At 40.2% G+C, this 121,896-nt stretch overlaps 11 protein-coding genes, 4 long non-coding RNA genes and 1 other non-coding gene across 38 annotated transcripts in view; 8 read left to right on the top strand and 8 right to left on the bottom strand.

Moving 5' to 3' along the window:
* The first annotated feature begins 291 nt into the window (after nt 1-291).
* Nucleotides 292-8,843, top strand: LOC111249228 (crustacean hyperglycemic hormone-like). Its single transcript, XM_022802805.2, has 4 exons — nt 292-1,128; nt 1,445-1,653; nt 2,461-5,624; nt 8,674-8,843. The coding sequence occupies exons 1-3, from the start codon at nt 1,126-1,128 to the stop codon at nt 2,573-2,575; spliced, it is 327 nt and encodes a 108-aa protein (XP_022658540.2). The 5' UTR covers nt 292-1,125; the 3' UTR covers nt 2,576-5,624; nt 8,674-8,843.
* A 10,423-nt stretch (nt 8,844-19,266) lies between these two features.
* LOC111249737 (molt-inhibiting hormone-like) lies at nt 19,267-31,617 on the top strand. 8 transcript variants are annotated; one of them, XR_015327000.1, is made up of 4 exons: nt 19,267-20,646; nt 26,201-26,493; nt 28,095-28,298; nt 28,601-31,617. XR_015327000.1 is itself a non-coding variant. In XM_086987976.1 (3 exons), the coding sequence occupies exons 2-3, from the start codon at nt 26,201-26,203 to the stop codon at nt 27,079-27,081; spliced, it is 354 nt and encodes a 117-aa protein (XP_086844102.1). In that variant the 5' UTR covers nt 19,282-20,646; the 3' UTR covers nt 27,082-27,360. The 8 variants fall into 8 exon arrangements, 7 of the variants coding, with proteins under 7 accessions (XP_086844102.1, XP_086844103.1, XP_022659735.1 ...); XM_086987976.1 differs by lacking the exons at nt 28,095-28,298; nt 28,601-31,617 and adding an exon at nt 27,021-27,360 and having other exon boundaries at nt 19,282-20,646; XM_086987977.1 differs by lacking the exons at nt 28,095-28,298; nt 28,601-31,617 and adding an exon at nt 27,382-27,522 and having other exon boundaries at nt 19,319-20,646.
* On the bottom strand, nt 19,402-23,271 carry LOC147755923 (uncharacterized). The gene is made up of 2 exons (XR_015327009.1): nt 21,953-23,271; nt 19,402-21,633 (listed from the first exon to the last, which is right to left on the bottom strand). It is a non-coding gene; the product is annotated as an uncharacterized LOC147755923 (long non-coding RNA).
* A 112-nt stretch (nt 31,618-31,729) lies between the features above and the next one.
* On the bottom strand, nt 31,730-48,142 carry LOC111249230 (uncharacterized). Of its 2 annotated transcripts, XR_015327005.1 has the most exons (3): nt 47,854-48,142; nt 46,716-46,843; nt 31,730-35,344 (listed from the first exon to the last, which is right to left on the bottom strand). It is a non-coding gene; the product is annotated as an uncharacterized LOC111249230 (long non-coding RNA). The 2 variants fall into 2 exon arrangements; XR_015327006.1 differs by lacking the exons at nt 46,716-46,843; nt 47,854-48,142 and adding an exon at nt 42,829-42,950.
* Nucleotides 42,971-43,447, top strand: LOC147755922 (uncharacterized). Its single transcript, XR_015327008.1, has 2 exons — nt 42,971-43,105; nt 43,312-43,447. It is a non-coding gene; the product is annotated as an uncharacterized LOC147755922 (long non-coding RNA).
* A 697-nt stretch (nt 48,143-48,839) lies between the features above and the next one.
* Nucleotides 48,840-60,142, bottom strand: LOC147755921 (pancreatic lipase-related protein 2-like). Its single transcript, XM_086987954.1, is given in 4 exon segments — nt 48,840-48,881; nt 48,883-49,161; nt 57,242-57,424; nt 59,905-60,142. Coding segments are annotated over 4 exon segments (714 nt in total). The 5' UTR covers nt 60,115-60,142.
* Nucleotides 60,143-69,260: 9,118 nt separating this feature from the next.
* Nucleotides 69,261-74,274, bottom strand: LOC147755920 (uncharacterized). Its single transcript, XR_015327007.1, has 2 exons — nt 74,134-74,274; nt 69,261-71,259 (listed from the first exon to the last, which is right to left on the bottom strand). It is a non-coding gene; the product is annotated as an uncharacterized LOC147755920 (long non-coding RNA).
* On the top strand, nt 71,259-101,525 carry LOC111249789 (uncharacterized). Of its 4 annotated transcripts, none has more exons than XM_086987942.1 (5): nt 71,259-75,706; nt 88,823-91,442; nt 99,428-99,479; nt 100,098-100,157; nt 101,410-101,525. In XM_086987942.1, the coding sequence occupies exon 1, from the start codon at nt 73,418-73,420 to the stop codon at nt 75,458-75,460; it is 2,043 nt and encodes a 680-aa protein (XP_086844068.1). In that variant the 5' UTR covers nt 71,259-73,417; the 3' UTR covers nt 75,461-75,706; nt 88,823-91,442; nt 99,428-99,479; nt 100,098-100,157; nt 101,410-101,525. The 4 variants fall into 4 exon arrangements, with proteins under 4 accessions (XP_086844068.1, XP_086844067.1, XP_086844069.1 ...); XM_086987941.1 differs by having other exon boundaries at nt 100,093-100,157; XM_086987943.1 differs by having other exon boundaries at nt 99,428-99,483; nt 100,093-100,157.
* Nucleotides 85,658-92,574, bottom strand: LOC111249788 (histone H2A deubiquitinase MYSM1-like). Of its 3 annotated transcripts, none has more exons than XM_086987939.1 (10): nt 92,435-92,574; nt 91,246-91,318; nt 89,520-90,012; nt 88,851-89,032; nt 88,293-88,694; nt 87,842-88,083; nt 87,387-87,559; nt 86,961-87,172; nt 86,630-86,863; nt 85,658-86,234 (listed from the first exon to the last, which is right to left on the bottom strand). In XM_086987939.1, exons 1-10 carry the CDS (start codon nt 92,476-92,478, stop codon nt 86,133-86,135), a joined length of 2,157 nt encoding a protein of 718 aa, XP_086844065.1. In that variant the 5' UTR covers nt 92,479-92,574; the 3' UTR covers nt 85,658-86,132. The 3 variants fall into 3 exon arrangements, with proteins under 3 accessions (XP_086844065.1, XP_086844064.1, XP_022659828.1); XM_086987938.1 differs by lacking the exon at nt 92,435-92,574 and adding an exon at nt 91,433-91,573; XM_022804093.2 differs by lacking the exon at nt 92,435-92,574 and adding an exon at nt 91,433-91,573 and having other exon boundaries at nt 86,973-87,172.
* Ppcdc (phosphopantothenoylcysteine decarboxylase) lies at nt 91,668-103,337 on the top strand. Of its 3 annotated transcripts, none has more exons than XM_086987961.1 (4): nt 91,668-91,808; nt 101,465-101,660; nt 101,959-102,083; nt 102,344-103,337. In XM_086987961.1, exons 2-4 carry the CDS (start codon nt 101,477-101,479, stop codon nt 102,635-102,637), a joined length of 603 nt encoding a protein of 200 aa, XP_086844087.1. In that variant the 5' UTR covers nt 91,668-91,808; nt 101,465-101,476; the 3' UTR covers nt 102,638-103,337. The 3 variants fall into 3 exon arrangements, with proteins under 3 accessions (XP_086844087.1, XP_022659847.1, XP_022659846.1); XM_022804112.2 differs by lacking the exon at nt 91,668-91,808 and adding an exon at nt 100,101-100,241; XM_022804111.2 differs by lacking the exon at nt 91,668-91,808 and adding an exon at nt 100,163-100,241 and having other exon boundaries at nt 101,523-101,660.
* On the top strand, nt 94,177-96,523 carry Snx6 (sorting nexin 6). Its single transcript, XM_022804106.2, has one exon. The coding sequence runs from the start codon at nt 94,177-94,179 to the stop codon at nt 95,374-95,376; it is 1,200 nt and encodes a 399-aa protein (XP_022659841.1). The 3' UTR covers nt 95,377-96,523.
* Dph2 (Diphthamide biosynthesis 2) lies at nt 102,287-117,692 on the bottom strand. Of its 4 annotated transcripts, none has more exons than XM_086987945.1 (8): nt 117,528-117,692; nt 116,352-116,636; nt 115,631-115,911; nt 115,154-115,402; nt 104,476-104,690; nt 103,899-104,058; nt 103,607-103,683; nt 102,287-103,301 (listed from the first exon to the last, which is right to left on the bottom strand). In XM_086987945.1, the coding sequence occupies exons 2-8, from the start codon at nt 116,624-116,626 to the stop codon at nt 103,254-103,256; spliced, it is 1,305 nt and encodes a 434-aa protein (XP_086844071.1). In that variant the 5' UTR covers nt 116,627-116,636; nt 117,528-117,692; the 3' UTR covers nt 102,287-103,253. The 4 variants fall into 4 exon arrangements, with proteins under 4 accessions (XP_086844071.1, XP_022659837.1, XP_022659835.1 ...); XM_022804102.2 differs by having other exon boundaries at nt 103,498-103,683; nt 116,352-116,648; nt 117,528-117,689; XM_022804100.2 differs by having other exon boundaries at nt 103,498-103,683; nt 117,528-117,689.
* brun (trafficking protein particle complex subunit brun) lies at nt 105,304-110,662 on the bottom strand. The gene has a single exon (XM_022804092.2). It carries the CDS (start codon nt 110,659-110,661, stop codon nt 107,017-107,019), a length of 3,645 nt encoding a protein of 1,214 aa, XP_022659827.1. The 5' UTR covers nt 110,662; the 3' UTR covers nt 105,304-107,016.
* LOC111249791 (uncharacterized) lies at nt 111,604-114,896 on the top strand. 2 transcript variants are annotated; one of them, XM_022804104.2, is made up of 5 exons: nt 111,604-111,938; nt 112,547-112,817; nt 113,109-113,467; nt 113,681-114,158; nt 114,383-114,896. In XM_022804104.2, the coding sequence occupies exons 2-5, from the start codon at nt 112,559-112,561 to the stop codon at nt 114,664-114,666; spliced, it is 1,380 nt and encodes a 459-aa protein (XP_022659839.1). In that variant the 5' UTR covers nt 111,604-111,938; nt 112,547-112,558; the 3' UTR covers nt 114,667-114,896. The 2 variants fall into 2 exon arrangements, with proteins under 2 accessions (XP_022659839.1, XP_022659840.1); XM_022804105.2 differs by having other exon boundaries at nt 111,780-111,898.
* A 229-nt stretch (nt 117,693-117,921) lies between the features above and the next one.
* On the top strand, nt 117,922-118,005 carry TRNAL-CAG (transfer RNA leucine (anticodon CAG)). Its single transcript has one exon. It is a non-coding gene; the product is annotated as a tRNA-Leu (tRNA).
* A 2,287-nt stretch (nt 118,006-120,292) lies between these two features.
* LOC111249236 (uncharacterized) overlaps nt 120,293-121,896 on the bottom strand; it is a 13,644-nt gene continuing 12,040 nt past the window's right edge. For all 4 annotated transcript variants that reach the window (XM_022802832.2, XM_022802830.2, XM_086987947.1 and 1 more), the window contains exon 4: nt 120,293-121,896. This exon is cut by the window's right edge and continues 2,334 nt beyond it. The gene's annotated coding sequence lies outside the window, so the exon portion shown is untranslated.

Genomic DNA, 121,896 nt, shown 5'->3' with positions numbered 1-121,896 from the left:
CTTAAACCCTTTCGTAAATAGGCCTTCTAGATCATTCTGAGAATTGGACACATTTCGTAGCAAATATTAGTTTGTCTTATCAGTAGGAAATATATCTTTAGCAATTTATACAATTACTAGAAAACAGTCGGCAACAATGGCGGAATAGGCCAAATATAGTAATATAATATGGCAAAAAAAAACTTAGAACAGCTCGACTCCGGTGAAAACGTATCGTTTTTTTTTTGCCCAGATGCATAAATTACACAGGCAAATAGGACAATATGCCTGTTTTTCTTTTCATAGAATTCGAATGGTTTACGTAACATCGGCACTTCGTTTTGTTGCTATCTCAGATGATTGAGGACGGTAGGTGACGTTTCTTATTTCTGCAGCAACTTCACATCGTAGCGTGCCTTCAAAGGTTGTACATAGACTGTTAATGACCTTCGTTGTCTGTCGTTTGTGCCACACCTTTGGCAAACAGCTCGTCGTCGAGTCGAATCGACTTCTATGGGCATAAACCTGGCTTGTCGGCAGCATAGCCTATCGTCGCCATATCAGTCTAACGTCAACAACCAGATCTGATACATTAAAGCCGACGGATCTGAAAGCGATATGATTCTCTGACGCCACTGACCCTCTTGACCGGGAAGAGTCTAATTTAGGATAAAGTGCGTGGATAAGACCCAGAAGACATGAGAATGTTCAGTCGTGCGTATGTCAAATGTGTTTTGTGATCGCGGCCACGATCACTGCTGGAGGTTGCTAAGTGAAAATTGACCGAACTGGCAGGAGGGGCATGATGTGCCACACTATTACACAGGGCGGGGCAAACCACAGCGGGAAAAGATGTAAACCTAGAAATGATAGGAATAAGGCTTATTGCCAGGGAAAAACTAGTTTTTCGGCTAATACGTTAAAGCAGGTCTGCTTTCTGTAAGTGTAAACTTCAAAGTGCTCTAGACGTTATAGATAACGTTTGGCCAAGTAACCAAAAAAGGCGAGCTTTTCTAGTAGAATTTAAAAGTCGCTACTATTCATCAAGTGGCTAGTCATGAGGTCGCAATAAGTGATGCGTCCTCAGACTATAAAATGAATGCTTCAACTTAAGTTGAGCTCAGATTGTGCTCAACACTAGAAAAAATGGTAAGTTAAAGCGGTTTTGATGCACGTGAATGTTTGTGGAGTCGGCTGGAAGTGAAGTGAAAATCTTAAACCTAAAATCCTATCCATAAACAATGCATTGTGCTACTTGGAAGTACTGAGGATACTTCATAGGTGTCTGTATAAAGTGATCCTGTGTCTTTGTAACAAAACGATACGCGTACAAATTAAAGAAACTTCATGTGCTAATTTTTTACTATTAACGATAAGCCATAGTAGATGCTTTTCTTTCTATATGTGTACACACACAAACACATAGATAAGCTTATTTCATCATGTTGTTCTATATACGATGCAGAAATTTCAGCTCGTATCAATGCTTTGTGCATCGTTCCTGATTGGCTTAACGATAAGTCAAGGCGCTCAAGCACGACTTCTACACAAACGCTCGTTCCTCCAAATGGGCTGTAAAGGTGAATTTGTCCCATCCTTCTTCGCACGTCTGGATCGTGTTTGTGAGGAATGCTTCCAGATGTACCGCAAACCATTTATTTTCGACTCATGCCGGTAAGAAATTTTGCTGTCAGATACCCGTCTTGGAAAACTAACGATTATGCTAATATTCTGATATCTTGCTACATAACCTTGTACAGTTGGGTTGTATGTATCATTTTGTTAGGCGTAGGTCTGTCTAGGTCGTCTTAGTCTACAAGAATCAGTGCTACTACTGAATATTTACACATTAACTTCTAACTTAATTCGAAATAAGCGAGGAAAGTTTTATACAGTTAAAACTCTATAGCAGAATATGCAACGGTATCCTTTTCTCATCAAAACTGTGCGTCTATTTACCGGTGACAGCTGATAATAAAAGTCTATTGCGAACACGATTTATGCCCGTTAACCAATAGTCCTATGAATATATGATCCCAAGGGAAATTTACCTGCTTCTGAATGTTGAAGTAGTTCGGATAAGGTGATTTATCAGTGAGGGATTCTTACGGCACGTCTCTCTGGATCATTAAATCACACAGTAGGCGTTTGTGCTTATTAACGGATATGTATGCAGAAGTTTTATGACTGGATCGCCGTCAAATAGCTGGTCGTAGTAGTATGAACCAGTTTCTCGCTTTCGGTGCACTCATCATTCTATCTATTATGCTCTCCGGTTAAACGCAGTTGAAGATCGAAGAAGTCGAATTTGCGTTGCCGTTCTATGCCGTTCTATGGAACCGTTGAAGTGGATAGGAGGTCCTAAATGTACATGTTCAGCTACGTATTTCCAATGCTGGATTTATAAGCATTGATGAATTAACTTATTGGCAGGTAAAATAGTGTTAAAAAGCGTGTTGCTGTTGTTACTGTCTGTTACAGATCGGATTGTTACCGGAATGAGACATTTTTGTTGTGCACTGAAGCCCTAATGCTCCACAAGGAAAAGGATATGCTTGAAAGTATGGTAAATCAACTCTACGGACCTATCCCTTAAATCAGCAGGAGACCAACTGCGTCACAACCGCTACGAGTCTTCAGCTAAACAAATCGGTTACAGCAAACCAAGAGAATATTAACTGGACAAAATTTCTTTTAGCATTTAATACGAAAAAAAACCGTAACTTGAACGCTTCACTCAAATAAATTCACCATCTAGAAAATAGAAATAATACCTACGTTTACCTTTAAATGAAATTTAGGAAAAAACTAGGTTGGGTTGAAGCAAAGGCAACGCTGTTTATTTATGCACTTCTGCGAAGAAGTGGTTTTATTAAAGTTAGCTTAACATTTGATGGTAAGATTCGCATCTCTTGGAAAGAGGCACGAGAGCGTCGTTTACCAATCCCGACTATGACAACTTTAAAAAACGACCCGCCGAGCATGACGACTAAAGCTGTTCGTATCGTAAATCACAACTGTCAGTTTCTTCAAGAATACATTTATCGATGTTACGCTTATGCCTGTCAGGCCACTTATGATACATTTTAACTGTGACTATCATCCATTGGTAAGAATTCAGTGTTGATGGAATGTTTTATCTTTAAAGGACCAACTAATCAGAGGAAATAAAAATAAACAAATATACTATTTGCTGTTTTGTAAAGTAGGATATTAGAAGAACAACAGAAGTGTTTAATTTTTGGTTGCCTTTTTATCAAATATATACATTTACGCGAATGCCCCTCTTTGCCGGGCCTTAGACCCAACCAAACGAGTATCCATATCTGTGAGCGTGTGGAGAATTTACAAACTAATCAAAAAGCGCGTGACGTTAACTTTAAAAACGAATGGTATATAAAAATGCTGGTTTCTATGTTCAACTTCTACGACAGAATAAAAGCAATATAAAAGCAACGTATGTGCTTGACAGATCAGCTGCACATATGCTCGTGCGGAAGTTACTTTTTGCCTTTTAGGACACACATAAATCGAAAAAAAGAACTTTATATATATAAAATTTTCTTTAATGTAACTTTTGTTCGATCTCTTTTAATCCGTACCGAATATCACCTAGATATGAATACCTTTATTATAGCATTATAATAAAGGAGTTGATTGAAGGAGGAAGTTACTTGTAATAATCTTCTGGGGCGCATTAAAGGCTAAAATATTTACCTTTGGGGGCAAATCCCGAATTGGTTTTGATTCGGGATGCGCTTTAATGTCGTACACGAGTCTGGGTTGCTTAATTTGTATTTATTCTTTCTTGGCACAAATATAGGGTCAATCTGCTAGCAGTAGCTCGTAAAAAATGCGTGAGTTATACGAGAAGCTAGTCTTTAGTTTCAACCCCCCGCCAATATCCAATGGCGCTACTAAGTATAGATAGACTATAGAATATTTATTCTCTCGGCGTTTCGCGTCATAACGTGCCCGGTGGTGGTTGTAAGAGGGAAACTCAAAAAGAAACGCGTATTTGGCTTTTTCATCTTTAGCTTTAGCATAGCAGCACCTTAACAGTATATTCAGCTCCAAAATTGCTTCTCTTTAAAGGGTGCTTCGAGCTTAATGAACTCTGTAACGGTTTCATAATGGAGCTTTTAGATTTCGCTTAAGCGAGAAATTTAGGCACTGTATAAATCGAACGTTCGACACGTTTTGGAAGCGTGTAATTAACTTACGTAGTCAAAATACTCTGCAAGGACTCAATAATTTTCTAATTTTCAGTCCATCTTGTTTTCGCCGCATCTACGTTGATTCGTTTTGTCTCTCGTACACAGACAGCCACTGGATTCACTTTGTTCCCTATCATGCCTAACAAAGGTATTTCGAATTCTGACTTCTGCAGTCAGAATGGGTTTGGCCGAGTTTGCGAGAGAGCTTCAACAAGCGGACGCTTGACGGGAGCGTTTCCGAGAATATGCCAACAGTAAGAAGGACTTTTATGTCTTTCTCTTCGAGTTATAATGAGCAAACGATGCAGCTACCACGTCAAGGGTAATGGTGATTGAGTAAAAGAAAAAAATTTTCACAATTTAGACATCCATGAATGAGAATTTCCTGTAGCTCCTTGTAAGTCCTTTCGACCATGTTAGCAGAAGACTTAGACTGACGTACTTAACTGCTTTACAACAGAGAAATGACAGATATATTATCAGTCAAATGTGCATACTGTATCAGATGAATGTCTCCCATGAATGTCTGAATGATGCTTTGGTTTAGCAAAAGGATATTACGACATAATAGCGCAGAAGGCTTAAATTTGTCCTAAGATGAGAGATTAATTTTGGAGTTCCTTTTGTTGTTCAGTAATAGGTGTACGTTTGATAATGCGTATCGGACTCAGAATATCCATAACAATAAACACACTCATTTAAAAAATCGTGTTACAAAGACGCGTTACGGAACGATATAGAATATATATGATTGATCAATTCGACATGGCTTAAAGGGCGCAAAATTCCATCTTGGAAATAGTTTTAATATATCTGAATATAGTTTTAAACCAATATCAAATTAATGTGCTATACATTTATGTCGACTACGTAAGCCTAACGATCAGATTGCGCTGTTACCTGTTCGGTGTTACAAAATAAATTGGTTTGATGCGATTCAAACCCTATGTGTGTACTTTAGTCTATTTGTATGGTATTAGGTGGTGTTGCCACAGCGAAGTGGCGGCGACAACGAGGAAGGATCACCACTGAGCTGCTAAGGACCGATGGCGTCTACCGAAACAGAATAGCCAGAACGAGGTCTAAAAACTGCGGCTGGAATCAGGCCAGCAGGAAGACAAAGGATATTTGGGATTTCACGAAAGCGCCAAAAGCCAGAAAATGTATGGTGACTACCGACAGAAAATCCCCGCTGTTCGTACGATGGATTGCCGCGCATAGACGAGCAAGCATAGGTAAAACCTTCGTCGCTACGGGCACCAGCAAAGCCAAGGTCGGTGTCATTGAGTTAAATGAGCGGTATTCTGTACACACGTACGCCCAACTAGCCCTGTTGTCCAATTACAATAGACGAGCCGAAATCTTCTGTCGCAGATTGCTGCTAAGAATGCTGAGGCTCGTAACGGCGACAGAGAGATAACTTACGTCGTAAGTGATCTTTTATGTAGTTATAATGTTAATGGCAATAATAATATGACCTATCAACGCTGATAATGCGGTCAGCCGGATGATCATATTGGATAGATACTGTGCTCTGAAACGCTCCGTATTATCATGTGGATAACTAATGAAAGACAACGCTTCTAAATGACAGGAATCTTAGATTCGTACTGAGCGAACGCGTCGGTAGCTAGCGTTATTACCTATTAGTATTTATCTCAATGGAAATTGTGTTGCATTATGCGGTCCGTCAGCTGGTCACAGCGCATATATATTGAATAAGTAGTATATTTACATACCAAATAAATCAAGTCCGGTTGGCATTAGTTGTACCAAGTGCTACACTAAATTCTAAAAAGAAACCTAACACAGCCGGACTTTTTATCTCCGAACACAATCAAATCCCAAGACTCCACAAGGTTAACCATTAAAGAGGATTCGAAAACTGAGAGCAGACGACATAAAAATTCAGAAAGTGTTAGGGATAGTTTCTACAAACAGAATTACATCAATGAGGCCATAGGGAGGTTTTAGGTGTGTTAGGAAAGAAAATGAAAAACCTAAGGTAAACCACCAACCTAATTCAGCTTCGATAAATATATCTATCTCGTTTTCCGCCTAACCATAGATGGCGTTGCATTCAGTGCCGTTTCGGCTTTCAACAGTATCTTATTGCTGCAATAGAGATGAACTCCATTTGGCTCTGAGAGCCAATTCTTGGCTTGAACCTAAATGAATAAATAAATGTTTCAAGTTTGTGCTGCCCTAGCCAACATTGCTTCAGACGAACAGCTTACAGCATAAAACGATGTGCGTTGCACTCGATTTCTAGCTTGGCCCACTTCACATGTCCCTATGTTTGGCTGGCAAAAACTTCATCCCTGGACACGGTATTTTGTCATCCCATAAGTTTATGGTAGTACTTGAAGACGAAGCCGTAAGAGCGTAGAGTCTAAAAATGAAGCACTTTGCGGAAAGCGACCGTCAATATCCGAAGCAATGCTTAATGCCGGTGGTGAACGTAACGTAAAATTTGGAACGTGTGTCTATTTCGCTTGTAGATGTACATGTAAATGCTAATTGGTCTTCACTTATTTAAAACTATGTCCGATTCAAGGCAGATCGAGGAAGCTCATGGCATTCAATAACGGACAGATCCAGTGACAGGCGCAAGCCTTATTTTATATCAGGGCGTGCCTGCCGACGCACAGGGTCTCGAACATATCTATTCGTAGTAATTACTACATATAGAATAACATCCAAATGGTGTGCCGACCGTTTTTCATACGCGTTTATAGCCTCTACAATGTTTCAACGATTAAATCGTTGCTCTAGATGCCGCAACCATGGAGCGGATAGGATACCTAATTTTTAAGCATAGCGCCGAGCGCTTAATGCCTACGTGTCGCCTGCAGCCGGCCATTTTCTCAAATTGTTTTCCTCATTTATGTTAATAACACATCATGCAACGTATGCCCCATGTAATTATGCCATCAGAGAGACATAAGAAATATGCTTTCTATTCGTGGCCAGTAGTATTGGTGTCTGACAGACCGAGCAAACTAACGGCCTCGACTTCTTTTTACAAGCATATTTGAGCTACTCTTTATTTTCCTACTTGGACTTTTTTTTGTCCTCGTTATCTTAGGCTACGCAATAGACGGATCCCTCGACATCTGTCGAGTTGGTTTTACGTATATCGCTCAACCGACCGTCAGGAACCCCGCTTCGCAATCTCCAATTCTAAGCAATCCGTTGTGTAGGACGAACTATAAAACTGTTTCCTTAAGTCACAGGCATAGTCGTCGACCATGCTAACGGCACTTAGTCGCCGGAACTATCTGGGCCTACATGTTGAATTTGAGGACGAAACACAAATTTGTACTAATTCAGGGAAGTATTTCAAGTTTCGTAGTAATACATGTATTGTCAAATCCGCAAATCGTAATTTACTTGCGCAGAATCCGATGAATTAGCTGTCCGATAACTTTGTAGTAAGTTACGAGTCGAATGCTGGGCTTGCCCGCCATGAAAGTTATTCTTGTATTTGCAAATTGTGCTGCATAACGAAAACAAGAATATTATTTATTTCGACAATAGCAATATTTGGCTTGAGGAGTTTCAGCAAAAGTGTAAAACCTAACTAGTAAATATAAATCTTGAACTTTTGCCATATAATTTAAAGTACTTGGCTTACTTAATTGTCCTAGCTTAACATCGTTATCTCGTAAGTTTTCGTAACGCTTCGTTCTAACGAAAGCGAATTCCAGCGACAGCTTTGTGGAATAAAATACTGATCTTCGTTTCGTTTGGTCTCGTATTCCGCTTCCTTCAAATTACGGTGGGCGGCTTCGACGGCCCTGAAAGATCAGAAGCGAAGTGTTGTGCGTGATCCCGATCACGTCGACATCCGATTCGCAGATCGGACTCCTGACTGATTCGTCCACTGTCTCCCGTTAGTTTTCAAAGCGCAAGCCACTTGCCGAAGCGAATAGTTGCTAACCGTATCGTTGGTACAGCAATATACGAGACAATATATATTCCGACAAAGGACGAAGCTGTCGACATATTTTCAATACTATTTACAAAAACCAGTCGCTGTTTGATCAAATGCGGTCCGCTAATTACCTAAAATGCCATTATACTTGGCTACGCTCAGCGAAATGATCTGAAACAACGACACTAGGTAACGATAGATCTTCTCAAGGGGCATATACGGTTTGTTCGCTTAAATCGAAGACATCTCACCCTATTCATTGACCGTCGCATTCATTCGTGTAATAATGCAATAGACTTTATTTGCTGTATAAGCAGAAATTAAAGCAATATTTATATTTGTTTACGGCTAATATATAATTAGGTTCATGTTAATAGTTAAGGGTGCCAATGAGGCAAGTTATGACGTTGGTAACTTAGTAACATTGGATGGGGTCGAGCCATCTTTACCATTTCAAACGTTTTTGTAAGTTAAGTTCATTTACAACAAGTCCAAACCGAACGCTGTTAATAATGTTGCATATGTCTTGGATGCTTACAGAATATAGCATAGTACAATACAGGACGGAGCTTCCTTTTTGTCAGACATCATAGCTAGCCGCCTCCGTAGGAATCCGTGTTTTTCACTAAATACCATATTTCCTCAAGCGGAAAGTGTTGTGTCAGTTTTGAAGCTATCAATGAGGTAACGATCTCAAAATAAGATTCCTCCTACTATTACTATTGTACACATATTTCAGAGTAGCAGGATCTTCATGCCTTTCATTATTGATTGGAGGAAGTCCTAAGATGAAGGATTTCCAGCCTTTGGGGTGTTCTCTTCTTGTATCATCTTTGTCATCAGACGTGGTAACATTTGAATCAATTATTAATTACATTAAAATGCTTCTATTGCAGCCAGTTTTGTCATTCACTTAGCGCCGAAACCCACACTTCATAGATGATATCCTGTGCTTTTCATGAAGATAGGAGAACTCGCGGTTGCCTGTGACCTCCTGGGTGTTTCTTGAAGGTAAGTTGCTTTACGTTGTGCACCGCGTTGTTCTGTCTTAGTCTTTATTTATAGGTAGAGCTATCTCTACGTTGCTGCTGTGATGAAGCGTAGAAACACCCAGGTGATCTAGGTTCGAATCCGGGCGTAGATGCCCTTCAAGTTCAACAGGTCCTTACAGTAACACCAAAAAGCAGCGATAGCTAAGGCAATAGTTATTTGAAGAGAACATCATTCTCCTACGTAATGAGGCCTCTTTACACATTCTAAACAAATTGCTTTTGGTTCTCCGCATTTGCGGGGAAGCCAAAGTTCATGATGTATCTTTAGTCCTTCGTAATGCGGATATATATATGCCACATATGTTCTATAGATTTATTGCTCGAATACCTTGCTGCGAGTGGTCACGGTCGTTGTATTCGTATTTTTCCGTCGTGGTGATGATCATAGAGGGGTACAAAGCTCCGTTCCGATACAAAACTGCTCATTGAGCTACCTTACCATATGGGGGTACTTCATGTACGATAATATTTACTATTTCTGCAGACTCAAAGGGAAAATCAGTTAAACAGCTCCCACCCATTGAATTTCTGAATGAGGGTTTTGAAGTCCAAAATTGCAGTATTGGAGTGTCTCCATTAAGTTTCCTCCTCTCTCCCCCTGGGTCTATATGACATGTGACATTATCTATAGGAACTGTATTCCACAGCGACACGTATCTCGTACGCGTCTTTCACAGTGGTGGTCACGACTGAGTGTGGTTTTTGAAACACCCTCCGGAATATACTGTGCTTTCATATCGTCAGCATATTGCTAGCTCTGTAGCCCATACCCAACCATATAAAAAAATTCGGATCGACCCACTCAAATAGAAATATTTTCTTCATCGTTAAATGAGTCCTAAGTTCATCGACAGCTTATGTTTGTACAACTGTATTCTATTCGTATATCGAAGAGGAGAACTCATATCGGTGCCCGCTTATTAACGCTGCTCCGTTTCGTCGGATCGTTATAGATATGACAATCCCTCAGATACCCTTTATACTCAACGCTTTAACCAAATTACGCATATTTGTTTTTTTCATAAAATGCTTGTCGGGTACACTGACGTTGAAGCAGTAGTAAAAGTAAGCGCTTTCGCTTCTCAGCTCGATGGCTCTGGCGGTGATATGGCAGTCACGCAAATCCCGTCACCGATACTGCCTTATACTTTTCTTTAATGTATCCAATCTAAAACGATCAATACATGTTCCTTCGCACGTGGCGGTTGATGGTGGCTGCTATGTATGCTTATTTTCATAGATGTGAGCTTACTCGCAGATACCTTTAGTCCACTTCAGTGCTTATCTTTCGATGTACAGCATTATACATCCCCTGTGATAGAACGGCCGCTTTTCGGACCTTTTTGATGGAACAAGGTTAAACACCTGATCGAGCTTTTACTTACTCTACGTAGTGCTCACGTTCATTATGCGCGAATGGTCAGAATTTGGGTCAGAGTGATGGGAGTAGAGAGTTTTTCTGATTACCTGGGTCCGAAAAGAATGAAATTCGCAGAGTACTGTGGATTCGCCTGCGATGTGGACAGCACACTGTGTACATGTGCGTATGAATGTATCTTGTTATTGATTGACTAGAACTATCAAAGGCAAATGGTACGACTCGGGCCGCAGTTAGTCTCCATATTTTCTTCAATCGGCAATCGTACAACAGGCGTCGATGTTCACATGGTCGTCACTACTTTATTGAGCCTAAGGTCGGGGGTGGGTGACAACAGAAACTTTCTAAGTTCCTTGTTGAACCAGAGTATCGTAGGACATATTTAAGTAGCATACACACAGAATGTGTACGGATATCTGACCTTACACATGAATAGTTCACGCAGTTACTAAAATAACATAAATCTAGACGTACGAATCACCTTCACGTCTCCGAGCAGACTAATAGTAGAAATGAAAGCGCTGTACGATGAACATAAATTAGTGTGCTTTTGTCATTGAAGAAGGGCAAAACCAGACTTTCCTCATGATTCTCATAGCTACAAACCTACTTCCCTTGCCGCTAATTTACTTTTTGTGTTATCTTGTTGTGTTTTTGATATTTTTAGTATTTGATAAGGCCTTCGATAGATTAACACTTACGCTAACGAGCATAAGTACCTTGCCTTTGACCTATTTACCACGAATAGGTTGAATCGATGTTGAAGTTAAAAAGGTTCTCGTTGACTTTACAATATCCAACAGCGCACTAGTATTTAGATCAATTTTCAGGGAACACAGTGTACCTCACGTATTTTTCCTTCTTGTCTGCACACAGTTGATCCTTTTTATTGAGTAGGCACTGCGTCTATAGGAATTTTCAGATATTACCTACAAACACATTTGCTATTCGACAACGTAGTGCTATATAGGTAACTGTCTCACCAAAGTCATAGGTTTTTATCTGTTAATTAAGTTTTGCAAGCCCAAGCTTTAACGGTCCCATTGTTCACGATAACCTATTTGTAATAACAGCTCCTTGGGATTAATTTGGATTACAACTTCCTTCATTGACTGTTTATCCACAGAACGTTAAACAGCCACGAAATGCCTTCGTAACCCGTCACTTTTCCGGATGGGAACCGTGCCCTTGGATATGCTTTGAACGTACCTGCTGCACGTTGGCATGTTTCTTATGTATCACGTTTGCCGATCTGCGTAGTTAGGCGAAATCCGTTTGTACGTAGACGTATAGCGTTCGTGGGAATGATATCACATGATCGACGCAGCGATATATGCTCAGAAAGAGGCGTACCAATTAGCTCGTACTCCCTGTGTCGTAGTGGATAGGTAAATGTCTGTTGCTAGTAATTTGAATAAGCATTTAACAGATCCTTTTCGGAGAACGTACCTAAGATTCAAATACATTCATACAATACCTTGAGACAACAAGTCACTTTGATGATCTCGCCCTAATCGTAAGGTTAACTATTAGCTGACCTAACTGTTGCTTTACTTTTACGACAAATGACGCCTGCTAGGAGAACCCCGTGGACTGTCTGCTGCCATTATTCTGATCACGATATTCGTTAAAGACCTAAAGGCCAAAGACTACCAAACAAGCTTACCCCAGAATTTTTAGCTCTAGCTTAGTCAGTTTAGCTTAGTACAGCCTTATGCTATCTACATAAGTAAGGTTACAGGAGTCATTAAGGAAGCTGCCTACAGGATCGTCATCGATGGAACGAGTTACCATTATTACATAACAGAGTACACTGATTTGTGTCCGCACAAGACTTTGCCGACTGGGGCTGCTCACCCGGACACTTCACAAATCTCTGAAGTTTCCACTCTAAATCTTAGCTATCGATCTCCTTTGAGCCTAAGTAACAGTCTACTTTCGCTGATCTCCCATAGGACTGGTCTGTTTGAGGCTGATAGCTGTTGCACTTTAGCAAAATCCTACAACCAAAGCCATATGCTTTGTTTTCTTTTTTAAAACTTTAAATACTCAATTTTTGTCACACATTCAAACGCGTGCCGTGAATGAGAGAGTCAAAGTTTATCCGTGTAAACACGGGAAATGTTTCCATCGATATTGCTGCTCTTATTATAATGAAAACAGAGCCATGTAATTTCCTGCAATAAATTAACTATAAAAAGAATATCTGTTATCCTTTCGTGACGTCGCCAGTAGTTTACGTAGAACATGGACAAACACATATAAAATACTTTCGCTAAAATTATTCGTGCTGCTAATTATGCTCAGTAGTATTGGTGATAGGTAACCATAGCTCTATTGCTGACTGTGACTATCGATCGCGTTTCATTCGCTCTCGTCATGTCCTATTTCAGTAATCGTAGTAACAACGAAAAAAAGAAAGTCATCATAAGGCGTACGTACCCATCCAGCGTCCACACGCTATTCCATCAGCGACGTTGTCACTTGACGTTGCTGCCTGATTCTGTTTGCAAAGCGGCCGAGGCTACGATCGTCGTCTCTTTCGAGGTAACTCTCCCCAAGTTGTTCTGAAGTACCGGAAGACGTGTCACGCTGAGCTAAGCACCAGCAGCAGCGTCTAAAAAGGGCCGCCGATGGGAAAAACTCTTCCTCTCAAAATGGTGAGCAAGTCTGCGATTGTTAAAGACTGCCAACGACCATCAACGAAAACAATGACGATCCCCTCGACAATAACGAAAATTAAACAAGCAATTGAATAGTGTTAAGCGCAGTTGCTCTTGTTACTAAAAAGCTAAATGGGTGGTTTACTTCGGTCGGCGCGGTAGCTCTGAATGACATAATTGAGCTACAACGCCATTGCTTCGGTGGTCGATAGCAATAGAACATTTTGGCAGGTAACGCTCGTATTACTCGAGGGTCATGGTTTTCAAAATTACAGAAGCGTACTTTTGGGATGTAGTATCAAGTACTGGAAGAAATATTGAAATAGAGATAAGAGAAGGTATAGGCGAAAATTATTAGTCTTACAGTGTCTTTTTCTCTGTTTCGAAGTGGCTTTTCGGGTCAGTATCATTAAAACGGTTTTAAGGACTACAGGTTTGACAGATAAATTTAAGAATAGGTTTGGTAAAGCATATGCTATGCCCACACTTTTTTTTTTGCTAAGCATTAAACATCAATCAGGCAGTAACAAAGTATTTTTGATACCATGATGCTTTACCCCCATTTCCATGTACACGGTAATATCTATAGTAGTAGTTACTTCAGTCAATGAATCAGCTCAAAGCCCTAATAGGAGGGACTGAATTAATTTCATTTATATACCATTTGGTACACGAGAGTAGTAAATAAACATATTGGACACAATTTTCGTGACTTTCGAGGACGCCACGCTGCACTTGCACATTTGAGCAGACGGCCTGGCTTTTGTCCTGGATGATTAAAGTAGCAGAATGCCATAATATATCGCCAGGCCTGTAATGGCCTTAGGCCAAGTCGACAACCTATTTTTAGGTTGCGATTAGTTAACTGTCATAGTAACACTAATGGGTGATTTAAAAAGGCGTACTGATTTCTACGAACAACCCATTTATTAACGCATCACCATATGTAGATTGCTACAACATTTTACTACACATCGTGCGCTATTTCTATATTTAACACGCTCAGTTCAAAGAAACTTGTGTACACGTCTACGGATCCATGACCTGCGCACGGACTTACCCCCCAACAAAGCTGATCACCCTCATTAAGACCTATTTTGATAAGGGTAAGCGACTTATGGACCTCTATTTACAAGAACATGTGTTTACATTCTGTCTTTAGATATTACTATGGATAAAGAACGGGAAGTCTCGTTTATCGATAATCGTGGATTATGTTTTGGCGACCTTTGAATTAATAATTCCTGTACATAGTAATAGTTTAATCCCTCGCATACCATTCTCTATTACTATTTTAGTTCTTCAGTTCTGAGCACGTGCTCAGAAGTGGAGTGGATTTTTGTGCCGACGTCGTAGAAGTTTGCATAAACCAAATTTCGTGTTTCCGCTCTGACATATACTAACCTACCAGTCAGCGATTGTATTCATTTGATTTCTCATCTGGATTTTTATACAAAAAAGGCAATCCAATTTCCTAGACTTCCAGAAGGATCCAAATTAACGCTTCACGACCTTCTAGTAACTGGCCAATTAAAACATAATACACGCATAGACCGTCTCAATGTTATTGCAATTTAACCTTAGGAAAAATACCACCAAAATAACGAAATGTTAGAAACGATATTGAAGCGCATGCTAAATTCTGATCTCTGCTTTGCCAAAAATATGCTACCTGCTGTGTACTTCAAGGAAAAGTACGTTTCCAATTGATCGGATGTGTACTGCTCTGTTCTCGTTCATCTGTTATATATATACATCTCGCAGATCCGATATTGTAGAAGCTGAAAGGCGGCCTGGGTAATGAGATGTATGCTTACAATGTATCTAGTTTTGACAAAAGAAACACAAGAAAAATGCTATGTTGAATAAACTAACAGATGATTGCTTAGTAGCTATCTCATTGAGCTTTACTCCAAGAGTTTCTTAAAAGCAATTACGCTTATTATTATTGGGCAGCGATGGCCGACATCATAGGCAGGCCAGGCAGTAAAGACGATTGTTCGACTTGCAGTAAACGAGGGAAGGCCGTTTGGTTCAATGGACATTTGGGTTTTCTCGCGTTCGTCCACAACTATTTGCAGCTGAAAGCTTTTTAACGGCAGAAATAAACATATTATCAGGAATGAACGTACAAAAAATGGATCGAGTTGACAAACGATTAAAGATTCAATGGTTCCACGATACATAGAACTTCTTCATCTCTGTTTTAGGACAAAGACCCTTGTTCTAACCCAACGAAGAACGTTTACGAAGCAGACCGGCAGCTCGGAAATTAATACATACATATATGTTTGTTTGCATGTTTTTATAGTTGATTCGATAAGCCGAAATACGGAAGACCGTTATCTATTACATGCTTTATTTAATGGGCCTGACATTGGGGTGTGCCCACGATTTACAAAGAAACTTATTTTGTGTACTGACCGGATGTTGCCTAGGCAAGCCTATCTTATGTTAACCTTGTACACGGCTAAACTCTGACAATTTGGTCTGATTTCTGCCAAGACTTTTATTTATTACTAATCGCAACTTACGCTGAACTCCGAATTAGCTCGGGTCTTTGTTTGATAGTATCACCAATTGTCAGAAGGAACATGTAATTGACAGTGAATCAGTTGCTCCGGGTCATTTTGATCAACTTCTCTACTTCCTCAGACGAGCTTTATTTCTTCGCGCGAAGCGATTATATTTCCTCTGCGGATCCAGCGAAGTTGATCCTGCAACATCGTGCCCAGCGAGCTCCCGCCACAGCTGTCCTTTAGGTTATGCCCTCTTTATTTTGCCTGCGTATTTCCTTACAGAAAGTTTTCCCTATCCTTCGTTAATCATTCGGATCAGGTGTACATTGGACACAACCGCATTCAATACCTTGTTTTTTTCTTGCGCGCTTGTTACTTACTAACTCCAACGCCTAAGAGACCGCGGAAGGCACCTATCCATCTAGGCAGCCATCCAAACATGGATGGGTGCTGCGTCCTGTGATAAACTGAGTCGATTGAGAGGATAAATCCAACGCTTATGTCCGAGTGTCCGTCTCGCGCGGTACCGATCCATTAAAAAAATAAACATAGATTTATGCCGTTGCTCTGCCTCTGAACTTCTAGATGTCTTCTCAGATCGTTTAGTTTGTCGATTTTATAGTCGTATGGCGTTATTTTCTCTCTGAAACCAGTAAAACTATCCTGGTACAACAATCTCCTGGCACTGTCCTTGATTTTACCTTATTACCTTGTTAGTATATGATTAACGAATTAATAGTTCTAATTATGTACAAGGGGCAGTTTGAGTGCTATCTATGTGTTTCAGTAAATTTATTCTAAAATTAGCTGCCCACCCAATGCAAGTCTCTTAAAATGATCATGTAAAGTTCACCTGGACAAGTCGATATGTAAATTATTTATTAATAACTATGTACTAGAATAATCGATTGCCGTAGCGGAAAAGTAGATAAGGCGCAGAACGCATATCCAAGAAGTTTCTACCCCCGGCTAATGAGTGGCACTTTTTTTTCAATCCAAGGCCACTTACCCCGCCGTTATTTTCAAGCAGACTGGGGGTTATTACGCCGCGTTTCCTGCTCGTAACGTTTACCCCCATTGGGCGATAAGCAGCAAATCATTAAGGGGTTTTAAAAACAAAACACGTTGTAGTCTTCTTCAGATGCTCACGTTCTTCCTTTCTTGTCAAACTTCAGAATAGCATCATCCCTTTAGCACCAATGGGGGTCGTTGTTCTCTGTATCACCTCGTAGATAAGAGTTCACTTATCGCTTCACATCCATTTCACTATGATGGAGCATCATTTCGTTTGTTACACTTGTCGGTATGTGCTATTCAAGTGATTCCGACCATGTCCTCCTCCTCAGCTTTACGCCAACGTTCGGTACGCCATCTTTACAGAATGTTGCATCAGCTTTCACTTGTTACGGATTCGGTCGGTTGGCCATTTGATCCCTCTCCCGTTTTGTCCAGTAATCGTTTCGCGGTTTAATCCGTCGAACCCCCCTCGCCACTTGAATGATTTTCTGCTGTGTCTCTATACCCCACACTGACCATTCGTATCCCGATTTTTTTTTTTGAAACGGGGCTACATGGTTCTATGTAATGAATGCCCGCAATCGGTATCTTCGCTTTTGTGTATGAACACATTAGAAAGCGCGCATACGCCTAAACGCAGTGCGCTTCGCAGGTTTCAAGCACACAAGATGCTCAGAAAAAGCTTTGCTTGGAAACGCTGAAGATCGTTGCCTGTTTATTGGGAGATTGCGTTTCGTACGAGCTTTTCTCAAATGCCCGCTTACACTAAGTGCAAAGGAGCTTGGACGCCTGTAGCTTTCGTCCCATTCAAATTAATTGAGTGAGGAGACTAATAAACGCGCAACGCACGAGTTGACCTCAACTTGCGGCTTGAGGCGGTACAAAAGGTTCGAGCGAGCCTGTATTGCAAGAAACGGTTGTTGTTGTTGTTGTTGTTGCTGATATTGTTGTTGTCGTTGCTTGAACTGTTGTTGTTGTTATTGTTGCTGATATGAGCAGCCGGCCGGACAGGGCCTCCTCGCGTAGCGAATACGACCGCATAGCTGTGGAACTCTTTTGGATGAAGAGCCAGCAGCTCCGGAGAAACGAAGCTGACTCTTTCGCGTTTCTTTATTTCTCGCTAATTCGGCTTGGGCTCAGCGGCAAAGCGCCGCCGTTGCCCTACCTAATGGAATGTGTCTGTAAAAGTTCCCCATCTCCCAGAAGCGTGTTGGGCGTCCTGCCTATCAGAGCAGTGGCTGACCAGCTATCCCATATTCACACACAAACCGATACACTCCGTACGATCACAGTCAGCCGAATTCACACATATATTGCCCTGTCGGCCTATTAAATTAGGAGCGACCTGGTCATCCGATAGGGCTGGAGCTGTTGGTGAGGTACGGGAACATACAGCCATCACTTCCAGCAGTTCAAACCGGGCACGAAACAGCAGGTTCGCTACCGAGGTACATAGCTCATAGGCCAAGACAAGTGGCGACGGTTTCGTCCAGACTTGAATGAACTTGCCGTGACCGAACGAGATCACGAACAACGCTTGTGCAGTAGCGGCCAAAGCTTTAAATCCCGACGCGGATTCAGTAGATATCCAACGAGATTTTGATCAATCCGAGAAAGATGAGATGTACTAATAGTCCGCGAAGAGGAATCTCCGAACAGCACATTCATAAAGTGATTGTTCCCATAAGCATATTTAAAGGTAAACAAATATAGAAAACAATTCTAGTATATACAAGATTGAATCCTCTATAGATATGATGATTTACCCTTTATATTTAGCTTTATATTAGAGCTTTATATTTAGCGGGAAATTCATATCTACGATAATAAACGATGTTTGAATAACGAAGAATAATCCAATGTTTTGAATTTCTAGTTGTGGTCACTTATTTGCTGGAAGTTACCGTCAGAATCATGATTATGTATAATGACCTATCAACGTCTTTACTTTCCCCTTTCTAACGAATCCCCTCTTAGTTTTGCAATTATCGCTGTTGTACCTTGCCAAAGGATGTTACCGAACAAACGGTTGATGTTATTTAGCTATACAATGAAATGTGCTATATTGTGGCAAATGTAAGAAAAAGATAGCATTGAAATTTCGTAGTAAATAGTTGCTCGATTCTCGCATCACGGATCGTTCCTAAGCAACACCTGAAATCTAGCGCCTATTCGTCCCTTGTACGGAGCTTCCACCCTTTCTCAATTTTTGATTAAATTATTTTTATTGTTTTCATAACTGTCCTGAGTACATCCTGTCGCCGAATGGTGACAGAAGCTTGGCTGTATCTATATACAACAATGTGGCCGGCGTTGCTGTGGTATCGTTGGATATTTGACAATAGATTGGGTGCTACTAACAATTGTCACAGGAAGGTGAAACCTTGTGTCAAGTGTCAACCAATAATAAGTCGCGTAGTGACCCTCCATCGCCATCTTTTTGAACGTGCCGAACAAATCGTCAATCGGTAGCCAGCAAGCGCCACGATGGCATCGTGACAAAGCACGCCGCCTATGGATGATGCCGGCACTAACTGCTACCGACAAGTCGATGCACAGCTTTCTGTTTTATACCCATATATGTATAATGTGCAGCGTATTCAAGAACTTACTTAATGAAAGACACCTTATTAAACGAGTTTCAGGTGAAAGTGTGTAACGCTTTATTATTTGGAAGTAGCGCCCAAGAGTGACGACTGAATGTAATCTCCTTAAGAAAGAAATTTTGCCCGCTAAAGGCGTGTTCTGACAAAATAAATGATTAGATAAACAACTTATCATAAATAAATAAGGTTTTCTGAACAGTTGCTTTAAAAAGCACAGCGAGACCCAATGCCGATTGAACGATTTAAATGTGCAAAGAGCTCAAGGGTGATTCTACCCAGAACGGGCAAACCAAATCGATTTTTGAAAGATGATTTGCACCTGTTGCAATTTTCTACAAATTACTAAACTTGTACATCCACGAAAAATGTGTTCGATCATATTAAACTGTGCAGTTGTGACCCTTCCACCGTTGATCACCTTTCTGTTGCTTAGTTTTCGGGTAAAGATAACTTTATTAAACTGTTTTTTTCTTTCTCAGCAAATAGCCTAAGCAGAGCCTTGATTCACGTATATTATTTCAATGCACAACATTCGTGTGTACATGACCAAGCATGTGCATGACGCGACTGGTATGCCTGTACATCGACAATCAGCCAGAAGAACAGTGTCATCACGGCCATCTTCAAAAAGCTCAGACAAGAAGCACACATCTCCCGTGGTCGTGTACAATAGCTGGGCCGGCTGCATCGCCAATAGCAATCACATCGTGAGCAGTAAGCACACACACTCACATACACACCCGACACAGCCGGACAAGGCACCCGTCAAGCAGATATCGCGCGATTTCGTGACGTCATGAGGGGCGAGGGTCGGCAAGGAGGTGGGTTAGCCAATGGGAAACAAGCTGGAGGCTCCGCTCGCGAGGTTCAAAGTGTCGAGCGCGGGAAGACGAAGGCCTCCAGTAAAGGGCGCTGAGCGACCCGTTCAGTAGTCAAAGCTGGATCAGATCGTCGATGTGCATCAGTCTTGAAGCTGCCGTCGACCGAGGTGCATCGTTCTGTCTGACAATTGTTGTTTAATCACATTGTGTGTGCGTGTGTGTGTTCCGCAAACGATTAGAATTCTCATTCGTCTTCGACGACGACGACGACGATGACGATATAGAACCACGCAATTCTCTTGTTGGACTGACAGCTCTAGTCCATAGAGACGATCAACAGAGAAAAGGCGAACTGTGTGTCCGTTGGGAAAAGATCTCGCGCACCCTTACGGATAACCACCCACTTACCCTTACGGCTATTACCGTTTCTTCTTTCCGGTGGATCCGACTAAATCAGGTACGAATCGGGATCCGAAGTCGAGATATAACACTTGCTTTTTGTTAGTCGGTAAAATAAGAATAGCCGGCTTTCTTTTAGAGAACAGACATCATTTCTGAATAAAATATCTTACTTTTAACCGAAGCTGTATCACATAAATGTTACAAGCAACGTAAGTTACCTAGCTTCCTGTGTTTGTGAATAGCTAATTGATAATAGCATCCTTGGTAGAGAAAGAAATATTCCGAAGTTTTGATTGTTTTGATTTTCTTCAAAACTTAAATAGGTGAACTTGTCTCGATAGTCGCTCGATAGAGCAGATTAAAGTTTGAACCATACATTTGATTTACTGTAATGCATGTATTTTTTTTTCTCTATTCACACAATTTATATAGGCCTATCATATGACCCAACGTATGAATGAAACTTTTAAGATTGGACTACGAGGAAACTGGAGGCGCATCTCTTAATTCGTGACTTCGTCTTAATATTATACAAAGTTGATACTGTATATCGTGCACCAAGAATCTAATACTGGTTAATGTTGGAATTACGATACAATTAGTCTAAGTTAATTCATGCGCGGTTTATTCGATCGCGCCATGTGCGCATCGAACTCCAATCGCACCCCTAGGGACGTCGAGAATCTACCATCAACGTCTATAGGATTGCTCCGTGTTTAAGCAGTCCGTCTTCCTATAGCGAACATTTTTCGTTAGCAATTGCTGTTGGGTTGTTTCAACGAACTGGAGTGAACCCGGACCAACTTGTCAGGGGGTCCGCTCTGTACAGGCGTTCCGTTGCATTCCGATCAAGTTCTTAGAACCTTACCGATAGCTTAAAATTTTAAGCTATTGGATGACAACTAATCAAAATGACATGCCCGTTAAACTGTGAATTTATATATATATATATATAAATGTTAATTCTATGTATTTTTGCACGAGCACCACGCGTATGGAAAGGTAGAGACTGTAGCCTGTAACTGCAATGCAAACTAAAACACTAACATAAAAATGGCACGTTCAATTAAAACTGAAATAGACATCCGGAACTATCTTGGCCATTTTGGTATTTTTCTTATGAACCAGCAATAGTTGTGCTTAACAGGGGCCAAAGATATTGTTTTTAAGATTAATTCATTTCTTCACTATAGTACAAACCATTGGGAGAGATTCGACTTGTTGCAAACGTTTGTTAGGTACTAGATCCTCTATGAGAATCTCTTGATCAGGTAAATTAGAAAAAAGCCTCATTAGGAAACACTAATCAACAACTCTTAATATCAATAGCATTCACTTATTAACTTGTTTAACCCACTTACAACTTAAGCAGGTCGTGCGTGTGTTTCACTTGTACGACTTAACTCGAATTGCATGCCAGAACTGAGCTTCGCCAGGCAGTCTAACATATAGTGGAGCGTCACCATCACCGCAAAGAGCAGCTTGTTTTCGATTTGTTTGCCTGTTGCTTGTGCCTGTGAGAGTGGCGCTCAATCTTAGAGCTGACGACGACCATAGCCTCGGCCGTGAGTGCGGTAGCGAGCATCAAACAACTTCAGTACGAGTCCACCGACTTAGGCAAAAGCCAGGCGGCTTCGGCTTTTGTCGGCTTCACCGAGCAGGTTTCCCTTTAAGGGCCGCCCCTCAACGCGTAAAAGCAAACGGACTTCGTTACGAACAACAGTCTGACCGTCTAGTCACTGTCGCCGCTACAGCCGCTGTCGGCGTTACCGCTGCCGTGGGCTTTGGCGTTTGTACTCAGTCAGTCCTGTCCACCAGCTGCGTTACTTCAACGTCGAATCAGCAAATGGTACATACAAACAACTGTACTACTACAACGGGAAAGGGGGAGGGGGGAGGGTGGAATGGATCAAAGTGAAGTCCTTCTTGTTGCCGCTACGTCAGCGGGTTGCGATGTTGTTTAGACACAAATCATCATCATCATCATCGTCGTCGTCGTCGAGGGCGATTACAATGATCGTGATGATGCTGATGATTATTTGCGTCGATCTTCTGTACGTCAGCGGCTGATCGACGAAAAGTGTCAGGGATGTTTCAAAAGCCATTAGTCAGTAATGGTATGGTATCGCCGATTGGTCAACTGATTTCTGGATTGGTTGAGAAAGCTAGCTGAATGAACATCGACTCAAGGCACGTCCATTGTTAACTGCAGACTGTCGATTTGTTGCAGCCGCTACCTCCAGAGCCCGCAAATTCAACCGCCGCGCTTCGATCAGACATGCTAAAAAGACGTCCGCAAATATCCCACGTAGATTTTACGCCTCTTACACCACTGACACATCGTGGAGCTTGTGAACTTTGCAGGGCAGATACACAAAGGCCTGTGTGTGTGGCCCTCCTGCCTGTTGCCGTGAAGACGGCTCAATTTGGCTGATGCGTGAATTGTTGCCCCTGGCGGTCTGCATCGTCATGACCACTGAACGCTAGCGCGGCCGTTGCAACGGCGTGGGACGTCCCGTCGAAAGTCTCGCTCATGGGTCACTGTCAGATTGTCACGACTTAAAGAGCCGCAATAACACTAGAGAACTATATTTTCTCCCTGCCTGGCAGCTTGCAACTGGAAATGATGGTTTCATCCCGGTCGCAACCCGCGCGATTAACATCCTCGAGACCAATACCAGAGAGGTGACACCAATTTGCTATGCTGCAGCGAATGCAGCGCCCGCGAAACCCAGAAGCCAGCAATGCAATACAACTCAATGCGATGCCATTAACCATGAACAAGATCAACTGCAGTAGCTAACTGCTAGATACGTCGGTAGAGGGCGCATATACCAGGTGCAAATTATGTTGATTGAGATGGGGACAGGTATAAGCGGAAATGAACCTGCTCGATCACGGAACTATGCCGGCGCCAGCCAAAGGCTGTATATGCGGAAATATGCTAGCACTTTTGTGCAGCGGTTCCACAAACCAATAGCCATTTCATAGTTTTTCCAAGATGTTTCAGGGTGCAATAACATTGTCATCAACTACCAAAGCGGAAAGTCATCTAGCCGTATGAAGGCTTAGGGTAATCCACATGTTCAATCCACTGACCGCGTGATGATCTATACCTCTCCTGTTAGACAAAAATGTTTTGTTCTAGCAACCAGTAGCGCTTTCCTATGCACTCAGAGTTGTTCGAAGATAGTTTCTTTTCCTCTATAAATATTCTTCGTGTGCTCATTAATCACTAAGAACTCTGTTAGTTAGTTAATGATTCTCCTTTCCTTTGACCTCCAGCCAATATGTTGAGTGTTAATTATCTATATATGTATACCAATGAAAGATACCTTTTACGTGTACTCTTCTAATTTATTAATGTCGTTAAGTACAGAGTTAGAAATAATGAGACCTTTGAGTAGTTTATATGGCATTAGCTATTGCCACCAAATGACGCTTAACCAGATCCGACAACAATTTTATGATAGTCTGGCGGGCTTTTCAGGGTCACCACCTGAACAAGCAGCGCACGAAGGTGGGCAATATATATATATATATATATATATATATATATATATATATATATATATATATATATATATAGGCATTAATATGCGTCTTTCTTTTTTGTACAATAAATCCCACTGCATTTAGGTTGGTTGACATGATGTATAGAGATGTCGGCACGATTAGCATGTCGGCTATTCGATGAACGCCGCAGCCGTCACGTTAAGGCTGACCATGGCGGTTTCCCGTGTGAAATTTCGACTAAATCAAGAACTAAAACTGGAAAAAAAATGGCGCCATAAGCTTGTGGATGCGAACGCAACACGAACTTAATTAAACATGGCGTGTGCGTTATATGACATAAGCTGTACTGGTTGTTCTTTAGAGATCCGCTCGTTTTTAGGATGTCTCATCGGACGGATTCTTACATTGACTTATATATGATATTACTGTGAACCAGTTTAGGAATGCACGGCGGACGCTGTTTTTGTCTGAAGCTAAAAATGCTTAATGCGTTCTCCAGGCTAGAACTAGCTAGCTTAATAAGAACCAGAATAAATGTTTGAAAAATGCGTTCTACTTCATTTGTCCTTATTCTTTTTGCTACGAATTACGATGACTACAAACAGTGACATAAACACAAAACAGGAATTAAGATTCTGTAGATGATGGCGACAACGCATAAGACGACGGCGACAGTTGAAATCTAACAGCGAAGATTCTTCTTGTATATTTTATTCAAATTTTTGCTCGAATCTTCTATAAAGCTGTGCTACACATCAATTAAATAACTTGACCTTTTGGCCATCCAATTTCTTTTTTTTAACATCAGGAAAACACTGGCAATAGCGATGACTTGTAAGTGTTACTGCTATCACCGGGGTATTATCCTATAGTGCACAGACATGATACAAATGACAGCATCGAATACGAGGACAACCGATTGGCCGATGACTGGTTGATTGAGGCTGTCACCATTGTGTCTGCCTCGTCCATAGACATCACAAAGGCAGGCGATTAGATAGCCAAATGAGCCGATGGCCTCGTTTCTATAGACGCATATACATACATATATCTATATGTCTATGATACGTTTGATGATAGCAGGTAGGTGTGCAAATGTACTAACATGCATAAGTGTACGAAAAAAGAAGTATTCCTCTGCACGATCTTCCTCTGCGTTGCTATACATTCAAATGGGTTATCTCCGTGTGTGTGTTGCACGCTGATATGTGTACATTGAACTACTGGGCCTGCGCGAACCGTCTGGATAAGATATATTGACGTCATTCAGTTACAGCCATTGCGCGCCCTTAGCCAGAACGGTTCGTTAGCTATTGCTTGTTCAGTCGATGGCGGTAACAACAGCAATACAGTAACTGTCGGCGTCAGTACTAGCCACAACTTCAGAGGGAAAAACGGGCCGCTCGATGGCTGCCCACGCATCGGCTGTCGTGAGCAGAAGCGGCCGTGAAGAGGGCGGAGCTTGCCGGCGGTGACTTATTTCCAGACTGCCCGGTGCCAACAGTTCTGATGATGGCTGAAATGGCGCCGGTGAATGCGACAGCTTAAGCTGCGACGACGTCACTAAACTTCTAGACAGCGCGTCTCCAATGCGGCAAACGTCGCTTGCCCAGGTCCAAGTTCGCATCAGAAACAGCGGGTCGGTCTTCGTAGCTGCTTATTAACGTCCGTGAATAATTCGTTTTGAATGTCTAATCACTTATCGAGGTTTGCGTTAGCGCTAGATTAGTGGTGGAGTTTTACAAGGCGAATGAGAGGCTTTGTTGACTGGTCCGAGAATGAAGTCCGTTTTGATATTTCCTTTTCGTATACATCATAGCGGATATATATAGAAACGGTAAAATTGCAATCCAGAGACCATGAGCTCCGTTTAGACTGTCTCATAGGTTTTATTTAGTTCAAGACAGATTTTTCCCAATGTTGCCTTCCTCGAGATCTTGTTTCACTTAGAAAATTTGATTAGCTCCCGCCAACTGGATAGATTCATCCAGCATCGAAAAGAATCATCTGGAGTTGTTGAGTTTACTTAGTTAGTAATCGGTGCCTGCGATTAATTTTCTAACTCATCGACCTTGTTTCCTTGCTCTTTTCAGATGAACCAGCGGCTTGCGGTACCTCAGCCGGAGCCCAGTGCGCTGAAGCGGCTGAGGTCGGCCGCGAGCGCCCCTTACCTTCTATCGGTGCCCTGGGGGCTTATCTTTGTGATCCTTTTCGCCGGACTTTTGCCGGCACCCAACGAAGCGCGTCGTCTTCCCTCCCGACGCGCTATCGACGACTGTCGCGGAAATATCGTACCCCTCTTCGAACAGTACAACGCCAGGTTAGACCGACTTTGCGACGAGTGTTACGAAATCTACCGCGACGTTTCCATTCGCGATCAGTGCTCGTAAGTGCTATCCGCCTTTAAGTGAATTAGGTATTTAGTGTGTAGGACCAGTTTCACATTGCTCACAACTGGTCGATGTATGCGTGTGTTATTGCATAGATCAGTTATGTAGTAGCGCCATGTGACTCATGTTAGCATCGGAGATATTTATTTGACGGTAACTGCCTATGAATAGGCGTCCATAACATTTGGAGCTTCCCATAGTTTAAACACCTCCGGCAAAATAGCCTGAACTATCATTCCGGCCGTGTTATTATTATTAATGTCTTAGATGATTAGATGATCAGAGCAAGAAATTGGTTCACGTGGAATCTCTTCGATTCCGGGAGGGTCCACTGCTTAAAGCTGGTGATTAAAAAGCGGATGCGATTGTACAAATCGGCCGTTTTCACGCATAGCGCATCACAGTTTTATAGATACATCTATAATATGTGAGAATGTACACATATGTTATGTACACATATCCATATCAGACACATCAGACGGTGCTAATCATTCACGTCAAATTTGCGTGGTTTCCCCAAAAGCTCGGCCGACGGCGTTCCGATCGTCGATGTGATCAACGTGGGTAGAATTACTCGGCTCTAGAATCATAAATGCGTGCAAGAAGCCAATAAGTTCCATAACCATTAACCACGCAACGTATCATAAACATTTATTAGTTGGACGCATATACATATATAATATGATTCCGGTGTTTTAAGAAAAGAGGCAGGCCCACGTTAACGATTACTACTGGCATTGCTGATCACCGTGATGAGCAGGCATATGATGGAAAAAATGAAACGAATGCCAAGAACTTTTATATGACACATATATATATATCTACATGATATATAATAAATATTCATACGTAATACCTTTATACTACGCTGGCTTTTTTTTTAGATAGCGTCAATGTACATCGTGAACGTTAATGGCAAATGCAACAGTTGCAAAAAATATGCAGGTCCATCGCGCGCGTGATGTTGTATATTACACATATGTACGCTACCAAATCTATAACTATAGCTGGCGGAAACGAAATGCTTTGCCTGGCCATAGAAATAGATCGCTGCGCTGATCCCCTTCTGGTTAAAAGAGAGGATTCATGTCAGTCGACTGATTCGTTAGCAATTTGATTCGGCTTCATCTCGAGTTACATACACGCACCCATACACATATATACATACATACATACACACACACACACACAAACACTCACGCAGACACACACACACACACACACACACACAGACACACACACACACACACACACACACACACACACACGCACGCACGAACGCACGCACGCACGCACAGAAAACGTCAAGCAAACGTGTCCGCCAAGAGCCGTGGCACATGAAAATGTCTCTAGGCGCAAACAACTGAGCCAAGAAACGAACGAATGGACTGCTGCTGCTGCTGCTGCCGCTGCTGCTGCTGCTGTTGTTGTTGTTGTTGTTGTTGTTGTCTGTCTGTCTGTCTGTCTGTCTGTCTGTCTGTCTGTCTGTCTGTCTGTTTGTCTGTTTGTCTGTCTGTCTGTCTGTCTGTCTGTCTGTCTGTCTGTTTATTCGATGTCCGTACGGGCCATTCTTGAAAGATGTCTATCCACTCGACAGCGGATTCTCCAACATTGGGCTGACTCGTATCTGGCGCGCTGCTCAAACAATTCGGAGGACGACAGACCGTCTTAGCGAATAGCAACCGCTCGCTGTACCGGCCGCGTCTCGTTGGAGTTTTGCGCGGTCACCTGATCTAATGGCAATATTATGAAACACGAGAGCCTCTTTTTGATAACAATGGTGTCTTGGACACTCGCTTTCGTGAGTACAGATGACTCCTGTTGACTCCACTCGTAAGAGAAGTCGCCAAAACAATTATCCGTTTCGCGAACATTCGAGATAAATTGCAATATATACCTATTAGGTTTGGATATAGGCTTATTTGTGTCACAAATAGGCCTCAATGGCCACCTAAAAGAATTTTCGGTGCTTCCTCTAGAGTTTTGCTAACACTCTTTGCTGTTGAACGTGTTCTGTAATTGGTAGAAAAACAACAGCGGTTTTGACAGACATGAGTTTCAACGAGACGACATTTTTACCAGTACGGTTTTTTCATTTTCCAGGAAAGACTGCTACCGCAACGAGGTATTTCGCAACTGCTTACAAGCTCTAATGATACAAAAGGAGATGGGAGACGTCTACAAAATGATCAATACACTCGCAGGCTGATGCAGTCCAGTCCGCAAGTCGATCATCAAGCCTCAGCAAAATTCTTAACAGAAGCACCAACAAGAACGATTAGAAGAACGATCCCAACTGTCGTCGAATTTTTCCCAACGGCAATTTTCACGTCAGACGTTATCGTGAACTTACCAACAGCTAGCGCGGCGCAGCAAGCCGACCGGACCTGTGAAAAAGCCAAATATTCGATAAAAACAAAACCTCAATCAACAACGACAACAACAACAACAACAACAACAACAACAATAAAAGAAACTCTGTCAAAAACACGAATTACTTCGATCGGAGTAGTGGCTAATTTAATTATGCCAAACACGACTATTCGCCATCAGGACTATCACCAAGACGAGTCGAAGAAGAAAAGGAGGTCTGTTGCAATTCCCACAACAATCACACTTACTAGGACCTGCCGCAGCAGTAACATAATTTCTAGTAATTATAATATTAGTAACTTGGCATCGTTGTCGTCACCCTTATGATAATAGCTACAAACAAATAGATTTTTAGCAGCTAGCCAATGAACATAAAAAGGATCAATACCTAGAAATCTTGTCATTCCCTTGGTAAATATTCACTGCGGTTACCATTATCATCACCGTCACCATCACCATCATCGCTTCGATTGTTGTTGCCGTTGTACTGTAGGCCTATTTTTAATCTCAATTCATTTGCCTACATGGCAACACTATATATATATAAAGCAAAAAGATTATATATATATATACACATAAATATATATATATTGAGAATCTCTATATATACAGTAAATCTAGATCACTTATACATACATATATATATAATTATATATACACTCAAACATGCGTGCATAGGAGGCCGCTGGCGACATATATACAATTCTACTGTATATGCTGCTAGAGCAATATGTGCGGTTCAAAACGGCGTCTATGAGTTACCATGCATACTTATACTGTACAATTATAATATAACACTGAGATTAAATTAAATATTTTTCAATAGAGAACCTATTAATTATAAGATTATACTTATGAGAGTAATTAATATTTAAAACAAGTTACGGCTAAAAGAAATTGTGTTGCCGACTACGGTATGTCTAACGCATGATCTAATGATTATGGATCATTTTACAATTGTAACAATTTTATTAAAAAGAGAAAAACGGAAAGATAGAGATAAATATCACAAATATTAAGAAGCGTACATGTAAAGAAAGGGAGATTATATTGTACCATGGAACGTGAGATAATAACTTTAATAATTTATGCTAGTAACACTATTGATGCTTATGATGATGACGACAAACATTCAGTAGTACAGAATGGGCGGCGTAGTTTTGCGACGTTTCAGAAACAACAACAACAACAACAACAACGTTCGAATCATTTGTTGTATTAATTATTATTGTCAATCATTTCCAAAACAAAAGTGCTCCAGCAGCAACAATGGGGAGTACGCCTTTTCGACTCCTCACTAAGTTGACCTGGTAGTTGTAGTCACCTTGATGCACTTTTTTTTAACTTATTTTCTGATTTCGACGACTACGACGACGACGACGGCGGCGGCGGCGGCGGCGATAACAACAACATCTCCTCATGTTTACAACTCTTTTCGACGTTTAGCTTTTTGCATTGTTTTTTCTTCCGTAGACTAATCAGACAGTTTCCGTTTCCCCGGCTGTTCATTATCGAGCTTGAATCGATCAGTGTTTGCGAGTCTGCTGATTGTCACATACAAATCCCACAAAATCCGTTGTCATCAAGGAAAAACTATCGAGAAGATCATTTCAACTGCTAGACAGCAAGTCTAAACAACAGGAAGTAAGCTAAAATGGCCCAAAGCAATATATAGTGCAAACCGGCTGCTCTTTCCATCGAAATCAATCATCTAAATAGTTCAGCCCCAAAATTATTCAATGCTTAGATCCGCCACTAAAACAAAGTATCGAATGAACAAATACTTGATGGAAGAGATAGAGACCCAGAAACCACGTAATTAGAACAGAACGCGTCGAGCGGTAATAGGTAAGTGTTCGTAGACGTTGGACCTAGCACTCAATTACGATGATCACGATCTGAACACTACAGCGCATTGAGGTTAGCTCATAACTCGAATCTCCTTCATGCGTTCTTCTCCCGTTGGCAACTGAAAATAAAATCCCAGCGAACACGTCCTGTTGCGAACGTCACAGAGATGCATACGCACAAATGATCAGGCTGAAACGCAGTCGTTTGCGAAACACTAGCATCATATTTTCATTGTTTTTACGTGTACCTGCAGAAGCATATGAAGGAGCAGTGCCATAAACGAAGGCGTACCTTTATGCTGTCAGGTAGGTTGGAAATCTCCAAAAGTCCATCATAATACAAAGCCTGGTTATTGTATGGTTAATTCGGAAAAAAAAAGCTTAATTGACGCGGTTTGTTTGCCAAGCAGCGGCTTTGAGTCATTCAACGCTGACAGTCATTGAAATGTCTGTCAAGATGTCATTGTATTTTACGGAACGCAAGGGCCTCGATATCTTTCATCGCGTTCAGCTTTCAATCATCTGAGAATCTATTCGTAAGGTGAAAAGGGCTTCAACATGCGATCTAAACGACTGTTACTATTTATATCGTACCAGCAAGCCCTGGCAAGGAATTGGCTTTCTCGGCTTGGCCATTCTTGTGTTGCATGCTATACGCCTATCATCAATAATGGTAGAAGCCCCTTGAACCGAGTGATGCGTCCGAACCGCTCAAGATGTCCCTATGTAATATATGACCCCTCCGTTAAGAAAACAACATTACCGATAGCAGCAACAATTATGATCATCCTGAAGACGATATTGCAGCAAATAGCAGGATCTGTACTAACAGCCGCAACGGAACTAAATAAAGAACTAATAGTACAACCTGATGGTGTACAATCGTGTGAAAAACAACGTATCTTTACTAGTAGAATATTTGTTTGTTAGATCCAACTCCGAGCGAGTTCAGGACGTTCCTGGGATGGCAAAAACGTTAAAAGTACATTATATAGCTTAGCTAGTAAATTCGCTCGAGGAAAAAGTGCAGATCTGTATTTCTCTTAGTCCACAGTCATAGATAACGGTACATTTGGTGAACCTCGTTCTGGCTAACTGTCAACATGACGAATGCGCCAGCCTTTCTTTTCCCTTCGTACTTTTTATCTCATTGTAAACATAAGCATGATATTAAATAGTTCGTCTCATCCGTTCAATTGGCAAGCGACACAAAACTAGGCATATTCTGATAGAGATTCGGCCAAGACAAACAAAGGGTTAAAGCAGCAGACACAGCACTGGCCAAGGAGAATATAGGACGAAACTGCATATTTTACTTACTACCGAACGATACTTTTGCTGTCATTGGCCTAATCATTTAAATTTCCTTGATTTTTAATGTATAGCGTTTTAGTATTGGGTCAGCGTTAAAACGTGAGATGATTTAGATAAGGCTAAACGGAAAACAGAGATATCTAGCCAGTAGACTAAGAGATTGCCGAGCAAGTTTCCGGCCGATCTAGGTAGAGTTCCCCAAGGGAGTGTTTTTCAATAACATATGTAACACCGATTTCTAATTTAATAAGTTTGCCTTGAAGAAGTAGGCCTTGCGTCCGAAATCTCGCGTGTCGACCTTACTTGGTACGGTATGTAACCCCACAAAAGTGCATAGTTTCAATCAAGACCTAATCCAACTATACCACCAATCGACAGGTAGGGAAAGACTACTTAATAAATAGTCCGAACCTTTGTCTTGCGGTGCTGCCCTAGTCAAGCATTGTCTCAAACAACTAGCTCCTTCTAGCCGCCCGGTGGGATACTTAAAACAGCTTACAGAACCTTCGCAAATTTTAACACTAGTTTAATACAACTGCTGTCTTCAGATTTGGTTTGACAACACCTGAAAGACAGGACCTTGTTGTTTTCAGCGAAATTGTCATGTAGCAATGGCTGCTAAAATACACTCGCACCGATCAGAATCGACCTTAGAAGGAAAAGCTTCGAGGAAAAGTGGGATAATATTCAAGATAAACACCATTTGATTTCAAACTATTTTAGATACATTGTCGGCAAAATCTGATCTAAAATCTCAAATAATTAAACGCCTTACTGCTAGAAAGCGACATACGATGCTGCAGTACAATTTCCAGAAGCCTGATCACGAAACACCTTCGCTTTAACATACGCATGTGGACTTTGAGCAGGAAAAAACTATACTGCTGTAATCCACCGTGGCCATCTTACGAGGAGATTTATGCTCTGTAGATTATGGGTTCGTCCAGTAAGGGACCGAACAGCGCGTTGAAGGTCTGTTAAGGCGCAGTGGGACCGTCTTTGAAGACTGATATGAAGTTAAATACATTTGCAAGTTATTGACCTTATCGAGATAATAGGATATGTAAAATGAAAAATCGTAATTCATTTTCTTAGTTTGCTATTTCTTCGACAACATGGCCTGGGTGAGACAGCTGGGGTGGTCCCGTTACGCAAACAAAGGAAATTCGTCCTAACAAAAAAATCTATTCTCAGTCACTGGTCTATAACAAGTTGTTTCAGTACTAATGGTATTGAGCTGTAGCTGCATTTAAAGTGGATTTTACTAGTCGAGAAGGTCACACTGTCATCACATAATCGGGTGCAGAATGGCCACATAAAAAAAAGATATTGAATATATATATATATATATTGCAATCAATCGCTATTGATATCAAGAAATAACTGTGCCTAAATCGTCAACAGCCAGTTTAGGAATCTCCAGCTTCTCAACAAATGCGTACCACGGTGGTAAAAGAGTTTACATATGTCGAGCTAGGATGGCCCTTCTGTTTAATAAATGATGGCTTAGCTTAAGTGTGTGATGAGCATCTGAGATGTCATCATTCCATTATCGAATTGTACCAAATAGTTATCTAATCTAGCGTATGTAGCGGGATATCGCTATTCGTTGATATCGTCCAGGCTACTGCCTGCTTTCCTGCCATGCCAATACCGCGTCCCAATAGAGTAATTTTCAATAGAATCGTCGGTGGCTGGCATTTTGGAAGCCGGGCTTGAAAACATAAAGGACAGTCGACGCATAGATACGCATACTTGGTTTTAAACCCTGACCTTTTTTAGGCCGCACAATACATAGATTCCTGGCCCATATCTCGTCCATAGAATTCGACTAATATATCCAAACTACGCGTTAGCTTGCAGTCGTTGCTTCCGCTTCTAGCGAGTTATACTACGTAGTTCGAGTCTAAATCTCCTTTGGAAGAAATCATTCGACCGGGACAACGTAAAAACGTTGTGATGAATTCATTTATGTTGTAGCTTTATACCGTATCTATGTAACGGGTTTCCTGCTTCCGCAACGTGTGAGCGTGTGTGTGTGTGTGTGTGTCCTTCGATTTATTACCGATGTTGCTACGTGTCTGAGCTGCAAAAATACGGTCAATTTGCAATTCTCTGGATAGAGTGGAAGGCATATAATACTGAGAAAACATATTTTATCCTTTAGCAGAAGCTGAATCCATCCCATACAAACGTCATTTGTAAAGTGCATACAATTCTGTACCAACTAGGAGCATATCATCATCATACACACTGTCGATGCCCAATAAACATAAGATGTAAGTCAAGGGACATAACTCGTTGTTCTTATTGAATATACATTAAAAAAAAAATGTAAAACGGGACGCTTCACCAGTACGTTGATTATGGCGTGGGCACGTCGACAGTCTTTTAGGACATCATCTATATTAAGCTCACGCACAGGCGCCCGTATTGGAAATTGAACAATTAGCCACTGTAGGAACCATGTCCCATGTTAAGAAGTGGGTCCGAAAAAATGAAGGACTCCTTTCCCGATTTACAGTGTATATAGTTTTTTTTTCAACCTTTTGTAACCGTGCGCTTGCCTTTAACCAAGAAACACGAGGAAGTCCGAAACAACTTAGCATTTATTGCCATGCTTAGGTGCCTTCAACTAAAAACTTAAATTAGGATGTACTATTATCTACAGGCATGACAGATTGACCCTCACGATGTGAGGTACTGATTTCGTCCTATTCTTGTCTTAATTGCACCAGTCAGTATTTACGCCTTTAGACGGTCATCCCTTCGCTTCATAAACAGCAATATTAGCAAATTCGGATTACGTCCTTTAACAATCGTTATGACTCTTAGTGGGCGGAAAAGACGGGAAAACGTCAACGATTTACATTCGACCCAAAGCCTACGTTTTTACAGCAGGAAAAAATTTTCTACAGCAATTTTGGCCTTGCAAAACCGAAGAAAATCAACCGATCTGTTCAGTGTTTCGTTCCGTGTCACATAAGGCCCGACCCACAGGGGCACCATTTTCAAACTATCGCTAGCTCAAAACAATAACAACTATAAGAATACCAATTGTAATACTGGCCCGAAAATAGGCCAGGTGAGCTGGATGCAAAAAATAAGATTACAAGAGCGTGGATATGGGACGGCTTGTACAAAAATAGTACGCTTAATCTATTGCTCCGTTCGCTTCGGCTTCATCCAACGCAAAAACGTGGTTATCGGGAGTAACATTCGACGTTGTTTTGTTGCTGTTGAAGATGGGCTTTGGTTAAAACGAAGCTCACGGAAACTTGCGGGCGTTCAATATACGTTCAAGGCTTCACTGAAATTCGAAAAAAATGCACAGGGCACATTTTAACAGTTAGGACAATCCAATTAAGTTTAAATTTTTTACTAACGGTAGAGCAGTTGTCTATGTTTATCCTGGATCGCACGATGTTGGTACAGCGAGAAGTTTGAGAAGCTTCAACTTCGGGAAATTATTCTAGAAAATAAACAAGCAGTTTGGGTTAAGAAACAGTAGAAATTCGGTGATTTTTCTTGTTTTCACTAGTAACTATTTCTATTGACTCGTTGACATAGTCAAGTATAATTTAAGTATACATCAGTTATCAGCATATCAGATTAATTTTAAATGCAACGAGAGCGTCTTATCTCTTAAACTCTAGAACTCGCGGGACTTTAGCAGTCAGAAATTTAGCACTCAATCGTCTCTTTTAAAGGTACTCTCCGTAAGATCCCTTTGGAACAGTACGTCTTCAACTATTGAAGCAAAACATCGTCTTTTGTTGTACATTTCAGAGTTACTCAGCCTAATCAACATTATACTCAGTACGGGAGCTTTTTTTCTCACCTAGAATATAACATAAATTTCTTTTCCGGAGGTCCAAAAGGCAAATTGAGTAACTGTCGCCGGACCGCTCTTATAGAAATTTCACGTTAATCAAACCACGAACGGATTACAAAGTAGATCGACACCCGTGATCATATCAATGTCCTTCGTAGTTCTTATCATGTAGATTTGTTAGTCTGCTTATATGGGGTCGATAGGATGGTGATGCGCATGTAACATTTACCCACCTATACTTTCAATAATAATAAACCGCTTGCCCTGGCGATTTATGTTTATGTTGGCCTTTCTATAAGCGCTGTTGTTATTACTCCCAACGTTCGTTGGGACGTTGGAACGTCGACTACGACTTTGGAGAGAAATTTTCCTATAAACTCGACAGTCCTTTATCGTTAGTTTCAGGATTATTTGTGTGTGACTGTTCTTTACGACGCTAAGTTGAATGCATTTAATCGACTGTTAGGGTAAGAGTTATGTAAGTGTTACAATGCAATTGTTTGACTTGAGGTATTGCCGTGTAGCATTGTAGTCGTACGTAATACCTGCATGTTGTCTATCGGTTTTACTTTTGAGTGCACGTTCATTAACCGATTTCGATTGAAACGTGGATATTCTACAGGGGCATTTTCTTCCTGAAGTGTTGCAAGCCAAATGGTATCTTTACCAAGTTTGAAATTGCCACCTATGCCAAAAAAGAGAACATGCTATCTACGAGGGCAGTTCGATTTTTGAAGGCCGTTTGTTCCATCGGGTTTCATATGCTCCATCAATGCCCGCTGAATCTACCGGCTGAAATTTAAATTCATCGTACATTCATAGAAAATATTAGTGATTGATTTTAGCTGCAGATTTAAAATACAAGACTATCTTACTGGAAGGCTGGGATGATTTTTAAAAAATTCAGACATTTAAATTCGTACTGCATTAGCTGAAATACATTTTGACATAGTACTAGCAGGACTGCTACGTCTAATCAAGTGATTTATCTACGAGGTAGGCCAAATTTTCGTTCATTTTTTATTTGCATTAAATCAGTTTCGTTGAAGTTGTTGTGCGCATCGACGGGCGATATTGGTAAGTACTTGCCAGGCTCATGTAGCGGCTAAGGGTAATATGGACCGTCCGTAGACACAGCAGAGGGCGCCGTTCCTGGTCATTTTACTGTATGCTAATTACTGCCATTTATTTTTACTTAAGGACAAATATTTATTTTCCCTACCCCCATATCCGTGTGCCTTTTGGCCATTCTTTTATGTTTATTTAACCAGTGGCAGGTGTATAGCTTTTACATTTTGCGCATTGAATTGCTCCGGTGATCACTGTCACGCCTATTTAAAAAACTGCAATCGCTTGGTCAAACCCACGAAAAGTTGGCTTTTCCTGAAATCTGGACCCCGATGTAAAGAACAATACGCCATGTTTTTTTTCAGTTGGTCGTCTACTATACGTATCTTCTTGAACTTATCTGAGAGACTCGTGAAATAGCGCTGTAACAATATGCCGTAAGAGCTATTGCCCAACATCAAAATTTAAACCAACGATTGTCTTAGTAGAGCACTCAAACAGATGCGTACTAGCCACCCGGACCAAGCCAGTTCTCTCGTTATCGCATTATACCCATAACCACGTACGGCAGTCGACTCTTCATATCGTTTCTGAGCCACGATTGATCGATTCGACTGTAACAAGGTTATGCAGCTCGAAGATACACGACCAATAGCTTCAACGCTGTCTCTACTCACACTGGACAAATGTTTGGCTTGTACAAACGTTTTCAGTTTCAAGCCCGATATTGCTTGAATTAAATGTTGTTTCAGACGGTTGGCCACTTCCGCTACGGAACGAAGTGAGTCCATGCCCGCTTTCGGACCTAGGTTATTTTTTACCCCTCTAACTTTAGTAGGCAAATACACTCACGATGGCATAGACTTTCGTTCAATTAGGCTAAAACCACAACGTTCGCCTCAGCTAATCTTCAAAAAGAAGGATGACATCATCGTTTCTATGTTTCCCTTTTCTTCGACTATTTCTTTGAGAACGTCCGACTTTATTTTGGTATCAAACCTGGCGTTGCGCAAAGGCGGTGATTCCCAGCATTAATTGAATGAAAGAAATTTAACTCGTGTTTTTTTTTCTTAAATTTGGACAGTTTACCATCAGCCTCGGCAATTTGTGGGTAGCCTTATTTAATGTGTTTGTATCATTCCACGATGGTCAAAAGAATACACACAATTTAAAGTTTACCAATTTGAAGTCGACAAGTTTAGAAAATAGAGTGAAATAAACGAGAAGCTGACACCCGAAATACTAGGTTGGAATATGAAAAGAGCGTCGGTGTATTTACATGCTAAAGGACCTTCATGCTTTACAGTAACCTCGCTTGATTTTGCATTTACAGTTTGAAGATAGGTAATTTAAGCGCATATGAGAACTCTTCGTTCTTCATCCGCTCTCATTTCTAAATCAGTAGTAAGTCATCGCCGAACAAAAGACTAGAGATCCGAAAGGGCATACGGCCTTCGTATCGACGTGGATGGACAAACATAATGTATTATTTAGCTGCAACTAAAGTTTGTATGGTTGCGTCATAGACTGTTATAGGACATTATGACTATGAAAGAATCCGCGAAGCAAGATTATACATGCGCTTAAACTACTAAGTGTCAAGCTTAACTATATCCTGGAGAAGATAACTGCATATCTAGTAGTAATACTTTTTCCTTAGTAAGAGGCTTACGTTTCAGTGAAAACTATACCGCTTTATCACAAGTCTTGTCTAGCTACTGATCGAACATAGTTCGTTTATGCTTCTTTTTGTATGTAGCATTTTATGTTGATCTTCCTTTTCTCGAAAAATAACTAGGCATTTTACGTCTGTACTTGCACTAAATAGAGCATTTCTTTGTTACGCACCGGAATTGGACAAAGACTCTGTATATTCGTGGGGGTCTAACATAGACATGGACATCAATCAGTGCTTACATGGTCTGTACTAAAACCGTCATTTATATAGAAACCGTTTCCAAAGACAATAAGTTTTTTCAAAGTCTCTCGCAAATCTAATCTGTCCCACCTCGTCGTTTTAAGGTTAAATGAAGTATCGCACAAGCTTCAAGCCAACTGAAGTGTGACTACCTTGGCGATTCGACTCTATTCGACAGGTCTTTAATAGGCAACTGTTCATATCAAAACCACACATATATGAAATATGACTGAACCTGCAGAGGCGTAAGTATCTGATCTAGGATGTGGGCATGAAGTGTCGAAGCGCAGACACGCCTCGTTTCGTTCCAGCCATCTAAAGAAGCGATGCACAATGGAACACGCGAAGACCAGAAACATTTATTTGTCTTTGTGAATAAATATGAGATCTTTTTCGCTTTTATCCAACCTTGCGTAGTGTTGGAAGTTTAAAAGTATCTGTTTTACATCTGTTAAGTAAAATGTGGTAACAAGCTATAATTAGGACTCACAAACTGTCAAGTGTCTTTTTTTGTACAGATATATACTATACTTTTCAATAAGATAATAACCTTTTACATGGATGCTACAGCGAATCGTCAGAGGTTACAAAATGTGGTTACTCCGTCCATACTCGTTTACTACTACAGAATATTATAATTATTTTTAGTTAGTCAATGAGCGTAAACTTTCCATAACAAGCAGGTACTTAATATATCTGTTATAACTATACAAATACAATATGTACGTATAGTTAAGAAACACTTATATTGAGATACTTGCTTTACTGTAGCCGATATCAATATTCAAAGAAACTTTTCGAGTCTTCCCAGTCTCATTAGCAAATAGCTGGTGACAATAGGCCCCAGCGAAAGCCGAAAGGGACATAGTCATCGCTTACATAGGCCATTCTTCTAACATGCAGATCGATTTAGAACAGTCGACGCGATGTACAGGTACAACTCGTACTGGCCGATCTTATCGACTTTTGAGGACGCACTTCGTGGCGCTGAAGCGTACTCTTCTTGGGCCGATCGCGCGTTCGATATATATGACGCTTTATGTGGTAACACCCAAACTAGATGTTCACCTAATCATAGACGCCCATTTTCGTCGTAATTGATACAGATGCACTTCCTACAGATATGTACAAAGGCGCATGCATGTAATGACGAAAATACTGGAAAAGGATATTATATTGAGGAGTGGCTTGATATCAGGCCTCGGTGTACATTGGGCTTGGTCGAAATGCACCAATACATTTGCCATATAAAACCTTATTAATTAATGCATTGCAAAATAGTCAAGTTGGATAAATTGAAGAAAGCATAGTTGGTAGATTGATTTTCCTCATTTCTATTTTTATGTTGGTGAAGATTAGGCATTTAGTCTATTGTAGGACACAGTGCATTTTGTCAAATTCATGACGATGAATCCTAAATCAGCATTTTTTTGTATCAAAAATGACCACAAAGCTTACAAGGACTCTATCAATACCAAGAATGGTTGTCGGCTTCTCTTCCCTGCAAATCTGGATTTTTGAACCTGATCATTTCGTCTAATGCCTAAAACCTTACCAAGATGAACATATTCATCGGATGTCACCGTGTAGTTGTGACCTGCCGCCATACATACATACATATGTGCGTCACTTCGTCATGGCAAGCACGGGTCACCAGCGAATATTTGTAATTGAAAAAAAACAGTTATTTTTAGAACAAAACCATTTATAGCCACAGGAAATAGTGTGTCGCCTTTACAGTTCGAACGAGTATTAACTTTTATATGATCTCTTCACAAGGAGGGGCGAATTCGTACTGGGCTTGAAAACAACTTTTTTTTTTTTTAATCCAAGGCCCTCATTGCAAGTTTTCGTGTGCGTCCTTTAAAATTCGAGGATGATTTGCCTGAAGTAAAGCGATTATTCTCGATAAAACTGAGATTTAGGAAGCAAAAAGTTTTTCTTGCTAATAATTATGAATCTTTAACGCAGTGCTTAGCGGCTTTTTTCGAGATGATAGTATCTATTACCATTTGAATTGTTTGGATACGAGACGAGTAGATTTTTTGTCCCTTTCGTATTATCTGGCCTCAGTAAACGTGGCCGTCGGAAATGGCGCCTTTAGAATATCTGTTTGCGTATGAATACAATCTTAGGAATAGGTCATAAGGAAAGTTCAGAGTTTCGCAAAACACCCTAAATTTATTTATTCTAGTGGCTTAGAGCCATTAGTAACATCGCATTGTGCGAGAACATGTTAAGTTCGGTGAGTTAGTTTCTCATTAACTTAGCACCGGTGCGAATTGTCACAGTGTTTGCATGGCATCAAAGCACTGATCCTGCACGACAAAACGGATGAAGACGTACGTGAAAGGCCTAGTTGTAAAGTCATTACCGCGATCACATAGTTGTTACGACCTGTTCATTTCGTAGCACTTTCCATTTGCTTATAAATAAATTATCTTATAAATAAGATCGCAAGCAGTATCTATATTTTGAATCTAACAATCGAGATTGGCTTGGTAGCGGTGCGAATTACGTTTGTGTGCATGTGACGTACGTCCATATATTATATACGTAGGTGCTACGCTCGAATTAAAGGCAACTTTCACAGGTTGTTTGTCGTAACGGGCATGAGTTTATCAACTACTCTTAAAAGTAGGCGGCAACCAGTTCTCTCTAGAACGAAATAAAAAAAAATTGGCACAGCGTATCAGAGTAGGTAGCTTTTAGAATTACAGCCAAAATAAGCCATTATCCGCTCGTGTCATCTCCTCCCACTAAATGAACATTGCCACAATTCGCAGGTAGATATACAATTCAGCTTTGAACTATGGTCTGGCGATGAGCCGCACGAGGCTGTCACTACGAAGTTCCTCTACTAAATCGAGTGGTACTTCACTTTTGAGGCGCATGTGGACGATGGCTTATCTGAAGCAAAGCAGCACCAGAACGATTGTTACCTCTGCTGTCTGATGAGCTAATGCGAGGCACTGAAGTATCATTGCCGATTCTATGGTCTATAGAAGAGAAGAGCCCCTTTTTTTGCGTATGTATTCACATATTTCATTAGTCATCTAGCTAGCTTTTTTTTTCTCACTTATTTTCCTATATGTTACGATTAGAACTTACTTAACTGTGCAATACATTTTCTTACGAAACTGGATTTTTCGAAACCCTGTTTAAATTCAAGTAATGCTAAAGTTATCACGCTGAACAATTTAGGCCAAACACTATTACTAATGAAAGCTTTGACAGCGAAGGTGATCCTTTTCTTTCGACGTAGTCCGCATGTTTCATGAAGGTGGCCAGTTTTTACCATTTTAGAAAGTGAAATCTTTGAAAGGGCAACAGTGTCATATGCAAATCAAGGTTGCGTTTAAGTATGCTAATTCGAGAAATACGCGTGAATGTACGAAATCAACGATTTCACAGGTATTCGCGCTTGCTGCGATATCTTCTGCGAGGTTTAGGCCGACCGTAGTATACCTGTATTTCCCAGTACAATGGTCTCCGTTTACCAAGAAGTTGGTAACGACCGACGCAACTGTTTTGCGTAACTTAAACTTTTTAGCACATATTTGATTCCAGTCTCTCCAGTTATCTATCAGTCAGTGCTAAATATGCTGTGCTCATCGGCACACACCTCGCTTAACACATTTGTTATTTCCAGCTTGTGGTTCAACAGCTTTTCAATACCTACATGTACAATACGAGTAACAAACGATTTGGTCAGTTAGCCGTCTTCTGCGATATACAGTGACAGCTGCATACACATGTATGCATAAGTTTTCGCAGTTAGCTCTTGATGACATCAGGTATCCCCTTTTGCGTGCCTTTAGGTAGAATTTTCGACATTGTACTGGGATTTTCAGGTACGATTCAATCAAAGAACGAAGCGATTCTGTTGTGACTTGATCGCTAGGTGTAACAAGTGCATTAGTTCTGGTTATTACGAGGATGGTATATATACGCAGAGTAGCATATTACAAACCTGCCGCGCTCAACCGAACGACTTATTGCGTCATTTATCTCCTCCGCTGTTACTCGAGGTCCATGGCGCGTTCTCTCAAAATTTGAAAAGCGGAGAGCCAGTGGCTTGCAGGATCGAATCTCTCAAAATACGAGCTCGGGTTTTCGCTTTTACATAGCACTACTACAAAATGGCCAAGCTATCTGTTCGCTTTCTCCAGTCGAAATAGACAACTGTCGCCAGTACCTGCGTTTGGTAGAGGAACAGTCATCTGATGCCGCTGTAACGTGGCTTGGCGGTAATTTCGAACGAAGCTCAAGATTTTAATTTTAGGTTTATGCGTTATTCAATGTAAATAAATTCTACTTTATATATATAATATTGAATAATATATAAATACTAAGTGCCGCTAAGTGTTGTATTAATAATATCATCTGCATAAACTACATATTGTAAATAGGGTAATTAGACGCTGGCTAAGTTTATCCAACTTCGATATTACAGGAGATGTTGAGATGAGCGTCTCACTCGCCTCCCAACTGGCTATCGCTGACCAACGTGCCAATAGAATCTTCTACCACAAAACATCATGCTTACAACAGGATATATATATAAATAAATTGTAACTCGATTTCGTAAATGAAGATCTATAATATAATGGCAGTTTTAGGAATGTGTGAATGCCGTTCACACTGAGAAGGGGTCTCAGCTATAGCGTGCATGGTCGATTAGCTAGATTTGATTTTGATTGTCAAAACAACTTGGACGTATCAAAGGCGCGTAGAGACCGTATCTAGCGTTAGACAACTTGGTAGTTTGTGTAAATCAGATTCATACTCTTATAGATTTGGACTGATACGAATAGACGGTGATTTCGTGCCAGAACCTAAAATAACGCTTAGGCTCATGAGCTGCAATAGGAGGTTACCGCTTACGTCACGTCGATAGCGGCACCCAGTATCCTAAAACTACTCAATTAGTAAACGATCCATAGTGTATCAATAATTAATATATATATCCAGGTAAGGTTCTACCTGTGCGTACACCTACAAACGCTATACATATGCACACGTGATTTGGATGAAATTTAAAAATGGTCCTCTTGAACAGCTATTTTATGAGTCTCAACATCAGACAAATTGTAGACAAGCGTTTGATTTCCAGATGTCGAAGTGGACGCCCGCCGCTAAGTCTCGTCGCCTTTATTTTTGCTATTTTTATGCTGTTACGCTCGCGCCTCACAAATAACATACGCGAGTATTGTCTCTCATCTATAAATGCATACGCATCGAAAGCCCTCCATAAAAGTGTATAAAAAGTAATATTATGTAAATATACAATGAACTGTATGCACGCGGACGGCTTGACCTGCGGGCACCTCTCCATCGTTCTAGGTGCTTCACTGTGTTAGCAGTTCCTATCTTCTACAGCCGCGTGACAGTGCAGCAATCGGGTTTGCTCGTCATTCGTATTCGTCCAATTTTTCCGAGACAAAAGCGTTTAAATCTACTACGGCCTCATGGCCCTAATTCTCTTTGTATATAAGTTCTGTCCCAGTTAAATTTCGCGATATCTGCACTACAGGTCTGTTAAGCTGAATCAAACTATTTCAGGCTTTAATAAAGTCTACTTGACTACAGGTGTCTATTCGCGCCACAATAGAGTGCGCATTAGACAGCTTCTCGATTTGCAGTGACCGGTAACGTTAACTGATGTCTTCGTCAACGTTTGTGTCTAATGTATAAAAAGTCGCCATTTTCGATTCGGAACATGGCTACGAATATAGCCAGACTTGTTCGTTCTACTTAGTAAAAACTGTTCTAGTACTTAGTACTATAAAATTATCGTAGGCTGTAATAGACTGCTTTATAAACTGTAAAAGACAGCTTTATAAGCGAAATCTCGAACACTTTCGCAGTGTGCTTAGTCGTGGTTCTTCTTAGGCACTGAATAAATGCAGATTGTACTTGGCTCGTATCAAATAGAGTAATCTCGTTTATCGTCTTATTATAGATTTACATGCTATATGAATGAAGAATAGGGAACGAAAAATGGATTTGGTTTCTGCACGTAAGACAGAGAATGCTGACGGATACTGAAGGGTAAAACATCTTGTAATACGTTTTAGTGAAAAAAACTGTGTGACTTCTCTGTGATTTCATTTTCACGACTAAATAGGTTCAAACCGCTTACTTTACCGCATAAACGACTTTTTATTTATTTTTTTAAAATAAAATTTTGTATTTTGCAAACTAAGTAATGAAAATATTGTTTTTGCAAGGTCGATCAAAGAGAGAGGATGGGCATAGCGCTCCTTAGGTTCGGGCTTAAACGCCTTTAAAAATGAAGCTGAAATCACGTACGTGAAGCTTTTGAAATTGTCGTTTCTAAATTAATAGTCAATCCATGCCCTACAGAACGTTTTTTTCCTATAAATAAAGTTTAGCTATAAACGATTGTCAAACTTCTACCTGTTTAAGCCCTATGTCGTTTACCTGTAAAGTATAGAATAGTTTTGAAAATAAAAAGACGCGACCTTCACAAAACGGATTAAAGGATTGCAAATCTTCAGCTCTGTTCCAAATGAGCTGATGGTGTGTACTTGCAGAGAGTGACTACAGAGTATTATGTATCAGTAAATACGGCATTGCGGTGCAAAGCAACTATTTATATGCTTTCGGGGCATTTTTTTACAACGTACCAAGGGTAATAGATAATCTGTAGAGGCGAGTTAGTACATGCCTTTCAGTAAGGGCTGCCCTTTGCTTTTTACAGTTTTGCCGTTGAGATTCTTCTACTTACACAGCAAATGTTCATAATAGAAGATCGGAAACTATTATACAGAGTTCTACGAGTACGGTCCCGATTGAAATGCACCTTTAACGGTAGGTAAATTTGTCGAAAATATTTTTTTATATGTAATGTATTAACTAGGATACAATTGTACCATGCTACCCTCAAGTTACTAGACCCACTAATATGTAATAATTCCGACACTGATCAAGTCTCACCAACTAAACATTTAAAAAAAAAAAGCTACCGGGCTACATTTTGTGAGATGTCGATGGGTGCACTAATCAGTATTTTGTCCACGTAGTGACGTGATTCGTAGTAAACTAAATCATAAGTAAACGGTAATGCTCCGGCATATGTATACAGTTTTCTTTAAACTGAAGTGTCTTTTGAAAAATTCGGAATTGAACCTAAACACACAAACCGATGCAATCGGCATGATGTAGGAAAACTTCGTACGCAAGACGAATACAATGCGTCGTATTACCAAGGAATCGAAAACGTTTAGCACACTGTGCGATACAATTGATTTTAGAGTGTTTGGAAAAATAACATTATAGATGGCTTTCTCGTCCTCGAAAATAACGACCACCGACAAGTGGCAGGCAAATCGCTGATGGCGAAAATGCGCGCGAACAATTTAAAAAATCCTAGTGGAAGCTTGCGTATGCACTAACGTTCATAATGACAAATAGTAATTATGTATAGGCTTGTGCTTCATTGTAGGCTAAAAACAAAGCGGTCTCGCTGGTAGTTACCTAGGAATGAACTGTTGTTACATGTATTTAGCCTGCGCGTACAGTTAGACATAAACAGTACGTTTAAACGATTAGTCATAGATATCGCAACGTGTCTGAGATTAATTTCAGTGGTGATCAGATGTTGTTAACTGAGCCGGGATGAAAAATATTCCTATTCAGGCAAACACTACAAATTGGCAAGACATAGGAAATTGCCGTCTCGTTAACTCTTCGTTAAATTAACATAGTCGCTTCAAAGCTGACACGCCGTCGTACGAAATTAAATATATATTATGTATTAATTTCTGATTTGTTTTAACTAACTACATAACGAATAATATAGTAGACGTTTTACGCATATATTATGGTACGTACAAAGCGGGTTGAAGGTTCTTTCAGCCGTTTCCTTGTTTCCATGAAGGCCCGGGTAGTATGTGCCAGACACTGCAGGAGTAACCTCATTTAGGTTAGCACGTGTAAACCTTCGCGTCTTTACCCGTACGCTGTAATGGAACACTTCGTCGAAAGAAAAACTACATATATAATAAGCACGTTTGTTTCAATGCAGCACACATTTCATACTGACAGGTTCGACCAGTGTGAACTATAGTGTCTCATATCTACCACTCATACTTACGACACACTCAACACTTTTAGCTATGAACCTTTTGGCAGTAGGTCATTGGAACCACCTATTTTTCAGGTACAGCTCTAGGAACTTGCCCTCGTTAGGGGGTCTAATCGGAGCGGATCTTGCTACGCTTAGGTGGAGTTCTCCCAATATATCTATGAAACAGCAATGGCAATCTATAATGGCAACCAATGATCTAAATAATTACTCATTGTCTCTTATTTATTTCCCTGATTATTACTATTATTTAGTGATAATTTTTGCCAACTTGCTTGGCAGCATACTTGTTAGTTATCGTCACCATAACAATATACCTGAAGAAATGCACGGTAGCCACCAAGATTGCGCCATCTTGTGAATATTTTTCGGGGTATAGCAACCAGTGCAGCAACGAAATGGTGAATATCGTACGAAATGGGTTGACGGATAGCAGTCCTTCTATTTCCAAATATTACTATGAATTCAGTGGCCCATTTGGATGGTGAGTCCAGACCCATCCATATACCCGTCCAACAAAACGAGTATTTTGATGCTTAAATCAAATGACCGATATATACGCTAGGAGACCCTCAGTGTTAATGCCGACATATCGTTAATACAAAACTGTTCAACATGAATGTGCCCTTACTATATGCAAGACTATCTTAAATTAAATAGAACTTAAGCCAGGCCCTTTACGTCGATATCATAAAGGTACAATCCACGCCCGCAGGGTCAGAAATGGCACCTTAAAATGTGCCTACCTATGTTTCATTTCATACTTTCTCGTTATACATTATGGGTGCTACAGGTATATACAGGTTTTCTTGGAGAACAGTCCATTTCGAAATCGATTTCTAGAGATAACAATCGTCCCAAACTACGTTAGACATGTTTACTTACAGCAATAGTGGGGTTTGGATGCAGTGTTGAAGTGGGTGCATTCTAGTCGGACAAGAGGCGTTGGCAAATCGTTGAAAGCAATCTATCGATCCGTATCCGGCAGGGGAACATTTCTATCCGTCCACTCGGCAGTCATACCATTGGCCGCGTTGGAAAAGCTCGTACGATGGGCAATCAAAGCCAATCGGCATACATCCATTTTGGTACCTAATAAAATCCTTTGCGTACGAAGTCGTCATCATGTGAGTGCATACAGCAAATCTGAAGATGTTGTTCGTGGGCGCGGTGTTGACTTCAACCAATATGAAAGTAGAATAAAATAAAAATAAAGATACGGCACTTTGTAAGCGCGCTGAATTAGCAAATAATTAGATCGAAAGTAATATATTGGAACCCACAGCTACCAAAAAGAAAACCAAAGAAAGGTAGGGACCGAAGTTTAGAATAGCCATTAATTAATTATCTACTAAACTCAGGGACACATGAAGTAGTCTGGTTTGGAGACCAATTTCGTGCTGGGAAAGGTCAGCCGTCCGATGCAGCCTCTAGGAGATGTACCGCATCCAACACTCGAAATATTTTTCTAAGAGCAGCCAGTATACAACAGTCCAAGGGCCAACGAAACAAAGTGGTTTTATGCATTACGCCAGAATGGGTGTAGTTGTTTCGGAAACATTTTCTTAGATATTTTGTACCCAGGTTCTTTATTACAGATTTACCACCCATTTACGATTTCGACTCTTATCTTATAAGAAGTACTAACAGAAATGTATGTGTATTGCCCTTCTGATAGTGTTTACGAGCATCCTGCTAAGAGATCTATGTCATATATGTTTTTAGCACTTTTCACGGACCGAACAGCAGACTTTTCTGCCGAACATGTCGCTCGAGTCTCGACTAAATAAAAAGCCAGACACAAACTAGAAAGTTATAAAAAAAGAAAACATTATTCAGTAGGGTTTGATTCAGATTTTACTAAAATACTTTTACCTGGTACCGACATCACATCCGAACATAGTCGCACCCCCCATTCGGGAAAAGATCAAGGTGTCCAATAGGCTCCGTAAAATTCAAATCGAGACTGGTGACAAAGCTGCGTGCGTCTGTACGTATTGCTTCTATAAACTGAGCGTCGGACGGGTCGACTCGAACCAAAATTGGCATGTATTGAATGTACTGTTGTGCAGAATCCAAAGTCGTTATCCGAGAGATACGCCCCCTGAGGTGCTCACCTGCGTAACCGCTAACGTGTGCACCCAAGCTGTGCCCATATAAGTGAAACAACGACCTCGATACTTGGAAGCGATCCTGGAAACGCGAATGAAGCAAGGAATACAATAAATTTGGTGTATTAAAGACTACAGTGTGTCTTATCATAAATGTTGTATAAACAAAGCGTCTTTTATTAAAAGGACGTTCCATACGGAGTAATTGTCAGCATAATTATAATATAATATTCGTTTAGCTGACCGATATTACTGCGTGGTCATTAGAGCATGTTTGATCTATTATCAAGCTCTGCAAGCCTATTTGCTAGGAACCTATTGTAGTTATAAAAGGGAGTAACAAAAAAGGCTCAAATACTGCTGACGAGAACGCATATCAATATGGGTGCTCGCTTTGCATGCAACTTCGTCATGATGATACGAGCTTCAGTCTAACCACACTGACTCAGACCTCACTTACCCATATTTTTAATCCTCAAGATGACTATCTTTATTTTGCCATCAGATCAACAGCATTTGTTGAATTGACGTCAGTAGTCCCTCGTCTCTTGGATACATTTGTTAATCATTGTCAGTGCCCATGGGATTCATCTTTTTTTCCACCTCCATTTTATGAGCTGGCTTGAAATGGTATAACGTTCACAAGTTTTTATTAATTCCTTATTTGTAGCATTGTATTTGCTTGCCAGAAGATGTTCGGAAAGGGTCGTACTTGTTAACCAATGCGGGTTTGACTCACTCTCGCCTAACTCGTAGGTCAAAGTTTGCAAGCTTTGCGGCGCCTCTTGCAATCGGCGCTTGGTACACAAATACATCGTATCTCAACATTCTATTTCTACCAAACTTTAACAAAATCTGCCCTACTCAGGATTTGTTCGCCTAATGAACAATTGGAATCAGCTAGGGATTATCCAAGTTGACTAACTAGAGTCTAACCTGGATAAGGATTACTAGGTTTGCTTCGTTCATGTTTGTAAATGTAATCGACGTCTGTGTATCTTGGCGTTTGTTTACAATGCTCTACCGAAACTGGAGCTGGCCCATAGCAATTAGACCCTCAACGTTGCTCTCGTTAACGCTGATAAAAAAAGAATTTGCAGGAAGCAATGAAGATAAAAAGGTCTTGCGATGTAAAACCAATGAGAAACAGCTAATCGCATGTTATAAGTTAGGCACAGTTTCATCTTCGACAATCGCTGCTTTCAAAATGAATAATCTTCTTGTAGGAAAGGTGTTGCCACCGTAATAACAAAATTTGGAGAACAACAGTAATCAAACAGTTCTTTTTTTCAAAACACCAATATGTGGCCTTATGCGTAAAGTCGAACATACATAGAATCGGACGAGGGTCAATGGCTAAAAACAGCCATCTCAGAAGTGGTTATGGATGTATATGAAGATTCCCTTGAACAGTCGCAATGGACTATGCAGGTACAAAAATAAGGTGAAGAATAATTTCTTGTATAGTTAAACGCATGGGATGAATGAGTTTGATTATTTGTATTACATCACCAAAGAAAGTGGGGGAAACAGACACTGCCTTAATAAATACAGGATAGAGTTAGAATTTCAGACGAAACAATCCGAAGTGGTATGAGGGCATGTGACGGAACTCTGATCTGCAAAAATCCTAATATGAAAAGGCCGAAACAAACAAGCTGATTTAGAGAAACCGCTGTTGTAAGGGTACTCCCATTCTTTTCGGTGATTAGAATTAGGTGTGCAGTCCCGCCTTGTAACATTGCTTGAAGAACATTTATAGTATCGCCTAGAGCGAACAATTAAGCTAACTAATCTTGTTTTCCATCAAAAATAACTATAAAAATTTGGGTAGATCACGCTAGGACTAGCTAGATAACTTCTGAATTTTTACTGTTAGACGAGACTATTATAACAAAGAAGCATTTCCGACAGCTACCTAAGTCGAACCAAGGTATTGCAGAGAAGCTTTCTAAATAGCGCAATGGTACAAAGGTAGCATTTAATCAACATGACGCGCAAAACGATAAGATTTAGCAAAGTTGGCAACCATTAGTGGGCTTTGATTACTAGATCTCGACCCAACGTCCACCTAATTTTAATGTTGTTGTATGCTTGGACCTCTATGGAATCAATCCCCTATTCGCTGGAATCATGGCTAAATAATGCAAAGGAACTATAATCTGCACTTGAGTATTACTTTAAAATAGAGATGCGTTCGACGAGTAAGACCCTGTCGTAAAGCTGCAAATCAACAGATTGATACAACCATGGATTCGACGTCAAACACAAACGAAATCGTCTCGCTTGCTTATTTTTCTCTAGTTTTGTATGCCCTAAGTGACAGTCTACCAATGAGCCGACATAATAGTATATTGGCAATTTCCCTAATAACCTGTTTGTCTAGTAATTGCTTTATCTAATAGAATTCTAGTAAATCCGGCCCTTTTACTCAGATCTGTCGATTTGCTTATTGTCCATATTCATTTTTTAGCAGGTTATCAATTGCTATCGCGCTCCGCTACACGTAACTACGTTAGTAATAATTAAGTTTTTCTTTCAATAATTTTTATGAATGGTAGACAATGTATTATATGTAAAGATTTTTTTTTTTTTTTTTGTATAAACTGATGTGGTTTCTTCATAAGCCACATTTAAATGGTGTATACCCAGTGGACTGCTATTTGTTTTCATCAAAACTTCAACTCGACCATTCTCATAAATCAGTTTGAAAGGTTGCATCTTAAAATGCACGAATAACCTTTAGTAGCGATCAAGAGCGGTACGATCCGCACAGGTCGCGCTCAAATAAGTTCCAAACAATAAATTATTTTAAGCTGTTAATACTATTAAAAAGTTCTGCCTTTAAAAGAGACTCATCCCATCAGATTTGGATGTGATGGCGTCGTTCGCGCCAATTTGTTATCTAATCAAAAGATCTATAATCATCTGTTCATGGTTTCCAGCTGTAACGGTTTCGAGACTGCTTACTAAGTACAATAACTATACCCCTTTGTAGCCTTTGGGAGGAGGGTTGCTCATTGTTTTCGAAGAGATTTAGTTCCAGTTGAACTTACGGTATTCTTAGACCAGGAGACGAATATTTTTTGACTATCCTTTCTCAAAGCAGCAGCGGTAAAAACAAACTGCCTCCGAAGTTGCACGTTTCTGGCTTCACTTCTAATACCACAAATAATAATATCTAGAAATTCTATATATATATATATAGAATTTCGTACAGGCGATCCTCCCGGATAGTTAGTTTAAGCGTCGAGATTTGCCATTTTTTAAAACAATTCTAACAACCTACCTTGGAAATACAAGGTGGAAGAGAACATACAAAAGCCTCAACAATGACAAATAAAAGGAACCAGTCTGGAAAATTCTGAGTATATGAGCACCGTCCGTCGAGGGTGCATGGAAACGATGAGCTATAATAGAAAATATGTTATGAAGCTCTCGCTGCAAACTGCGATCCCCTAATCTAACTGTTCAGATATACGAAACTTTAAAATATGCGCACATATGTGAACATTTTTAGGTGAAGCCGATAAAAGGTCAACCTCTAAAGAAGAAGTAGAGGAAACGGAAATATATGAAATTTTGACGGTAATTCGATGCATTTATCAAGCCCGCTTGTTACTAATATTTTTACCTTTTTAATTTTCGCGGTTGACTGTTACTGCGACCCGAAGCCAAGCTGAATATCTCATTATTAACTATTTATTCTACAAATATAGCTAGCTAGCTATAACGATAATTGTTGCGTCGTGGGTGCTTTCATATATCCTCTTTGGTATTGAAATATTATGTCCTCGACCTGTATTTATGGAACCTTTGACTACTACCAACGAAGATAAATAAACGAAGCCTTATCGTCAACTGATGCTGCCGTTTAGTAAAAGAAGATAGAACAAAGTGGTTTCATGTATTTACACAGAGTACAAACGTATTTGTCTGCTTTGATAAGTGAAACCCTATTTAGCCTTCTGCATTTCATTAGACGCCTGAATGGCGAGTTCATTATGATTATGAATACATTCGATACTGGAGATGACCAGCTGCTTATAATTCAATTATATATTCGATGGATCGTCAAGGGGAACAATAACATGATGAAAACCGCAGCTTATGTATTGCTGGAAAACAGTCTACTAGATGAGGGATACCAATCAAGCGCCTCTCGAATAAGCGTGCTTCAGAGAATGTCCTGTCCGTGTTACGGACTAAAATGCAACTTATTCTAGCGTATCGGAGGGAATACCTTCAATTAGTACGTCTCTCTGTACGGACGCAACTACGTGCCTCCTTTCAACTACAAGAAAAACTAAAATTTATGAGCTGACGAGTTATTGGCCTCTGTTAGTGTTAAAATTGGTAAAAAAAGTTCTTCGTTGGAACCGCAGTCGCTCCATGAAGTCATACGATGAAACACAATTACTATTATTATTATTATTAAAAGCGTATAATACAAATTGAAAGCTCGTCGCAAAAATTATTGGTACGCCATACGATAGTGTTCTTCACACAAGTGTATCCTTCCGATAGCATTACAACAAGGTCGAATAGACTTCAATATGATCCTCTTCAATTTCGTTAAGACTAATATATAGATTGTAATTAAACAGAAGTGTCCTTCAAAAAGAAAATCTAAAAAAGTAGGTGGTGCCATTTACGACAAACGCTTCAAAAATGTTTCATTTCAAAGGGTCCTTGACGGACGTAGAAGTCGTAAGCACACATATTATGTTATCGTATACTTTAAGTGTTGAATATCGTACTATGCATAATTTCATGATGAAACGATAGTCTGACTATGTGTTTATCACGCTATTTTGTCGCTTCGGCCACAACAACGTGAACGGCAGCTATCGACATTGAACAAACCGATACGAGAGTTGGCCGGTGATAACCACTGTCGATAACATCTATAAAGCTAAACTTTTCAGATTTTTTTTTCTCGCACACAATCAATATAGGGAACTTCCCAGATCAGAGCCTCTTATGTATTAGATTTCGGTTTAAACATATTTGTGTAGGCGTGTTACACAAAGGTTTCGGTGAATCTGTAATATCAAAAACGAATCAATGTCATAATCTCCGTTCAAAACTATATCAGGAAAGTATCTAACTCCGTATCGAACTGTAACGCACGTTTAACATTATCGAAAGATGGATGTTTTCTCGGACTGTCACTGCATCGCTTAATGCTACTTCAGCACAGATTGAACAGCATAAATCGATATGTTTTAATGGCGCTATTTTTTGAAAAACAACGTCCGATTAAGCTGTGAGTGTACCACTATTGGTCGCAGTTGTCGAACAAAGTATAACCGAATTTTAACATAAACTTATAAACGAACCTAACGTCTATTCAAAGTAGGCCTCACAGCCATGGCAGATAAGTTTTTTTTTCGCAGTAATGAGCATCAGTATATTTTACGGTATACAACAACGACGAACCACAGTCAACTTACTATTCGCAAAGGTTTCATGTTGATCGTTTAATCGCTGCTTAGCTTTAAAAATTTCATCTATGGCTCATATAGTAGCCCTGTTGCAGGTTAAATTCGTTCAGGACTTAATAATTACCATCTGTTATCATTAACGAGTAGGCCAAGAAATCGCTGTTCGTTTGTTTACTATTAACCGAAACCAATTAGCACTCACTTGAAAATTAGCTCACGCTTTACACGACACGTAATAATGCGTTTATATCCTGTGTCGGCCGCCTCACGGGTCACTAAGTTACTAACAAGTTATTCATCGTTCGCTTCACAGCTACTCGTTCTGCATTTATATATCCGCTGGTGTACATTGATCAGTTTATATTACCATTTCTGCGTCATAACAGCTCGGTCATACATATCTAGTAGCAAGCCCTCATTCTAAGGCCGTTGTTCCCAAGCGTCTAGTGAGTATGACCTCACGCCGCAGTCCGAAAACTACTGTAGCAGGTGATTAGGCCGCGTACAATTTTGTTGAGTCCTCTGCGGCTTTAATGAGAGGTCTGAAACACCAAGGCCTAGGTTGATTTTAGCAGGATTGGTCGCGGTACTTTTTAACTGATCCGACATACGGCGTTTTCGTCGAAGGCAAACCGATGGATCTCTTATCATTTCCGCAACACCCGTATTACTGCCGCCCAATAAGGATGGACTGATGCTACATGACTGATGTACTACAAGTGCTATTTCTCATAGCGGAATTAGTCAAACCGCATGACGGGCTTTCAAGTTACATGGTACCAGCATACTTTCTTTTGCCTTAGTAACAGCGCCCTGTGGGTGCTGCGCATTAAAAAGCCTCCTCTTGGAATGGAAAGACAGGTTTCCTGATTGCTGCGTGTGCCTCCGAAGGCAGGTATAAAGTTTCTGCGCCGTATAGTCTCGGAACTAATTCGGCGTGGGAATTGACTCAATCCGCTGTGATGAAGCAGCCGATTTCGCGGGTTTTCCGCTGTTAATCTGCTATGGGGAACTTAAACTTGAGCTCTAGCTCATCCAACAATGATCATTTAGCGCAGACAAACTGTTTGTACCTCTTTGGTCCTACCTGGCGGTGAAAGAACGCTCCGGTGACTCGGCTTTATTTGAAGTAATACGGGCGTTCAGCCCCGAGGTCATCTTATATACTTATATCGTGCGCACACGTGTCGAACCACATTTGGAAGTTCTTCTCATATAGTGTCGCACCCTCAATATTATCCTGTTTGCCGATTACCTCAGTCTTTACCCAGGCTTTGAAACTTGCCTAATGGTCTCTTCGGCCAAGAGCCTTGTTCATCGTCAGTTCCGGTGGCGCTGTCTGATCACTAGAGGGATCGACATATCGATGTCCACACATCGCTTAACCCTGTCATTGGTTAGCAAAAACGGGCAGTTCACAGCCACCTATATAGCACAGACAAGTATTTATTTATTATTAATAATGTCTGCATCATTACGTTCCACATTCAATTTTTTATCCAAAATTTAGCTTCGCATCTTAGTTTAAAGCAACAAAGACCATAACGAAGATAGTAACTGCCATCCCTTTTATATACGCGACGAATAAATACAAATACATGGATTGACTGTCTGTTTACCCGGAAAAGATATCGTATTAACTAAAGCATAGCCGTTTCACGAAGATGTCCCTATGCTAACGATGGCCAAACGCATTGCGTACTTCCTTATGACAAAGCGTCGAGCGGTGAATAGCCCAGATAATTTCGAAAAAGCAGTTTTCATCGAATCCTTAACGAAACTAAGCGCTGTCCGAACGGGTTTAAAACATGCTATGCAACGACACAGGAAAAAAATCGAAAATTTGGATTTTTTTCATGATTAAATTATGCGTAGAACATGCGTATAATTGTACAACCTTGTAGAAACAAGCCTAACAGATGGAAGGATTGTCTTATGGCATTTTGTTTAAAATAAGTATATCTGGCCTAGCAGAATATTGTCCACATTCACGCATTTATATAGACATTTAATATGTTTTTCAAAAATAAAGTCTACGAGTGAGATAGTTTAACGATTTAAAAAATTAGGGCAAATTTCGGATTAATATTGATCAGCCTTTAAATACTCGTCCAAATACTTTTATGCGGCCGCTCGACTCATTGTTTGTGATATATTTGGGCCTAATACAACGACCCAGTCTTCGTCTAATTAGCTATATTGTAAGAAGTGTAAATGGCTATTACTGTAAAGGTCGACTTTCGCTCATCGTTGTTTGTGTAAAGAACACCGTCGAGATCTTTAACGTAACACAGATTTAGGCAGAACAAGCGCAGTTAACTCTCTCAGAAGTTTCCCCGTAAATAGCAACAGAGTATTACACACCTGTGGTTACCACTCCGATATGACGATATACCGCTTTGATACAATTGTTTGCGATTAACCCTGCACTTACACAAAGGTATACCATTGCTAGTCTAAAAACCTTATTCTATGCTATAAGATTGCTTAAATATGTAGCCATTTGCTAGGGATTGATGCTATCAATGGAATACATACGTTAAAAGAGCTGATCTTTTTGGATAGCCTGTGACGCCTCTAACCCTGCTTTCGATGAAACGTAAGCGACATGTAAAAAGGGCTATTAGTTAGTAACATTTACGGAATACGGTGCGTTTGGAACAATATTTGTCACTTCGATGTCAAAAAAATCGAACCAAAAAAACACAAACTTACTATGAGTTTCTGGATGGGGATGGCCACTTCGGCACCAACAGCTCGGCAACGATAGGGGAGAACGTTGCCTCCCATGCGGTCAACAATGATTACGTTCACGTCGCTGCTTTCCAGTAGTTCCTCTCGAAGCTCAGACATCCATCTTGCGAAAAAATGGGTATCTAAAAAGTGATGAATTATTGTCTGAACGAAGAAAGAAGAATTAATGCGTTACGATTAACAAAAATAATAAAGCTTTATTCAAGGTCTCTGTTTCATCTTGCCAGAAAAATCTTTCAGGCTAGTTGAACTCTAGAGTCTGCCACTGACATTATTGAACAATCCACGAGTTATTAGTACTTACTTGGGCACATGGAACTGCTTAATAATTCGAGTTAAGCCTATTTTAGCAATTTTGCTGTTAGTACACGCGAGACCTCATGTAGCCATAGTATTATAGGAGGCAGCTTTTAGGTCGGTCAACCGCTTTTTTTTTTTCGCCGAGTAACCTATCTTAACCTATAGCTTGTAATTAAAGAAAGTGAGATTTGAAACACGCCATTTTAAACATATCTCGCTATTTATAGTAAAAATGAACGTGTTCAAAAGAAACAGAAATGCAGAACACAATGATAAATTTGTATTAAAGGATTCAATTACAAATGGTGGCTGACAGCAGCCCGTGCAGCAAAAAATACGTTTTTTTACAAAAGTAACACCGTGTCCGTATACAGAAGTGAAGTGTGTAAAAACTTTAAGACAGGTTTATGCCATTATGTTATTGGGGCGGCCGCACTCCATATCTACAGCATGACCCATAGGGATTAGGCGTTCCTGCGTACAATAGAGAAGTCCTCAATACGCCACTCTGCCTGTTTCCGGCCCACACCTTACGAATAATTACTAATACAACTACCGAGCAAATCAGCCTTCTAGCCAGCTTCGTAACAGTGGACTGTGCTTGAAGATAACAGCGCTCTCTAACGACGCACAAGCTGACCATAATGCTTCCACAGTATCTGCATATATAGATCGTTTAATACTTTTCTGCTGGAAGCGTTTCTCAGGTACATAACTCTGCCCTAAATTACATAGTTATTTTTATAATGGCAGTCTAGAAGCCAATTCAGACCGTGTAGTTAATTAAGATTTGCGTGGCGCTTACGGTTCGTGTGCTAGCATTACGATGGCATCTTGAGCTCGTTTCTCTAAGAATAGTATAGTACCTTGGCGATGCTTGGAGACCTCAATTCCTTTCTTGTCGTCTTTTCCTTAATCTAAAAAATAAAAGCTTGACACTTGGATAGAGGGTATTTTAATTTGGTCTTAAGAAATCTGTTCCTGAATTACACTGCAATAAAACGACCCTATTTTTATGGTACAAGTTTTTTGAAATTTTTTAATAAAGATTAAGTTTACTTCTACAAAAAGTCTTATGATCTACCATGTAGATGGAAACAATGCTAACTCCTTTACATATTGTAAGTCGGATTAGGCAAATCATTTTTCTCCAAGGGTCTTTAATATTTGCATTATTATATAAGTGAAGAAGTTTTAAGATTTATTAAATTAACTGCTTCGAACGCAGCTAGCTTGCACTCAATTAATTTCTCTTAGATTATTTTGTATATTTTCTAAGTCATAGGAAAACCCATTACGAGGCATTTGAAAAAAAGTTTTAGAACAAGTACGTGCATAACCTTTTTAACTGCTTGAACTTATATCTGTTATTAGTCCTCATATACAGCCAAACATTCTTTGATTTTGTGCCATAAGGCCCTTTCATGATGTTCCCACAAAAAATCACGCTTTAATTCTATAATGTACTGACGTATGCGTCCGCAGCTGGCTGCCCCTTGGACTAGCCGCAGTTTTAAGTAAATAATTTTTTTAACACAATATGAATGGCTGAGTCTGAAGGCATTAAAAGAAATTATCATAGTCGATCTTATTCATGCTCCTCAATACTTCTCTCATGATAGGACAGCGTTTTTAATATTAATTAAAAAATTAGCATCACCGATTCCCTTGTATATTGAAGAATACATCGCGTTCACAAAAATGAATAAAGAAGTAAAAAAAAATTGTAATTAAAAAGCTTAGACCTTTATAATAAATAATAATTACTCAGAAATTGCTTTTAACTGCCTACTTTTCTAGACTCGTAAGCAAATCCATAACATCTGGTATATGCCGAGCCGTGACATCGTTATTGATTCCTGAATTTAATAATAAAAGAAAATAATAATTAGTAATAAACGTATTTGATTTTTCTTCCCACGCCACATTGAATAACTAAGTCTATTTATGCTTCACTTTTATATTTACCGCTATTACGGCTATTCCTGCTAGCGGATGCCGGTAGGGGGGAGGAGGCGGGAGATTTAAAATGCCCGCAGCATCTCGAAAGCAACACAAAAAATCGAGCCACGTCAAGTAAACTTACGTAACTCTGCCTACATGTGTAGCATCATTTAGAGTATGGTATTGCGGCAGGACATACTAAGTAAAGTAATACTCTCGCTTTTTAGAATAAATTTCTATTCGCGGAGCCTATTTAATTTAGCAAACGTACCAGATCATTTGAGATACACCTGGAGCCTAAGTCGCAAACTTTATTTCTATATTTAGTGAGCGTATTTATAAAAAAGAATCATTGTCACTACTATGATTACAATATCTACCTTGGTGGGTATCGCGGGGTTAACGTGAACGTACTTAAGGACATTCAGGCTAACCTTGCGGCCGTGAAGAACGTCTAGCTGGTTCGTATTTTGGCGCGTGAAGAACCAGAATGTGTTGATCTTCTCTCGCGAATCGACCTGCGCGTTTAAATTGCGCCGTAGTGGGTGGTGGAAGCCAGGTGTAACTGGAAAACAACCCAGCTCCTCCATGCACTGGTTTGCTTCAGTATCAACGCAATGAAAGGCAATCAGGCAGTATGTTAGAACACTGTTTCAGTTGTTGTTTAGTAAAACTGATTTAGGCGAACTTCTACGAAGTCGTACAAAGGATTTTTATAGGAATTGGTCAGTTTTGAAACATCTTGTTTGTATCGTAAACAAAACGTAAGAACAAGTTTAGTGAAAGTTATTAGAAACTTGAGCCGCTCCCGAATGCTCTTGTACTTTTATCTAATATTTCTGAAATATCTATTAGGAAGTATTTTGTGTTTTTCTTTTTACTTAAGTATGGGATTTCTTGACGCAACGAAACGAGGCGTAGTTTTATCAAAGACAATGTATGGGAAGCATTTACAGAGGTCGACATGAACCGTACAATGTTGATTCTCGTCATAATACTGTCAACAAGCTAAAGGTGGGTGTTTTTTGCGAGTTAAACACAATTTTGTGAAAGTGAATCGCCTACAAGGAGGCATGTCTTATTTTTTTTAGAAAAAGATGAGGAAATTTTAGAAAGAGATAACTCAAATTTAAAAAAGCTACTATGGTATAAACAAACGAGCAAATTCAAAATATATTAAGTTGGAAGATCAGTCCAATCTAGATGTGTAGACGGCGTTACCTAGATGATATTTTTTAGCTAATATTTTTTCAATGCAACATAGTGTAGAAGCAACATCGTCCCAGAGTCGGTCGTATACGCCATTATCATTCACTGCCAAACCGGCATCGAAGTATTGAGTTCATTCATACTTACAATAGAAAAGGTTGGATTCAGTTCAGAAGGCAACGGTGGGGCTTACAGGCGACCTCTGATAATCCTGTCGATGATTTTTTCCACATGACATCCTACTGTCAGCTAGCTCTGTATGTAGTTGGTGTGCAATAACTCATAGGACAAGACGCTGTTGTACTTATTATATTTTAATGATAATAAAAACTCACTTAAAATTCTAAATTATACCGGTATGTTGGAGATTTGATGTCATACCGGTAACTAAGTGTCGGCGCGGCTTTTTTGACCTGACTTATGCAACTTGCCACGTGACGTCAACAAGCAATGCACTCCGATGAAAGCGGCACCTTCCCCCTTTTCTAGCCACTCATCAGTATTCATGGGGTTTGGAAAACCTAGCAAAGCACCCCCTCAAGACGTCTCAGAGATTCGCCTATAAACGACGGATGTCGCTCGCCAAGTACGAACAATTACAATAGTCGCCGGCCAATTTAGTCTTAAGGCCAAACTAGAAAGGTGGTTACTTTTAGAAAAAGTTACTACAAATGCTTTCTGGCCTGCAATTTTGCCGACGCAGCAGGAATGGCCAAAACACTAATAGCATCAGTAACAAATTTAGAAAGAAACATTTGCGGTCCGTTGACTCCTTCCAATGGGATCCTTGTCGGCCTGCATACAGGCTCGTTGTCAAAAATAAGCCTCATGTGCGCATATGACGCGCGTTACTGCCAAAGAAGAAATAATTTTTAGCACGCACATGCAGATTCTAGTAATGGTAGAATTAGCGCTTGTTAGATAGGCCAAGAAAACATTGTTTTAAAGCATAAGAGAAGCTGTTGAACGAAATTTTCGATAACCAGACGAGTTAAATCCAAGTTTTGTCGATGGGAATAAAGAGAACGTTTATGAAACATATCCGTACGTTCAGAGGTTGTAACATGTCATCCGTCAACGTAGCTGTATTGTTGGAACTGCCATCCGCGCCTGTATTAATGTGGGTTTTATAAATAAGCATCTTTTTCTTGCAAAATAGTTGGACAGCGCCTCTCGCACACACAGCAAAGTCGAAGCATTTATGTTGTTGTCGTTTTTAGAAACTCACTACGGTAACAGCTGGCATAAAAAGTTAATGGTTAAAAGGAACGGCTAGCTTGTATGTGGAAGAAGAAGGAGCCCAAAGAGGCGCTACGCGTAAGAACGGTTCAGCCATGCAAATTGCGTAGTCGACTCCAACATATGCGTGACGTCAGATTAGCCGATATTACATTGGGATTCGTTCGTCAGAGAACAATCCGATCACGTTGAACCTTTTAGGTTGGCTGCTCCCTGTTCCATTTCAGCCAGTTTAAAACCGATTAAGCCTATCAATTTTCTGTAAGTTCTTTTTTTTTTCTGAATTTAGCTATACCCCCGCAAATAATGCAGTCGCATTCATTAGACGAGCGAATATAAAGCTACACATACAACGTAGACAGGTAGTCTGTGCAAAAAAAAATGGACGTTAGCAATCATCGGTACCACAACTAAAAAATGTAGTATAAACAACTGGTGGCATGTATATATATATATATATATATACATGCCACCAGTTGTTTCTTCCAACGATCATAAGCTAATGATAATGATAGAACATATGGATACTACAAGCACACCGGAGGAACGAAGCTAATTTCTAGTGCTACATAGGTATTCATACACATACTCTTAGGCTAACGTGAATAATACGTTTATAATAAAATCACATTTAGTGTTATAGAGTCGAATAAGTTCGTGTTTGTATTCGATTCAGCTTAATACATAGTTTATTTATGACATTCGTACCATAAATAGACTAAGCCACCACATCTATACTTAAATTATTTATGTTAAAAGACTCTAGATAATTAGTAGAAGTGCAGAGGTTTCAAAAGAAACTTTCCGGCCACTTCGAGCAATACGATTATAGGTGTTCCGTATCGTCTAACTGCAGACCTTATATATACACGAGTGATCATATATTATTTTCTGCTTCGTCTTTTTTTCCCCGCCTCATTTCCTTTCTCAATATCATCAGCATCTGTTTCGTTGACAAATTGCTTTCATACCTTCGTAAAACTTCATAAAGATTGCTTATGACTTGAACCCAAACATCTGGCAATTGCTAATTTATAGCTTCAAATCTTGCTAGAGCCAATAGTAGAAAATTGTAATTATTCATTAGGAGCATATAACGACTCTTCACAATGTTTTAGCATAAAGACTCAATCCTCAGAAAAGTACTAACTGTATAAACTAATCCGCGACTCGATTGTTGTGTTCGTGCAGGCTTGAAGGTACCTGATACAGCTTTCTTTATATACTGTGGTAGCTTAAGGGGCAACGCATTTTCTCGGTAGTATTTTGGAGATGTTGTAGTTTAGTCTCGAATTCGGGCATAGATACATGGTTCACTTGATAAGTACTGTCAGCCAGTCGTGTGTCTGATGGAACCCCTAGCGGCGACATCGGACGTAAAACTTGAGACATAAAAGTTGGAATAAAGTTTCCATGCTTTTTATTCAATACAAAACATCATATCTTTTGTTCTCGTAACATTAATCTATCCATGTATCTCCCGTCCACGACTTCCTTCCATCTGTCCATAAAATGATTGATGCCGTCTCGCCAGAGGGTACAAGGCTTTGTCTCGAAGGGGCTTTCGAGCCCCACTTTGAGTTGTTATTCCGTGTCGAAGGTGAGGTCATAAAGGTGGTTATGCAGTAACCGGAAAAGATGGAAAGGCGCAAAGTCCGGAAAAGGTGGAGGTTCCAACAAAAGCTCGCGCCCGGAATCGAGCAGAGCAGCTTTGGTGATGTTTGCCGTTTACATAAAATTGCTGATGACCGTCTTGCCCCGTCTTTTCGGCCAAATGCTGGGTAATTTGCTCGCCATCATCTTTCAAAAGACTCTTTAAATAGTAGTCATCAAGTTCAAGTAGTTAATCAAAGCGGGAAGCATCCCCTAGGTCCCGGGTGTTGCACTTGCGTCGCTACTAGTACATAGATAGCCTTATGAGACTATAGCATAGAATCAGATAAAATAAAATACATAAGCGCCTTTTCAAAGCACATTTGAGAATAATAATATTAAAGACATTTATCTACTTTATTTATATTTGACTCAAGCTAACTTGGATGTGGTCACGTCTTAGGCAGCCAAACAAGCGATTGAGTAAATAGGGCGTCCAACAGTAGATCACCGTAGTTGCAACAAGATCTCAGAGCATTCCTCCAGTCCATCTAAAAATGCGCCATATTGTAACGAAAACTATGGCTTTTAGGTGGTAAGGACGTTGCTTCTCCAAACTCTATAATGTGTTTTTTCCACACGACAGATGCACTTCCGTTACTCAAAACGAGCTTGACAAGGTGGTCCTTGATCAGCCAACGGTAGCTGTTCATTCAAGCATCCCAACACTTTCCCTGAAGATATACTTGGTTAAGGCGGCAAGAGAGAACACGTATCGTTTGGAAACGAAGATACTTTACCTATTTGAATCGTGACACATCTCCATATTGCCCCTTCTTTTCTGCATCTTTTCCCATGTTGAATGGATAACTTTGAAAAAAACAGGTCGAAGTGCGCATCCGCGAACAAATATCAACGTCAGCATATCTCATTTAAAAACCAATAATTAAAGTGTATCCATTAAAAGTAGCAACAACTGATTGCAATGAGTGCGAGGAACTGATACTGCCAGTTAGTCTGAGACTCGAAAAGGGCCACCGTTATCAGTAAAGTGTATAATTTTTATGGTCTTTTCGAGTAGTAAGCTTTAGGATAGAAAGTACCTCTTTACGTAATGGCCGACGAGGGTAGGAAGTTTGTCAGGCTGAGAGGCCCATAAACGAGTAGCCTGCGTAAACTGATAAACAAACAGCTCTAATCTAGTTCAGGACAGCATAGCGGCGAACAACAGTACGTCCAGAATTGCTTGCCGTTTTTCAAAGTGTGAATGTTATAGCACTAAAAGGTAGCACAATCGCACATCCTGCAGTCTGGACATTTTATTCACGTGAAGCTTTATGTAGGGGTGACGCATCTACCCGTCAACTTATGCATTCGTGTTATGGATATTATTTAAGTGTAACCTGTTGCGTGTTTTGTTGGTGAAATGAGCTGTTGACAAAGCTGAACAGTGTTCTTATACGTGCTTATCGAAACTGGTTAAGAAGTTGTGGCAAGTTACGGGTTGCACAATACGTTACATGTACCTATAGCAAACTAACGACAGCATAGGATTATATATATACAGTGTTATTGTTGGATTTTTATTGAATTGTAATATTCTAAGAACATTTATTTTCCAACTTTTGCTTAAAATACAAATTATTAACAATGCAGATATAAAATATTAACTAAAAAAAGGAAAAGGGCCCTCCTAGGCAAGGCTTTGTTGTGCTCCTGGTTGATGTATCCGCTTTACTACCACTACGATTCTCAGCATTCGGAATGATTTTTTACGTTATGCTATATTGCAAAGCACTCAATAAATAACTTTCTTCATTCACACGGTTATGAGCGTAAATTGATTTATCATTACTAGCGCACCGCAGTAGCGCCCCCTTTTATAAACACAGATCGCGCATTTCTTCTCGCCAGACACAACACTCTTTGCGACGGGCGCTACCATTAAGTGATTTTTAAACTTATAGATTAAAGCGAAACTTCCATCAATATTCTGTGCATATACCGCATGACAAAACTATTCCTGTTGTTATATATATAAAGATGTGACTATTGCAGGAACGCTATAGGATTGTTTCTAATAAAAGTTCTAAAAAGAAGTAGAGTCAACTATGAATCAGTCAAAATTGTCGTTCATTGCGGGGGTGAATATTTCATCCAAAAGAACGAGCTTAGAAGCTTCAGCGAATTGGTACATAGCATGAAAGGTGAGAGCGCGATGATACTTTTATCTCGCAACTGTAATACTCGATCCCATCGACTAACGGTAAATAAGCTTCATTCGTCCAATGATAGCAGATACTTGTGAAACCTACTTTGCACAGACAAGGCTGCTCCGTCCCAGCTGGGTATTCCTGGGTATGCTTTAAAAAGCTATTCGTATCTGTTCTATTCGCCTTTTTCCTGCTCGTCCATAACCCATTTCCAGCTCTGTCTACTCTGTATTTCCGTACGGAACAGTGCGTTACGTCTAATAACGTTTATGCAAGAATCCTATAAACCGATATGTATCGAACATTGATCACGAGAAGGTATCGCAACGTGTGTTTATAGTGATAGAAATTCATTGACGGTGAAATGCCAAACTATGTGCGAGGAACTATAAATTGTTCTAAAAAAGATTAACACCGCGTAAATGCTAGTTTTGCCCTATTATTTGGACAGAAATTAGGAGGTACTACGTTGAAACTCGGCTAGAAGTTACGATCTTAAATTCTAAGCGTCTCCTTGCGTGTGATCTTTTATATAAAATCTTATAATTAGTAATATATCACATTATTAATATAACATATTAATAATTGCTTATTTGGCGCGGAATTGCGGAAAATGTACACAAGGCATTAAAAAAAATTAGCTCGGAATTACCGTCGGGGCAAACTTGAGCATTGAATTTGAACTGATTTCTAATGAATTTAATTGTATTCAAACGGCCTTTAGGTTATTTTTTTCGATAGTGCCAATTCGAGTGGACCGTTGTTACCTATACATTGTGCATGTCCTGTGTAAAAACATTCATAAATAAAAAAAAACTACTGATAAATAAACAGCCTTATTTTATTGTCTTAAGTTGTGCTCAAGGTGTAGAAAACGGTACTAGTGACGAGCTTGCATTTTGCCCACTTGCAGCCTACTGTTAACGCTCTGTATCAATTCTATGTATTGTTCTAGAAACGAAATATAAATTCACGGTTATTATCACAAACATTCGCATAAAACAGTGTTCTTGTAAGAGTGAACAGGTAACAGATTCATTTATGGGCGATGCGATGCGGAACGTAAGTGACGCATCTTCCTTCAACTTTGCTCTTTCTATTCGAATACGAATTCGGTGATGATCAATAGACCAAAAATCGAGAATGCACTTTCAAAGTAGCGCTAATCAAAAATTCTTTTTTACAAATTTGAAATATTCAAGACGTTACTGGGCTACAACATTATGAAAGTCTCTGTAAAAGCGCACAGGGTAACATGTTTGCCTCTCAAAATTACGAATAGGTCATGGTCTAGGTTCGAATCTGAGTATAGGCAAGCTTTGTTTCGTAGTAGAAACCACCCATATGAAGTAATGCCTATTGACGTAGACGCCGGGTGTAAAATAAGAAAAACACTAATAAGATAGGCGTTCTTTATCTTAACCTTAGTAGATATTTGCCTCACCTAGCTCTTAGCCATTTTCTCGTATGTAACAAAAATAGCTGTGCAGATATCCTCTTCAACTTTGTCCACTGGCCCTGGATTATCGTGTCGTACCTTGCCTTTAGGTACCCGGATAAAAATACCTCAGGAGCGGTTATATAATTTGGCCGGCCATTCGATATCACTTTGCCTGGAGGTGAGCCGCCCACTGCAGCGGTCTTTAATGAAACGATTATATAATTAGTTACGTGGAGCGATAAATCATTCGGTCGAGCTCTAATGTCTGGCTAGCGATTTGGACGGCAGAATATTTCGTCTGGTAGCGAGCAGACTTTTTGAGCAAACGAGGAAAAATGATGGCTCCAGCTTACATTGATCATTCCAGTGCATCGTGCTAACTCTGCCCTAGTAATCGGTGCTTAGTGTACGTCGGAAGTATATATGGAAATGTTTCCCATCGTGACAGAGCATACGTACATATATATATATGTAAAAGCCTCACAAGTTATATTGGGCTATTTATGAATAAAATGAAGAGCTTCAGCGTATTTTTGTAATAGATCTATGGCAATCGAATGCACGATAGTAACTTCGAAACGACTGCATGCCTTTTGTAGCTATCCTCAGATGAACTGTCGCTAAGAGCTTTCGTTTTCAGTCTGTCATCTGGTCCTTAACTATCATCCGTATGCGTGATAGGTTTTAAATGGATTGGGTGGATGGAAGGACATTGTCAATATAGGATCGTTTGCTTGTTGCGTGTCATCGCTATTGAAATTCTAACGATGATTATATTTATCTATAAGCTATTATATATTAAGTATGCCTAGATTACAACTGAACGAGGACAAACCTTATTTGAGGTCGCTGATTAGAATATACTCCAACAATATGAAATGGCACTGATCAAGCTAATTGCCCCACAAAAGTTGTCTAGATTTTCCATTTTCACTTCGAAATATTATCGGAGGTTTGTCGGAAATACATCCTAATTTCACGATACAGGTTGCATGCGCCACTGATGGCTCGCTTAACCTATAAACATTTTGAAGTGTTAAGATGTCTTCATACGATATCTGAAGCCTGATGCGTTCAAATGTACAGCCTGAAAACTGCAAACGACAACGAATTTTCCTCAATGTGCCTTTCTTTCCATTTGCAACAACAACAACAACAACAACGTTTCTATCTGTACGTGTCTAAAGCTCGTCTCCCGGCAACTATTTACAGTCGGCTGAAATTCTAATAAATAAAGTCGATTCCCCTATCCCACATTGTTGTAGAGATCTCAGCATCTCAATAGCGAGAACCGCATTTAGACGATGACGTAAAACTGGCTGTGACTCGACGCCGTCCACTTAAACGATACGAGGTAATTAGTTACCTTTGTAAGGATAACTAATACGCTACGCAGTTTATGCTGGTGTATACCGAGCGTTTGGTAAGTGACATCAGCAGCGGGGCAGTGTGAACTTGAACTATGGCAACAGTGAGGACGAGTTAATGACAAATCTCTATGAGTCAAACATCGAAGCGTTTTATGAACTGTTGTCAACAGACTCAGCACCGGGTAGTTGTTTTATGGTCAACGACGAACGATCACAAAGCGAAATAGGCCGATGTAAAAAAAAAAACTTTGTTAGCTGGCTGACTAGGACGCTTCGAATAGAAATAAGGATCAATTGATGCGAATCTGTCAACATCAAATATACCGCCATATTCCATTAGGGACTGTTTATTATCTATTTTTAAAACAATTTGTGTCCGCGCAATTTTTTCACGACGCTTAACTTTAGACTGAGCAATTGATTTGTTCGTATCAAGCCCGTATCTGTTTTCATATGCAAATCGTAGCGGTAAGATTTAAGCAGTGCCTTACCGCAGCACTAGCGCCTGCCAGTTTCATACCTGCAAAGTCTGCTGTTCGTAGTGCGTAATAATTGCTTATTCGGAAATTGTTCGTTTATTTGATCTAATGAACTGGATTCAATTGATAGCCTTCTGTTATAGCAGTCTGATAAACATTGTTGAAATAACATAGCAGTTATTTATCACGAAAACCTGCACGAGCTCAACTTATTAGCTCATTGTTTTTATTTACTAATATCCGGATATATGTAACAGCGCTCATATACGGGACAGATCCATGCGGCCGAAACTCACTTACTTACATTAAAGTATATAAGTTTTCTCGTCTCATATATGTTGAAAACGTAATTTGGACGCTCTCAAGGTTCATGTTATTTAGGTCGTGCAATTTTGAAAATGTTCAGTGCTTTTATAGATTGCCACCATAAGCATGCCGGTTCGATTGGGTTGGTAAAGCTATTTTGCAAAAATTGGCTACAATGCTTCTCCGTTTAACTGAAGTCCACACACGATATCCTCTGAACTGCGCCCAAAACAGTTATTGCGTAAATTCAAAGGCCAGCCTTATCACCGAACCACGTTAAGCTAAACGGACTATAGAAAGACACACATACTAAATAAAACTGAATAACATTTTTTACATATACAAATGTGTGTATGTAGTACGATAAGGCCGCATTGTCTCGCACGCAATATTAAATACAAGCTAGGAAAAACGCCTCATGGTAAAAAGCTCACATATATATATATATATATATACAAAAGAAACAAATCGTCAAGAAGCGATATCTTGTATACACCATTTTATAGGAGCATGCTGCTCAACATGTGTAATTAAATTAAGAGCATTGTAAGTCATATAACACAGATTGTTTTTTAAGGCGATTTTATCATCAGTCTGTGTCCGCTCGTCAAAAGTTTAGACAAATATGGGCATGGTTTAGAATGTAAGCAATACAGGATTAACCCAAACATAATTTTCAATAGTGGCATTAATGGGCACCCAAAACAACTAGATCTTAATATTAGAATGCCGCCGGCCAAGCTTTGGTTCTTTTAAACATTCGATGATTTGGTAATAGGCGACTGTTCAGGATCGTTTGTATACTTGCCAGTTATTTTACCAAACTGGAATCCGTGCTTGTTGACTGACTCGGTAGTTTTACCTTTTCGAAACGTATGCCCAGTACCCTCACCAATAATAGTTGAATCTCGAATCCCAGTTGAGATCGAGTGTTATTCTGAGAATCAATATGCGTATTTGTAGGATTTTTTAAAATTCACCCATGCATTTTGAATTATTATTAGTGTGAGATTTGTTAAATGAACGAGAGAACACTGAAGTAATTATTTCCTGTTACAAATAAAACAAAAAAATAATAATAATAAAAACTTGTCGGTTTTTCTTCACGTGTAGCATTCGTACGATGTTCTTCAGTTAACTTGGGCTAAGAGACGATGACGTCGGTTATTGAAGAAGAAGGCCTGTGACACTGGTATTTGGGTAACAAAGCCGTCACTGGTCATAGAATTTACGAGAAAATTTGTGAAAACCAGAAACTATGTCCATGGCATCCATCATGACGTATAGCTTCCAAGTGATGTTGATTCTTATTAGAAGACCTATATAGATAGAATGTGTATGTAAACCCACTTGTTGCTGTTTGTATAATAATTTATATGTACAAGCGGTAATCATTCATAGTAAATACATATAATGCGTATAAAACATTTGCTATTTTAAACACATATTACATTTTGCCTAATTTGTGTAGTACAATTAGATTTAAATATCGTATATTGATTCAGTGGTGTACATTTAAAAACGTGCTAACCAGGTAATGAAACACATGAATCCCACCCAGGCTGGCCTTCATTTCCGAACTTCATGATGCCTTCACTGCGGCAGATGCCCTTCCTTTTACTGTGTTCAACACACTTCTGCGTATTCCGTATCTCGTGTCGTCGCCCGTCTTTTGCAATCAGCGATTATTTTCCGGTAGACGTTTGCGCCAACGCAGTTTCCGCTGTGGCGTGGAGCTTCCAGTGGCGAATTTGGCAACGACTTGGCTGTGTGCGCTTTTTCCAGATTCTCCGCAGCTGTTTCGCGAACGCGACGCCTCTAGTGGTAAACTTGACAACGGTTTCATCGTTTACCACCGCTGAAACCCGACCTGGCAGAGACGTCACTGTCGAAATAGAAAGACGCTTTTGAAATTGTGTAGTCCTCGGCAGCAGCATACTTTGTTATTGGAAGTGCTATTACAGAATGTGGGCATCGGATTTAACAGATTGTCTTCATTAATGTGCTAGACGCCTTCAGACGTGGACTAAATAAATCTCTTTTGGTCTGCAGTCAATTAGTCAGCGGGACTATAGTTGCTTTTATATTCGGATGTTGTGCCTCCGGTCCGGTGAGATCATAAAATACTTCGCTGGTTGGGACTAATCGAACAACAGTACTACAGGATCAACTACATGGAACCCGAAATGTGGCTGTGCTTGGCCCTGCTTTTCGCCGTTAGTCGCTACCGCCTGACAAATGCAATTAACATATCGATTGATACGTAGTCTTTGGCGGCCTCTATAAATAATATTTTTTTGCTTGATGTCCAACTGTTAATCCATACACAGTTTTTAATCGATGTCTCGGGTAGAACTATTGCTATCGTTGTTAATTGGCATTCTTGTGCCGGGTCGCCCATCTGCCCCGTTAGGACCAGCAAGAGTGGGCGGAAAGTGTCGAGGAAAGTGTCATCATTGATATTACTGGCCTGTGTCGTTTTGCCCATTTGTCTCCTCCGCCGAGCAGCGGCTGCGTTGTCGGGTAATAGAGCAGCTTAGTGGTACCATCGTAAGCATCGTCTGCCCTCTGTCACTGATGATCTAACTATATAAGCGGTGAACCTAACCTAGCTAACGTAAGCTCCTGCCGGACAACCATTATAAACTAATGGGGATGTAAAGTGTTATTTTTTTTTGTTGTGTGAACGCAACTGCCAACGCCTCTAGACTAAAAGCAACTTTTCGTGAGCACCTTACAGCATCTTCCTAGCTTTCGTACTGCTCAGACTAAACAGCAGCAGCAGCAACAACAGCAGCATAATAGAGATATTCGGATGAGCGGCTCTCTACTTAACCTACACTTTTTACTTTATAAATGTTCAGTGTTCGCACAGTGTAATGCGGAAAATGTTCTATGTTTGTGTGTGTTCGCCGCGTGCGATGAGCCTATTTCCGCTTTGAGCTGAAGTTAGACATTCGATCGGGCACTTGACTCCAACTATAGCTTTGTCTGACTCACGCACAAAAACCTCGAGCTGGATGACTCAAAATCTACCCGAAAATAGTGAACTGTGGAACGGTGAATCACAAGCTTCTCACAATTACAAAAAAAATGGCGCAAGACAATGCCTTCGGCAGAAAGCTGTTAACATTGATTCTGGCATACGAATACATTCAAAGGTATTGACTGGTGGTAAATCGACATTGCAAAGTGAGACTTCGTCTTCGACACTTCTATATCCACCCTTTGCACATTCGGTTCTGAGGAAGAGATCAGATCGGGCATGAATCGGCAAGACAGCTTCTGAAGATCAGGTCAATGGCCTTAGGAAGCAACAGATGAACTAGTAAATATCTGTAATTCAAGGTTCTAACAGCCACGTCGAAAAAAACTATCGGCAAGTACTTGAGCAGTTACGGCAGAGCTATCTACAAAAATGGCCGAGACGATAGCACCTATAACATAAGCTGCCCCGCCCAGGCCTGCCCATGGCAGTTCCCTTTCTCAGCTGAAGCGGCAGCATCAGCACCGGTATTGCCCTTAGGAAACGTGTCTGGCCTCGAAGTATACTGCAATAACAATTGTTTCGAAAGGCTTTAGGTGTTGCTTGAGATCTTCATTGCATTGGACAAGTCGTTTTATTGAGTGGATACGCTAGACAAAGAAACGAAGCCTAACAGCGATTTCTGAGAGGAAATTATACGACAATAAAATTCTGTGAAATCGTTTCTTGAAAGCAGACTCTTGTTTTGTTCGTTGGAACTTAGATAGCCAACAGCAGTCTATTAGGTCCATGGATCGACGTTGCGTTTTGCATTGAATCCTGCGGCTTTCTGTTAGCACAGTTCGTTACCAGAGATAATGAGCAACTTACAATTGTCCGTAATAAGGTTAACATCAACTAACTTATTGGGCTCATCTCGCGGATTTGCATTTCATTTGCGGACATACATTGCTGTACTATCAAGTTTAGCCAACTACAGGCCGAGTTCAATGCGTTTTTTATTGACGATTTTGGATGTGACGCGCCAGTAAACGGCGAGTGAGCGAGCTAGCAAAGGATGCGCTATCGATTCAAAGAGTCGCGCCGTAAGCGGCGTCTGCTATCGGTGTTGTTGCAGGTAGCAGATCGAACAATGCAACGGGTGGCTCGATGTTGCGCGTGTTGCGGCTCTGCCTCCCCACCCAATGAAAACCAAGGAGATGACTCTCGACAAGACTGTGATTATCAAGCAAATCAGCTGCCGTCGAACGGCCGCACGATGTCATGCAGTAATCCGTGGCAACGTATCGAGGACTGTCCCACGCTACTACGCGAGCTTGCTGAAAGTATCGAAGATTGTACTGATCTAGCCGTAGCCTTAGAATCAGCTGGTCTACTCCTTAAAGGTAATAGGGGTACAGATGATGTGGATTTCCCAAAACAGGCAACACCGATTCTGCCTAGTGAACTGTTAAAGGCTGAAGATCGACTGAAGTTTATACTAAACAGGATTCCGCTGAAAGATGAAGAGTCGTATCGACGATTTAAGCGAACCCTCATTGAGAACGGTGAGTTTAAAGCCGTCGATATTTTGCAGCCCCCTAAAGAACTATCATCGTCCACCAATGCGGTGTTGCCCACTAGCTGTTTATGGGACACTGAATTTTCTTTGGGCCAAAACAGAGAGCACCTGGATACGAATGCTGGTGAAGAACCTCCAGGCACTCCATTGGTGGGTGCAGAAAAGGCCTGGGACATGATTAGTGGAAGTAGTATAACAGCGACGGTACTTACAGCTAGCGAGGAAGCAGTTCCAAATCACGCAAGGCAAGCCTCGGTTCAATATCTGAGCGAAGAAGGAGTACGAGACTTACTGCACCGAGTCGCATCTCTTGATGACGATAACTTGCGCCGCTTTCGACGACGGATCGCTCTTGAGAACGCTACCTGCGATCCTATTCAACTGTTACACGATGTGTTACAATATTCGCTAGCAGCAACGCAATCAGAACAGGCCCAGCCTATTGTTGACCCGTTGCCTAAATATATTGGCCCTCAGAAATCTAGGCAAAGTGAACCGCGTTTAGAGTTTATGCAGGAAGAGGTCGATGCTCGAGTTACACCGTTGGGAGCTGTCGTTTCGACTTCGACGCAATCGAGGACGGATGAACAGGTGCAAGTTAGGGCTGCTGAAAGGCTGGTGCCAGGTGGTCCTCATGTGTATAGCATGGCAGCACACCCTCGAGGTCTTTGTGTGATCTTCAATATACGCAGATTTCCCGGTCTTCCTCATAGAGATCGGCCAGGTTCGGATTTTGATGAAGAACGAATGGTGCGATTATTCCAAGCATTCAACTTCAACGTCTGTAGCCATGTCGATCCAACTTCAACTGACATTCTATCCTTGTTGGAAACGTACGCCACTCTCAACGTGCAAGAAAGTCATGACGCTTTCGTGTGCATCATCATGTCGCATGGCGAACAGCAACATATCTACGGGAGTGACGATAGTACGGTAAAGTTACAAACGATCTTTGAGCTATTCAATAACAACGGTTGCCCCGCCATGCGAGAACGACCAAAGATCTTTCTAATTCAGGCGTGTCGGGGCTACGTGCCCGATAACGGCTCGGCGGGTCGACGGGATGAACAGCAAAGAGCCAGCAGCAGCTCCCATCAGCAAGAAGAACTTGCCAAGGTGCTAGAGAATATTGGTCTCGATGACAATGAAGAGGAGACGGTTGACACGGTTCAGTCCGATGCTGGTGTGATAGGAGGGACCTTACCTCGTTCAATGGCGGGCGCGGGGGCTGGCGCAGGAGCAGAAGCGCTTGCGCGCCAAAATCCTGAACGTCGTATCCCATCATGGTCTGATATGTATATAGCCTATGCGGTTATTGAGGGTTACGAATCTCTGCGTGATTCAACTACTGGCAGCTGGTTTTTAAAAGCGGTCTTTGACGTGATGGCTCGCGAGAGTCATAGATATGATCTTGACACGCTTATGGATCGGGTCACAAAAAAGGTGATTGAACGGAGCCGCCACGATGGTCAGCGACAGTGTCCGGAAATTAGGAAGATTGGGTGGCACAAGAAGCTTTTTTTCAATCCGGGCCTATGACTGTAGCAAGTTTGTGCAGGGAAGTAGCGCCTGGAAACCGACAAATGGACTTGGGCTGAACAACTGTACATGTAAGGAACGTCAGAAGCACACTCTTCGAGGATGCAACCTTAAAATTTCCAGGCAGCAGAGGTATTGCCTACGTATGGCAACAGTACTGCTGCATCGACACAACCATTCCGTACGACAAACACCCAGTTTGCTCAAACCCCGCTAGAAACATACAGTCTTATTCGTCCGGGAAAGGTAATCAGTTGTGTATGCACCTATTGAGAACAGTAGTTCCATAAGGAGGTATTGCCGTATTATCCTAATTATAGCAACATGCTACCGGTTTCACTCAATAACAGCGAGCAAAGTCTATAGCTTTTCCTTATGGTAAGGGCGTTCCGCGTCTATTCAATGCAGTGAGATAGTCGAAGTTTTCGTCAAGTTTAAAACCGTTTGCTGATCGTGTGTTAACTGCCGCTGAGTGTTACACTGTTCTGACCTCTTTTAAATCACTGCAAAGACTAACATGGACATACAAACACGCATATTCGCACGATTAGAATAGTTCTATTTGATGCGCGCATGCTGTTAGTGTTAGTATATCACAATCGCTCAATATACTGCTTCATTTGCAGCTTCAACGTGCCAGTTGTTGTAATTGTGTAATTGTGTAGTCATAATATTTTGTATTTAGATTACACTGTATTTCTGCGTGAAGGATTTGCGTCAAAAAACACATAGAGTCACTGGGAAACGCAAATCACCAATAAAATTGAATAAAAACAAGAAATTTAAACCTGGACTGAGCACTGGGGGCAAAAGGGTGAATCGTTTCTGAATGAAAAATAATAGCAAAATAGAGGTTCTCGCTTGTGTAATAGATGAGATTGTGTTAAGAGCAAATGAGATTTATTAATCTGCTAATCGCCGTTAAACTAATAGAATCGTAGGTGACTTCCCACTAGCTTTCCGTTAAATTCATCATTGTTGACATGATAGCCATTTTAAATAGGTAATGAACGGTTACCGAAAGCATTGCCAGCTGATACTACTTTGTCTCATTAATTATTAACCTGTTACATTAATTGTGATATGATGATGGCTATGATTTTTTTTCGAAATTTACCGTTATTTTCAATATGATAAACAGTTGTCAATCAATTTTCAGACATCTGCATTAGATGTAAAGCCTAACGAAATATTAAACAAGCAATATTAGACGCGGAAAAATATATAACGGGTTCAGACACAATCGTCGGAAGTACCGATGCCCCTTCAAATCGTATGTCCGATCGTAGTCAAAAAATTGATATTGCCAAGCTATAACCAGTGCCTTTTATACAACATTGTATGAATGTACACTACAGATGTCTTCATTGCCATAAGACACTGGTCATTATTAGATTATTCTCCTCTTGATCTAAGCCAGGCCATCACGTTTCTTATCAAGATCAGTCCCCTCAAAAGGTTTGTAAATTCAGGACCGTTTAATCACCCGTATACATTTTTACGATATACCTGTTACAGCTAAGCACTATATAAATGAAGAGGAATTTCTAATTTGACTAAACGAGAAAACAAACGTATTCATTGTGTATACAGGGTATATATATATATAGACCGTCTTTACATCTAGTGCGCGCTGTTTTTACATAGAGCATAAGCTGCCACAACAGTCGCAGTATTCGCTGAGTACAGAATCCACAACAAGCATGGGTGTAGTGTGTAATGTATTGAATAACACGACACCTCTGCAAACCTAATATTATTATTACTAATTTTACTATAGTTGTTGTTAGGTGAAATGACGCGCTGCTCCTGCCAGCAAGTTTAGAGGGTTGGGATTTGTAGAACGAAAGTGATAAGGTGACTGAGTTGAAGGGAATGGAAGGATAACATACAGAATTTCTCAAAACTGCCATATGTAAATATGTATTTAGTATATACAGAGACAGAATATGTATTGTTCAAACATGTAAACGTTGTTTCGGCAACATCAAAGTGACAGAGTCTCATGATGATCAAGAGTGCGTTAGATATCAAAGGAAAAACGCTTACACGAAGTACGTCCTGCCAGTAAAGTTAGTTATTAATTATATGCAGAGACACTTATAATGAGTTTGATGCAGACAGACTTGTTAAAATGAAACACTATTTTGAGAATGAAATGAAAATTGAAACGACTGTTATAGCACGTGAATAAAAAAAGCATGGAAAACAACGCATGTACGGTATTTTTCCTCCTTTTATATTATACAGATTTTGACAACTATAAGTCTTGTGTTATATGTTGTGCATTTGACAAATATGGATTTTGAGGAGCCTTTGGCTGAAAAGGTATCACTGGTCCGAAACTGAGATGCACGGTCAACAGATACCACCTGGATAATTAACAACGATTGACAGCATGTTTAACTGGATGGAAGGTGGAAGCGTCGATCAGGAAGCGTCTGCGCGTAGCCTTGTTCCCGTATAATCTGTGTGTGGCAGTACCAGAAAATGTTTTTAAATTTACTCAACAGAAACCTGATGGTTGCTGAAACGTTTGTTAAAGATTTTGAAGAACAAAAAATCAACAAAAATGCATTCATATATTATTGCTGTATTTGAGATAGATGTAACAAGCTACAAAAAATTACGAAAACAACGAAAAAAATGAAAAGTCAAAGCGCGGGCCAGAAACCAGCTTGCTAGCTTCCATAAAACGAAGCTCGACTAAAAGCCAATCTTAAGGTCCTTCGAACAAGCTCACAGATCCTTGTTTAACGAAACGGTAAACATTCGCTACTCTAAATGCCTTATTATTACCAACTTAATGATTAGACGAGTTCTTATGTTATATTATTATATATATTGTTATATATATAAAACTCTTCAACAAATGATTGCTTGTGCGCGCTTTTTGCCAATGCAAGTATGTCATAAATTGTGACCCTTTTACCGTAAGTAGCAACAGAGTTCTGTACAGTCGATCTTTGAATGGCCCAAAAATTATCATGCTTGGCTACTAAAATTTGTCTAAGTAGTCGAGAGGAAGAATAGCGAAGTGGGCGTCTTTTTCTAAAGTCAGCTTCATTGCACTTGCATGATTACACATGACTAGTAAAGATGGCTTTTCTAGGGAACAGCGAACAATCGCGATGAAATGCTTACGACAATCTTCAGATGTTTTGTTTGTGATCCATTCGAATAAGTTTGCCAAACCTTGGTTTCTAACGGGCTCATCCATTAAATTGTGTTCAAATTTAAAAAAAATTGAAAAAAAAAGTCAAAATGCATCCTATAAAAGAAAAAAACACGGCGGGACCCTTGTTTTTATCTGAAGACAATAAGGCGACCATTTTAACAAAAATCGGCGTTCTCCTGATATTGTTTGAATAACTAATTTCGCTCTTCTAGGCGCAATCTGTCTCAGGGGATTCATTACCGTCGGAAGGGGCGTCTCGTCCAGATTTTAATAATAATTCCCTATTAAAACTAATTGCACGTGCAAAAAACCTCTTTCTGGGCTGCCGCACGAGAAGCTTATCGTGCTGCGCTAGGTAATCATAATCCATTCTTTCTCTGTACGCTGGTTATGATGCCAACACTTCCGTACGTTTATGCTCAATTGCTTAGCAAATTCGTATGCAATGTAGCGTCTTTACATGTATCATGTAAAAGACGCCAACAGACGTACGTTAAACCAAGTTCCTTTGAGGTATCATCAGCTGCAACTTTTTCTGTAACCTTGCAATAGGGTCTTGCTCATTCCAGAAACATAAGCTGCCTCTACAATGGAAAGGCCTCTATTTGCAATAGGCTTAGCTACTTCTTGCACAGTCTGCATTCTGTCTCTATGCTTTCTTTTATATTTCAAAATTTTTGGTCCGCGAGCAGCCAGCCACTACAGCAATTTCTACAGAATGAAGCAATAGGTGTGATCTCGGTCACTCCTGCACAAGCAGTTGCAATAAGGAGTACTCGAGAGGGTTGTTTACAATAACAGTCTGATGCATAGCATCTAGCGCTGATCAACTGGATATTGCGTTCAAATAATTTAGAAACACGGTACATTTAAAATTATAATATTGGATTGACGAGAAGTTACTGACAGTTTTCAGCCATTGAAGCGAATATTTTTTAGTTCTTAACCTAATAGTACTAGAACTAGATTTGCAACTAGATTTGCGTTATGATGATCGACGATCTTCTGTTATTTGTCTGATAACACCATATTCTTATCACTGTAGACTATGATTCTTGGGCAAAAAATTGTGACAAGTGATAAAATTAAATCAACACCATTAAAAAAGCTTTGCAGAGACCAAAATGGGTCATATTCTGATGGCTCTAGGCCTGAGCTATAGGGCGGATGCATAAACATTTCCTACCCAAGTTCTTTCAATTTTTGCAATGTAGCTAAAGATATGTGCAGTCTAGCATTGTCATAATAGAAAACGATGTGTCTTCTGTTTACTAGCTTTGGTCGATTCTTTGCAACAGCTGGTCGTCATCTTGTTAGGTGCTGGCAGTAAAGGTCGAAATCAATCGCCTGCCTAGGCGGCAACAACTCACAAGGCACGATTCTGTTCCACTCCCACCAGACATCTTGTTTGGTATTAGTCAGGGCTTTGCACGATATTGTTATATACGATGAACTTCAAAAATCTCTCGCTTTCATTAAGTTTACGCAAAGTTTCTCAGACGGAAATGCAATCGAGTAAATTATATGCATCAATTCATGTGACACGCAATCATCGACCTTTCTCTGAACCGACTTTTTCAAATGGTGTAGAACTGTTTGGTGGTGGATGCCTAGTACTCACGTATCAGGCTTGCCAAACTTTCGCAATCATTCCAGCAACTCTCTTCATCACTGGTAGACCTCTACGAGAAGTATCTTTCACATCGGAATTTCTGGAATGAAAACACAAGAAACATCTTTGGGGGGCCATTTCATCCGGCAGCGCATCTTGACCATAAAGAGCACACATTTTTTTATATATCTGAACGGCATTTGTGTATTTATCATAATTTATTAAATAGTTTTGGGGAAAATCCAATCGTCCTCAAGACGATTGCCTCAAATCTGAATAAAGCCTTCTCAATATCTTAGCACATCTACTACTGTCAAATCTCAGCTTTCAAATGACATCGACGCCCACCCCACGTTTGAGATATGTGAGCTATCTAACTAGAAAAACGATCAATACTTTTGTCGATACTTCATTAATCCAGGATCTGATATATTTATGGATAACATCGTCTGGTCTCAACGATTCGCTAGGAAAACAATTGTTTTATTGAGCTATTAAATGAATTCGCCAAATTAACTCAAAGCAACAAGTACGCCTGTGAGAACGAGTAGTATAATAGCCGAACCTTTATTGGACCGAGAACTTTCTTTCGAAAAGTTTTCGTCCCATGCCGGGTCGAAACCATGCCATAGGTCCGCGTCGATCAGCAGTATACTAAGCCTGGGTTATGGCGCCGATGGTTTTTTTTCTTTTTGATGATGCTCATCGATGTAAACATTAATATCGCAATTTTTTAAAGGAAAAACCCTGGAAGTGTGGCGCATACGCTCGATACGTCAGTTTAGTATGACATATATACTTTTGGATGTGTGCATGCGTCTAACATGGTGAGTCGTACTCTGAGGCAATTTAAGTCTTCTAAGTACTCTATATAATAAACAATCGACATTTTGTTTCGTATTAGCTATAAGTAATACTGGCTCCCTAACTAATAACTTCTTTATATTATATTATTCATTATATTATGTATATTATAATTAATAATGAATGTATATTACTTTTTAATAATAACGTAGTTTTCTTTAGTTTAGCATTTTAAATGTAGCTTTTGGAAAGACGAAGCCGTTCCTAAAAACGAAGTGGGTATCTTCGTTTCTTTACCGTTAAACAAAAAATTCGTAGCTGTTTAATATAGCCTCAGATTTTGAATACCGCTCAAAAAAATCCAGTGACATAGATTACACGAAATTGGTATGTCTAAGAAGTTCGGAAACTTTGATAGTATAAAAATCTCAAATTTCTGGTTCTCTGGCTAGAAAAAAACATCTGTTCCATACAGCTCCACTTTTCTCTCTATCAGAACAGCTATATACACATATTTAACGTAGATTATGGTATGTGAACGATGAACAGGATGATACTTAACTAGATTACGTTGAACTTAACGGTGTCGCGTTTGTCACCCGTGTTATTATTGAGAATAATTTACGTACCTAAGCCCCTGCTGGACCACTATCTAGTTGCAAACAGTCGACCCAAATTCCGGGGAAGTTGGCTCCCAGTTTTTCATTAGTTATTAGGGATGCACATTTCGTAGAAAGCTAGGTAACTGCTTCAGTGAGAAAACCAATCATAAAAAAACATGCCCTCACTCATTATGTTGGAACTAATAGTTGAAATATGCATCAGCAAATTTCTCAAGTTGATCCGATAATCTCACCATTTAAGTAGCAAAGTTGTAGCATTCAGTCAATACGAATCGTAAATATGCCAATCTAATGATGTTCGATGCAACAGAATAATGTAAGCTGCTTTCAAGTGTATTGAAAGATACAACTAGGATATATAAATTGTAGTGTGATATTTATGGTTTGATAATGGGAATATTTATTTATCGACTTCAACAATAATAAAAAAATAATTATTAGAGGCCGCATCGAATCAATGCCGAGATACAGGTCGATAGACGAGCGTCAATGGCGAAATATTTTGACAAATTCAATATGACGAAAAATCTAATGAGAGAAGTCAACATGACAATAGACGTTGCGCAATCTTGGGATGACCCTTACTTCTCTGTTCACACGGAGCTTTTTCGATTTCCGCGACGATCTCTTCCCAGCTAATGGAAAGCCACGGGTTTACCGCTTGCTGGTGTCTGCTCGTAGTCATTGATCTGGCAGTGCAAGCGTAGGTTTTGCAAAAGGTTTTTCGCGATGGAAAAACCCCTATCTCTCTTCATGTATGACTGGGAACAATGACAGAGCTACGGTATTAGTAATAGTGAAAGTTCTTGTGCTTGTGTAATCTCTGCTATTTGAATCCAGATAATCTGTAACATTCCCCTTGGCTCATTGCTTTTCTGTGATACTCGTATCTGTTTTTGTCTTTAGTAATGTTTCATGTTCAGCAATTAGAAAATATCTTTATATCATGATAGTTCTCACAGAATCATGTTTATTGAACAGCGGTTACTGTGTGCCATAGTTCCTTGATTCTTTCGTCACCAGGTACGACAGTCTGTTATGTAAATACATTTCATGAAACTTATCATCGAAACTTTCGCTAACGACCTAAGCGCACGTAAATCCTCCGAATATTAATGAAAGATCCTGGAAAATCGCGTTGCTGGGTCGCTGCTTGAGCTATTTGTTTCTTATAACAGATTAGCCTAGTGTCTTACGAAGTCCCACAGGTACTCTGGGTTTTTAAGCTTTCCATTCTTTGAAAATAAAATCTAACTTATGAATAAGCAGAATCACATAATGAATATTCCCTAGTGAGATACTAGCCAGGTTTAACCCGGCAAAAGGAAAGGGGATGATTCTTATCAGGAGTCTTTAGAAAAGCGTAGTTGGCTGCATCCCAGTTTGGCCTGCAGGCAATGAGCCTAGCTGAAACTGTCCAAATTTACGTGGAAGTCGTAACCGATTGAAACATAGGCGCAAGTTAATTTTGCCAGAGATTTTTGACGTCGTTGTGTGTACACCATACGGCATCGAAATTGATACCTTTTTCTTATGCTTTGCTTCTGAGGTCTCTAAATAACAACGGCTTAAACTATTTATCAGTCACCCTCAAAACAATCCTATCTTAATATGCAAATAATTTTTTAGAAGGAAGCGAGCGTCAAAGTATATTGGTATAAAGTTGCCTACCTGTCGCTTAAATACGCTACATACACAGAATTTCAACGTGACGCGATTTTGGACTGATTGCAGACGAAAACTACGAAAAATACTAGGCTAAAAAAGTGGGCAAAAGGCGCGATCATCTCAGGCTATTCACTAAATTTCATCTGCGGCATAAAACGGCATCAAAACTCCCGATGTATTAAAAATTACTTTTTGAGCCATTTCGAAAAAATTTTAAGCACTTCAAATCCAAGACCTTCCGGTTTGCCTTGGATTTCTAAGAAGCCTCACTAAAAATGGCAGTAACGTAGACCGCGAATTTCAAACAAAAAACAATATTTTTTTTAAATTTTGGTAAGCTTCGTTTAAACCGGAAGGGTTGGGTAATAGTACCCTTTTCACTTGAATTGATTGCCTTGTTGTGACGATAACAAGTTTTATTCTAATACTATCGACGGGAAAGAACGCCAGACCGTTACGATAAACAGCATGGCAAAACCTGTCTCAACGTAAGTTCAGTGCCCTGTAATGTGCTTCTCATCTCGATTGGTTGGTACCGTGATAAGTGTATACATTTCTGAATTAAGCGATGAAAGTTACACTTTTTGAATAGAAGCATCGCGTCCATTGCTCCAAATTTTCGTTGGAAACTGATACTCTGGTTGCATCAGAAATTGCCCACTATACTAGTCTTCTTTTTAATGAGATATCGGCTATACGATAAAGTATCGTGACGTCACAAAGAAATGTAGTTCTTGTGGAACAGATGGGCCATCAAGCAGTATAATAGCAGTCCTATAGGGCTGAAAAGCCAAAGGTACTCAACGACAGTTCTTCGTATAATAATCATAAGCATGCGCAATAGTAAATCTGGTATATCCATCATCACAAAACCTACACATCATATTTGTATAATTCCAAAATGTTATTTCAGTATACAAGTACGCATTTTAGTGATGCAATATATGGCTTGTTTTACCGAGTTACTTGTAAGTCAACGAAATTCCTTAACTTAGTGTAATTATCAGCCCATGAGCCCGAAGATTAAGATAAAACTCCTCCAGCGTTAAGATCACCCGGGACCCCACGAGGTTCACGTGTTCTCGGTGGATATCCTTTAAGGCCGGATGGCCTTCTACCATTAGGTTAGGGCATTAGTACCATACGAGATCACCCACACTACATACGATTTGAATCCTCCTCAATCCAACGGACAAAAATTAAAATCGATCTCCCTATGTCTGTTAGTAGTTAGTAGTTTAGAAGTGTCTAAAAATGTAAGAGTGCGCATTTGACCAGCTACCTCAATAATATTTTGTTCTTTTTTTCGCAATTTTTTCACTGGTTAGCAATTCATATTACAGCAATAAGAAAAGTCATAATATCCGAAGCCTTTAATACATTTGTAAAGTCACAAAACTACGTGTGTATCTTATTTAAATCCCACCTGTTTATTAGCATATCTCGACGGCAGGATCTAACGTCGCGTATGATTATTAATTATTATTATATATATATATATATATATATATATATATATATATATATATGAATATTAAGATATTAGTAATGTGTTCTATACAACAAGTGGATTTGATTAGGTGCTTTATCGTCGCTTACTTGTGTGCGCATTGCAGATGTCTATTTGTAAACGTGACGTCTGTGCTATTTCTAGATGTAATATTCAATTCAATATTTTATCTTTAGATAAATAATTGCTCACTAATAGCGATTCTTTTTTATCAATTGTGTTCAAACTCTCACAGGTATTACACCCTGGGTAAGACAGAAAAAAGATCAGAGCTACTAAGTGATCTTTTTTCAGTCATATTGAATGATTGAAAATAGGTTTTTACATTGTTGTATATTATTTGTATACAATCATATTACAATTTCGTTTTTTAATATAAAGATTAGAAAACAAGATGTTTTATGAGAAAACATGGCTTCTCGTTTTATCTGAGATTTCATTACTTTATGTATAATTAGTTCATTATAACTTACCGGCTTTGATAGGAGAGTTAATCAAGTCATTATACATACTTTATTAATCGCTACTAGACCTGAAATGTTAAACTATATTAGCGTCCAGCCAGACAACACATGCGTAAAACAGCCCATTTCCAGTAGAGTGATTTATTCAAACCTTAAACCGTACCAAGGCAGTTTAAGGTTTGGCAAAGGACCTTTTGCAAGGGGCCCGAGAACTCCGGAACATGATGCAAAGTTTAGGCTTATTCCTATCCTAAGAGGTTTCTGAGAGAAATTAAGGGATCCCGCTAGGCAAAATAACTATACGTATTATTGACATTTCCAAAGAAAATTGCCTTAGATCTTTAAAAAATTTATAAACAGCGTCGTTTAATAAGATAGTGATTTGCATAAACAAAATATTTACTGGATATAACATTTCAGACATTTTTAAACTAACAAAATACTCACGAATTTTTTTATTCAATAAAAACCTAACGATATCATTAATCACCACGTATAACAACAATGCGTTTGCCCCTGAAGAATACTACTTCCGCGTATGTTATGCACAGCGAGAGATGTTGTATAAATATAGATAAAAATATGATGTTCGTATATATAGGTGTATAAATGAATCTTTGTATATCGCAAAGGTTCATTAGTATTCACCAATATGCTTTTTGTTCTTCCTGTCATTCGGGTAAAAATTTTTTACATCATTAGCCTTGGTGGCTGGGTCGAAATACCATATTTTACAATGACAACTTTGTTGCTTTTATCTCTTCGACACAAAAGCGCATCGAGCTAGTGGATTGAGGATGTCAACAGACAATTTCAGGCAGCTGCAAACATCGCATGGATTCTGCTGAGTATAGCAGTTGTCTCGCTTTCACTATATTTAGCTTTGAGAAGACACAGCTGAAGGGTGGCCATCATCTGTAATAAAAGTTAAGTGACAACGGAAAACAGTCGGTGACGAAGATAATCCCATGAATTGGATTCTGCCATAATAAAACCGTATTGGATTGTAACTAACAGCTAAATACACAGTGTGTTTTTCAAGTTCATCTAAATAACAAAGTAAGAGCATATCATATGATTAGTAAAACGATTAACAGTATGACAGTCGTTGACAGACGCAATGAATATATCAGAAAAAAATGAGCGTTTGGCCGCAAATTAAGCGTTCCATTGAGTCCGAACAAGTCAAATCGGATCACAATATTCGAAAGCAACAATAATATTGTTACTCTATGTATGTACACGTGTGGCCAGGATAGCACGTCGTCACTGGTACAGCAACTTTTTTTTGCGATGATGATCTCGCTCACCTTGTCAAGATTTGTCCATTCACTGTTAAAGCTCTCTTGAAAAGGAACTAATTCTCCTTGAGCGTTGCCCCTTAAATCACGAATCATTTCAAACACAGCTTCAAGCGAGGGTCCTAGCCCGCCATCATCTCCACGGATTACTTTCGGTTTCAGTGAGAACGGACAATATTCCGCAGTCTGACGGTGTTTTTCAACGACGAAACAGGTCATTTTAGTGTGTAGGCGATTCACCATCTACAAAAAAAAGATCTTAAAAAGCTATGAAACGTTCGACGTACCAAGTCCAGTACATATGATTTAGGTAGACAAAATAACTGCTTTAGAGTACTACCGTTCTATTAACCTTGCCAGCCTGGTAATACGGGCTAAAAATGAGTGCAACAAAAGGCTGTCCGGCATTTCCATTAAACATATTCTGCAAGTCGACTTGTAACGTCAAATCCCTCATTGAAGGTTGCGGAGCGAATGTCGGATGCGAATGATACCAGCCAACGACGTCCAATCCCCACCCGCGGAATGTCTCTGCAGCCTCGTATTGACTCACTGAAACAGAAAGGCTATGCCTTATATCGACCAAGAAACGAACTTTTCATTGGTGTATGACGTTTAGCGTCCAGAAGCGAACGAAAACAGCGAAATGATAAACAAGAGTTACCTGATACATACACAACAAAGGACCTCGGAGGGATCTCGACGCTCGACTACCCTACGCTAGGTATATCATCAGCGAAAGTTCTAATAAGGAAAATAGACGAACCGGGATCCATTTCGCATTCCGTTCCATTCGCTCTGGTGGTCCGAGTTGGAACAGCGGCCATAACTCGAACGAGATTCTCCTCAGCGATTCCCCCGAGCAGACCAATTACTTCGGACAAGCTTTGGTGTGAGTGGCTTTCCGCTACGAGCAGCGCAGACGCGCATAATTCGACGCTGCAAAACGAAAAAAAAACTGCTTAACATTAATGATTCCAATAAAATGCAAAAATCTGTGTAAATCATAATCATGTATTGAGCATTGTGGTACATTAGCTATTAAACAGTAAGTTGGTTTACTCAGAAACAGGTATCAAAAAAGAAAACAGTCTACTATGTCAGGTGTATATATACATGTACAATCCTATGTTCAATTTATTAACTATCGAACTATCATTAAAACGTGTAACTCAATAACGAACATCTACGTTAAGTGATACTTGAATATCGTACACTCACTTGAGTGGTTGGCAATCCGCATCATATTTAAGGCAGTGAATTAGCTTGAAGGGGTTCGTTGCTTGAGAGTGCCGCACAGATGCAGGCTTTTCGTTAACGGCATTTTCATACGGCTTAACTAGGGTTGTGGCAATCACTTTACCGGTGACGCTGTCGTGTTCCATGGTACAGCCCCCGCGTTCGATATCAGTTTGACTTACAAAAGACTGGTGAGTATTAATCTTTCTTCGCGGTCGGGAGACCTGAATAGGAGATGATGACCAATATTAGCTCGCATTCGTTTGGAGATAACCTCATGACCAAAGATTGCTTTAAGTCTTAAATCTGCGAGAGACGTAAAGATACAAACAATTATCTGGTAATAGAGATCTAAAAGATTAGTCATAGACTTAACGATGTCGATTCTATTAATCCGACGGCAACTTCGTGTTGAACTAAAGATCAAACTAACTTTTTTTAGTGAAGTTGAATCGGGTGCGGTACGGTCCTTTTTGGCGTTTGTTTGAGGGCAGCCGAAATTGATAGCTCCGATCCTTTCGAGGTAGTCATGAATAAGGCCAATACAATTGACATCCCCACAGTTCTTCAATCCCATCCGCGAGGAAGTCTTGTTAAGGTACCTAGGTTGTTGTTTAAGCCAGAGTCCAATGATGTGATTCCGTATTCGCAAATAGCGCTCTGGTGTTTTTTGGCCACTTTTGCCTCTAAAGTACTCTGCGTTCGCTTCCTCCTCGAAAGGCAGAACTCGGTAGGGGTCCAGTCGAAGCTCACTAATTGGGGCAGAATTAGACGAGTGATTATCCTGCGTGCTAGAGCACGCTACAGCTTGAATAGGGTCGGACAAAGTCGATTTCTGCAAAATAAGGTAACAAGAAGCCAGAATTAACTTTATGATCTCAAAGGTATTCTGTTGAATTAGGAATGTAACGAATCGAAGTTGATGTACCGCTAATAAGTAAGTTTTTTTTCATCCACTTGCAGGGCCGAAAGCTAAAATAGTGATGCGTACCTTCTTGAATGACTCGACGTTCACGGCAATTAGACGTTCCACTGGTTTGTTTGAGCAACTGGCACTCGAACTAGTTGACGTTTCTGATTGGCCAGAGTTTCCAAAGGCCTCGCTTACATCGTCACAAACCCGAATTTCTTCATCCGACGCTTCAGAGTCCTTCGTTATAGTCACAAGTTCACCTTCATTTGCCAAGACGGGATAGATACGAAATGTTCATATTTTATGTGTGGTATTTCTTATTCTAGTACATTGTAATTAATGCGAAATTAGACTGGTACAGAGCTAAATTTTAGTTTCCAATATGATCTCTGTTTATGTAACCGGCCTTACGCTTGTCCTCATAACGGTTACTATTTGAGAACTAGTGGAACGACAATGAATCACAAACTACGTTTAGATGAAAATATCAATAAGGGTATTTATTTATAACTATTGCATAAGAGATTCAGAAAAGAATCATTAAAACATGAAAAAAAAATGCAGATGACCTAGGCTTAGAGCAGAAAAAACGTAAGTATAGAGATAAAAAAAAATCGAGATTCTCTTTAGAAAAAAAAAGACTTGCAGTTGACGTAAGTGCTGCTTCAATTGCAAGCCCCCTTTTAGTCCACTCTATTATATATAAGTGTATGTGTAAGCCGAGTATCGACATGAACAAGAATTCACCAGCATCAACAAGAGCTTTCTTCATAGGTCGTTTGCTCGAAGATGGCTCCTCGTCGTCGAAAGATAGAGCTGTCACAGCATTTCCACGACGTAATCTTCGCCCCCTGGAATCCAGCCGCACAAAACCGCTCCTTGTAATAGCACCATGTCCTTGCACTGACTTAGCAGGCGGTGGACGCTTTGCTGACGTCAATTTTAATCGATTTTTCTGTTCATTCGGCCGCTCTTTATCAGGCTTCGGAGACGTGAATGACTCCGTGAGTAACAATTTTCTGGCGTGCGCTTTAACCTCAATCGCGGTCCGATTCAGCCGTTTTGCAATATTGTTCCACTGTTTACCGTTTTCTCGCAGCAAACGCGCGAGAGCATCTTCCTCGTCTCTGGTCCACTGACCGCACGGTGATGGCGAATCAAGAAAAGACGTTCCAAAATGAGATGATGCAGTGTCCTCAGCGAGAATCCGCTCAATCTCGTTGCACTGTGATTCTGCCGACTGTAAAAGAAAACCGGGAAAATGAAAAAGGGACAACACATATTTGTAAAGAACAGGCAAATAATCATTATTCGGGGAGTTCGCTGTCATTCAAGAATGTAAACATCGTATGGTATTTGCTTAGTAAGGTAAAGATGCATACCCAGTACTAAAATAATATACGCATTTCTATATATACTTTCAGGAGATATATATATATATATATATACATATATACGCATATATACCTTTTTCAAAGGGTACTTCAATGACATTGCCTTCTATAAAATGTAGATATGAGCAAACAAAAGAGATGCCTTTTTATACAAAGTTATCGGGTCAGAGATCATAGGGTTTAGAGCCAACTGAAACAGGAAAACTGTAATGCTATGCGAATGCTCTGGTAGAACCTCAAAAATAGAGAAAAAATAGAACGCTTCAGCATTAAGACAGAGTAAAAAGGCTTTTTAGCTAATTGATTTTAAGGCCATTGATGAACAACTGTACCGAATTTAAGGGCGGAGAAAACCCGACTTATAGGAAATTTTGCAGCGACAAGAATTTCTGACGTGTATTACAAAAGAAGCCCGGGGGCTTCACCTTGCGTCCTTTTTGCGGTTCAATATTTTTATAATTTTATCTTATAAATTATAGTCCGGGTCCATGTCAACGGTTATTCCAATGTTGTACAAGCTCTTGTGTAGCTCGTAAATATAAGTAGTACCTTGTAACACAACAGAGTGTAGCTTGAACGTAGGCTTTTTACAGTTACCATTAGCGAACATGTTAATAAACTCTCTCGGGAAAATTAGTTTCGTGACTGATTTCATAAGCAGGCCATCATAAGGCACAAATGATAGCTTAAAAAGGAATCTGTTAAAAACAGAAGCGATCTGAAACGGCCAAACAGACACAAAACATTTCGTAGCATAGTGAATACATTACTACAACACTGGGCATCACACTGAGGAAGTTGCTTGGCTACGAATAGCCAGATTCCTAGCAACAGCTGGCAGTAAAAGGTAGCACAGAGCGGATAAAAGGCTAAGGGTCTTTGAAGTAAATACTACCTGTTTGGTAATTATACAAAGCTCGATAATTTAATTTCCTGTCAAGCGCGAATTCGTACGTCAGAAATGTTTAACTAGTCGAAACCAGATTTATACTATTCCAATATCCTTCACTATTATCGGCAATCTATGGGTTACCCGTAGTCAATTCAGGGACACCTGCACATTAACCATAATAACTCACCATACCAACATCCGGACTAGTCCACAATGGTTTAAATTCATCTTGCAGTACCGCCGAACTCTCGCTCAAAGCACTGAAAGAGAAAAGGGACACTCGTTACAAAACTGATTACTAAACTTGCTTCACCCATCTATTTCTCCCCACATTGTTCACTGAGTTTTCTGTAAGCTGAGCGCCATTTTCGTACTTCGAATCAGGTGAGAAGTCGCCTTCGACATCAATATTATCTTCAGCAGCCATGATTTTTGTTTACGAGTAAACGTTCGTTTGCCAGTATCTCGTTCGTATGGGAGCCGCCATTTTGGATCTACACAGCGAACAACAGCTGATTCTGGGTTAGTCATGTCGACTGCAGTTACGCATGAACGGCTAAGGATCCTTGTTAGCATTACCCACTAGCTCTATATTGCGAACGTGGCGGCAGAGTGCAAATAAAGGACTCTGTACACTGAATATCGAACCGGCGTGCTTTGCCTTCAGAATTGCTCGGTGATTCCATACATAATATCATAGTAAAGCTACTTTTGTAGGGTGATATCAGTGCGCTTTTTATCTGCAAAAAGGTAAGTGATGCAAATATATCTCAGTATCGGCTATACGTCGGATACGGCATCTAAATGTTGCTTATCAACTACTTAATTCGACGTTTCATTTAGCCTATTATAAAGCATCAACAAATCTCAATTGAAATTACCGTTTGTGCGTTATTACCACTCATAAAGTGACCATCGGATGATGGTATCTTTGGGTCTGCGCATATGGGTGTGGAGTGCCTGAACGCGTGTAGACCATTAAATATAATGAAGACCATGGCTATTTCCATGTGATGTCACTACGTTTACTCTTTCTCATATGATAACCACAGATGGCAAATTCAGAAAGAGTCGTTCGATAGGCGATATCATTACTGCTGGTGGAATACTTGTCTTATATATATAGTAATTTTTCATATGAGAAGCCTGAAGCATTTCAACTACAGGCCGACTTCGTCTCAATCTGTTGTTGTGTCCTACATGTACTAATTACTGACACCTCTCTGTTCCTTTTCTTTCAAAACAATACTCTAGCTGCTTCTGGACAGCGGATAAATATGTACAACGCGGTGACAGATTGAAGTACGCTTTAAGTTAACCCACATAAAGCTGCTGATCTCAGCGTCGTTTTCGGCAACAGTGTGAAGTGATTATACCATTGTTTGCGTTTTACCGTCGCCTTAGTTGTAGGCGGAAACATTTAGTGGTAGAGATTTTCATTGCCGTCTACTCCAATGCCTGTTGCTGCTGCTGTTGCCGTTGTTGTCTGATTGTTTTTGGCGGTGACGGTAGTGGTGTGGATATTTAGCCGGCGTCTGCGAGCAGATCCTGCTGATGTGCTTGTGCGTCGGTAACCGTAGCCAGGAGCCTAGAAAGGAACTTTGGTGGACAAAAAGCCAGACAGAGAGACAGGTGAAGGCTGCTTATGGCCATGGCCATGGTACACAGCGCGTTTGTGTAGCGCATAGTGCGTTTTCACCCATAAGCCTGAGTGTTACTCATTATCAGCTATCGGCTAGTTAGTTCGTTGACTGCTGCGCGCCCACGCGCTGTTGCTGTTCGAAGGACTGTCGCCGTCGTCGACGCTTCTTCTGGATTACCATCGCACGATAATACCACTGTCATCGTCAGTAGCGCTATCATTGCTGCGAGCGTGGCACGTCGTTTTTCTTCCCATTTAGGAGGCGTTTGCCGATAGCAACCACAGATTGTTAACCACTGGCCGATGATCAACAGAGAGACAAGGAGACAGTAACAAACTGTGCACGGATTTTCCTTGTAGAGAACCGAGTATCGCAGTATATAACGGAGAATCGAATGACCGCCGCAGTTGTTGCCAATGGCAAAAACGACGATTGCCTCTTCCACTCATTGAGGTCTAGCACGAATCCTTCCATGCCCTAGCAGCAATAGCAGCGAACGATAACAGCACTATTAAGTGACAATAGTTACGTTAGCGGAGACCATAAACCGTAGTTATCAAAACCAGCCTCGGCAAACCAGTGTCAATAAAAACAACAGCAAGGGCAGCAGTAGCGACGTACATCGTGTGTATCTGTGTCAAAGACGCGCTCTCGTCCGTGACGATTTCCTTTCTTACAGCGCTTCTGTCGTCGCTGCTGTTGCGACTAACGCGTCAACTCAAGGTCCTTCGACACTGACTCGGTCCTGTTATGCACTGTTGTGTTGAAATGCTACTGCGGATGCTGAACGGTCGTTTTCATCATGAGGCTGTGTCTTTGTTTGTTCACTCGTTTATCGGTCGCCAGTCAGTATTCCGCCTATCCATTGCCTCCTTACCTCTTTACGCGGCCGCCGCCGCTGCTGCTGCCGTTGCAGCTGCCACTCTAACAGCTTAGACTGATCCGAGTTAGTCACGTCTTCGACCTCTCTCAGCGAGATGTCCGCCAGCCACCGTCGCCCGCCGCATTGAGTTGGCTGGAACGACAGCAAGAACGGCGGCAGCTGTGAATAATATCGACGGCGTGTTACGATCGTCGCTAGAAAACGCGATTGAGAACAAGCAGGAGTGGCTGGTTGGCAGCGACGTTTTGTATCTGTAGAGGAACACAACATTGTTGTAGCTCTTCTGCTCGTAGTGATCGTATTAGTAGGGATTACGAATCAGTGGTACATGATTAGAGACGAAATCTGTATGAGATCCGTGTGGTAGTCCGTCGTTAATGATCATCTTAGCCGTTTAGCGTATCGTGGGGGTGTTACATAGTGAACAGCACGACATAGCTGTCCTGGCTTTAATGATTTAGGGACGGTGATAGGCGGGCTCTGGGGAGCTTTGCGAAGTCGAAACTGTTTCGACTCGGCGCCCCTAACGCCAAAAACTGTGGCTCGACCAATTTTGCGAACTCGGTTTAAGTGCGGAGGGAAAATCGATAAGATGGGAACTGAAAGCAAAGCCCGCGCTGATACAGTCGATCTGAATGACCCGTTACCCACTCTGCTGGTCGAAATCTCCGACGCGCTAAGCGAACGCGACATCGTCAAGTTTACCGTGCGGACCCGCTCGTCGCTAGCCAATTTCGACAAACCTGATGTATCTGTAGTGCGCCAACATGAAGAATTTTTGTGGTTACATCAGGTGCTTGAAGAGAATGAAACGTACGTCGGCTACATAATTCCGCCGGCGCCCCCTAGGCCAGATTTTGATGCCTCTCGGGATAAACTCCAGCAGTTGGGAGAATGTGAAAGTAGCATGACGGTTGACGAATTTAATAAGATGAAAGCGGAACTAGAGGCCGAGTACTTGGCCACATTCAAAAAGACCGTCGCCATGCATGAAATCTTTCTAAAACGTCTGGCTGAACACTTGGTCTTCCGGGAGGATACGAACCTGCATGTGTTTTTAACCTACACCCAAGAATTATCAGTTCGTGGAAAGAATAGAAAGGAACGCATTTCTGGTCTATTTTCGTCACTCTCAAAGCAAGCTGACGGCTTGCTTCTTCAGACGACTCAAAAGGACATTGATGAGTCATTTGAGGCGGAACGCATCTTTCTCACGAAGTACTTCGATCAGCTGAAAGAAGTAACCTCAAAAGCCGACAAGATGACCCTAACGCATAAGAACCTCGCCGATAGTTTCATCAAGGTTTCGGTCCAGTTTACGGCGTTGGTACACACGGACATGAACAGCGACCTCGAGAACTTCTACCCAAAAGTAAGCAAATGCATGGAGAAGGTTCGAAAACTTGAAGGTCGCATGAGTAGCGATGCTGATCTCAAGCTCTCCGATGTTCTTCGCTATTATCAGCGTGACTCGGAAGCGGCTAAATCCCTTCTGTATCGACGACTTCGAGCGCTGGCTAACTACGAGGCGGCCAACCGCAATCTGGAAAAGGCTCGCATGAAGAACAAGGATGTTCCTAGTGCAGAAGAGTATCAAAAAACCACCTGTGAGAAATTCGAAGACATCTCAACCCAGGCCAAGCAGGAACTGCGAGATTTCCGTGCGAGACGAGTGACCAACTTCAAGAAGTCGTTAATTGAGCTCGCAGACCTTGAGCTCAAGCATTGTAATGCTGAGGTCGTCTTGTTGCGGGAAACTATTGGGAAGCTTAAGATGGATGTTGTTAAATAGATCGATTACAAGTTGAACTGAGGACTTATTTACTATTATGTATTATCATTCTTATTATTATATATTATCATTAATACCCATGTTCGTTGTTGACTTGCTTAATGAGCTGTTAACGCTTTGTAATTTTCACCAAGTGAACACAATATAATGATAGGTGAGCGCGCGTAAAGTTAAAAAATGTATGTGTTGACGAACAATCAAGTCTGTCTTTATACAAATGTTTTTTGTCTGCGAGATTTTTTTTTGTTTCGTTGCAACAGACAAGTTGAAGTTTAAAAGTATTTTTTTTAGTTAATTAGGAGAAAAAGATTGCAAGAAGTCGAATACGTATCGTTGTTAGGTTATGATCGTAGCAATATCGAAGTCATGGACAATTACCAAAGTAAGTGGTTAGTAGTCAAACGCAGAGTGTGTACACGTAAACAACTCATACGTTATATGTATGGGCTGTTTCGTCAGCGCTGTGGCAAATATATTCATCGTCACCCATCACAGGTCAGGTTTCATTTTTTTAAACGATCTAGATATGGGCGTCCAATTATAATGGATCAGCCAGATGAAATACAAAAAGGTATTTCCGTGTTGGTTCAATTGATCGATATGATTTCATTGCTGCTTCTTATTTGGACTTTTCTATTTTTTTTTTGCTCCTAGCGTATGATGACCACGAAAACAGGGTGAAATCCCTGTGGAAAGCTTGACCCAATCAATTTGATGGGTGGTATTAGGTAAGGCACTATCGAGCAGTTGCTCCATCTGATAAAAAAATAGTTCCTGGATAAGCTTACGTAGTTTTTGTTGATAAAAGGTATAAACGGGGATACTTTTTGTCCTCCGTAATAAAGGACTCATGGAGATCAGCAGGTAAAAAAAAAGGGTCCCGTACTTGGTAAGACTTGTTTCGACGTTTTTATGCGAACGTATTATCTACGTTATCAGAATTATCCGACTGTGTAATATATGTAACTGCCATTCAAAGTACTTTTTATCATGACGACGTAATAGTTATCACCAATATATACACAATTTGTTTCCACCAAATGCCACTGATGCGTTGTTGACTAAAGTAACACAGCAATGTTTTAGTGATGGAAGCTAATTACTGTAACAGAAAGAATGGTCAAATAAAGGTGTTGTTTATTGATAACTACGTCTATTCATTAAGTCTGTTGATATTAGACTGTTGGGAACAAAAAATATTGTACTTCTATCTAATCCATGGATACATGTACTGACTTTGGCAGCCATAACCTGAATATTCGTCTATGTGTCGCTCAACGGGGTTTGCTGACTGTAAATCTAATTTGCTCTACTCGTAGAAGTAAACAGGCGTTTAAGGAAAACCTGATATTTTGACTGTGATTTCAGTGTTCTTCTGGTACATTGTCCATATTCCTTATTTGGTCCTAACTATTCAATTATTAGAGCTTTCTATAAAAAGGAGTTTATGCACTAAAATCATCATGGGGATAACAATATAAGAAAAATAGCTTTTCTGAGTACTTTCAGCGTTTGTGCCTTTGATATTGTTATTATCTACTCACAATATTACGCATTAGGAAAAATTCTACTTTGTTGTGAAATTCCTATTGACCAATATTACTCATACACAAGCACAAAGACAAAAATACCATTTTCGAACGAGGATAAAACCTGATACGAAGTCGGGAATATGGTTTTAATCTTTTGGTGGGTAACGATATGATGAACACAAAAGTATTTGATTAGTTTGAAGTACAGAGTAGTATCGTAACTCGTCAAATGACTGCCAGTGGACGATGCGCATCAGTGGATATCTCCTGTGAAAGCCATTATGTATCGTTATAATTAATGTCCACTTATGATCATTAATATTAACGTCGTTCAAGCTATGCAGTTATATGCGGCGGCACATACTCCAGCAGGGCCCGACTGAAACAAGTTTTATCGCTTATGTAGCGGACGTAAAAAACCTGTCCTTAGATAGGCTTTTCCACTTTCCACATCCATAAAAGAGGTGAACTGAGAAATTGACCTTTCTAATCATGTTCTGTCATACCAAATTTCTAGAGGTCGCGTTTATTCTAGACATGAATCAATCAGACTGTCAACCAACGTTTCACGTTTAATCAGGTAATCTTAACAGATTAAACGTGTTTTATTTCGTACAGATCCCGTTTCTTGACGATTGTCAATTTGAGATTTATGTAGGTTTATGAAGTGTTGCCTTTTCCGTCCACTCTTTGCCGAACACTAAACACCGAGAAATTTCCCGAACGGATTCGACGTTCTCCATGTTAGCCGTAGACGGCCGTTTTGTTTAGGCTATGACACAACATTAGTTGGCGTGGCATATATCGAACTCTATTTGTACAGCTCGAGCAATGTCTGCTATCTATGTGTTAGTACAACCCTATCACAGACTCGTCTCAAATGTCATCAATTTCCCTACGCCACTGTGGTATTATAGCCTCTAACCTGAGTTGGCTCAACACGTCGATAGACAACAGGTCTGCATCTAAACTTTAGTAAGGCTTCTGCCAGCCACAGGCGTCATAGAATAACGTTTAAACCACTGAAGTGAGATATGCGACATAGAAATGTTTTATAGGCCATCTGTCAATAGGATTACTACATAGAATTATCAGATTACCTACTATTTCTGCTTATTAGTCAAGAAATATTGAGAACTTTGCAGCAATCGTGAACCGACCTATCCGTTGTCCTTTCCGGTTTATTGAACAAATATGTAAAGGGAGCAGTTAAACCAACTTCATAATACAAATTAAATAATCGTGGAAGGGCAGGATCAACAAAAAAAAAAGAAGGTCGCGTATCGTATTGAATTTTTTATTAGGCGGTGCAATTTTGTCATCAAATTAGTGTTGGCTCAAAGACACGAGGATTCGCGATAAACTGTCCAACGCATAGGCCTATCTAAGAAAAGGGGGTTCGTTAATTGCGTACATTAGAATGATCTAATCATCTTTATTATAGATTTATTGACGATGCAGATGAGTCAGAGTACACTTAGAGGCTTCTGTGTTGTTTTAGAAATGACGTAAACGCCCTATTTGTTAAGAGCACAAAATCGTTGTACGCTAAAGCGGCCAAAGGCATTGTAGAGGACATTAAGGTCTTAAAGAATGATTTAACGGCAGGTAACAGGCTTTAATAGAGATTGTTTTGGTTTACCAATTGATTCGAGGTTTCTCAACTCTTTTTATCTATAAAACAACGTAACTTCCTGTGCCAGTTAGTTAAATATGTGTGCTTGTGTGCAATATTTATCCGTGCTACATATCAGATCCTAAGCCCAAATCTATGATAAATATTGAAATTGGGCACGAGAAGTGGACTTTGGGAAGCTCTAGGAACCTTGTGCATACTGAAATTGGAAAACGGCCACGTCAATTCGAAGGTAATTAGAAAAGAAGCTGTCACGTGTAAAACAGCGTTGAAATTGGTATTTGGGTAGTAGGCACCTGAAAATCTCTGTTCGACTTGATTGAGCGAAGCTAATAACAAGGAAACAGGGAATAAGCCTTCATCAGAAGTATCGTGTTTAAGCCGTGTCGTATAAAACACTAAGAGTTTTCTAGAAGAGCGTCCAAGCCATTGTAATGCGAATCGTGCTGCTTAAATAGTTGTCTTTTTTTTGTGATTAAACTGGCGATACGTTGTATCGAATTCCTACCTTGACGCGTTGTATTACAAACTGAAGCTGAGGCTTATTTGTCAGAGACATAGGCTAACAGAAACTAATCTGAGGATAGTCCCGTTAAAATAATCAACTACTGCAGCAGTGTTTCTAAAAAATTGGCAGAGCATTAGGAAAGTTGAGTTCTTCATCTAATGATTGGTTTCGCCCTTAGACGCTGTATCTGTGGTTGTACACAGACGATGAGCTATTGGAGCCCGTTTATATAAATAATAAAAAAAATGTTTACCTAATTATATGTGGTGAATATAAATAGAATCATAAGATACTTCCTGTAGTAATTACGTCCACAACACGCAAATCACACTGAGAGCCAACAACAATAATCTGTATCATGGATGTGTATTACAGGCAACGGTAAAGCATTAAAAAAGACACTGTCGCTAACTACATGAAAAGAGAGGTTTGTAAGTGAACGCACTAATTATATAAGCTACTGTTCTTAAAAGCATCTGAAGCAACCTCGATAATATACAATGCAGTTATTATACGCATTCATTTAAGTCGGGACTCAAAAATCAACGATCTGTTTTTTCATTTGCTCAATATTTTGTGTGAATAAAGCCTGTTATTTTTTAATTGTTAACAACACTGATGTCAGCAATATTGAAATAACAAACGTTAGAAACGTAATTAGCTTTCACGGCGAAGACAACCAAACACTTTCATAAATGGTAAAGCTACTCGAATGTATCGAACGAAATCTGTAAAATGATTTTTCTTCGATAGAAATAATCCATTGTTAGTCTATTATTATTCCTAACAAATTATACAAAGTTATTATGTAGCTCTTCTTATAACAAGACCGAATTTATCTATTATTTCTATTAGATTTAATATTGGATTTCGTAGATAACACGAGTTCGAGTCTAATAATACAACAGTTTTCGTGCGTTTAAAGGGCCTGTTTCTATGGGTCGCGTCCACTTCACATGGCAACGTGGGAAGTTACGTAACTGAACATAAATTCGTGTAACATCTTTTCTCTTGTGCCGCGTCTCTGATATTTGTAACAGTGCAGGAAAGAATGATGCTTCAATTGCGTTGTCACCGCCCGTTTCGGCTAAACGCAGATAACATGGTGATTACTAATTATTAAAAATGGCTATCAATACAGTTGACTTATTCTGCAACGATTTACGATTCGTTGCATCTACTAGTCAAGGTAAATTATAGGTACTTAGGTAAATTAAGTAAGTACTTAAGTGAGCAATAATGGCGCATTCACTTTGTTTATGGTGAATAAGCTTGCTTCGCCCACGGAGACAAGGTTATGTAGTCAGCTATATATAATTATCAACCTAGAAGCGATCAAGAAGAGGCTATCTTAAGAAAAACTAAAATATGGCCATTAGCCGCTTGGGCTAGTTCACTCCATCTGACCTATTTGCATATCCACATGTGCTCATTACTACGCAGGCTAACGCCGACCGATTTAGACGTACAGTTGGGCAAATTTCACTGACAGTTGACCATAAAGCCGAACTTTGCACACATTCGTTTATTACTATAACTGCTCGTATTGACCAAAAGCAAAAGACAATGTTTTTTTTGCTTTTGTTTACTGTCGAACGTCCATTTTCGTCGTAGGTAATTTAATGTCGAAATAAGCTCATTATGCGAAATTGATTTAAATATACACCCAAAATTACGTACACCCAAAAAAGAACTAATGTTTTCTTACACCTATTTGGCTTACATGGCCTAAAGTCTATGTAAAAATTTATTAACCTAAAATATAGTACGATCATTTTGTTATACATAAAAAGTCTATACAGATAGGGTAGCCCTGGGCGGAGTTTGTGGAACAATTCTATCCAAGAGGCCGCTGATGTGTTCTAGGGGGGATTTGACAAGAAAACATCAGGCCCAGAGTGTTCATGTTAAAAATACAAGTAGTAAATGGCCAACAATATGGAGCCAGGTGTTGTGAGCGGTGAATAAGGGATCTTGGCTAACTCTCGGCTTAAAAAGCTAGGTACTTCTGGCCATTATTAGGAAATCTGAGATGCGCGACCTTTACTCCGATGCTCTGCCACATCCGTATCTATGCCCACGGCAATGTTGGCGTATTTGGTAGCTATAGACCTCAATCTTTCATGTTTTTATTTGACTACCTACCTTTCTTGTGTTTCTGAGCCTGTTCGAACGATACGTATCTGATTCATCTTTTTGTTAAGACATTGTGAAGCAATATCAAGGTTGCGTTAGTGCAATGATTCTATCCATTCGTAACAATTACATTCTAGAAGTTAATTTTCCTTTTTTGCTATATGGAACAGTTAAAGATGACAATTATGATCGCAATTGATTTCGTCTCGACGGTGTTTCAGGACTTCGACGTACAATTTGCGCCAAAGAAAGCTTTGCTTTTGATTGTCGTTACAGCTTGGCAAGATAATGCCTCAAACTGAAGGCGAGATTCATATACTTCTGGGCCTTACAGGAAGCGTGGCCTCGTTAAAAGCCCCCGATCTTATTCAGAAACTCAAGAAACTCGATATTCCCGGACACGAGATCAAAGTTCAGGTAGTTACGACGGAGCGTGCCAAACACTTCTACAGTCAGCTTGAAGCCGAAATAGGTAAAATAATGAAGACAGAGAGACAGGTCTGCTTTGCCATTTTATTGATGTGAATTCTGATAAGAATCACTTTTACGGGCGATTAGTTCTAAAGTTCACTAGGCTTTTGTGGAAAGAATAAGGAACCTCACAAATTTTAACTTCCTATCAATTTATGGGCCGACACCATGAAAGAGATTGATTCATATTTAGAAATGCAGACTTGATATCGGTCCCTGCTTGCAAGTTAACAATAACTGATTTTAAAAGAAGTGAGCTTTTGTTCTAAATTAATTTCTACTTTTGATGATGCTGGCAGTGCACGACGACGTCGCGGAATGGAGTTCATGGAACAAGAGATCTGATCCGGTGTTACATATCGAACTTAGGAAGTGGGCAGACATTTTCGTGATCGCTCCGCTCGATGCTAACACAATGGCAAAGGTATTTTACTCCCTGATAGCAGACGTTATTTCCGCACCTACTTTGTTAATAATAAATATTGATTGATATAAATATTCATCAATCGATTTTGAGCACGAAACAAAACTTCACTTCAAAGCCAAGCGTAGATCTTTCTCAATCTTCTCAAATGCCTTAGAACCTCTTGGTCCATTCTGGTCCGTTCCTAAACAAGACACTACTAGTTTTTGTTTGTAATTTTTTTATTGAAGTGGTATGTTAATAATGGTTAACGTTTGCAGATGTGCACTGGCATATGCGACAATCTCTTCACCTGTGTCGTTCGAGCGTGGGACCTCAATAGACCGCTTTTGTTTGCCCCAGCCATGAATACGTTTATGTATGAACATCCACTTACTCGAAAACAAATTGGCAAGCTCACAGCCTTCGGCTATATTGAAATACCGGCAATCTCTAAAAAGCTGGTTTGTGGTGACACCGGTTTAGGTGCTATGGCCAACGTCGACACTATTGTTGAGGTCACTAGGAATCAGGCCAACGGTAGGGTAGTTGGTCGAACATGGAGGAAACTGTAGTAGCGAAAAACGTCAAATCATTTCTCAACCTGACTAATAGGATGGCCACTTTTATAATTAGTAAAATTTCTTTCGTTACAATAACAAGCTGACTGACATTTCTCTAACAAAATGTAAGGAAGTGAAAACTTTACGGTTTTAATCTACTAAATTTCATTAAATTATGTTTATAAGACGAGGTGAACATCTTTGAATCGTTCGGCGTCATGACATTGCATCCGGATACGACGTGCTAAAAAAAAAACTACATTGAATGTGTACCGAGAAAATGCAATTTTCAGACACAACGGGGATTGATTCTGTTTGTATTATCAAGTTTTACTGGATAGAGAAAACCGAATACTTAAATATCTACAAACGAATAGTAAAGTTATGATATACTTGTTCAGTATATCGGGTCGATGCTTTCATAGTTACCTATTTACACGGAAATATCTGAATAAACATAGCGTATATACGAACAAATTCATACGGTGAGAGTAAACACATTTCAATGTAGTACATATCATCAGAATTATATCAATGTATATATGTAATCGTCAGAGATCTTCGTGGGTGTATTTCATTGCTGTACCGGCTCGGCCAGCCTTGATTTCTGACGGCGTCCTAGGCCCATCTAAGTCGGGATCAAGACCTCGCCAAGATCGCTGAGCAAGCATCTCGCCTGCAATTTAATAAAGTGGATAGTATTCGCTAAATATTCGATATATTTTTCTATTAGATTATTAATAACGACGAAACCAGCGCCAGTTCTAGCTATATATATGTTCAAAGGTTCTAGACAATAGCTAAGTAAGTCGACGGTTCCAGCGTTTGTGGAAGTATCATAAAATAAGTGCTTTGGTCCTAGTGTTGTATACCTGCTCCAAAAGGACCAGAGAAGGCCAGAGTGCCAGACCCTTTTATACTAAGAACTCCGTTATTTTCAGTCGACTCATTTGATATAGCCTCGTTTCCAAGTGTTCGTACTTTCCCAGAGATCAACGAAGTCTCGTAATTCAGTGAGCTCTCCATGTCTTCTGGGGTCGCAACATAAGCCGGTCCACCTTAAAAACAGATAGGCGTCAGTAACTACAATGAAAGTAAGCTGATTTAATTAGTGTACTGCTCTTTAGATAGTGGCTGCCCATAACCAGCACCCACATGCACGATGATTGCATAAAATGGCATATAATAGAGTGGTAAAACCAGTACAAGGAGAACCTTTTAAAAAATTTAATCAAGAAATTTGTGTTGATTACGTAACTTCGAAATATAATACCTGGTAGAATATCGTTGAAGTCAGTGGAGAAATGAGCGCCCCATGTTCTATTTGGATTTAGGGCGACTTCAAGTTCGTATGGCGTTACCACAGGCCTGTAAAATTCTTTCGAGTCGAAAAACGAATTTTCTGGACAAGCAACATATACATACACATCAATCTGTAAGCAAAAGCCAACATGAGTATTTACCATTACCCACTATAGTTCAGTGAATTTGGGTTGTACAAATAATGCAATTAATAAAAAAAAAGCTGCCTCGTTTATACAACAACAAGTGTAACATATGAGTTTTATATAAAAGTCAATTACTAAGAATATTAAACCATATTTCTCCGCAACTCGTTACCCACATGAATTTCAACGATCTGTTCAGCATCTTTTGAGATGATTGATTCTGATTGCTGTTTACTCTAGCTACTAAGAAGGTTGCTCACGAGCTGCATAAATAAGTCAGGAAAATGGGTATAAGTCGCGCTTAAACATATCTATTTCGGCAACAAGAAAACATTCGTACCATAAGAAAATGCAATTCTATAAGCGGACATTGCGGTATTTCTCATATAAAATACAAATTACCTCTTGGAAATTGGCAAGTTTAGCAACATTTAATTTTCCAACGGCTAACGTGTAACTTTTACGACCCGCTTTTCGAATGAGCTGTCGAAGGTGGCCGATTACTTGCAAATAGTTTTGCACTCCCAGTGTACCTATTAAGATTCCAATAGTTCGAGCGTCCTTAGCTTTCTCCACTAAAAAACGCCGCCTCATTAAGCTCCGCGATATTGTTAGACCTAAAGAGGTAGAAAAAAAGGTCAAATGGGTGAACAGTCTGCACTCATCTTCACAAAAGTCTGCTTTTTTACATGCCCTAATTGAGAATCCTAGTAACACCGTCAATATATTCGCAAGGGACAGCCTAAAATGGTAAACGTACGTACACTCGTTTATAACGGCTAAGTATTTTATTCAAAATATTCTATCTAAAAAAAAGGAGCCCGACGTTAATTTGCCTTAAGAATAATATAAATAGGGTTCGCTAAAATTGCACCTTTTAATTAAATGCAGTAGCATGATTAGAGAAAGTCTCAATTATCGGAAAGGACGACCTGTCATTGTCATGAATCGTTCTGAATTGCCTATCATCATCATCACTGGCTTGCAGACTTCCTTTCAAAAAAAGACTAGAAAAGCATAATAATGGCACAGAACCTCATGCAACGAACTATCTTTGCTGCTACACTTTTCGTCGCCATGTCATGCTTACGCGAGAAGTGCCTAAATCAAGGTACCAAGCTTACCTAACCAAACGTCACCTCTCTATTGGGAAAATTTACAATATTGTGCTACCCATCTATCATATATGTATAATAATACCCTATAGTAATTAGTGATAACACCAAACAATTGAAAGTATAATAATCGCTATATTATTAAACGGATCTGCTTTATACATTATGTGTCATGATCACAATTACTTAATAACTACTATATATCTCATTAAAACAGAACAAACAAACTTTTTATCAATAGCAATATTATTATTAATTGTAATTGCCAGAGTAAAATTATCATATTAGCGCGGCTCTTCGAGAAAGAAAAACTTCCCTTCCACAGCCACCTCTCTGGGGGCACACACCTATAGTTGTGTTCAGTTCATCGCCTTCTCCCTTTTATCTTCATTTCTCGATAGTTCTGTTTGTAACGTCTGCGTCACCTCCAGAAATTTAGATATGCAACCCTGCCTGTTCGCAATTGGAGGTCTTTTTGGCGTTGTTATCATAAATCTCGCCAAATCTCAAGCGAATGGTTAATTCTAGCTGAATTCTCTTTACGTACCTATTCTAAAATTTATCAAGCTTTTGCTATAGCCTCTACCCCGGCCCTCACCGCTATGCCGCCTTTTAATGTGCACCTTTATTGGACTCTGTATTTAACATACACCCGCTTTATTCGTTTCCATTCCAGAAACCTTCATTTTTGCGCAGGCTACTTCGTTCAATATCATTTTTATAAATCTCTGAATTTCGTCCCGCAACGTGTCAACTGTTCATACTTTACATTTAATGTACACAGGTTAACTCAGTCCACCGCATCAGACAGTCAAGTAACTTGGGTTAATTGTAAGCTATTTGTTTTTTTCTTGTGTCACTTTTTTTCCTATTTAGTCTTTCGTTTCGTACTAATACTTTTACTATAATTTTTTACTCATGTATTCATCAGTGTGGAGCTTGTGGTCTATCGCACGCGTGTAATCAGATTCATCGAATTTTGCAGATAGTCTTCCCGACAATCCATACAGTTTCATTCCTATCTATCCTACCGAAGACTTCTTACGTCTGCGACTAGCATCCATTTATTGGACTACTCCGTCACTATCATCACGATATTTGCGATGTTTGTACCCTGCCGATTCGGCCAATAAACAATACTCATTTATTTGTATTCTCACACTGCTGTTGTCTATTCTATATTTCTTTTTACTAATGTTACTGCATATATGACTGATAGCGGCAGGGCTTTTAGCCACCAAACGGCTCGGTTTTTATTTTTCCGATCTTTTCTGCCCACTGGCATTTCGCGACAAAAATACCGCGCACATACGCATCTTCCTTAACTTTCACGTTTACGTAACACTTTCATGATTTTTTTTCACTTTTTCCCAGCGGTCAACGCCCTTCTTATTGCAAAGCTTTATTTCTCGCCGCTAGCAACACCTCAATGTCCGCCTTGGAAGTACCAAAATTATAGCAACATGCATGTCTCTTTTGTTTTCACTTTCGTTAGTTCCCAGCTAACGAGAACTCTTCACTTATCGTCGACCCACACATCCGGCATATTCATAGCTCACTTTTCCCTACATTTTCACTAATATATATACATATATATATATATATATATATATATATATATATTTTTTTTTTTTTGTTAGTTTCTATGTGTCGTTGTTTTTCTATATTTTGCCTCAATCTGCTTTGCAAGAATTAGAGGTCCCCTGAATAAGTATACGGTACGATAACGTGTTTGTTGACACACACTTTTTAGTTTTCTTCACAGTTTCTCTCCGCACATTCTTTTTGTGCCCATCATTCTTAATTTTTTGTCGTCCTGCGTCGTTATTTATAGCGGCACCGATAGTAATGGGTCTCGTTCAAGGTCCACGACGGTAATCTCTATCGGCGAAGGCGACCTCCACAGCAGATGCTGTCTGCGCGCTAAAGTTGTGCTTGCTCCTCCTGCTGCTGCCGCCGTCGATGAATCCTGTTCGCTACCATCAGCAGCCATGCTGCTGTTACTTTTCGGACAAGCAGCAGTGCCGCGAAGTCCAAGTTCAGCCCGACTGCTTACAGAACGTGCGCAATCGCCACTTAACGTAGAGCAGTCGACATCGATTTTGTAATCGCCAACGAAAAGGAATAACAAACAGAACGATACATTTACTTTTTCACCGGGTTCAATCGTCTCTATAGGTATTCTTTGCGGTCCGTGAAAACAGACACTATCCGACAGTTTGATCGTCTTGTTTTGGTAGTCGTGGTACACGCGTAAAGAAACGAGCAGCTGGCGGAGGGAGCAAAGCGACGTGTTTTGCGTCTCAACCTGCACGCTCAGAGGAACGCCCATTTTGAGAATGAATTCATCGTCAGCATTGTATAACCGCCTTTGCAAAAATATTTCACAGGAAAGCGAAGCTGAAAGGATCGTGTCTACCTGTGCCGGAGACCACTTGCATTCATTCAGATTGGCATATCCACTTATTTCGGGACTTAGCGACCAGCGTAGCTTTACATGACGTTGAATGTGCTGACGACACAGCTCTTCGAGCTGTTCATCTCCCCCAGATGGCTTACATCTGGGGATCAGCACTGGAATCTTGCATGTCTCTTCGATAACAATCGATTTGCCGTCTTGATACTCAAGATCCATCTCCTGAGACGTTCGGTTCTCAATATCCAATACGAGGTAGCACTGGGTTGCCGAGTCGGCCAATAAAACATCCCACTGTGAGATAACCATCGATGGCAGAACAGTTAGTCGAGTTTTGAGTGAGCACCGGCGAGCATAGTTGTTTGCCATGCCCGCCCCGCCTGAATACAAGATATTCATCTGGGTGGAGACTGTGTTCAACGAGGACTCTACGGCGCCGGCGACCCGCAGCTGATTGTGATTTCTATGAGGAGTGTTTGGCGTTGACTGGAAACGTCGTTGTCGAGGCGTGTTGAGCGGTGAGGATGCGGCAGACGAGCTCTTCGCAACGAAATCAGTTGACTTTTGTGAAGCTAAGAAGTTTTCGCTTCCCGTCAGTGTCACGTGGAATGTTGCAGTAGCGTCAGGCCCAACTGGCAGCTGTTCTTTAAGTTCAGCCTCGTCCCACTCAACAAGTACATTGACCGAACCCTCGATGGCGATGTCAATCGTCTCGACAGGCACCGAACTTTTGTTGTGCAGTTTTACCCGGTAGCTCTTCTTCTGTCCGGCGTACACAGTGATATTTGAGTCTGTCTGTAGATCCCCTAAGACTTCAAGAAGTGGGAGTTCCGGTACGCAATCGATGATAAACTCGAAATTCTTTTGGCTTTCTTTGGGATCGTCATAAGGAGACGGCATAACCTTGCGGTGCATCCATGTCGCGTCTTTAAACAAGCACCTTGTCTTCACACCCAGCACAACACATTCGTAACCCAATATACAAACCTGGCCCGTTGAATGCGGGGTGCCTTGAATTTTGACAGCAAGAACCGTTGCCACACCCTTCTCAGCTGGGCCAACAGTGATCGAGGTGGGGTAACAGTCGAATGGGCCCTCGGTGACTAGCCGAAAGTCCGTGATCTGCAGCGCAAACGATGCGGCATTATGGATGATCATCTCTACAGAGGCAACTTCGCCTTTGACCCACTTCGACTTAAAAATACCGCCATTCTCAATTCCAGGCTGTCGAGCGGCGTTCTTGTTGTTTTTTGATGGCGCCCAGATAAAAGGTGTCCCTCCGTCAGGTTGGCTCGCCGCGGTTGGACTCCTCCATTTTACGGGTTCTGCGGCGAGCACTTGAGGCTTGGCTCTAGTCACCAACGGGTAGTTGATTAGATGTATTGGCGGAAGAGGCTCGTCAAGTAACTCGCTCGAAACTGATGTCAGCGTAAGAGGTCCTGTTTCGGCTGTCAATTGGTCCAGTTTTTTTGCGCTTTGATGCGCCTCCTGGGGTTCAAGGAATGGGAACATATAGCAAAGCATGTAGACGCAATGGTGTGCCGCCAATAGCTTTCCGTCCGGCAAACGATCTGCGGTTAAAATGACATCATTAAGTAACGTTGTCTGTAGTCGAGACCATCCAATCACGGGTTCCGGCGTCGAAAACGGATGCCACCGTCTGCCTTCATACGGGTTTGCTATCGAAACATCTATCTGATAACCCTTAAGACTTTTTACCATTAACTGGTAACAGAGTGCATTGTTGGCCTTCATTCCGTCGTGTACCATGGCCGCTTGCACAGCTCCAATTCGCGTGTAAAACGCAGCCTTCCGATAACAACCAATATCCCGGTAGAGTTGCGACACCGCGTCGTACCATCCATACTTCCAAGAATTTTCATTTAGGCGGCAGTTGATGACAATGGCGGTCTGCAAATAGTCGGCGGCCTGTAGGTGTCGTTCAAACAAAGAAAGCAGGCGTGTCAACTTTAGGTTGACTTCGATATGCGGCCCGACCGCGTGACTGAAGCGTTCGTACGTGACATTAGCTTCACGAATCTTCTCCACGATCTCATCGAGCGTAAGCAAGTCACGGCCGAATTGCTTCGCCTCGATCGGGTCCACGTCAATAGGTAAACTCTTACAGCTTCCCGCATGTGTCAGCGTGGGATTACTAAGTGAGACCGGGGTATTCCTACGCGACCGCATCGGAAAGCTCTGGTTTCGCACCAATCCGCCCTTTCCCGGCAGTTGCAAATGGCCTGCAGACGCTGCGCACTGTCCCTCATAGACCGCTCCTAGCCACAGAAGATCTCCGACTGCCCGAAACGTGTCCATTGCTTCAGAATAGAGTGCCAGAGCTTCTTGTACATAGCCCAGCTGAAGAGAGATATCTGCCAACATTTTTTTGTTTCTTGCAAGCCATCGCTTTCGATATTGACGACTATCGACGTCAATGCCGACGAACTCCCTTTTCTCATTCGGAGCAATGAGAATTTTGTCATCAATCTTCTTGTTATTAACGTCCTGCTCTAATCGAACCTTCGTCGACCTGAGAACAATAACGATATTTGCGATGAAGTCGAGTACGTCGCTTTCTAGCTGTGACGTCTCGTCAGGCATATAAAATAGACACTGTTCACGTCGCAGATTGTTTGGACAGTCCGCTTCATTGACCGGACTCTCACTGGGATGAGACGGAACATCTTTGCCGACAAAGATGCACCTTGTCTCAAGGACGGTCTTGTCGTACGGGTCAACGAGATCACCATGTCTGTTGAGGGCTGTCTGAATCGCTCTCGGCCGATACTCGCTGACGGTGATCACCCCGCGCACGGCCCTATGAGCCTGAAACTGTTGCCAATCATTTCTTTTAGAGGAATAATTTGATACGTATTTGACACTTACGCCAGGTACGTCCGCCGACCGAACAGCTCGAACCTTTTTGATTCGACGAATGACGTTTAGCACAGCCTCATTTTTCAAATCGTCTTGTCGCTGGCATAAGACCAAGACGAGAACTGACGAATGATCTTCGAAGGCTGCGTGGTAATCTGCGGCACTTGACTGAGTCATGGCTAACTAGTGTTGTTGGTCACAGTCCTTACGAAGGAACTTTTGTCGTTGTTGTTGTTGTTTTTCTAGGTTTTTGTGGTTTTGCTGTTGCTGTTGCTGCCGCTGCTGCTGTAGTCTTTCGTTATAGTATAGTGCACTATGGCGTATATGGCGCTGCTGTTGTTGATGCCTATACTGGTGAAGCACCTTCCACCATCCGCTCATATAAACCTGATCGATCATATGCGATTGCGACGTCTGACGTTGGAGCATCGAGCTGCTATAGCGACTGCGACCTCTACAACCACTACGAACTCTGCCGGTAAAGACGCGGCTGCCGTTATACCACGGTGGGTCCCCGATAAAGTGCTTTCCTTTTTTATCACTGAAATGCAACTTCGCTGTCTGCCTTTAAAACTACCTGCTCTCAATGAACCTGACCGCCCCAGCATTAGATGCTTGTCATGAAAGTTATTCTCGAGGAACACTGTACAGCAAAGCAGCAAAACAAGAAACCAATTAGAACAGATCGACGGAACCGTGCTTGGTGATACCAGCTACAACAAGAACAGGAAATGGAAGAATTTTCGAAGTTTTAGCTTTTCGAAACTGCTTTACCACTTGCTTTTGCTTTTTTCTTCTTGGGCCACTGATACCCTTAATTATTATTATTCGTCACTGCTGAGGTCGATGGCTCAGTATCAGTTAACTGCTAATGTTTAAAGGACGGCGATCCGCTACGACGTTATCCGTTCAAATGGAACTCCCCCGGGATGAAGCATTAAAACAAAGCCCCCTTCAGGGGCGCCGAAAGTACTCACACCGTTCGCTAGCATTCACTTCTCTGTCTGTCAGTACTCCACTCCAAACCATCAAAATGTACGTGAAACTCAACCTTCTTGAGTAAGGGTTTCGATTTGTTTTCTCTACTGGCTCGTCTGAACAGAGGTACGAACTAACCAATAGATACAGCACGAAGCTCCCGATCAGCTGACACGCAACTTGCGTCAATATCGCTAGTGAGATCGGGATAATCATGGTATAGAATTAAGATAGGTTGTAAGCTATTGTCTATTCTAAATTATATATCAATAACTACCCTAAAATCTACGAACTGTTGTGATCTGGCTCCGACAAAGGAAAAATGGCGCCACTCGTTATGTTCGAACGTCGAACATTTTGATTCACCGATTTACAAAATTGTTGATGAAGACGAACGTGTGCATATATCATTGTAAAGAACAGCAGCGCTTCAAAGGTTAGATGAAAATAAGAAATAACGTCTCTGCCTGATCACTGTGAGTGTTTTTGCACATAGTCGACTGATAATACGCATTATCTTGTATATATAGTACTGTTATTTGGTAAAAATTGGAAGATCATGCGTCTTTATTTTTATGTAGAGCTTGTCTAAGCTTGTCTGAAGTTATTAAAAGAATTTTTTCAAATATATTGCCAAGAGATATACAACCGCATTTACGCAGTACACATTATCACGTACTACGCAAATAAACTAAAATCGTAGACGCTTTGAGTCATCGTGAATGGCTGTCTTTTCGTTTGAGCTTTGGAAGGCGTTAATCGTCCATACTTGGCAAACAAATTGTAACCATTATAAAATCAGTTAATATAGTTACGGGGTTACGATGTCGTGTCAGTGTACTTAACGCGAATTTGTTAGATATGGAATACTTAATATATTTGCAGTATTTTTTATAGTTGAGTATAGGTAAAAATAAAATGCCTCCTGCATAAACTGCGATTTCGAAATATGTAGTAAATTTTTATTTTAAGTGATACTTAAACGACTAGTACTACTTTTGCTATGTATTTATAACCCAATCGTTCCTAAAGAACTGGTTCATTTTTCTTCTGTGACTAATTCGTACGTTAATGCCCATTGCAGAAAGGCCTTATCATGACATCGTTGTATTCAACTTCTCCAAATTACGGCAGTAAAGACCCGGGAAATAATAGTGGACGTAGTGGTAGCAGTGGGACTAGATATATACGCGATGCCCGTGACCGAGGCGACCAAAGCGCGGAATTCGCTTCGTTTCGAAGAATCGAACGTGAACGTATTGGTGAACGCGGTGTGCGAGAGGCCTGGGCCGTTTCTCCAGAACCCCCAGATCATTCTGATGACGACGCACACCTTACTGAGATGAACAAAAATGGTATTTGACGGTTTTCGTTATTCGCTTCTACGCAAAACAATTAGAGCCAATTTAAACAATTAGAGACAGAAACTGCCAACAAGTACGTAAAGATATGTGGGTAAGCTTAAAAAGGTTGATTTTCAAAGATCAGCATGCCATTTCTTTTCTACCCAAATAGCTAACACGTGTCACATAGTGTAATGATAGGCACGTTCTAGAAAAGCAGTACTGTTTTCATGAATATAAAGTTTTTAGCGTAAATATATTTTAAGCGTTTAGTGACCTTCTTGCATTTACGTATGTCTGTAGGAGCTGATGGCGATAAGTCGAAGCGTAAAAAGAAGGCCAGCAAAAAAATAAAGAAAAGTAAAAAGTCGAAGAAAGGTAAACGTAAAAAAAACAAGCATTCAAAGAGATCCAATGATGAGAACGACGGTTCGGAATACGATGAGAATGCAACAAGTTCTGATGATGACTTGTCGAAAAAGAATCATCATGAGAAGAAGCGTAAGAAATCCAAGAGGATTAGTAACAAAAAGTCGAAAAAACGGAAGCGTCATGGAAGTGATTCGGATTCAGACGACGACAGCGATTCGAGCGACTCCTACGATTCGGACGATACCGGTGGTACCATGAAAACCAAGAAAAATCTCAAAAAATCTAAGAAGGTAAACTTATATACATAGATGGAGAGAAAAACTTAATAGAATTTTTTAACTTAATAAAAAAACCCAGTGTATTAAGCAGATGTTATATCTAGAATTTCAACAGTTTTTTTTCTTAAAGACACATATGTAACCTTTTTATATTGTCAAGTTATATTAGGGCAAGCATTTGATAGCAACACAAAAATTTCCTTGTTGCATTGGTATACGTTTTAGGGGAAAAAGACCAAGTCGAAGAAACCCAAGACCAACAGTAAGAAGAAAAAACGAAAGCGTTCCCCAAGCACTTCGTCATCCTCTTCGCAGGATAGTGAGGAAGAGGGAAGTGGCTCCTCTAACGAATGGCAAGAGACTGAAAAGCCAGGGCCTATTCCACAGCAACAACCGATACAAACGGCTAGTTTGATGTATCCATTGGCTACGACTCCCCTTATAGTTGGCGCTCCGGCAAGCACCGGAGTTACTACCTTTGCTGAAACCAGTAGTGTCGTGGGTGGTGGCAACAAAGAAGAAAAAGAAACAGCTCCATTATCGGCGATGGAAAAGGAACAGCGGGAATGGCTTGCAGAACATCGACGAAAACAGGAAGCCAAGGCAGACCGGGATGACGAAGACGACGAAATTGGGCCGCTGCCTCACAAAGTCATGATGCTAACCCACAAGGAAATGGGACGGGCTTTGCTGCCGGGTGAAGGTACTTGTCTTTATGGCGATGTAGGACAAGAATAACCTCACAAGCTGTTAGCTACGCTTAGAGACCATGAGTAGCTTTGGAAAGTTTTGTGACTGGTTCTTTAGATTTAGCACCTTCTAATAGCTTTATTGTGAGAGGAGCAAATTTACTAAATCTTCGCTTGAGCTTTCTCATTTGTAATACTTTTTTTCGATTTTGGGTTTTTGTTATTTCTTGTTTTCTAGGAGCTGCAATGGCCGCATTTATTGCTGACGGAAAACGTATCCCACGTCGTGGTGAAATCGGTCTTACGTCGGAGGAAATTGACCAGTTCGAGCAAGTCGGTTACGTCATGTCCGGGTCAAGACATCGTCGTATGGAGGCTGTCCGATTACGAAAGGAGTCACAGTTATACTCAGCCGACGAGAAACGCGCGTTGGCTATGTTTAATAAAGAAGAACGTCAAAAGCGCGAAGCGACAATCCTTAGCCAGTTCAAACAGGTCATCGACGAGAAACTTAATAAGTAATACGAACTAATAACGTAGACAAAGGTTTACCTGTTGCGGCACTTTATGATACGATGCTGCGAAAAATATTTTCCACACTATTTAGCGATCAATGGAATGTGTACACATACTTGACTAGTTAACTAAAACTAGAATTATATATATATATATATATATATATATATATATAGTAATTCATGTACATAAATAAAAAACCTCTGTGTTTCAAAGAAATTGTAGGCAATACCTTATTACTCTGTTTCTTTTTATCATCGTAGAAGTGGAACTACGTCCTTATTTCATTCAATTATCTAGATAATCCTAGATACGATCTTCAATGTAATTAGCCTGATGTCATGACCGTTCTCATTTTGTTCATAGAACACAATTAAAATGTGAATATTTAATTAGTTCATAGAATTTAATATGCTTCAGTGATTTAAGAGAACTCAAAAGTAATTAATAATGCATTTATCTTATTTATAATAGAACGGAAGTGAACGCTTGCCTTGTTGTTGCAGTGTATTGTGCTCAGGATCATATGCCCAAACAGAGGCAAAGCTAAAGCGCAGAAGTACATTGACGAGGGCCTGGCCTTCCTTGCCTATCCAAAGCACTAAGCCAAACTCTGTCAAAAGTCGAGATGTCGGGAACAGTCTTTTGAGGGCCTGTTGGCCGATCATTGCCGGTTCTTCGTTGCCAGGAATTAATGGCACTCCGATAACAGCACGTGAAGGGAGATGAGCGCGAATAGCATCTGTTATAGAGATTTCAATTCGTTAGAGGAAACGGATTTTAATACAGTATCGTGTAAACCGCATTTACTAAATCGGAAATATTTTAAAGATTTTTTTTTGCTATAAAAGAATCTATGTTTAGATGAATTGAAAAATATAAGAGACGGAAAGGCAAAATGTATCAGTGAGAAACTTTACAGATTACCTTCTACAGAAAAAAATACAGGATATCCGAAAGTACTACTTACCTAATTGTGAGCAATATTCTGTATCAACGATAACAAGAAATTCTTCCCGTTCTTCTTCCCGTTGAGAGTGATTCTCGGGGTCTTGCGAGATGCAAATCAGCGATGGTTCAGGTGTTGACCTAATGCGGTATGCTTGTCGACCTAAACTCGTCCACTCTCTAGGGTACATCCCCAATACAAAAAGCGTAGCTAACCGCGATGGGGGAGACAAACAAGAATGACCAAAATGGATAACACCTTCACATGCTGAGTGTTCGGCCGCTACTTCATCTACGCAACAGCTAGAAATACAGCAAAAACAACAACAGAAAAAGAAACAAAAGTGTGACTATAAACTCACCTATGATTAGATCACCCTTTCACCTTTTTCATTTATTTTATTGTACATTAGAATCGAGTGGTCTTGCGTCTGTTTTGGAATACTAATAACTTACAAATTGAGGCTAAAGGTTAAACTCGGTATCTTACCTTATTAAAAAGTAGCGCAAAATGGATGAATAACTGATTTAATATTCGAAACACTATATCTTATGGGCTGGACATATTCCATATAGTATATTGGTAAGACATTGATTTTGCTCCAAGAATAACTGTGAGTGAGTAATAGTGCCTTCGTTTCTTATCAGAATGGCTCCAGATGGCCCAGTTAGCGCTTCGCAAGACATTTATCTTTTTTTTCTCTAATTATCATGCGTTATCAATTTTCGCCTATGATGCTTACCTGCCAAAACTAGTATCACCCAGAATGTACAATTTACTGTCAGGTACCATCGACCCAAGTTTCTGCGCTATTCGCACCGATTGGGACAACTGCTCATCCGGAAATTGTAATGCAATCCGCCTAAACGAATGATCACTGATCCACTTTGCGCATCGTTCAAGTTCAAAGCATTCGTTGATATCTTCGCCAAATTGGTCATTTGATTTCTGCTTTGCCGAGAACCCCAAATTTCGGTGTAGAGCCTCTTCAGCCGAAGAGCAAAAGGCTACGGCCATTTTGTCGTACCTAAAAAGAACACTGGAACGTATTCAAGCAAGGACGAGCACACGAAAGAGCACAAAAGATTTTGGGGTATCCAAGGTCCCTCGTTTTCGCTAACCTATACGAGCTATCTTCGTATTTCATATTTATTGAACTTTAATATCGATTCTTCCTGGGCATCAAAATAGTTGGTTAACGTATAAGCAACAAAACGCTTCGGAAAAATCACACCGAGTGCCTAACATGTTGTTAGCTATTAGTGAGGCTTCTGAACATTTGCAAAATCGGTTTCAGAGAAAATCCACAGCTATCCCCACAGCGAAATTCCTATCTGTAGGCGTTTGTAGACAATATCAATTTCTGTCGAATTTTCACATCCAAAATAACGGACTAACGAAAGCATTTAAATTGATTGACATGAACGTAAAACAACATTATCAACTAAACATATTTCTTCTGGGTCTAAATTATGTTCGCATAATGTGTTTTAGGCAGAAAGTTAACACTCTAGGTAAAAGGTTTCATTAGTGCAGCGATCCCTTCGATAGACAGTTGAGCATGCTTGAAAGGATCGTGCTAACACGCACTTCATGCAAGCGAAACATCACGAGAAAATGAGTAGCTGTGGTTCAAAAACACTTACAGATACTACATAGCTTGTGATAATTTTACATACAAAGTGTAATTAATCGAATTGTTTAATCCACTGAGCAACTAAGATGTTAGGTACAAATGTTTAAGACAATAGCTTAACAGTCAAAAGGTGTTCAGCGGTACCATTCTTCGTTAAGATTCAATTTTGTGAATCAAACGACAAATACACCAGTCGGCGCCAGTTTTCTGTTCGCTCATAGAAACTTTAAGCTACTCACAAATCCTTACCAAGACGTGACAAATCTACTATAAGATACTCACCGTACAGGCTACTTTACTATTTGATTGGACAACACTTCAAGACCTACTTCTACCAGCCATCGGATGTTATACAGCTAATGTAACGAAGACACTCGTTTTTTTTTATTCTACTTATTATGATAAGTTACAGCGGGACGTTCGAAATAGAACATAACCGTCGGAACACATGTGTTCCAGGTGATTTTGTTTTGATGGCAAAAGGCGCCAGTATTTGAACAGCGAATCGATTCATAGGCGCTCTTTTTAATCACTGCCGCCCACGAATTTTAGAAAATCAAAATAATCCATGAAGGTTGCTCAGTTACCTAATGATACAGAGCATGGTGACATAAGAGGCTTGATACATTTTTATCTTCGTTGAAGTACAACAGAAAAGTTAACAACCTACACACGAGTCAGGATGGCCGAGCGGTCCAAGGCGCTGCGTTCAGGTCGCAGTCCGGTCTTCCGGGCGTGGGTTCGAATCCCACTTCTGACACAACTTTTTAAATATCAACTTATATTTTTTAAAGTAAATTTGCAAGTTTATATTAACTATTTTTTAAGTTTTCATGTGCTCAACTCTAGATCGAACTAACGTACATCATTAGACCGGTGTTGCGTTCAGTTGCCAACTGCAAACCTGAACTTTCTGAAATATGTACTTCTATTTCGATAATTCATACATTTACATTCCTTTAGATAAAAATACAGCTTACTTAAGCGTAGTCCGATGAGATTCTAGGCAGTACTTTACAATCTAGTATCATCTGTTACTAAACTTCTCAAATACTCAGGAAGATGTACTTTCAAATAAGACATTCGCAGGCCTAGGCAGAATACCACCAATAAATTTTAGAGATCACTTTTGAGCCTCGCATATTCAAATTAATTCACTATAGAGATTTTCGTTGTCTCATTTTTCTTTTAAAAAATACAGTGGATGACATATAATAATAACTTATTGATGATAGCTTCCACCTACATGCGTTTCGAGAGAATCATACGATAAATAATAATCTAATGCTTGGGGTTATCGGATGGGCAATAAGCAAGCCCAAATATTTTACAGAACTAAGAATTTCACAACAAAATCTTGCGAAGCAAACAGCACGAAGTGCGCAGGACTGCCCAAATGTAAGACTTGCGTAGTAAAGCAGAAAACAAAAGAACATTTTGTTAGTCATGAACTCGTGCGTTTGTCTGTAACAGTTGTCCGCAACACTTACAAGAGCTTATTAAGTTGGGTTTGGAATATTCTGAAATGTTAGACCTTAATTTACCTGTAAATACCGCACGATGCAACATGCGTTTGATTATTGAATCTATTTAGATATTAACCATAGCAGTACCAAAAGGTTTGAGCCCAAGGAGATCCAGTTTCGCTATGTTCTGCACGAATTGGTGAAAATGAAACGCTAACTTACATCCAATATGCGACCGAGAACTCATATACTTTAAAGAAATTTCACCTTGACAGGAATCGAAAAAAAGACAGGCGGGTCGCTATATTCACGTGTCATATCAGTCAGATTCGAATATTGTAACATATTCGAGGAGCCCTATTATAAGCCATGAGCCACGTAACGATGGGACACGCGCCTACGCGCAGCTTAAGCATTCACCTTGTATGGAAACGGCTTACATTAGTCTGATAGAAAAGATGTTTTTGAGCGAACGTTTCGGCCACGTTGCGAAATACTGTTGACATTCGTTCAGAGTTTCACGAGAAGTAATAAAGTGTGTGTGAGTCTACGTATCTAGGCAATGCATTTGAATATTTCATAAGGATAGCTGCCATCTTCTGTAGTAGCGTAATAACAGAGATAATAAAAGGATTTCAAATTGGAGTCAAACTTTATTAATTTTAAGACGGTAAGTTCGTAAGTTTATTAAATACTCTTCCTTATTTACACCAAGTGTGTATTAGTATTTATGCGCAACAGAAAGGATTTGAAAAACTAACCTCAGGTCATTTTCAAGTATATGAATTCAGTAGGCATGTTTTGTATCCATTTGAAGATCATGCAATGACACCAAATGAACGCAATATATATATACTTGGTTTTAGCTTGCTATGGACTAGCAGATTCGTGCTTTTCTCTCCGTACTTGTATAGCCGTGGACGTCCATTTACTCATAAACCACTCAAGCTGGAACATTCCATATTTCCTCTGTGCGCAATGTAGCACACGATTAGATTAAATCTTGTTTTTTTTTCGATCTGAACTGTGATACGGTGTTCTTGTGAAAAATAAATGTATTGGCGTCCACATTGATATCCCACGGCACACGATAATCAGTTCTTAACGAGAAATGACTGCTTGACGCTGAGGTTCACACTCTGCATTCTTCATGGCGTAGAATTGGATTGGCGGATTTGCATCAAAGGCAGCAGTATGGCCTGCAAACCTTACAGGCCTAAGACCACTGGGGCATACTATTCTAATTTGACAATTATAGCTCCTATCTGCGGGTAGGAGTTATAATTGTCTACTCATTGATATAGCGTTTTTTGGAACATTTATTTCGATATATATATATATATATATATATATATATATATATATATATAATTCTGCGTAAACTTACGTAATATATATATATATATATTACGTAAGTTTACGCAGAAATCTTAACTTGCTCTAACGGAAGTCTTCTACAAATAATTAACAAAAGAATAGTCTTTTTTTTAACAGTATGGCAAATTGACAGGCAAAAGAAACTACCTCATGTACACTCTGAAGAGAAAGTACCTATCTAAAACGAAAGAAAAAAGACGCTAGTTTTATCCAATTGGAGTCCATTTTTATATGGTAAAATTATTCATTGGTAGTGACAAGCGTAAAGTGGTATATACAGAACGCAGGATATGTACAACACATACGAGACGTTAATTTACAATGTTTCAGAAGTGTGTATACGCGCGTGGGGTGTCTGGTCTTGTTTGATTCTTGGGTGCCTGTCTGCCTACAGGTGTGCTTATGTCAGTGAATTTCTACAGGTCTCTTTTGATGTGCTGATCGAATTGATCGTTCGATTGTTAACTTCTCCTAACTAACTATGCTAATTTTAATCTTACACGCACTTGTAAATATCTAGTGCGAATTCGTTCTGGATTTCGTTGCAAACCTGTTTGTTTTTGTCGTCTGCATGTGAAATAGAAGTAGAAAGGAAACCAATTGACCAGATTTCCACTTCTAAGCGGAAATAGGTTTTCTTAGGCTAAGATAAACATTATCGAATGAGAATTGCGATTGTTTTGCTAACTAAATGGCATAGCGATATTCAAACACATGCTCTAAGGCGAAACATCAGTTTTATTTTTGTTTTGGACAAACTACTTTTTTTTTCCTTCACCTCCTTATCTATGCGATGTTACGAGCCCGATTTCTTTGTTTGGAAACCGGACTATTTGTATGCTTCATTTCTACCCCATTTTCGTAGGAACCTTCACAAGGATGGACGTCCTTACTCATAGGCGTCGACAAAAGGGCATTCTAATAAATAATACCATGTGGAAATGGCCTTTGTGTCTGTGTGGATGACAAACTTGTGAGGTAGAAAGACGAAAAGGAAGTGATTCAAATTAGAATTCGGGACGGTGTAAAACATTCAGCAGCTGAATGCTTCACCATGAGCCGAACCACCGGAATTAAGTTTGCTCATTCTAGACCCATGCCGGAGCTTCGAATAAGGTACTTGCTATAATGTCTATTTTTCCTCATTATTGAAATACCATCATTACGAAAAAGAGATATCACACTACTTGTATCGTTTGTATATAGCTGTTATTACTAATACTTGTGTTATTTTTATTTACTAATACTTGTGTATTAATTTTCTTGCTTTTCTTTTTCTTATTCTTAAATGATACAACTTACTACGTTGTGCTGATGATTCTATGAGAATATTTTATGCACTAAACAGCTGTATTTTTCGGTAATTTTCAGTGGATGCCATTAAGAAGAAATTTAAATTTGTTTACAATTTTCATCGATGCTTGTGTTTGAATAAACGTTTTGGCTGAGTAACTCTTCGCAATAGAAAAATAGAGATGAATATTACATCTTATATTATTCCATTGTTACATCATTTCGTATGGAGCGGAACTAAGGCCGATTTTCAGTAGCAATACTTTTAGAGGTATTCTGCTCATACACAGCTGCATCACTACGGGTCCAAATGAGAACTATTGTAGAACTGCAGCTGATACCACCATATCGATATCGGCAGCCATTTTACCATTACGTTTAATCATAGTCACTGTCACTCTTGTTACTACTCTTACTATCGTCATCAACGTTACCAAAATTCATATCGTATTGTATCATTAATATGATTTATAATCATTCGATAGTCTAACCTGACAAATTACCACGGGTTACCA

This window comes from Varroa destructor, unplaced genomic scaffold (assembly GCF_002443255.2).
Source record: "Varroa destructor unplaced genomic scaffold, Vdes_3.0 BEIS01000004.1, whole genome shotgun sequence".
NCBI classification, from domain to species: Eukaryota; Metazoa; Arthropoda; class Arachnida; order Mesostigmata; family Varroidae; genus Varroa; species Varroa destructor.
Note: the sequence above shows the minus strand (reverse complement) of the source record. Positions and strands in the feature narration are given on the sequence as shown.

What these genes read in the sequence shown, in the direction of transcription:
- LOC111249228 (XM_022802805.2), top strand. An exon ending in TTTATTTTCGACTCATGCCG is followed by an intron (nt 1,654 to 2,460) that starts GTAAGAAATTTT and finishes TGTCTGTTACAG; the next exon opens with ATCGGATTGTTACCGGAATG.
- LOC111249737 (XM_022804000.2), top strand. Translation starts at nt 26,201, where the DNA reads ATGAACCAGCGGCTTGCGGTACCTCAGCCGGAGCCCAGTGCGCTGAAG. An exon ending in TCCATTCGCGATCAGTGCTC is followed by an intron (nt 26,494 to 28,600) that starts GTAAGTGCTATC and finishes TTCATTTTCCAG; the next exon opens with GAAAGACTGCTACCGCAACG.
- LOC111249789 (XM_086987944.1), top strand. Translation starts at nt 73,418, where the DNA reads ATGCGCTATCGATTCAAAGAGTCGCGCCGTAAGCGGCGTCTGCTATCG.
- LOC111249788 (XM_086987938.1), bottom strand. Translation starts at nt 91,485, where the DNA reads ATGGCTGCTGAAGATAATATTGATGTCGAAGGCGACTTCTCACCTGAT. An exon ending in ACGTCGAGTCATTCAAGAAG is followed by an intron (nt 88,695 to 88,850) that starts GTACGCATCACT and finishes CTTATTTTGCAG; the next exon opens with AAATCGACTTTGTCCGACCC. An exon ending in ATTCAACTTCACTAAAAAAA is followed by an intron (nt 88,084 to 88,292) that starts GTTAGTTTGATC and finishes TCTCCTATTCAG; the next exon opens with GTCTCCCGACCGCGAAGAAA.
- Snx6 (XM_022804106.2), top strand. Translation starts at nt 94,177, where the DNA reads ATGGGAACTGAAAGCAAAGCCCGCGCTGATACAGTCGATCTGAATGAC.
- Ppcdc (XM_022804111.2), top strand. Translation starts at nt 100,178, where the DNA reads ATGGCTATCAATACAGTTGACTTATTCTGCAACGATTTACGATTCGTT. An exon ending in CGTTGCATCTACTAGTCAAG is followed by an intron (nt 100,242 to 101,522) that starts GTAAATTATAGG and finishes TGGGCCTTACAG; the next exon opens with GAAGCGTGGCCTCGTTAAAA. An exon ending in ATGCTAACACAATGGCAAAG is followed by an intron (nt 102,084 to 102,343) that starts GTATTTTACTCC and finishes TAACGTTTGCAG; the next exon opens with ATGTGCACTGGCATATGCGA.
- brun (XM_022804092.2), bottom strand. Translation starts at nt 110,661, where the DNA reads ATGACTCAGTCAAGTGCCGCAGATTACCACGCAGCCTTCGAAGATCAT.
- LOC111249791 (XM_022804104.2), top strand. Translation starts at nt 112,559, where the DNA reads ATGACATCGTTGTATTCAACTTCTCCAAATTACGGCAGTAAAGACCCG. An exon ending in TACTGAGATGAACAAAAATG is followed by an intron (nt 112,818 to 113,108) that starts GTATTTGACGGT and finishes GTATGTCTGTAG; the next exon opens with GAGCTGATGGCGATAAGTCG. An exon ending in ATCTCAAAAAATCTAAGAAG is followed by an intron (nt 113,468 to 113,680) that starts GTAAACTTATAT and finishes TATACGTTTTAG; the next exon opens with GGGAAAAAGACCAAGTCGAA.
- Dph2 (XM_022804102.2), bottom strand. Translation starts at nt 116,626, where the DNA reads ATGGCCGTAGCCTTTTGCTCTTCGGCTGAAGAGGCTCTACACCGAAAT. An exon ending in AGAATATTGCTCACAATTAG is followed by an intron (nt 115,403 to 115,630) that starts GTAAGTAGTACT and finishes TCTCTATAACAG; the next exon opens with ATGCTATTCGCGCTCATCTC. An exon ending in CTTCAACGATATTCTACCAG is followed by an intron (nt 103,684 to 103,898) that starts GTATTATATTTC and finishes TCTGTTTTTAAG; the next exon opens with GTGGACCGGCTTATGTTGCG.